Genomic DNA, 144,179 nt, shown 5'->3' on the forward strand with positions numbered 1-144,179 from the left:
TTTTGTAACAAAGAAGATACTGGTATATGGAAAAAGAATGTAGTGATTAGTGGCAGTTTGGCAATCACCATAGAAACTACATCAAAGCTTGAATTATATGTACTAGCACTGCCATGTGAAAGTCTCATACAATGTTTCGTCTTACTATTTTATCTTGGGCACTAAGATACCACTATCTATGTACTATTCTATTTCTACTATACTCAAAGATTCCACTTGTTATACACAAAATATATAAAAGTGATTTCACACCGTGGTTTGGCAGAGGCTAAGTTGGCCTTCATGTTATAGTCTCATAAAAATATAGTTTGAAAAAAAAATGCCTTCTAACTTTGGAAGTAGATGCATTGTATTTGTATCACTTTATATTCCTTTAATCTGGAAAATCTTCCAGCTTTTAAAAATTTATTGATCTTGACATTTTTGAAAAATACACATTCACTATTTCAGAGGCTATTTCTCAGTTTGGGTCTGCACCATGCACATCCTGATTAGAAACATATTACACATCTCTCAGGAATACCACAGAAGTGATGTCGTATCCTGCTCAGTGCATAATGTCAAGAGACATTTGATAACAGTTTGTCTTAAGGTTAGTGATCAGATCATTAGCTGATTAAGGCAGCGTCTGCCAGGTTTCTCCACCATAAAGCTGTTATTTTCCCTTTGTTATTAATAAATATCTAGTGGGAAGAAACCTGGAGAGTATTAAATAATATGTTTATTATCAAATATTACACAATAGTTTTAATATCCATGGATAACTTCCTAACTTTGTTATCCCCTCAATATTTATTGGTCATCATTTGATTGCAAGGAAGTACTTTTATTTATCTTTAATTTGCTTTGTTATTGAAGTATAATTAGCATACAATGTTATTTTAGTTTCGGGTGTATAGTATATGGATTCAATAATTCTATACATTTACAGAATGAGAGAAGATATTTGAAAATCACATATCTGGTGAAGGGTTAGTATCCAAAGGCTATAAAGAACTTATCAAACTCAACACCCAAAAATAAATAATCCAGTTAAGAAATAGGCAGAAGACATGAACAGACATTTTTCCAAAGAAGACATACAGATGGCTAACGGACACATGGAAAGATTCTCAGTATCACTCGTCATCAGGGAAATACAAATCAAAACCACAATGATATACCACTTCATACCTGTCAGAACGCCTAAAGTTAACAACTCAGGAAATAACAGATGTTGGCGAGGTTGCAGAGAAAGGGGAACCCTCTTACACGGTTGGTAGGAATGCAGACCAGAGCAGCCACTCTGGAAAACAGTATGGAGGTTCCTCAGAAAGTTAAAAATAGAACTACCCTATGACCCAGGAATTACACTCCTAGGTATTTACCCAAAGGATAAAAAAATACTGATTTGAAGGGGCACATGCATCTCAATGTTCATGGCAGCATTATCAACAATTACCAAATTATGGAAAGAACCCACATGTTCCTCGACTGATGAATGGATAAAGAAGAAGTGGTATTTGTATATACATTGGAATATCACTCAGCCATCAAAAAGAATGAAATCTTGGCTATTCGCAATGACATGGATGGAGCTAGAGGGTATTATGCTAAGCGAAATAAATCAGTTAAGTCAAAAACTGTATGATTTTACTCATATGTGAAACTTGAGAAACAAAACAGATGAATATAGGGGAAGGGGGAAAAAAGAGAGGGAAACAAACCATAAGAGACTCTTAAGTGTAGAAAAAACTGAGGGTTGATGGAGAGAGGTGGATTGGGGGGGGGGTATGAGCTAAATAGGTGATGAGTGTTAAGGAAAGCACTTGTGATGAGTACTGGGTGTTAAATTCCCCTGAAACCAATATTATCCTAACTAACTAGAATTTAAATAACAACTTGAAACAAACAAAAACACTGAGTTTCTTTTTGTCAAAAAATTATTTCTATACATTACCGAGTGCTTAGCACAATAATCGCAGTCACCTTACAACATTATTATAATATTATTGACTATATTCCCTATGCCATACCTTTAATCTGTGTGACTTATTTGCTTTATAACTGGAGGTTTGTATCTCTTAATCCTTTTCCTCTCCCCTCTGGCAATCATCAGTTCTCTGTATTTAAGGGATTTTTTTGTACGTTTGTTTTTTAGATTTCACATGTAAATTAAATAATGTGGTATTTATCTTTTCCGGTCTTATATATTTTACCTAGCATACTGCTCTCTAGGCCCATCCCTGTTGTTGCCAATGGAAAGATTTCATTCTTTTTGATGGCTGAGTAATTGCACACACAAACGCACGCACACATCTATTCTTTACCCATTTATCTGGTGATAGACACGGGTTGCTTCCATATCTTGACAGTTGCAAATAGTGCCACAATAAACACAGGGGTAAATAAATCTTTTTGAACTAGTGCTTTTATTTTCTTTGCTTAAATACCCAGCAGTGGAATTACTGGACAATAAGGTGTTTCTCTATTTAATTTTTTGAGGAAACTCCATACTGTTTTCTACAGTGGTTGCACAAATTTACATTGTTGGCGAAAATGCACAGGATCCCTCTTCCTCCACATCCTTACCAATACTTATTTCTTGTCTTTTTGATAATAGATATTCTGACTGGTGTGAGGTAATATATCAATGTGGTTTTAATTTGCTTTTTCCTGATAATGAGTGAGAGGGAGCAACTTTTCATCGGTCAGCCATCTGTATGTCTTCTTTGGGAAAACATTTATTCAAGTCCTCTTCCTACTTTTTAATTGGGTTGTTTGTCTTTTGGGTGTTGAGTTGTATAAGTTTTCTATATATTTTGGATATCATGTATTATTTGCAAATATCTTCTCCCATTCACTCGGTTGCCTTTTTGTTGATGGTTTCCTTTGCTGTGCAAAAGCTTTTTTTGTTGTAGTCCCGATAGTTTATTTTTGCTTTTGTTTCCTTTGCCTGAGAAGGCAGATCCAAAAATATGTTGCTAAGACCCATTTCAAAAAGATTACTGCCTATGTTTTCTTTTGGGAGTTTTATATTTTCCAGTCTCACATATAGGTCTTTAATCCATTTAAGTTTATTTTTGTGTATAGTATAAGACAGTAGTCCAGTTTTCTTCTTTTGCAGGTAGCTAATTTTCCTGACACCATTTTGTGAAAAGACTATCTTTTCCCCGTTGTATAGTCTTGCCTCTTTTGCAATACATTAATTGACCATATAAACATGGGCTTATTTCTGGCTTCTCGATCCTGTTCCATTGATCTTTCTTTTTTCTTTTCTTTTCTTTTCTTTTCTTTTCTTTTCTTTTCTTTTCTTTTTTTCTTTTTCTTTTTCTTTTTCTTTTCTTTTTTTCTTTTTTTTTTTTTTTTGCCAGTATCATGCTGTTTTGATTACTACAGGTTTATAGTATATATTGAAATCTGGGATTGTGATACTTCCAACTTTGTTCTTTCTCAAGATTGCTTTGGCTATTAGAGGTTTTTTGGGCTTCCATATAAATTTTAGAATCATTTGTTGTTCTAGTTCTGTGAAAAATGCTGTTGGTACTTTGACAGGGATTGCTTTGAATCTGTAGATTGTGTTTGGTAGGGTGAACACTTGAACAATATTATATTCCTAATTTAATTTTGTATTAATTTATACTAGCATGGACTCATGCATTTTATTTAGTAGCTTGTAATCCATATTATTTGAGTTTATTTTGATATTCGAATTCTGATAGACAAAATCACCTTTCTTACCCAATGTAAAGACCAGTTGGATCCATGGATATTTTTAGCATTAACATATAAAGAATTTTATTGGCTGGTCTCCATGGTGGAGAACCTGAGAGAAATGCCAGTTTGTATTCTCATATGGTAGCTCTTGACATTTCAGGAGAAAGTGATATCCCAACATACAAAGGTTCTCACTTCCAGAAATTCTAATTCAGTCCACATCATCAAGTCTTCAAGGATAATTTGTCTTCATGATTTAGGTAATGAAGGAATCACATTCAGAGAAAATCTTCTAGCAGATGTGCAGTAATAGCATCTAACTCAACTATTATATGACCCACGCCCATTTCAGAGTAAGCTAAATGAGCACTTCTAAAACAGAATAGATGTTTGGTTTTGTGAAAGCTGAGTTGAAGAGGGAGGAGGGATTTTGACATGAATTAGGGCTATTTTGAATAACAGTTTTCAACCAATACTCTACATTTAACTAGCATTTTCTAGACTTTTCCTTAAAAGTGTTAGAATGGGTTCAAGAACTATAGACATCTTTTCTTCTTTGCTTGCATATTAATAGACTTCGAGAGGATTTCAGTTACAAACATAAGTAATAAGGCAATTATTGTAACAAAGCTCTCTCTTGCCTATTACTGATAGTGGCATTTGTTTTTAAGTCAGTGTGTTCAGTACCGGATATTCATTTCTTATGCATTGCTTCTAATTCTAGGCCCTGTCCATAACACTTATATCTTTCATTCTTAAGGTTTGCCACTGCCCAAGTTATCTATTAGGATTTCCTTTTCAGTCCTGTTTGGTTTGTGTATATACCATTATCATGAAATAATATTTAAAAGTCAATAAAGTTTTGCCTACATAAATGTTTTGTCATCTAAACACTTTAGAGCTAAGGGATCATGTTTTTATGGATCCCCCGCCCCCACCTGGACGCATGTTAACCTAGAGGGAAACAATAACTTTTAATCACCTCTAATTACCTATCTCTTGGAAGGGCAATACATATATATTTTATAGGTGAAATGGTAGCATCATGGTATTAAGCTTCAAATTATGAGCAATCATAATAGTGTTAAGAAAGAATGGTCTTAGCCTAGTTCAGGTTTCTGGGCAATCACTTGGTGTTTTTGGAACATTGGCCAATTCATCGAGCCTCTTTGAGTTACACTTTCCTTGTAGGTGAAATGCTGGTGGTAATACATGTCCTCAGAAAATATATGTGCAGTAACAGTAAAATTAACTTCATATAAATATGTTTCTTAAGGAGCATTTGTGTGATTTTAGCCTTCCCTGATATAATTATGTATAATGAAAGTAATGTATAATGCATATTAAGAAAAAGAAATAATCTCATCTTTTATTTTTATATGCTATTTCACTAATTATCTTCAATATAGAGGCTAGATATTAGTCCAAGGTTCAGACAAGGGAAAGTGAATATGAACCATTTTAGATTTATACCAAAGAGACTTTTCTTTGGTCTCTTCCACATGATCATAGACATATGTATATTCCACTACCCCACCAGGAACTAAAAGACTAAGTTTTATTAATTTATTCTCTCTGGTGAGGGAAATAAGTGCCTTCAAGTACAAAGGTTATGGGATCTGTGTCTGTTATAAACCCTGGCCTTATTAACTTCTAATGAGACCAAGTTCTAGTAACACCACAACTCACCTCTGACCCTCTTTTGATGCTCAAAAGAAAAAAAAAAAGTAACAGTAATTTTTACCTGGAAAGAGCACTGAGAGAATCCACTTTATTCCCAAATGTGAAATAGCAAAGCTCAGCTCAATTATCTTAATGAAATTTATAAATAAATACATCTATGACCCCCTAGACACGGTACAGGGCCAAATTCGTAACTGACTTATCACCTGAGAGCTGAAGAATGACTTAATCTTCAACTGGCTGTGTTTTCTTGCTGTAGAACACATTGATGAAAGGATTCCCGGAGGTCAAGTGGGGCGGGAAAGAGAACTTGGAAGCAAAATAGTGACCATCTTCATTATGCCACTTACATCCTTATTATATTGTGTCCTTTCTGTCCAATCTAAACAAACTCCCTCTATCAGATGAAAGACGTAAGGTTGCACTTTGATCTTCAGTAACCACAGATGAAATCATTCAGACACCCTCGAGAGAAAAGATAAATTAAAACACTAAGCCTATTTTTAATTATCTGGCTTTAATTCAAATTGCTTAGGCATCCTGCTCACTTTTCATAGGTATGCCCCAAGTTTTGATGAATGTACACAATGTATTTTCACTGGAATTGAGGCTTCATTTATAACAATATTCGTTAAATGGATCACTGAGCTGAATAAATCAAACTGTGAAGGGCAGAGTGTGTACAGCTTGCTGTAAAGTCAGGGGCACCAGAGGCCTCTGGTAAAGTTACCCCGTCATTTAAAGATGGGAGTGGAAAAGGCAATTGGACATTGTTCTGGAAGTCTGAGTAACAGAGATCACAATGGATAAAGCCATACTGACCCCCACATTTTATCCTCGTCCCTTATGCTTTTATAGATCACAGCTCTTTTTCCTCTCCCCATGTCACAGCCTAGGTAATTTCTTCTGATCTATCTTTTAGTTTACTGAGTCTCTCTCGTGCAGTGTCAAATGTTATATGTACTCTGTCTGCTTTCTAGCTTCAAAGAGGATATATTATTCATGTAGAGAATTCATGTACAATTTGGTTCCTCTGCAAGCATACCTCTATCATTGGCAATGTCTTTATTTGTGTTTGATTCTCAGTTTGATTTCCTTAAACATTTTATACATGGCTTTTTCTTTTGTGTTTTTGATAATTACAGTATTGGAGGTTCTTGGGGGGTTCTGTGAAACTTCTCATTCATGATGGCTTGTCTCCTGTGTCTGGTGATTTTAATTGTTCATTCATATTTGACTGAAAATAATCTGGGAACTAGGCACAGCAGGCCTCAAATGATATGAATACCTCTGTGGCTCCTGGCTTAATGCAGGCACCATGCTGCCTTCCACGAGCTCAGCATTGTGTTGACAGTGGTCACAGGGTGACTTCACCCTGTCCGTTTACAATTCATCTTTATGGTATTCACTTTTTTTTTTCTTTCTTTCTTTCTTTTTATTAAGTGTAGGACTTCTCAGGATTTTCCTTACACTTTCGAGAGACAACAGTGCAGTAAAACGTATAGAAATCTGCAGACAGGTGACCCTCAGAATATCTAGTTTGCCATATTGCTATGGTATTGTACATTCTTAAGACAATGGACCCCTTCAGAGAGATAATAGGGGATAAATTGGAACATAGCGTTGAAGTGTTGGATTTCTGGCAATATAAATATTTGTTGTTTTCTCATTACTTTGAAACACAATTTAATGTCATTGTCCCAATTAGGATTTCTTTTTTTTTTTTTAAGAGTAAAGAAGTCTCATACTATTTGTAAGGAAACTAAAGCTTAATTAATATTGGAGAGCCTGATTTTAAAATGAGTTTCAATTGTCTTCTTATCCTCCCAAACCAGAACACTACCTTTTTTTTTTTGAAAGTCTATGATAATAGAGACTATAATAGGCAAAATATTTTTCTTTTTTCTTCTCTACCACTTACTCCACACGTCTCCTTGAATAAGTTAAAATTGTTCTGAGTTTCAATTTTTCACCATTGAAATAGTTATAACAATGCCTTCCTTGGGCAGTCCACGGGCTTGTGAGAAAACTGGAATCACATATTACATTTGATCTTTCTGAAACTTAAAGTGACATATCAATGGAACATTTTTATTGATAATTTTATATAAAAATCAGTTACTTAGAAGAAAACATTGAACTTTAATTACAACAGGATTCATTTTCTATACCAAGTGGTCAGGAGGAACAAATTGGAAGCCAAGTTGGTATTACTGTCACAGTTGAGAGTGAGGACTAAAGAACTAGCCATTGCAAGTCTCAGGTGTTTTATCAAGAATTTGGGAAGTTATTTTATTCTGTAGTAAATTAATGTGCAAAATTTCTTAAAATTTTTAAGCACAGCAAAGCACACATCAAGGAATCATGGCCATAAACCAAGCACTCATACTATCACTGCCTGGTTTCCCAAATTGATTCATATTCGTTGTGCATTTTGTATACAGCCATTCACTTGCATAGTTATGAAATGGTACTTTCCTTTATTTGCAAAAAAAAAAAAAATCTCAAATAGTTAGTACTCCAGCAGACTGGCTGCCTGAGAGGCAGTGCTTGGGCTGAACAAAAATTATCTTTTCAGGTTCTGACATACATTCAGAACTCAAGGTTTTACTTGATGTCTCATTTCCAAGGCTAAATGGAACTACATTCTCAGGATTGATTTTTGCAGTTAATTGAATTAGCATTTTAAAAACTATTTTATGTCGATTTATTCAAGTGACTCTTGTGTGAGTAAAAACACTGCAGAAAAAAGGATCCAATTCTTTTTAATATAATAGAGCCTCTTAAATATGCACTAATAGTTTCATTGAAAGTTATGCTGTGTATTTTACTTATATGAATCACTCATTTCTCTAACTTTTGTAAAAAAAATTCTGGAATCTATAGTAAAGAACAGCTTTACGAATGTGCAGTAGCATTTTTCAGCATTCCTGCATAATTTAATTGTAGAGATTGCATCTAGTAGCCATAATTATCTTTAAAAAGATGTTAAAAGCTCCAATTTAGCATTTAGCCTCAGATTGTGTGTGTGTGTGTATGCTCATTGTATATATGCAATTTGAAACATAATATTGAATTTTTGTAGTAAGTTCTTTTTCCTTTTTCTTTTATTTTTTTCCTTTAAACGTCGTTACAGGCAAAATGCAACTGCTGTATAGTGATCTGTTTTAAAAAGTTGATTACTTTTGAAGTATTGATCACATACTGTCTATGCCAGATCTTGATATTAAAAAAAATAGTGTTTACTCACAAAAAAATACAGCATGAAACAGTAGCGAAGCATATAATTTTTACGGCTTATAAAAATCAAAACCATTAGTATTATTTCATAAATTAATGCAATAAAAATGTAAGAGTTAATGTCTTTGAGTATGAGTATGCTATACTTCTCAACATTCTCAGTAATTACATAGCTATTAATGTACTTGTCTGTAATGCTTGTTCATATGAGCTTCCAATAATCAGATAACTAATATCTAAAGTTGAGTAGGAAGTTTATTAATACTCATTTTATGAGTAGATTATCACTGACAAAGCAATAGTATCCTATGTATATTACTTTTTAATCTTTGATGGCTTCTTCATTTATAAAAGGCTAAAATAAGCTACTGTTAGATATTGGAAGTACTTTTAAGTCATCAAAACACGGGTACAAGATAGTTTTCATGTTAAGTCAATACTATTGTACTTTAGTTCTTTGAAATGTATAAATTATTAATGATACATATGCCACTCATGACTGACGGAAACTCTGAACTCCCTAGAACCAAACTCTATTTCCTCTGGATGTCTGGAAGATCTCATAACTTCTATTCATTATCATCTTACAACAGATCTCCTTGGCTCCCGGATATTTGTGTTCTGTAACGAGGCTGGGGTCAGCTAAAGACCTTCATCTTCCACTCGGTCAGCATCAGGAGTGGGAAATACTTGTTCTTTACCTGCCCATACTGATATCCTTAATTCTTATGAATGACCGAATTGGTTTGAATTAGACCCCAACCTTTAAAGACCTTACAAAAATGATTGTTTTTGAGTAGTGGTTTCACTCAATTATGCCAATTATCTCTGAAAATTCTTTCCCAATTTAGGATACTAATTGCATGGTTCTTTTTTTTTTTCCTTAATGCATGTTTCCAAAAACAGATATTATCTGTGTTTACCATATAACAATACATATAATCAACCTTATTATATAATTTCCATAATTTTCCATAATAAAGCCTTACATTTTTTACATCATTTTGCAGTTTACACAGCACTTTGACTTAATCAGCTCACAAGCCTCTGCAACAGGATAGTAATTAACTCAATTTTAATCATGAAGATATAAAGGTTCAGAGAATTAGAATGGCATCCAGGGCATAGCAAAAATGTGCTAGAACTGGCTTCTGACCCAGATTTTATAACGACAGAGCAGGGCTACTTTGTAGTAACCACACTGAGAGTCAAGGCCAAAGCTCAGTGACATTCCATAATAAATAATTCAAACTCCATAGTCTGTGTGAACAGTGAGATCACATCTACACAATAAAAATAAAATGAGGCAATTATTTAGATAGTTCAGCTAAATGCTTTCTCTTTAATACCAAAATCCTTCTCCTTAAATTAAAATTTTAAAGCCAATAAAATATTGCTCCCTTCAGTCAATATCAGATATTCTAGTCTCATGGCTTGTCAAGAATTTGCCAAATGACAATAATATATTGGCATTAATAAGATAATTTTGGACCATTTATTTTAACGTTGCTTCAGACATACTTCCCAATGCCTCCCCATCACACACACACACACACACACACACACACACACACACACACACAGGCACATGACCTTTTGCAGTTTAACTTTGAGCCTGTACAAGCTAGCATAACAATGAAAAAGTGCCAGAATGCCACACACACTGGCTGCCTTGTTTTTGCTTGAAAAATTACCCCTAGAATTGTACTTTACAATGGTTGCCAAATCAGAGTCAAATAACTCCCATTTTTCTTGAGGGCTTATCCCACTCCTCTGAAACACAAAATGTAAATGCTATTACTTCTTTCTTGCTCTTTTGGTTCTGTTGATTAGCTAACAATACTGCATTAGTTTTGCCTGCCAAACTTTCATACACCATCCTATATACACATAATCTACATTATTAATAATTTAAAAAACTGTATAATTAATAACAAAATGAATTTCCTTCTCCATTAATTGTCATATATACCGTATGTGCCTCCAGCCATCCCTGACAAGAAAGAGTTAAAAGTTGGAGCTTTCTTATAACCAACTTTAATTAGATCAACAGTAAATAAACCTTTAAATAGTGATTTAAAAACAATTAGGTTAATTAAAACAGTTTGTAAGTCAATTGATGTCAAAATTGAAAGTTTAAAGATTAATATTCACAACTAGTACTTAAAAACTTTAAAATATTTAGATTGTTTTTGCCTCTTGCAATATATTTGAACTTATTTTAAGCTCCCTCAGATTGTATATTTGGATATAAGTAACAAGTCTATTTGCACGGAGTTCTTTGGGCATGTGGGCCATGACACAAATATTACACCTTATGTAACTATGGTTTTTACATGAGAATAATTGCCAGTGCCTGCTTATCATCTAGTGTAGTAAATGTAATTGTGCGTAATACCATAAAATAATACCATAAAAAATACCATAAAATAACTTAAAACATTCTCAGAGGGCAGAGTGAAAAGTCAGCTATCCTTACCTAACACGATTATGTCCTGCGTCCTGCAGCTACCTGACCACGCTGCTGTCAGCCTCAGGTGTAAGCTTCAGGTCAAAGGAAGAAGTTTACCAGCTTCATCTAACTGCTTATAGAAAGATCTACTCATAGCCTTCACAGAGGTAATCTTTTCTTGCTGTCTCCTTAGAGTATTGCTTTAACATAGAAACTGATGGGTGAATCCAGAATGATAATTTAGGCTTGATCTGTAAAAGCCCACTTTCTTAATAAGAGTTTTCATATTCTTTCTGCTGACCTAAAATCATGCAATGATAATTCAGAATTGGGGCTTGGGCATATTCTCTTGACATGGACAGTAACAAGTAAAATACAAACATTTTTAAGAAATGTAAATGTCAAAAATATGCATTACTTTGTGCATCTTGAGTTTCTAATGGTGCCCCCATATGGACAAATGGAAAATATTTAAATTTCTTGGCTTCCCAGACTGCTGTCTGCCTTTGAAATTATTAAGCCATCATTTTCTACAATGAAGTGGATCCTTTCCTTTCTACTTGTAGCTCCAAGGACTTCCTACCAGGGACTATCACATGCATCTATACTTAGTAGAACAATAGAGCATAAATTCCTTCATGTCATTATCTGATATTCTCTACATTCATGCTATATTTTCAATCATAAGGTTTCCTTTATAAAGCAATTTAAGCAGTGAAATGTTGGTAAACATTTAACAACTGGCTCTCCAGGAAAAACAGGTAGTGTTGGCTGATTTCCATGGTGGCCTAGCTACTACCCCATGGCTAATTCAATTCACTGAAATGATCTCTCTGGAAGGACGGTTGAGAAGAGGTGTGTATCGTTGGTTCTTGGGAGTTGGTTCTAGCTGGTTCCAGCACACCACTGAATTTTAGTAACTAGATAATAGCTGTTTATATAAATGTTTTTGGAGAATGTTCTACCAAGGTTTAACATTGATTTTATCAATCAACTATTCCAGTGTCTCAAGTACTATGGAGATAATCATACATAGCATTAGATTTCGAAAGAAAAAAGAAAACTAAAATAACCAATTCACCCCCATTACAGGTAAGCTTAGCTAGAGTACTTCATATAAATTTCATCTGAATTAGGGGCATTCTTTCAGCTATCTCAAGCATTTTTTAAAAATACCATTGAATCAAGTTTATACTGTATTGATGTAATTGTCCACACACAAAAGAGCAAATGGGTATATGCAAGAATTTCAAATCTTTATTTAAATTTGAGCTTTTCTTTTCCCAATCTATGACTGGCAAATATGAAAAGAAAAAAAAAAACAAGAAAAAAATATATATACTATTATATATATATATATACTTGAAAACAAGAGAAAGCCAGGTGAATGGTGTGATGTTTCTTTTCTAAAATACATTCAAACCTCCATTTAGTGATATGTGCAACAATCAGCAGTTTTGACATCATAATCCGAATGTACTAAACTATTTTATCTTCCTGCAGACAACAAGGGGATTATTACAAAACTGTTTTCTCAGCACCTTGCTGATTTCACACCTATATAATTCCTGAACCACACTCTGCTTTTATTGAATTGGGTAAGTGTACTGTGTTTTTTTTTTTTATTTGAAAAGCTTACACATGTGACTAAAAGTCATGAACAGAACCTTTTACTGTTACGAGTTTTTCATATATATGTATATTAATCCAGCAAGAAGCATATCTATCTAGTCCTGAAACAATGTTTACAAAACTCCATTCAAATGAAAGGACTGTTTGCAGATAATCAGACTTATTGAATTATTTATTTTGATGAAGCTGAAGGCCACTTTCATGTACTGTATTTCTAGAGATGAGCTGTAGGTTTATAGAATCCTGGTTTCTCCTCATGTAATCCAAATATTGATAGTCTGATTCCAGTGTCTTTCAGAAAGAAGCACTTTTAAAATGTAATTTCCTATACAGTATCCACTACCTGTAGATTTACTAGGAACCCAATAAATAATTTTTAAAAGGAGAAATGAAAGAAAAAAAATCCATTCTTGTTGAAATAGATGCACATTAAACTAGTACTATTCTAGGAAAAAGAGAGGTGGAAAGATTATTTTAATCATAAAATTCTAAGAAGCCCATCGCAAACTTAAACACATGTGATCACTGGAAATTGCTCTCCTCACTTCGCCCATCTAAACCAGCACAGAAATCCTACATTGCTTGGTAAATTCTTGAGGAACAAATCTGCATCAGAATTTAAAGATGGATTTTTGAAATTTATAATGTTACATTAAGATATAGTAAAAAAATGTCTTTTACTCAATATGTTTACAGCAAAAGAGGCTGGGGAAAACAAAGTCTCAAAAGTCTTTGGAGCATATAGACCTTCAAAAATAATTCTTGCATCAGAAAAAAAAAAATCTCAATTCTCTCTGAAATCTTTTTCTAAAATACAAATCTTTTATTCCACTGTTTGGTACATTCTAATGGCTCAGATGAACAACTTATATGTCCTGGTCGCTGTGCTCCTTTCGGAGATGTGAACTGCAGCAAGGCTCAACTGTTCTGCTATTTTTCTCTCCATTTCCATGCCTCCTTTCCCTCATGTAGCTCAGACTGGAGAAAAATCAGCATGTTCTGATGAGCTTAATGCTATGAGGCAGTCAGATGGACCTGAATGTAGTGGAGATTGGAGCTCCAAAATAAATAGAACACCATGTGTCAGATAAAAAAAGGAAAGATAGTCTCCTGTATAAATCAGAAGAGATAATAAAAATCAATGAATAGACAGCAACTTTTTTCATACCTACACAAGCATCTCAAAACGACTGCAGACTTCAAGAATGATTTACCTTTTTCTTATTTGGAACACTTCATAATTTATTTGCTAAACAACGGTTTATGTTGCCTTAAACCAAATTTTATTGGCTTGTATTGAAGGATTGGGGAGGATTTTCTAAGAATTTATATATTGCTAAATGAAATATATTTGCCAACCAACAGCAATAAACTTCTGCTGGATTCTATGACCTAGCAAGCTAAAAACAACACTGTAAATTAAATTTGTCCCAAGTTTTGATATGCAAGAAGTTCCAGGACTTTTCAATGGCACATCGTGTTCTGTTCTTCTCACCGGCAGTACCGTGAAGGTATGTACAGGCCACGCTTGGTTCACGGACAACACAGGGCACTACATACTCATCAAGGTTAGGTGCTTTGCAGGTATCTGAGAGTTGCTATCTATTCACAAACCACTGAGCATTTCGTTTTATCAAAAAGCCTTCAAATGCTCAACGTCTGTGGTCAGTGCAGTCCCTTGGATAAGTCTAATGAAGATATGCTTCACCAAGGCAAAAACCTAAACAGTTAAAAATGGAGAAATATTTACAACCGTTTTCTCTAGTAAGTCAAGTTCTCATTTTCTGTACGTAGTGGGTGTTTTTGTTTTTGTTTTTTTGCTTTTACTTTTTCTTCAGTACATTTCAAATTAAGGTTCCGGGGCTATGAGTACAAACTCTCCTGGCCGGTTCCATACATATCTGCGAGTCGTTTAAAGCGAGGCCCCCAGTCACTTAGGTAGTCGTAATTCTGATCAGAGTTTGAGCTGATGGAATCCAAGGAGCTGAGTGATTCAGCCACTGAGCCATTTCCTTCAAATGCATACGTCTGCAAGGAATCATAGGGGGGAGCACAGGGATCCACATCGGCTTCTTTCAGTCTCTCCCAAATAAATTCTCGAAAAATGACATTATCTGGGATGCTTTTAAAAGTTGGTCGACTCAAGAACTGAATTTCTGGAGTCACATCCCTCCGAGTCTTGGTATCTCTGATGACATTGAGATTTCTTAGTGCGGCCATGTCGAAAGCTTCTGTGTCTTCCTCTCCCCCACCTTCGTCGTCATATCTCACGATATTTTCTCTGATATCTCGCTCCTCGTCAAAAATGAGAGGCTCTTTTTTCCGTCTTCTCATGGTGACGATGAGGAGGATCAACACTAAAACAAGGAGACAGGGTCAGTTCCAGTAAATCACCAACTGCCCCCCATCATGGTGAAATTAGGCCTGCGATCTTGACTGACAGATTTCCTGCCCTTTAAAGAGAAATGAGTCGGCCATCTACTTGCATGACAGAATCACAGCAGATGGGCTGAAATTGCTAAAATGCCTTTAAAACAGGACATTTTTATACATCAAGAAACCCTTTTCCACACCTGTTCAGAACTGATATCTCCCTCTTTAAGGCAACCTCCGAAGTATTTGCTAGAGCAAATTGAAGGGCCAGTTCAGGATAAATATAATAATTTCAAAGCTATGCAACACAAAGCGTTTTTTTTTTTTTTTTGAACTCCTTAATTGCTGGAAAGGCAAAGTGACATTCATAAATGTTTTAGGTCTAATTTAACAACTGCAATTTTAGAAGGAAATGGATTTTAGCATTTGGCCAGGTTCTTTGAAGAAATGCCTAGTACTTGTCTAAGAAACTCCACTGTTAAATAAAACCCAGTATGTCAGGCCATATATGAAGAGTAAAAGCTTTTCTATGGTAAACTGAGTCTCACTTTCAGGATGAAATACTGAACTTGGTCTTTACACATTCTACCTGGAGAGAGAGGATGTGAGATTTTCCGCTTAGCCAAAGACAGATTTATCAAAATTAATAAATAATAAAGCACAGGGTTGTACTGGAAAGCAAAGGAAACCAGATACACTGGCTATTATTTGGGTTTAAACCATCTGAATACGCTCTTTGTATTTTTAATAAGTATACGCTACTAAGAAAGATTCTGCTTCACTCAGGCTATGGGTGACTGAAAGCTGAATTGGAAACACATCAGATTTCATGGGCACTTGAATTAAGTTTAAAAAAAAGTGTTCTTGAATTTTGGGGTTCGAAACATAAAGAATTATATTTAATTACCTTTGTATTACATCAGCCAACTTTTTTTTCTTGAAGATCTAAAAGGCCCAAAGGGCCCATTACTCTCAGCCTGTTTTTTAAAAGACACTTGAAATATTTATATTTCAAGTATCTTAGTTTGGCATTAAGAATACATCTGAAAATAAAAAATATAAAGCCAAGAAGGACGTCACTGTAATTCAGAATAATTACAAGCAATGACTAGATGGGACATATCTCATCCTCTACCTCAATCTGCTTAAAAAAAAATCTAAGTACTTACTTAAATAAAGCCTTTCTGTTGTAATGTTCTGGCATGGTCCTTGAAAACAAAATATATAGCTTTGTTGTCAAAATGGCCTTGGATAGGGGCGCCTGGGTGGCACAGCGGTTAAGCGTCTGCCTTCGGCTCAGGGCGTGATCCCGGCGTTATGGGATCGAGCCCCACATCAGGCTCCTCCACTATGAGCCTGCTTCTTCCTCTCCCACTCCCCCTGATTGTGTTCCCTCTCTCGCTGGCTGTCTCTATCTCTGTCGAATAAATAAATAAAATCTTTAAAAAAAAAAAAATGGCCTTGGATAGAAGTCCAGCCTTTTCACATATTAGCTGTGTGATCTTGGGCAAGTAACTCGAACTAACGGAGTCTAACCACATGTGATAATTATAGACAAATGTTCCCAAGGTAAATTGGAGAGATCGGGGCATAATGTAAGTAGAGTTAGTAGAGTGGCAGGAACTTCTTTGTGCGCCAAAGAGAAATTTTCATTGTTTCCTCCTGCCAACCAAGAACGTGAACTCAAAATTTCTCCTCTAACCCAATGAAATTAGGTTAACAAGCAAAGTAGAAGGTGTAGCAAATATACGGCAAGGCACGTGCACTAAAGATTAAATGAGACAGAAAAGGCAGCAAGGTGAAAAGTGAATGTCTGCAAATAGGACCTATCATTCGGCGCTCAGGGTAGTTCTCTAGGGTACGTGTGTTGTTGTTTGGTGGTGGTCTTAGGCATGTGAAAAGACCTGCCTATGGTCATTGAAATGAAATGCAATAGGTGGGAATGAAGTCTTCTCTACTTCCATCTGCCCCAAACCTTTGCACTCTCTAGGACACTATGAGCCCAGTGCTTCCATAGAAGGTAATTGAGATACAAGCTGAGAGTGCAAGTGATATTTGCTAGTTTAGAGAAAGACAGACACATCAGTAAATTTTAAGACATATAGATGAATAACATTTTAGATTCATGATTTTAGCTTCCGAAACTTTTTACATAGTTCTCCCCAAAATAAAAGTAATTGCAACAGAAAGAAACAGGGGCCAAATAATACTTCTTGAGAAGTCAGAGAGAATGGAAAGATGAGTATCAGAGAGAATCATGATGGGTGGACAGGTGGAGGCAGGAATATGAGAAATCTGTTACCCAGCTTGGAAGCAGAATTGAGGGGGAGCAAATATCGAAACGAGTGCAAGAGGATGCAAGAAATGAAATGGGCCTGAAAGTGAATGAGGCTAGAAAGGGAGTAAGAGATTACGTAATAGATACTCTTTTAATTTAAATCCGTATTTAGGCAAAATATTTCAAAATTCTCAAATCTCTTTCCTTCCTCTAATTATAATGAATCTTGTCATTTATTATATATTATATATATGATTGTTTTATGTTTTTATGTTTAACATATAAAACAGTTATTTCTTATGTTCTATTGTAAATGTATTTTCATGTTACTGATAAACTTACTTTTTGACAAGTATAGTGCTCAGTACAAGTGAAACATGAAAGAACCCATAGGTGTGTCGGCACACAGGTTCGGTACCTATTAAGGATATTAATATCTTATAGAGTTTATTTTATTTCTCAATCTTGCCTGAAGCTGAGAAAAATGAAGTGTTTTAGAAGGTTAGAAAATTTAACATTTCAATGACTTAGGAGAATATTAATTTCTAACTACATGAGCACATATAAAAAATAAAATTTAACCTTTACGTAGAACAAGTGTTAAGTGCTCTTCAGGGTCTATGGAGATAATCCCTGTATTAAAAAGAATATTTTCCGCTTAAGTAAGCACAAGATTATATAGTTTAAGAGGTTTTTCTCATATGTCTTTTCTGTCATATGGATGATACTTCTGAGTGGAGACAGAAAAGATTAGACAGGTGGCACTTAACAATGTGTTGGTTGTTCATGAATTTACATATGGTCAACAAATGTGTGTTAACCATTTATTACAGGCATTAGGTATGACGAAAGCATAGCACACTTCTTCATAGAACTTATAATGAAATGGGCAGACTATTAAATAATGAGAATTAAATGTTAAAGTAGAACTGTGATAATTATTCCAAAAGAAGGAAACATGATCTTTTAAAGGTCTAGAGGAGAAGAAACAGACCCACACAAGGCAGATTTACATGTCCCTGAAGGCTGAGGCTAGGCTGGGGGTGGAGAGGTGTCATGGAAGATTATACTTGGCACAATCAAGCAGTTAGCAAAGATGACAAGGCTGGGTGGTAAAGAAAGAGGTGGGAGATAACCACCTTGGTGTAAGGACTGCATGATATGATCATATGTATATATGTATTTTTAAGAATACATAGAATACATTTAAGAGGTGGGAGATAACCTCTTGGTTTAAGGACTGCATGGTATCATATATATATGTATTTTTAAATCATTCTGAGTGGACTTAGGATAGGAAGAAGGGAAGCTAAGATGTTAAGAAAGCAATTAGAATACAACTGCGGCAGCAAAAGCACACTGTTAACTTAAATTTCTGTTTTAGAATTCAGTTCTTTAACCTCCAACATTTTCTGAGTATCCCAGTTATTTGGCAATAGTGCTAGTTATTGGCAAAATCATAACAGGATCCCTGCATCCAAGCAGCTCAAACTTGGTAGCTATATATCTACAAAGATAAATACAGTATAAAACATAATGCAATTCACTGTGAGAAAGTACAGACACAAAGAAGCATGCAAACCAGAAGAGCACCATTCTCTCAAATTGAAAGAAATAAAAGGGAAGATAAAGAAATATATAGAAGTGTAAAACCCATAGCATACTATAAAGTAGTGGACCCCTATATTCTCCACATCACTGTGGTCTGTGACTGATACATGTCCATTTTTACTTAATCATCTTGAAAGTACTTCAGTCCCACCTAACATACTTCCTGGAGATTAACCACAACATTATTGGTCCCCACAATTAAGAAGCCCCCTCTCCAATGAACTGCCACCATCAAGTATCTTAATTTCTTAAAGACAGCAGACACTTTAAAAGTCATCCAAGTTTGCTCCAGAAGCACTTACAGTGTATTCTCAGCTGCTGAATTCAATACCTCATTGTCATCCTGAATCCCTTGCACTGGATTTTCTAAGCTTGCAAATGTCTGAATTCTCAATATTCAGTTTTGGTCCCCAGAAGCAGGCAGAATTCTGCAGATGTGATATAAATTGGTACCACTGCTAGATAAGCCTACTTATATTAAAGAAAAACTATTTCCCTTATTTCAAATTTTGAGTCAATTCATTTAAAACCACTCAGTCATGTGAACTATTATCAAGCCAGAAGCATCCTAAAACTCTATAAAAAGGTTCTTGCTTTAAATCAAATTGCAAGACCTTATACTTGTTAAACATCACTTTAAGTTTAACCTATTGTTTAGAGACCCACCAAAAATTAAAACCTAAATTTCCTTTAATTCAACATTTTTTACTGGACATTGATTTTCTGCAACTGTAATCCCTATAAGGTCAGCGATTTTATTCCCCATAGATATATCTTGAGCACAAAAAGCAATACTTGATAGTAAATATGCACTCAATAATTATTTGTTGATTTAAATAAAGTATGGGTTGGAGATATGGAGATAACTCTTGCCATTGTGAAGTTCAATATTTTATATAAGAAAAAGTAACTATTATATAATGCAATAATTATATAGCAATATAACACATGCTAGGTAAATATGTATGGGATGGTATGCTTTGGCCAGGATGCTCAGAGAAAGTCTCACAAGAGATGACATGGAGGTAAGACTTGAAGGATAAGCCACTGTCACCTATTTTCTCTATGGTCTCTATAAATAATCAGAATTTATTGGTCAATAAAATGTTTGTCTAAATCTTCACTATCCAACATGGTAGTTACTAGCCACATGTGGCTATTGAGCATTTGAAGTGTGGCTATCCCTATTTGAAACATGAACTGAGATGTGCTTTTAGTGTAAAATAAACATGATGTTCAAGAAAATTGTTAAACTATATTTTTATTGATTACATGTTAAAATTATAATAGTTGGCTAATGCATTAAATATGTTATTAGCATTTATTTCAGTTGCTTCTTTTTAGTTTTCCTAATGAGGCTACGTGAAATTTTAAAATTACATATGTGGTTCACACTTGCAAATCATAATATATTTCTCTGGATAAAATGAAAGATTCAAAAATACTAGAAAATCTAAATTGTGTATGATCTTAAGGTATACTATAAAATTTTATTGCCAAATGACATATTGAACAGTGAAACAACTATTAACTACAATTATTACTGTGTCTACTAGGTGTAACTGAAAAATGACCTACTCTAAATGAAAAATCTGCTAGTACAATCTGTATCCAAGTTCAGCAATTTATTATAAGTGATTACCCACATCCATGTGGGAGTAGAACTTAGCTCTTCAGTAACTTTGTTTCTTTTTAACTCTTCACTGTCTTTTGATCCTGTTTATTTGCATAAATATTACTAAAACTGTTACATTTTCTCCATTTGGCACTAATTTTCACGAATTTTAATTTTGAACTTGAACTTTGATGGCTTCACATCAGAAACAACCATGATAGAGAAACATCTCAACTCCTTTCAGTGTCACTTCCAAATTCCCACCACTTTCTCCATGCCTGGAGCTATACCAGAGTTCCATACTTTCACCAAAAAACAGGTCATTGAAAATTTTCCAATGATTTATCTTCAACTACACTCAATTTTACTGACTTTTCTTTTTATAAAAGTAGCCTATTTCATATTTCCACATTCTTATATCCTGATTGCCCTGAAACTAAATCTGAGTTTTTCTTTTTTTCCCGTCAGATTAAGATCACCACTGGTCTTGTTAACATCTGCCCAATCCGATGGGTACCAGTCAGCCCTTAGTTTACATGGCATGACTATCATATTTGACACAGGACTTCAACCAGGAAACATGATATGGGTGAGTTTTCTCGAATTAATGGACTATTACAGGAATTCTTACAATTTTAAAATTAAACATTTCACTCTCTCCTTTCAAATTATGGTCTGGTGGTCTCTCTTCTCTAGGTAATACCTAGGGTAAATGTTCCTCAAATTTTTTCACCCAATACTCTTTCAACATGAGCTCAATAAAACCCAGGAATTCAACTATTTTCTATATATGGCAATTGGTGAGGTCTCTGACATATAACTCTCCCATCTATCTCTCTGAATAAAGTCAGACCATATTCATAAATGACTAGTCATAATTACTGATAATAAAAACATATGGACTGCTTAGAATATAGTAAATACTTAGTAACAATTAAAAATTATAATTGCCATATATTATTTTACTCTAACCACTTTCTGCCCAAATGTCTCTTTGCAGATTTAAATCCATTAACTACAATCTGTTTCTATCTTGTGTTCTTTTCTCAAAAGAATACCCAAACCAGAAACTTCCAGGTCATCTTGGACTCTAACTTAACTTTCTCCTTGTATTTACCTCTTGCTCATCTCACTACCTTAATGAACCAATTATTATATAGTGTAACTCCTGGAGTGTACCTCAAATCCCTTGCCTAAACCCACATTTACACTGACTCCTTGCCTCTATTTCCTGAATATGTGGGCTTAGATAGGATATTTTACTTTGCCCTGCCTCAATTTCCTCCTCTTCAAAATGGGGATAATAGAACTTAACTCATAGAAACTATCTTATAAAGATTGAGTTATATTTGTAAAATTAAAAATACATATGTATAGTAAGCACAATAACAGGTCATATATGATAAATTTCTATAATAAAATCTTAATATAGTCCCTATTCCTCTGGATCTTGCTAAAATTTGAATTATATAATAGAGATATCAAATCTATTCTAGAGAAGCTTAAAATATGGGGCAAAGAGAGGAAAATGAACAGAATGTGATAAATACTATTTACAAATTCATTCCAAAATATTTTTCCTCCTACATTTCCTACATTAGGCCCCAAGAATACATTGGTTTAAAAAAAGAAAAATTAAGATCAGTACTCTCAAGATGTTCTTAAATTTGAGCAAAGCAAATCGTGATAACTGCCACAAAAGAAATACACAGGTTTCATGATAAAGAATTGCAGGTGTTGGGGGAACATACCTTGGCGTCCCTGGCCAAGGTGCCCCAAGCATGGCGTGCCCAGCAGCCACCCCCCCCCCCCCACCCAGGTCAAACCTGGTCTAGCTCTAGCCATCCCACTAAGCCCCAGCACAGTGTGCCCAAGATCCCTACTTCCCAGACAAGGAGTTCATCACCACTAAACCAGACTTCCAAGAAAAGTTAAAATGTCCTCTTTAAGTGGAAAAGGCCATTAACTAAAAAATAAAGACAATGGATCAGCCACTTAAAAATCGTATGAAAATTAAATGAAAAAGATGTAAAGTATGATATCAGGACATAAAATGTGTGTGGGGGAGAGTACAAACATAGTACTTTTAGAATGCATTGGAAATTGACTATCAGCTTAAAACAGACTACTATATATGTATATAATGTTGGTATAGGTAAACCTCATGGTAACCAAAACCAAACCTACAAAAGAACCTAACAATCCAAAAACCATCAAACCACAAGAGATCAAGAGAAGAAGAACTATAAAAACAGTAAAATAACAAGCATATACCTATCAATACATTTTAAATGTAACTGGACTAAATGAATCAATCAAAAGGCATAGGGTGACTGAATGGATAAAAACAAGACCAATTTATATGGTGCTTACGAAAGACTCACTTTAGATCTAAAGATATTCCATCCAAATAAAGCTGGAGAAGTACTCATATTAGACGAAATACACTTTAAAAAGAACTGACTCCAAGAAGAAAATATAACATTTGTAAATATCTATGCACCCAACATATGAGCATGTAAATATATAAAGCAAATTATAACAGACATAAAGGGAAAAATTGACAGTAATACAAAATAGTAAGGGGACTTTAACACCCTACTTGCATCAATGAATAGATCATCCAGACTGAAAAATCAATAAGAAAACATTGGCTTTAAACAACCCATTAGACCAAATGGGCTTAACAGATATACAGAGAACATTTCATCTAAAAACTTCAGACTACACTTTTTTTTTCAAGTGCACATTGAACATTCTCCAAGCTAGATCACACGTTAAGCTGCAAAACAAGTTACAATAAATTCAAGAAGATTGAAATTATACCAAGTATCTTTTCTGACCACAACAGTGTGAAACTAGAAATCAATCACAAGATAACTAGAAAAATAAAACATGTGGAGAGCTAAAGCACGTGATACAAGCCTACCTCAAAACCCCAGATAAACCACCTAACTTTACACCTAAGAGAAGTAGTAAATGAACAAATTCCAAAGTTAGAAGAGGAAGGAAATGATAACGATCTGAGTATAAATACATTAAATAGAGACATAAAAATAGTAAAGATCAATGCACAACTAAGAGCTGTTTTTTTTTTTTTGAAAAGAAACAAAACCAATAAACCTCTAGCCAGAGTTTTCTAGAGAAAAACAGGACCCATATAAATCAGAAATAGAGGTTAAACTGATACCATAGAAATACAAAGGATCCTAGCAGACTACTATAATTATACACTAGAAATAGGACAACCTAGAAAAAAATAAATTCCTAGAAACACAACCTTTCAAGATTGAATTATGAACAGAAAATCTGAATAGGCTGTTACAAGTAACGATAGTGGATTAGTAATTAAAAAACTCTCTAGGGGCGCCTGGGTGGCACAGCGGTTAAGCGTCTGCCTTTGGCTCAGGGCGTGATCCCATCTTTCCGGGATCGAGCCCCACATCAGGCTCCTCCGCTATGAGCCTGCTTCTTCCTCTCCCACTCCCCCTGCTTGTGTTCCCTCTCTCGCTGGCTGTCTCTGTCTCTGTCGAATAAATAAATAAAAAAAAAAATCTTAAAAAAAAAAAAAAAAAAAACTCTCCAAAGAATGAAGAGGAAGGAATGCTTCCAAACTCCTTTTACAAGGCCAGCATTACCCTGATATCAAAACTAAAGTCATAAAAAAAAAATTATAGGCCTATATCCCTGATGAAAATAGATGCAAAAATCCTTGACAAACTATTAGCAAACGAAATTCAGCATTGCATTAAAAGAGCTATACCCCATGGGCCACCTGGGTGGCTCAGTTGGTTAAGCGTTCGACTCTTGATTTTTGGCTCAGGTCATGATCTTAGGGTCCTGGGATCGAGTCCCAGGCTCCCTGCTCAATGTGGAGTCTGCTTATCTCCCTTTCCCTCTGCCCCTCCCCCTGCTCACTATCTAAATAAATAAACCTTAAAAAATGTAAAAGAATTATACCCCATGATTATGTGGAATTTATGCCAAGGATGTTTCAACATCTGCAAATTAATCAACATTATATACCACATTAACAAAAATGAAGTTTAAAAATCATATCATCTCAATAAATGCAGAAAAAGCATCTGACAGAATTCAACATCCACTTATGATAAAAATTCAACAATGTGAGTACAGAAGAACCACACCTCAACATTAGAAAGGTCATATATCACAAACCCACAGCTAACATCATACTCAAGGGTAAAAAACTAAAAGCTTTTCCTTTAAGATCAGGAAAAAGGCAGGAATACATTTAAAATGTCCATACTATCCACTCTTGCCACTTTTATTCAACATGGTATAGGAAGTCCTAGCCATAGCAATTAGGCAAGGGAAAAAAAAAAGGGCATCTAAATTGGAAAAGAATTAAACTGTTTGCAAATGACATGATACTGTATATGGAAAACCTCAGACTCCACCAAAAACTACCAGAATAAATGAATTTAGTAAAAGTCACAATACAAAATTAACATACAGAAATAGGTTGCATTTCTCTACACTAATAACAAGCTATCAAGAAGGAGAAATTAAGAAAGCAATCACATTTACAACTTCATTAAAAAAATTACTTAAGGGGGTGCCTGGGTGGCTCAGTTGGTTAAACGTCTACCCTCAGCTTGGGTCATGATCCAGGGTCCTGGGATTGAGCCCCTCATCAGGCTCCCAGCTCAGCAGGGAGTCTGCTTCTTCCTCTCCCTCTACCCTTCCCTCTAACTTGGTCTCTCTCTCAAAATAAATGTATAAAATCTTTTTAAAAATTACCTAGGAATAAATTGAACTAAGGTAGTGAAAGACCTGTATTCTGAAAACTATGACACTGATGAAAGAAATTGACGATGACTCAAATTAAAAGAAGAGATAAACCATGTTTATGAATTGGAAAAAAAAATTATTTTAAAATGTTCATACTATCCAAAGCAAACTACAGGTTCGATGTAATCCCTTCAAATTACCAATGTCATTTTCTACACAATTACTACAAAGAATCCTAAAATGTATATGGAACCTCAAAAGACCCCAAATAGCCAAAGCAATCCTGAGAGAGAACAGTTAGAGGTGTCATGCTCCCTGCTTTCAACCTATACTACAGAGCTACCGTAATCGAAACAGTATGGTACTGCCACAAAAACAGACACATAAATCAATGGAATAGATAAGAGAGGCCAGAAATAAACACACAATTACAGTCAATTAATATATGACAAAGGAGGCATGAATATACAACAGGGAAAAGACCGTCTTTTCAGGAAATGGTATTGGGAAAACCTGACCACTTTCTTACACCATAAACAAAAAGAAACTCCAAATGGATTAAAAGACTTGAAAGGAAGACCTGAAACCATAAATCTCCTAGAAGAAAACATAGTAAGTTCCTTGACATTGGTCTTAGCAATATTTTTTGGACCAGTCTCCTCAGGCAGGGTAACAAAAGCTAAAGGAAGCAACTGGGAATACATCAAAGTTTTGGCACAGTGAAGGGCACCATTTTGAATGGGAGAAGATATTTGCAAATCATATATTTGATAAGGGGTTAATATGCAAAATATAAAAAGAACTTACCTTAATATCAAAAACAAACAAGCAAACAACCCAATTAAAAATGGGTACAAAACTTGAATAGTAATTTTTCCAAAGAAGACATACAGATAGCCAACATGAGCATGAAAAGATGCTTAACATCACTAATCACTAGGGAAATGCCATTCAAAACCATAACGTTACCTCACACCTGTCAGACTGACAACTGTCAAAAAGACGAAAAATAAGTGTTGGCACGGGTGTAGAGAAAAGAAAACCCTTGCACACTGTTGGTGGGAATGTGAATTGGTATAGCCACTACAGAATACAGTATGGCGTTCCCTCAAAAGGTAAAAACTACCATAAGATCGAGTAATTCCACTTCTGGGTGTTTATCCAAAGAAAATGAAAGCACCAATTCAAAGAGATATGCTTTGAGGAATCTCCCTACTGTATGTTCTCTCTCTCTATATATATATTATATATATATATATATTATAATTATACATATAATGTATACATATATGTATATATACACACCTACCTACACACAAATATTACTCAGCCACAACAATGAATGAAATCTTGTCATTTGCAACAACATGGATGCGTCTAGAATATCTCAGAGAAAGACAAATACTGAGTGAGTTCATTTATATGTGAAATCTAAAAAACAAATTGAAACAGACTCCTAGGAAACAAACTGTGGGTTACCAGAGTAGGGAATGACTATATAGGTGTACTATATAGGCAAAATAGGTAAAGGAGACTAAGTTGTACAGTCCTTCAGTTATAAGACAAGACATGGGAATGTAATGTATAGGGAATATAATCAATAATTTTGTAACAATTTTATATGGTGATATATGGTAACTAGATTTATCATGGGGATCATTTCATATAAAAATATCGAATCACTAGAATGTACACCTGAAATTAATAGGATATTGTATGTCAAGTATACTTCAATTAAAAAGACAAAGAATCATGTTTGTGAACCATGCTTAATTTAATCACTAGGTTAAGACTGCCCCCTGAGAAGGAAACACTGAAGCTGGTTATCAAGGGTAGTGTGAGCCCAAAAGGTACAGGGATTTAGGAAAAATCTTTCAGTAACAGGGTGGCATGTTTGAAACTAATGGAAAGGCAGCTGTGTGGTTCTTCCTACAGGATGAGTGAAGGATTAGATGGCCTGATACCTTCAAGAGGTGAGCAGGTGTCAGAACATGTCTGGCTTTGTGGGCCATGAGAACCATTTGGATTTTATGTAAGTACATTTGATGCTTCTGAAATGTCTCAGGCAAAGAAATAATTTATGTTTTAAAAAGTGAAATGAGAGGAAAAATACACGGGTACTAGTGCAGTCTGGTGATCAAAGACGGAGGTCATTGGAAGTGACAACTAAGCTAAGATCTAAAGGATGAGAGAATTCAACTTGTCATTTTGTCTGGATCTGTGTGCTGTGGAATAAGAGATATATGCAGATCCTCAGTCACAGAAGGCCTGAATTTGAACTTGTACTTATGAACCTACTCTATTATTTATAGTCACAAAGAATAAATGAAGATTTATATTTGATAAAATCCAAGCATGTGAATGAGGTAAACTAGATATCAATGATAGCATTTTAAACTAAAACTTAAGCAGAATTTTAACAACAAATATGGTATCCTTGAAATATCTACTGCAGTATTTTCTCTATCTTTAGATATATTCAGAAAATCATATATTCAGATTTTTTTTCTTGAGCCCTTACAGATCTCCAGGGCTATTAACCCAAAAATATAATTTGAGTGTGTGCCATATCCACTTTATAGGAAAAAAATGAGGAGACAGGCTGGATTTCAGACAAAATGCCCTAAAATCATATAATCTTAGGAAATGGGAAAATCTGCGCCCCTTGGAGAAACTACTTATGGATAAGGACAACAATAAAATCAAACCCTCTTTTCCACTAATGAATACATTCAAATCATTCATGGTCTCATTCGGCATGCAGGTATGGCATGCCCTCTACATGTCATATCAGCATTTTATGGCTACATACATAGTGATAAAATAATACTCAGCCCCTGCCTCTAAAAGCAGGAGTCTACGGGAGCAGACAGACAAAGAGACAAACTAATGAAACAGGTGAGTCAGCCACGAAGGATGCTCTGGTATACACAAGGTGTTATGGGATACACAGGAACAACACCCAACCTCGACTCCGAAGCAAGAAGGGAGAAAGTTGTTCCAGGCAGAAGGAGCAAGTCACGTAAGAGCAGGTAAGACGAAGCAGGATGAGTCTGAAAAAGAGCAGCTCTGCAATTTGGCTGAAGGTTGAAATGGTAGAGAGCAGTTAGGCCATAGAAAGTCTGTGATTTTCACCTGTAGACCACTGGAGCCATGGAAATCTTATGTTAAGCTGGCGTGTGTCACAGTCACATTTGCTTTGCAAAAGCTTAGTCTGCCTGTGATGCTGGTGGATTGGGTCTGGTAGAGACAGGTCACTGCCTTAATTCAGGAGGGTGACGAGAGACCCAGGGCGAAATCAGGTGCAGCACCAAGGGAGAGCATGGCATAGATTCAAGAATCAACAAAGTAAAATTTCATATTTTGGGGGCACTGATTGGCGGTGGGAGATGGAAGAGAAGAGTAAAGGCTGATTGATTCCCCTTTAAACATATGGAAGTAGGGACTAAGTCAGGAGGAGAGGTAGGGATATAGGAAAATCATTCAGGATTTAATAATTCTAGTCAAATTTCTAATGCCAGCAGTCTGTTGGAATGATGAATGTGTCCAGCCGGAGTTCTGCGGCTCATCTGTACAGAAAAGATGCTGCTCCCCGTGTCTGGAGACAGGGAAACATCTCATTACAACCAAAACTGAGCTTCCCCCTACACCCCAAAAAGTAGCACAGACTTCCTCTCCATTAAATGTGCTAGTTAGAATGATTTGAGTATGAAGACAGACATAAAACTGACCTAAGTACTATGAATACTTTGTGTACAAAGACAACTGGTCTACTATATATTTTGGTTATAATGAAGTATAATCTCAAATTTCTCATATACAGTTCCTGATGTGTTTTCTCAAGGTTGGAAGTAATTGGAGGATATTGTAAATTAGAGTTAACCAAAGAAGTGATAAAGCTGCTTTGTAAAGCAGATCAAAGATTCTGATAGCTCCAATTCGACAGTACCTGGGCTGTGATACACACAGATCTGCAGGCATTTCCCAGAGACACACAAGTCTCTCCTATTGGAAAACACATAGGGGAAAATACCTTATAAAGGACATCCAGAAGGCAGTCCCACCTATGTTTGGGTCCTGGCTGTGACACCATATAACTTTGTGCATGTCTCCCCTAATTTACAGTTTTCTAATATACAAAGTGGGCATAATACTATTTACTAATACCTGCCTAGAAAATGTGTTGTGAGAATTAAATTAGACCATGCTCATAAAGCATCTAGCTAACGTCTAGCACTTAGTAGGAGCTTATTAAATGTAACTAATTTTTACTATGCTTACATTTGTTTGAAAGAGGAACACATGTGCCACCATAAACTAGCCACTTCTGTCCTTTATTATCATTAGGACTATTGACTATTGTTACAGATTATGATGGGGACCAATCTTTTGTGTAGTGCCATCATATTCTCCACAATCATATATATATAAAATATATTTTACTTAGGTAGTACTATCACTTATAAAACTAGGAAAATATTTTCCGGTTGAACAAAATCATGAGTGGCCACAGTAGCAGAGGAGCAAATATGATTCAGCACGCAGTAGATCAGGAAAGAAAAGTGAAAAGACGCATGACAGCAAATGCCTAGCTGGCCCTCCTGGACACACTGAAAGAACTCGAATTCCATGTAGTGAACAGTGGTTTCCACAAATGTCTTATTAAACCAGAAGCTGGGCCAGTCTAATTCCAGTTGTGGCTAAAGAGCAAGGAGCCAGAGGGGATGTTACAGGACTTCAATTACTTGGACCTAAAGGTCCAAATATGGAAAAACAAAATATAGTAAATTCAGTGACAATTTTAGTGTGTAGGAAAACGCACAGGCTAACAAACTAACAGTGCAGACTAACAAAGAAAATAGCTATAATCTTCTCTGGACACGTGCAATATTTAATATTGAAACATTTCAAAACAACTGAAATTCTTTCTGCTCATTTCTCAAAATCCACTGAAGTAATAATTTAATGTCATTCATACATTTTTTTAACGATTTAAGTTACTTATTTGAGAGAGAGAGCACACAAATGGGGGGAGGGATGGAGAGAGAGGGAGAAACAGACTCCCTGCTCAGCAGGGAGCCTGACTACAATGGGGCTTGGTCCAGGATCAGAGGTCATGAGGCACTTAACCAACTGAGCCACTCAGGTGCCTCAAATTTGTTTTTTTCTAAAATGCATTCAGCTTGGTTGAAAAATAACCATCTATGTCCATAATTATGAATTTATGATAAAAATGCATAACAAAATTGGTGTTGGGGGAGGGCACCTGGGTGGCTCAGTCTGTTAAGCCTCTGACTCTTGCTTTTGGCTCAGGTCATGATCTCAGAGGCGTGAGGTGGAGCCCCTCATCAGGCTCTGAGATGAGCATGGAGTCTGCTTACCATTTTCTCTCTTTCCCTCTGTCCCTCCCCCTGCTTGTGTGCTCTCTCTCTCTCTAAATAAATATCTTTAAAAAATTGATGTTATGGCAAAATATTTAGTCAAGCATTAGAATACTAAAGTATCTTGCCATACACTGATGAAATGTTCCTACTTGCAAAATAATTGCATCTGACTGATAACTTTATCACTTTCATTAGAGAATTCAGGTACAAATAAATTAGAAAGGGTGAGAAGAAAGTTGGGATGGCAGAAAACTCAGGAAAGAGTTCACCCATAAAGTTAGAAGGACACAAACATGAAGTCAATATGACCCACTTCAGACAACAAGACTTTCCAATTTTGAGAAAGAAAGGGCTACATGTGAACAATTTAAAAAACATTTTCAAGGTGTATTTTCTTTGCAGTTTAATCCAAAAGCAGTGATTGGCACTAAGGAGACCTAGAATCTTATGGCACAGTGGCCATGAACTTGTTAAATGAACTCCCGAAATCCTTAAACCCAGCTGTACTTCCTTTTCCCCCTCTGCAAAGTGCAGAGGTTTGGGCTACAACTGATTTCTATGATGCCTTCCAGCATGAATATTCTGGAAACTTCAGGGCATCCCTATCTCTCATCTTACAAATAGCTTTAATTTGAAACATCACTGGAACACAAACTTGGCATACAGGGACGCACCTTTTCTTAGGGGTTAAAAGCCCAGGCGCTTCTCTAGTTTCATCCTTAGATTGAACTAGATTCTCAACTAGTTCTCCCCTATTTCCACCCCTTTACCTTGTTTTTTTAAAACTATTTTTTAAAGATTATTTATTTGAGAGAGAGAGAGAGACAGAGCATGAGCAGGGGAGAGATTCAGAGGGAGAGGGAGAAGAGACTCCCCATTGAGCAGGGAGCAGACGTGAGGCTCAATCGCAGGACCCTGAGATCATGACCTGAGCTGAAAGCAGACGCTTAACCAACTGAGTCACCCAGGCTCCCCTACTTTGATTTTTTTCTAGCAATATTTATTTAGAAGACTAAAAAGGTTGAGTTACAAATCCTGGTATCTAATGTCTAGGAATAAAATCCACCTCACTTCTTGAGGTATAAAGTATGAGTCCCTTGTGCACTAGAAGTCATGATCCGTGCCAGGCTGTGCACCCCATCTACAACACCCCCACCCAAATAGTCATGTTGGCTTTGGCACATGTTGTATGAACACCTACAGTCTGTAATTGAGGAGACGGAACCAAAAGAATACGCAAACTCCTGATCATCTGTTTCCAAAGACTCAGGAAATAAGGCATAAAAAGACTCAGTTCTGAACAGAAATACCAGTATTTGAACATACTGATTACTGAGCCAAGTCCTTACTGAGAAATGAAAGCCATTAATTCCCAAATGAATTTCAGTACAATAGGCTCTGTTTTGACTTATGTTTTTGTAGACTTGGAGAAACTTTAAAGAAATGAGTAAAATATAAGACAAACACCTTATCCTAAGAAGTGGAAGAGGTATTCCGAGTCTGGTATCTGGTAAAGGTAAATGCTCAAATTTAAACTTTGATGAAATCCACAGAAACCTATAATCTTACCTGGAGACGTATGTATACACACACACACTCTCACACACTCTTATGTATCAGATACAAGAATGAAACCTATAGAACTCTATTTCACTTATTTTCAGTGACAGCTAGGTAATGATTCTTAATTAGAACCATCAAGCCACCTAACTTGCAAGGAATCCTTAGGTCAAAGGTAAAAGTATGTTCTAACAATGAAGATTCATTACATACACAGCCTTAAAAAAAAATCAAAGGTAATTAATTGTTGGGTATGATTAAATTGTGAGGAATATAATTTTATCTTACTCTTTTGAAGACGACGTAATCGAAATTGTCTGTGATAAACTGGCCAAGTTAAAAAAGAGTCATGCATGTACCATCTAGATGCCTTTGCAATGGTTCCATCTTTTTCAAAATTTACTCTGGGCCTTTGTATTCTATTTTAATCAGGCTTTAACTGAGAATTACTTACCGTTTTAACGAATTTCTGAGACTTTCTGCCACCTGTGTAAAGTTATTTGAAAAATAGAAAAGTTTTTTCCTTTCTAGATTTATTTGGTTAGCTGAAGTTATTGAAGGCAGTAATTTACATTTGTATGACATCATTTACAGTGTATTAGTAACTAGATCTTAGCTTGGTGAATAGGTTGAGAATTCACTTTATCAGTAACACTTAAAAGTTATTGCATGTCCACTCTATGGTAGCCATTTGATTATCTCATTTAATTTTTACAACAACCTTACAGTCCACTTCTATTATTTTCTCCTTCTAGATTAAGTAGCCAGCTTTATAATAAAGCTGGTGAAAAGCAAGTGTTATGTTGGGAGCAGTAATAAAAGCTAGGTTTGCCTAACTTCATAAATCTTGTTTTTAAACATTACACAATGATGACTCACATTGCCAAATTCAGCTTTTACAAAAATGCATTATAAATGGGTTTGCAAATTCTATTAGACCCCAAGAAAACACACAGTACGGTCGGTCTCAGATGCAATATTAAATGCTTGTTGTCCTTGATGTAGGAAGTTCTACTCTGAAAGACAATGTAGCTGAGGAATAAACCCATTACCCAATGCTGATGTTGGATGTCTCCCAATTTTTAAAACGGTACTGCATAATCTCTTATAAAACTAATTCTAATATACGTTATAAATCTTATTCAACCATGCAATAATCATGGAGAGTATAATTAAATATGTTAATTCTTTGGAAATTATAACTTTTGCATTGCTGAAATTGCAATCTTTTCAAATATGTGAATAATTTAAAAATCTACCTTAAATCTTTTCTGAAAAAAGGTGGGATATAAAGCCATAATTTCTGAAGTAATCACGTTATCAAAACAACATAGAAAAGATTCTGGTCTAATAGATCTCTGTAGGGTATTCTAAAACAAACAGCTGGGACATGGTAAACTTGAAAAAAAAATCAAGTTTAAACAGTCATTTATCTTCACTGTTGTTTTAAAAATGAAATTGATATTTTTTCTAAGTTTTATTTTAAATATGCTATCGTAAAGTGTGGCCTGCAACACGGGTTGCTCATTGAACAAAACACGATGGAACAGAATACTTGCATATGTTCTCAAAAACATACTAAAGGCAAAAGAAAAGAGAAAGGTCATGGTATTTGGTTGGTGTGACTGCTCTTACAGCGCAGGCGCCGGTAACGGTACCTACCCAGCAATGTCAAGACACAGGCGAGGATCGCGATCAGGGCTCCTGTACTGAGGCCGGCTGGTAGGACATAGGCCTCCGCATTGCAGGTCTGGGCGATCCCATCGGCATCACAGTCGCAGACGCGGATGGTGAGAGTGTTGGTGCTGCTGAGGGAAGGCGAGCCACTGTCCACGATGAAGATGGGCAGATAGTAAACAGATTGTTCTTGTCTTCGGAAGCCATTTCTCCTGGTGAGAATGGAAGCTGTGTTGTCTAGGAGAAAGCAAACACATAACACAGGATTTCTGATGGACTGTCCAGCCAAACTGATGTAAGGGGGTGGGGGGATGGGCGAAATAGGTGAAGGGGATTAATAAATACAAATTTCTAGAAGAAGTTTATCACACGTTTATGTGATTTAAGTCATTCTGTTTAGTGTCTTTCTTTTGTCAGCTCTATTATCCAGTATTGGTTCATTTTAATACATTTTAATGTATTTACATCATGCTACACAGTTATGACCAAAGGAAAGAGTTGTAAAGTAAAACTGAAAAGTTTTATTCATCACTTAACTGCAACTTTGTAAAAATTACATAGAATACACCCTTTCCTCCTCAATTTCAAACCATACACTTACAAAGGGGATGATTCAAATTAACAGATTAAATATTTTTGCAGCATCATCAGCACAAATAAAAATCCCAATCTATCCTCTAGTTCCAAATATAGAAACAAGTAAAATAAGACAATCCAGCTTTAGGTATACATAGATATTCAGGAGAGGAATTATTGTGTAGTTTTAAAAAATCAATATTGGTATATAACGTTACCCAAACCCCATGTATATAAACAATTTGTCAGTGATATAATAGGTCATTTGTGTTTAACTTATGTTCAATATTCTATTTTATCTAACATTTAATTATGAAACTTTCACCAGTGATCAATAAGTAAGTCTGTATCACATAACTGATTTCTGTATCAGAAATAATTTATCTACTAGCAATTTACCCAGCTCCCATCTTAGAGAATTTATGTGATCCTTTAAATTTACAGCAATTAAAACATAAAGAAGGAAAATAGGATCACAGTTTCATCTAGTGTACTTTAATATGTATCTCCTTTCCAAGCTATCAAAAAGATTTATCCAGTGTTTATCATAAAAGAATTAACAATGCTCTAATGAAAGAGCAAGCTGAAATCTGTTCCATCCAAAGGAAGCTCACAGGAGACTGGAGGAAGCATATAACCTCCAATTTTGGATGTGGCAAGAATAAAACTGTTTGTTTGATTTTCAGGTTCCATCTGGTAAGTTTTTACGTAAACAAATCTTTTAAGATATGAATTTGAGGTGTTCATTAAAAATCTACACATGGAGTTGAAGGATATTGTTTTCAGTATGTTTCTATACACTTAATAGTAACACACACGTCTATTTCTTTACCTCCCAATCATTAAGATCTATGTATTCATGATTTGATACACAAAGTTTTTTCAGAGCTGTTGAATTGTAATTTAACATGCACACACACACACACACAATATGGATTGTGGAACACATGCATAAATGCCCAAGTGAAAGAAAGCCCAATCCTTAGGAAGGAGATCATAAAATTCATCATGTTCTCTATACAGTTCCTATGATGGAAGCCAATATAAGAACTGATCTCCTTATTTCTACATGCTTTCCTCCAAGGTACATGCTATGGAGCTCTGGTCTTGACTTAGGGAAATCTTTCAATTGTGGGGCAGTGGGGATGTCCTATAAATCCATACATTTTAGTGCATGTACTGTCCAACAATCCTGGTGGTACTGGATGATGACACATGGGGGAAATAGACTTTTCTTGTCAAGGTCATAAAATCCCCTCTCGACACCTGTGCTGGATGAAGCAAAGTGCTGAGAATTGTCCCAAATATGATTAAGTCAGAGAGCTTGGGATTACCCACATAGAGAATGTTCTTCCATTTATATGGCTAAAGGGACAAGATAGTGTTCTCATTTAAGCAGAGAGTGGGATCAGGAAAAATATTATTTTCAGATTGAATTTTTGAGGTCAAAGTTAGATTTTCTGCACTAAAGAAGATGGTGGCTTCAGATAAAAAAGCACTTACAATGTCCACCTTCTGAGTAAGTCTTTTTTTGATGAGCCAGTGTTGCAAATCTATTTCTACATTTTTTTTTCCTGAAACCTGATTCACATATTCAAACTAAAGGAATTACATTTTCTGTTTTGTTGGGGAATACTCTCTATCGGTTGCAAATGCCCCTCTGTGAAAATAAATACCTTGAATAAAAACACCTGTGAATACATAAATTCAAAATTAGATAGGTTCTACTTCCTTTAAAAGTTCTTATATATATATATCATTATAGACATATAGACAATTATAATCTATATGTTTATATATAATTGTTTATATATGCCTATATATTTATAAAATATAAATATATGTGTGCCTGTGTGTATATTTTTTAAGCAAAAATGTGTATAAATATATATATATTTTAGGCAAAACCAGAATATACTTACAGGTATTTGTAAAAATGGTTCTATAATGACACTTAGGGAACGGATAAGAGTGTTTACCTTAGAAGCAGAGAAATGAGATTTAGGATGACAGGAAATTTTGTTCTTTTTTTTATACTTCCTTGTATCAGGAATAGATCTTTTATTTCTTCGCATGGATTACTTCTATTTTTATGTTAAAAATAAAAGAATACCTGATGCTAGTGTTGAAAATATTAAAGTTGATTTAGGTTGATATCAAACTGGAAATACCAATTATTTTCCTAATGTCTCAAGTTATACCGGTGTAGTATAGCCTTATTAATACATTTAGCTGGCTCTCAAAGGTCTAGAAGAAAAGTCAGAGAGAGATGGATCTGGCTTCTCCCCTATTTGGATTTAGGCCTGAAATGATTTAAGTAGCAGCTGCTTCTTCATGACAGCAAATCCATAGATAAAAATTACTTGAGGGGCTCATTGCCCTTTAATTAATGTCTTTGCTAGCGTGTGTGTGTGTGTGTGTGTGTGTGTGTGTTATCTCCATAATCAGCATTCCCGAGCAAGAAAAAGTAGTTGCTTAGAGAGTTTGTACCTGCTGCCTCTACTGGCGACAATAATAATACCTTACCTTTGTTATCTTTCAATGAAAAGTTGTGGTTATTTGTTGCATCAGTTGTTAAGCTGAAATAAAACTGGTGTCCATTGGATGGCTCATCTTTATCAACAGCACTGATCTTCTGGATAACCTAGGGATGGAGAATTAGAAAACATGAAAGCACGTTGCTGTGCTCTGCTATGTTTTGTGTGGCGGGACAGAGCAATTGTATACCTTATAATAAATACCGTCCTCCTGGGGGTAAGGACCAGATGCACTAATATGAACCCAATCTAAAAAGAGCTCTGAAAAACCAGTCATGTCCCTTTGAAATTTCACGTTTGCATTTACCTGAAAAAAAAAAAACTATACCAACTGATGACACCATCTCAGTAAACATCACAAAACGCCAAACAATATGGACGAGTAGAACAAATCACACCGAGATTAAACTATGCTTAATTCTTAGAAGGTCAAACTCTGCCGTGCAAAACGGGGAACAGCCCAATCAGGCTTCCTATGCTAGATTTCTCCTTAAAGGAGTCAAAACCCTCGACCACTTACCATGACTTTTACAATGTTCACCTTTCTTCCTGAGAAATTTCATCATCCCAATTAAACCAGAATTTTAAAGTTCCTTCAATATTAGTTTATGCTACACATCAAAGCGTTAGTTTTGCTGAGACATGCTGATTATGTTTTATCTTAAAGCTGGCAGAATTTCAAAGGCAACGGCTGCTGGATATTTTTAAAGAAATCACAAGCGAGGAGCCTGGTGTGCTGACAGCTCTTACCTGCCCTGGCTGGGCATTTTCACACACAGTGGTTTCATAGTCCATAGCAAATTCAGGGGCGTTATCATTGATGTCGAGTATAGTGATGGCCACATAGCCTCTTCCGACTTGAGATGGATTCTCTAATAAAGAGGACAATGTCTTATTATTTACTCTGAGAATAAAGCTATCATGCCATTGCCGTTTTACTCAAGCAACTCCTATTAGAAACAATTAGAATCAATCAAAATGGTTTGCCTCTCTAAATCACGATTCTAATAAGAAAATGACCAAACCCTGAATGAAATCTAGATACGTAACACTATAGACTTCAAAAGGAGCAAGAGAAAATTTGATCCAAATGTCATATATATGTATAGTACATGTGTGAATTTGAGTCCCTGATGAGAAAATCATTGAAAGAAGGACCAATAAACCATGAATTTCAATATTCTTTGAAGCTAGAGTACAGATTTATATGACTATACGTATATATTATATACATATTATCTATGCACATGTTTATAGATAATATGCATAACATAATTATGCATTGTTCTTTCAATATTTTTCTTATCGGGGCTAGTTCAATATCAATATCGATATCATTCTTTGAAGCTAGAGTACAGATTTATATGACTATATGTATATATTATATACATATTATCTATGCACATATATATGTAGATAATATGCATAATGTATAATTATGCATCGTTCTTTGAATATTTTTCTTATCAGGGGCTAGTTCAATACCAATATGCAATCTGTGTGTATTGGTTAGAGATCAAGTTATTACTTTTTGTAAGCTACTGGACCAACTCTATATCAGCATAAATGCAGCTTATGAAATAAGACTATGAAATAAGAGGAAGCCCTCTGAAGGTAACTCAGGCCCATTATTTTATTGTAATGTCTTTCCATTAACTTTGTGAATATTAGCAAATAAAGTTAATGAATATAAATATATTCGCAGCTTGAAATTAGGGATTTTCAAGATTTTGCTCAATTCAAATAAGCACATAATATAACTCAAGGAGAAATTATCACCTCATGACAACCCACTCTCTACTTTCAATGTCCTCCATCCTAATTTAATGTTAAACCTTACGACTTACGGCTCTCCATGGCAAGAACTGTGATATTATGAACAGCATTTGTCTCTCGATCCAAAGATTTGGCCGTTGTAATAACTCCACTATTGGCATCAATATTGAAGTATCTCTCCAAGTCTGTGTTTCTGTCAATTGAATACCTAATTGAACATTAAAAAAGAAAGGAAAAAAACCTCCAATATTTGTTTGATTACAGTTTGCTAAATTAATTTCATTAATTGCATAGCCAACCACCAAATCCTGCTGACTCCACAATCTGTCATATCAGTAACATAAATACATGCTTAGTTTAAAACTTCACCAATATTATACTTGGTTCATAACTGCTTGTCAGTAATCTTTCTGCTTTTCTCTCAGTAAAAAATAAACACCCTAATGTAGATATCTTCACAGTGGATTGTTGAATAAACTTCAAATTTATTTTATTATTATTTTGGCTCCCCCAAGTCATTTACAATAGATTTAGTAGTCCCTGTCACGGTTATAGGTCCCTCTAAAATGAAACAGATATAGACGTCTTGCCCATTCACATACGCTTACTAACATCCTTTGTCTTGACAACATCAGCCTGATCTTAATCCCCTCAACTTTTAAAAAATCTCTCTCCGGATCTTGACCAGGATTCCATAGATATGTTTCAAGGTAGAACCCCTAAAATTACATGAATATTTTGGGTGTTGAAGCATTTTCTGAAAATATTTGCTATCCAAATATTAGTGAAAAGTGACTGTTCCACCTGTATTCTAATTCCGTTATGCTGTTATTAGTTCCATACACAAAATTCACCCACCTCCAATTAATGACTATTTTCAAACACCATGCCCCCACCCCCAGTGGTTCTAGCTGAGTGAAGGAATCTCATTTAAAAACAAACAAAAGAAAAGATAAGCAAACACATACCCAATTTAAGAACGTATTTAATGTTTCCATAGTTCTCCAACTACTATAATTAAATAAAATCATCTACTTCTAGTCTGCTGTATTATAAAATGCTAGACACATAGCAAACATAGCAAGGAAAGAGGAGGCATCAGAAAATATTAGAAAATTAACCATAAACCAACAAATACTGTCTTTGTCCAGTAATAGGTGTTTAGGTGTTGAGAATATTAGGAACTTATTTTCTGATAGTTTTTTTTTTTTTTTTTTTTTTGATGGCCTATGAAACATGATTATCAGCTAAGGGAGCAAAGAAGAGAAGGCAGTTTGAGAAGGAGAGAGAAGTCATTTTAAAAGGGACAGAAATATATATAAATATAAATACACACGCACAGACTAAGGAATGTATAACGGAATGGCTAAACATTGTGGATTGCCGCTTTGAGATTTATGTTCATCAGTTTAATGTGAGACTAGTTATCCTGGTGTCTCGTTCTGTTGTCTTCTATGTATTTGAAGGTGCACAAAGAGCATGGGGTTGGGTTTAACTAGTCATGGACAATGGAAGGAGAGAGGAGGGTGCGGATGATAGGGGCATGTACACAGGAGTGATAACAATGAAGGCCGATGGTACAGACGTTCGTAAGGAAGAACTAAGGAAATAAGGGAAGGTAGACTGATATTGAGAAGATTCTGAGAGCATCAGGTTGCAGAATTGCTAGAGTGGGAGGTGGTGGACAGGGAATGAGATCCTTGAAGTAGATTTTCAATAGTAGCAATATATATGAGGGCTGAAAAGTCAAGAGTATGTTTATAAAAATCTATGGCTAAATCAAGGCACAAGAACAGATCCCTGGAGTCAAGAAGCCCAAGAAAGTGAAAGGCCAACATATTTAGTTAGTCACTGGTGTAATTTAATCAGTTACCAATCATCATGCTAGGAGTTATTACGGAAAGGGATACAATGATCCAGGGACTAAAATCCTCCATGAATTAGTGTGATTACTATATATTTGGTGGTTGATAGCAACACAGAAGATTCTAAGTCTGATGATGCATTCCACAGAAGAGTTGAGGGCTTTGAAGGAAAAGGAAAATTACATTGTTTGAAATGATAATGGCAATACAAACAAAATGTACTCAGACTTCCGAGATCTATGGTACATGGGATATGAGAAAAATAATCTTGCTTGGGTTTCTCCATACCCTCTTCCTTACCATCCTTCTATTATAGCTTAAGTGTTTTTATTTGTATCAAAATCAAACTGTTCCATTTATTCTGCACATCCCATCCGCTCTGACCTTCTCAAAAATGTTCTTCCTTGGAATAAGATATTTTTCCTCTGTACTTGATTTGAATTGAAAGCAAGTATGTTTTCTACTTTAAAAAAATTTCCTCCATGTGTGTCCAGTTCATTGTTGGCCTTCATATTGTCAAGTTCATTGTTTGCCTCTCTGTTCTTTTCTTGCTCTCTCTCTCTCAAATATATTGATTGACTACTGACTCTTCCTTAAAACACATTCTCCATTTGCCTTTATTAATACCACATATTCTCTGTGTTTTCCCTACCTCACTATCTGCTCCTTTGCAGTCACCTTGGCTAGTTCAGTTTCCTCTTCATGACTTCTCTTAAACTCTCTGAAAACTCTCCTGTGGGTCCTCTACTCTTCTTTATATAAAATGTTATTCCTTTGAAATGTATACAGTCCCATGGCTTAAGTAACTTCTATACTTTTCATTACTTCCAAATTTACATAAAATCTCCTTGGCCCACCAGACTTATATATTGAATTGCCTGCTTAATTTCACCACATGGATATACAACATGAACTGAAATGTAACATGTCCCAATTGATGTTCTAACTCCTACCATCTCCCAAGCCCTCACCTCCCCCACTCGAAATTTCCCTTCCAAGTAAACGATACCACCCATCACTTGATTGCTCAAATCAAAAATCTAGAATTGGTTGGTGACTTGTTTTTCTCTTACTTTTACATCCAGTTTCTCAGCAACCTCCAATGACCACACATTGTAGCCCAGATTTTACATTATTTTATTCCTTATCAACATACATAGGAGAAAACTGCAACAAATTGGTCTCCTAAACTAGGATAAAGAGAGTCAGAAGAGATGTAGGGAGAGAATGAGCTGTTGGCTTTAGAAGAGATGGAAGATCTTGGGAAGGACACGGAGGACACAAACTGTCTAGAACATTCTGGATGGAGGTTATGCTTCTTAATCCTGAGGACTTGGGATCACCCAGGATTAAAGGAGTTCCCTATTTTCTACCATTCCCTCTAGATATACAAAAAACTAGATTTTATATATGAGGCATTCACTGTTGTATAAAGTTACCTGGGAAAAGCAATCCCTCAGTCAAGAAAAATAAAGAAAATATGGGCACTCTTTCTAGTGAGAGGTACCACATGTCTCTCAGGAGAGCTGACTGAGCCAAAAGAAAAGGAAGACTCTAAAGAAGTTTGGAGGAGGGGCGCCTGGGTGGCTCAGTTGGTTAAGCATCTGCCTTCAGCTCAGGTCATGATCCCAGGGTCCTGGGATCGAGCTCCACAATGGGCTTCCTGCTCAGCAGGGAGCCTGCTTCTCCCTCTGCCTCTCCCCCTTCTTGTGCACACTTGCTCTCTCTCTCTCACTCCCTCTGTCGAATAAATAAATAAATAATTCTCTAAAAAAAAAAAAATGAAGTTTGGAGGAGCACACTCTTTGCAGTTCTGCACCCACCGGCCTTGGCATTGAGATGTCTGATGGCCTGAGTCAACTAGAGGCTGAGCAGAAAGGAAGAGGAATGGTGTTTCTCTAATCACATGCCAAAGTGAACGTCAGTGCATCTTCTGGTGCTGTTAGTGGTGTGCGGACTCACAATGATCCCTCTAGTTTCTGCAAATTACAGCCTAAAAAAACCTTGGCCTCTTTCAATAGATGTTGGAGTAACCAATTAGAGACATCACCTCTGTATTTTTGTTGCTACAGTAATTAAAGCTTCTGGTCTATTCCTTTACTAGTCAGACAGCTCAAAATCTTAATATGCCGCCTCCATCCTTTTCCCGAGAGTTGTGAACAGCTCCAGGTACCTGCAACATCTTCAGCTCAAACTCAGTCTCAGTATATCTGAAAGCAGATTTATCAGCCTTTCCCCCAAACCATCCCTCCTTCAGAACTTTCCCATTTTCCGAATGAGTTGAGTATTTAAAGCATAGTTTACATTTTTTTCTGAATCCTCAACCATGAAAGGTCATGCGTGACAAAGACTTCTATTTACATATCTCATATTCATTTGCCCTTAAGTCTTGTTAATAGAACCCTGCTTTTGTTTAGAGGCAGCCATGTGTCAGGTGAACAATGACATTTGCTAGTCTCCTATGTAGATGTGGTATTGGTGTCCTTATACTGAGGTTTTAGCAAATGAGATAAAAGTTGTTGAGTCAAGCGTCACTGAAAAGCTCCTTAAATGATAGGACAGAGCTGCTATTCAGCTGGCGTTTGATTTCTGCCCCTTCCCCTCCATCTCACCTGGGACATGAACACAATGGGAAGCGATCCAAATGCCATCTTGTAAATATGAGGTGATGAGTGCTTGATATGAGAAGCCAAGGCCCTTGATGACATTATACTGCCAAATTGTCAGTCCTTGGGTGTATAGCTCCAGACTTCTCATTAGTAAGTCATTAGTGTTAAGCTTTGTTGCTACTAGCCAAGCACAATTGCTAACTAGGGCGAGCAGGTACTATTATTATGGTATTTCAGTATTGGATACTAAAGTCTCACAGTTGGTTGTCGATGGAGCCAAGAGTCAGAACCATGTCATCTGAACCATCTTTCCAATATATACCACATTACCTATAAACAAGCTTTTAGTCCCTGCCACTTACAACTCTACAATTCAGCTTCTTTTCGCTTTTTCCCAATGCTCTCCAATCTAAAACCGTAAGTCAGTCAAACTGATGTTTTAACGGATTAATAAAAAGATCATGTGTATCTCCATTTCAATGCCTTTCCTCATGTTGGTCCTCCTGTACTCCATTTTTCCTCCTTTCCAATTATTTTAATTCTGTGTTCCTTGAAGACAGTCCTCTAGCATTAAGGCAACAAGCCTTTCCGATTACATTAAGGAAAAAAAGGCTTTTTTGTTTTGTTTTTTTTTTCTTTTTTTGTGTTTGGTACTCAGGGAGTCTCCAAGGCCCTGAATATGGCGGAGGCACAGAGGGGTTGTCTTGCCTTCTCTAACTCATCCCCGTCTTTCCCATTTTTGAATGCCCTCAGAGCCCTCACACCTGAGACCTAATTGCCATCCTTGGGAACTGCACTCCTGCCTAAAATCAGAGACCCTCAGGCCTCAGAGTTTTCGGGCTTTGCTTGTGGAGAAGAGCAAATGGTTCAGAATGTGGTTGGTTGATTTGTGAGGAAAAGGAAGGCTCATGGGACAGGGTACCGCCATACATCATTTTGAAGAAAATAGGTAATGGCTTTAGAAAGAAAGCCCAAGAATTGTATCAGAAAGCAGAAAGATTTACACCTAAAAGCTACGATTTTTAAATTTTTGTCAACCCAACAGGTTTCTTCACCCTCAATTCACGCACCTCCCCTTCCCCCCTCCCCCCACAGTATCAAGTTTCTCATATCACACCAGCAAAAATTTTGGAAAATATCATAAAAAATAATGTAGTATGATGTGATGTGACTATGGCACCCCAGGATTTGAAGTCAGGAGACCCTGGGATAATATTAGCACCAAGCTCGATCTGACTACCTGTGGGAACTACCAGTCATTTAACCCCCCGCTCAAATTTATTAATCAGTAAAGTGAGTTGAAATAGAGATCTCCAAAATTTTGTACGTGTCTGATCTTAGCAATTGTCCTACATTATCACAGATAGTCACTGCATATTTTTGTAACTGTAATTTCCCTAAGATCAAACCAAAAATTAGGGCACTTAGTACAGGGAAATAAAGGATGTGCCTATAGTATACTGCCAAGAAAAAAAAAAATTCTTAGTCAAAGCAAAAATCCCTAGAGTTTAGTTCATTAAAGCCATTCTGTTTTAAAAATATACCAAACACATATAATCCATAATTGGCCTTTCTTGGTTTGTATAAGGAATACAGGCTGTCACTAAAATTCTTTAATGTTTAATGTAGCGAACAGTTGGAGGACACATATTTGGATCTCCCTGTTCCTTAGATCTTATAACTTTTTTAAAAAATTATTTTATTTTAATTTAAACTCAAAAACTAAAGCAAAAACAATTTACAAATTGTGCCTTTTTAAGAAACCTGGCGGTATGCAGGATCTGTGGACTCTGTGCTCACGACCACAAACCACATAGTAGGAATGAAAGGACAAAATTTATGGCCACGACCCCACCACTACCCTACTGTACTTATTTGAGCTTTTTCCATTCACCATCACTCTTCTGTTTCTTTAGCTGCAAAATGAGAAGGTTTTACGAGATGATTTCTCATTTCCAGACTTAACGTTAGATTTTTTAAAATAAGTTTTTGCATACAATATCTTCTACAGCTAGATAACAGGAGGGCTGGGACCACATCTTAAATATCCGTATATCTGTATCTGCTGTAAAATGAATTCCTTAATAAACTCCTGTTATTATCATTGCTGCTGTCCCATAAGCTATGGAGATCAATCCAAACTCTCTTCCCAGTAGCATTCTTATTGCCCAGCTATTGATATGCACGCCAATGCTCTAAAGTAGGACATGTGGGTGAGCGAGCTCGATTAACACCAATGTACCACCGCCACTCCCCAAATGGCAAAAGATAACATGAAAAACACGGACAAATCTGAACAATAGAAATAGCTGAATGATTTGGGTTGAAACCTTGATCTCTTAGGAAATATGTGTGTATGTGTGTGTGTGTGTGTGTTGTTGTTGTTGTTGTTGTTGTTGTTGTTGCAAGGAGTAGACAGGCTCTGATACAGACCTTGCTAAAATCTTGGGACCACATTTTCTAACTGTGTGACTCGGGGGCAGATTTATTATAACAAAGGGATGATAATGCTTGCCTTATAGGACTTTAACAAGAAATTTCTTCAAGCTAAACTATGGAGTTCAGTACTTAGTGATGCCACTGTTTGCATTCTCACCCCCTTCTGATAATGGCAACTCAATATTCCTTCGGTGATTTAAACCTTCTCAATCTCATGCAATCTTGATGGTACTCACAATCAAGATGCCCAGAACTTCCTGGGTAAGAGACGGGACACACGTCCTAAGGCCAAAAAACTTTCCAAGAAACCGTGAACCTTGAACAGAGGGCCACGAGAAAAGAAAAGGGTTGGCACGGGTTCGTCCCACTGCCGCATTCTCAAAAAACGATTTGTTCATTCTTGCTCTCATATTTATAGAAAAACCTTACTCCTCTCTTCTCTGAAGACCGGCTACTCAATTTTTCCTTTAACTCTGTGAGCTATCCCCTATTATTTCAATAACATCCTTTTCCTTTTTTTTCAGTTACCAATGCCGATTTCTGTTAAAGAATGCTAACAGTACAGTTCAAGGTAAATATAGCTCCTTAATCTTTCCGCCTTATGTACAGTTCCCAAGGACTCACACCAAAAATATTATGGATTTTGTATTCTTCTATTCATCACGCTTTTCAATAAGCATTTTAAATGGAGAAAATACTATAAGGGACAAATCAAGAGAAACGTAATCTTCAATAAATTCATTTTACCCGGAGTCTTCAAAAAAGCTAACTCAGAAGACCTTTGCTCTGAGCAGAGTTCTAATTTCAGAAAAATATAATAAAAGATGGAAAAACGGATCACATAGATTAGGGATTTCCTACTTCACACATTTTGAAAATTATCTCTGGATATTAAGTACATTACATAACAAAAACATTTTTTAAAATTTTCACCATATATATATGTAGATATATATATTTTTTCATTTTTAGTGATAGGTATATTAAATTAGGCAGCATTTTGAAATGGATAACATCTCATGTTTTCCTGACAGATTTAATTTCTGCTACTGTTCACATGAATCGCTATTTTTCTGTATGTCACTGGCTAAGTTTCTTAGAAAATCAGATAGTAACAAATAATTTAGATTAAAATAATATGTACAAATATATGTATGCATACAAGCTCCTTAAAAAACTACACACTGAATTATTCAAACACCCCAAATGTGTTCATACTAGTCACACTACATAATGTAATATCTGATACCATTTTATCACCTTTGATCTGAGAACATATAATAACAGGAATGCCAAAAGAGCCTCCAGGTAAGTATTATTATCACAATATCCTTGAGCATAAATACAAATGTTCTGTATTTAAATTGTTAGAAATGCTGAAAATAATCCCCATTAATTTTTATGAAACCCTCTTCACATCTGATCTTATTTGTAATAATATCATGCTTTAATCCATTGGCTATTTTTAGCATAGGGACTTTGGGCTTGTGCTGCCTCTGGAAGTAAATCTGCTGATTTCATAAAACAGCACTAGACTCTTAGGATATAACTAAATAAAACATAAACAGACTTTGCATAATGTTTTCTCGGTTTGTCCAAATCCCGCCATCCCTCAGAGCCCTGCTGATGCTATCACTCCTTCAAATGAAGCCTCCTGTCCGGTGAGCTCAGAGTGATTACAATTTATCTCACAATTGGCCATGTTACAGTTCTGACACTTTCTCCCCTCGTTTTGTTTAACTTTTATGGGATCTTATGTCTTCAGCCAGATTGTAAGTTCCTTGAGGTCAGAGGAAATGTTTTACTCATCTGTTTCTCCTGTCAGTGTTCTCCCCAGTACTGTGCATGCAGGTTCTTAATAAATGTGTGTGGATGCACTGCTCCGTCTCCCAGTGCGGACGCGAAGACTGAAGAGTGCTCTAGACTTAAGGCTGCTCTGACAGTGCCTACCATCTCACTGAGGAGAAACACAGAAGTGAAGTCTCTACCATTCAGAAAGACGATCAAAATCAGCAGCAGAACATGACCTGTCCTTCCAACTTCAACAGATAAACCCTGGTATTTGGTATTCGGGGCAAACATTTACACGAAATAGTAAGCAACTACAAAAATATAACGAGCCAGAAGTATGCTAGACCTCAATTATCTACTTCTGCTTTTGAGAATGCTTCTTCCTTTCTGTTTTTTGTTTTTGTTTTGTTTTGTTTTTCTAAGTAATCTCAACTATCATCTAATTTCCACTTTTGGCTTCTAGTTTCCATACGGGAAGAGGAAAACAATGTATACTTGACATTGTGGGGGAGGTAACATACCTGGATGCGAGACAAGCTATAACGAAGATATAACAGCTCACAATGGTGTTATACTCTGGCTAAGCACTGGGCTCTGAGTCCGTTTAATCTTTCCATCTATTGCTACTATACTTCTAGATGGCCAAAATACTTTATGATGATGTAGGTGCCTTAGTCCTCTTTTAAAGAAAGGGCAGATGCACAGAGAAGAGTTACTCATAGCTTCGGTTGGTGTCAACAGTAGGTAAAAATAGAAAGTGCTGAGCAAGGCAGGGATCATGTGAGAAGAGGCTCTCAATTCTGCCTTGCTGGAGGAAAGTAAATGTATTTCCTTCTAGAATTCTAGTCTCTCACTCCACATATTGGTAAATATTCCAAATATAAATAGCATATGCTAGATTTTAGTATTATACTAAAAAAAGTGTCAATAAATTTAAATACTAATAATCCAACTTCCCATCCTGGTTTACGATTCAAATACTATTGGCCTAATTACAATGAAACAAATACTACTTTTCCGTTCCTCTAAGAACCACAATATTTCTAAAGGTGTGAGCACAAAACTCACAACCCTAAGACTCTTCAGGTTCTATCTCAATCTGGAAATTCACTTATCCTAGGATCTCAGCAGACCATGCCCCCTGCCCATCCACTGGCATTTGTTGAAGGAGGGCTGACACTTTGATAGGCACTTGAGTGCCCAGTGCAAACACATATTTATGTCCATTAAACTACATAATATCATCTATATATTGGAACATATGTGGATACAAAACACAATACAGATCACCAATACAGTTGCTTGTAAAGTATGTCTCCTTCCGCTGACTTCCTGACCTTGAAACAAAAATGGGATGGAAACACAATAAACTATAATAATAGCAGTGCACAATGATAATACTTTCTAATATTTAAGTCATAATTCTCAGTTTAAAATCATCAGTTCCTTTGTTACTTAATCTTCAAAAAACTTGGGATAAAGCAGGGATAGGGTTTGCTTCTCCTTTTCACTGGGCATACAGAAACTTAGGGGGCTAAGTGGCATCCCCTAGGTCATTCGGCAAATAGCAGTGCTGAGAAGAGAACCAGTCTTAATCCACAGGAGTACACACCTACTCATCGAACTGCAAGATGAGGCACCTGGCCTCTTAAAGGATATCACAAAGAAATAGGAGAGGAGAAATATATCAAACAAAAACCCAGAAAAAAAAAAAAACCCAGCTATGAATGACTGAGCAGCCTTATAAATAAATAGTATAAAAGATGTTTCAAGAATATAAATAGTAAATATTAAGTCAAGAAATTAATTTTACAAAAGCGAAAGACACACATGCACACCCCAACAACATTTTAGTCCACTTTGAACAAAGGCTGTATCTCTTTAATTGTTGTGAGATTTAGGTGTTCAAAAACTGATATAAGTACTAACCTGAACTTTTAGGTCACTTTCATTAGCCTTAAGAAAATGAAAATGAGGTAAAAATAAATTCCTGACCAGACTCTTTCATTGGTGAAAGCCACAGAGATCTTTACCTTCAAAATCAACAAGGTTTTCCTTCTGACCCTTTCTCTCTCTGTGCTTCAGGGAGGAGACCTAGAGGTCATTTCATCTCTAACTCAAGTCACTTCCCACTTGGTTCTACTCTTCCTTCTTCCCCAAATCATTATATAATGATGCATTTTTTTCATAAAAAGTGAAATATTTATGTGGAGAGGCTTTAACAGGATGGTACACAAGGAAATGGGTAAAGGAAAAAGAAGAAACAAGATTTCTTAACTTCTCTCATTCCAGTTCTGAATTATGTTATGTGTTAGTGTCTCTTTTTTGTATACCCCCAACTTCATGAAAGCATCCTCTTTCTCCCCATGAAATAAAATGATTTTAGCAGAAGTCAGACTATTCCAAGTAGCTGATCTATACCTACAGTCACATTGTGTCTGATCATAACGGGAGGGAGGAGACTTACGTATTTCCGGAAGAGATTCCATGCTATAACAAACCCAAACTCCAGGGTGCGCAAGTCAGCAAGACTTGGGGGATGGAGCTGAGCTTAAGTTAGGAAACTGTTTTGACAATGAAGGCTGGGCTATTATAGGAAGAAGAGGAAGGCTTACTCTATCTGGTAAATTGGTGACTTTCAAATGTTCTATTACACAGAAGATTATATTCTTAGGAATAGTTTATGATCACAGTGTTAAAAATAATATAGCCATTCATATAGCCTGAATTTATCGTAGAGATAGGGAAATGATGAGTATGACTTCATTTTGAACAATTATTTTATGCGAATTCTTCCTTAGACTATGATATTAATGTCAGATAAAAGAGAAGGAAAGGAGAGCAGTTATATGTGCCTAAATAAGCTTATTATTTTAGGGAGGTAAAAGATTATGCTTTTCTTAACTAAGAATCATTGTCTAAATTACAGAAATTTTTCATGACACTTTGTCGTCAATGTCCAAACTTAGCTCAGAAGTTAGCTCAAAAGCACTTAGCACTGCCAGATAGCAGTTAAATCTAAAAGGCTGTGGTTAGCTTATAAGCCGAATATATCTGAATACAAAACATTCACTGATCTTTGTATTTTATTAGACTTTGTAATCAAAGTCCAAAATGTCACATTAAAAAGTTTTACTTATGAATGCAAACTAAGACATGTAATACAAAGTAATTTCAAGTGTATTCTCTGTAGAATATTCACCTAAAAAGATGTATCCTATGCACACACATACTAACACATGTATACACGAAAACATACATGTAGATCTCAGGTTGTAAATTGGAAGTAAAACGTATGAAGTTGAATGTTGCGGTATTCTCAACGCTTACCTATCATCGTTCTGTTAAGTCGTAAAGAGATCAGTTGCCTAGAGCCATGTGTCTAGTCTCGATACAGGACTCTTGATGGAACATTCGAAAAACAGTCCTTATATATAGACACAGTATTACTTAATTTTTTATAAGTGGAAACAATAAACTAAAAAAATATGCTATCCAAATAGTCCAGTACGTAAAAAAGTGATTTGTTTAAAAGTTGAACCCTAATTTTGTTTATAAAATTAGTTTTCTAATATATGTCCGTATCCTACAACTAGGACATGCATCACTTCATCTTAGAACACAGTTTGCTTTGAAAGAGCTCAGGATAATTGCTTCAATAGGAACATCAGCTATGGCTTGTGGATGATAATGAATGCCTAAGAATATTGCTACATAATAATGGCCTTGAATAATCAGGTGAAACATTTTTAAATTAGTAAAATGCCGAGTTGTTCTGATCCTGTTTCACTTCTGCTGCTACGGCTCAACACATACACAAAACCGGTCTTCATTTGCTACGAACCAAAAGCGTCAAAATAGAGAAACATTGTAGTAAACTGCAGGAAAGAAGAGCAATGAGCTTTTACCTCACGGGGCTGTTGGAAGAATCTGGGTCATGAGCTGCCACAGTGCCAATGATATTCCCAACTTGGGTAGCTTCTGACACCTCCATGGGGTACAAAGGTGAGGAAAACACAGGGGGCTCGTCCACATCTTCCACAATTATCTTCACCGTTGTCGTGTCGCTGAATGGCCCCAAGCTTAAAAAGCGAGGGTCGGCATCTTTGTTTGCAGCTTCTATCCGGAGTGTGTAACTTGTTTTGGCTTCAAAATCCAGGTCCTGTAAAGAAAGTTATTAGGGACATTAAATTACCAATTAAATAGTCAGCTAAGCAGAGCCTTTTCATTTATGAATGTCAATAAGCATAGAAAGGACTCGGCCACGAAAAGGCACCATCAGCATTCACAAATAATAAATAATAATGCCAATCAGAATCCTTGCTGCTTTTCTGGTTCATGGACAACGGCAAGTGCTTTGGAGCTAACTTAATCCACTCTGCTGCCGTGCGTTGCATGGGCAAATGCAAGTCTTTAGAATATTATTTGAAAGACAACTGATAAGATTGAAAACTCTTTCCAACAGGGACATCAATATAATGTCCTTCAACCATGTAATTTAACAGCACTATCCAGGGGTGCACATTAAAAAGAAAGAAAAATATAAATTTCCACTGGATTTCTCATTTCAAAGGTCATCTTTATTGATTTCAGGGACTCCATTACAATCCTGAGCTTTTAGGTGCTCCAAAGGCAGCCGTGCAGCATAGGTGGGATGTTGAGTTTGTGCCGTCTGAAAACAAAGCCAATTCTCGATGAAGAACCCGTTGTTTTTTTCTCCACAATTCCTCTGCCAGTATACACTGTGTCTCTGTTTGTATCTGATGGTTGAGAGTATATTCCAAAATCTCAGTTCTGCAACTTTCCAAGAGGATTAGCATGCCAACACTTTACTCAAAAATAGTGACCCAAGTTAGACCATTTGGTAGCTTTAGAAAGTTGTAAGGGCAATTAAATGTTGTCCTAGGAAAGCACCATCTGTGAAAAAAAAGAATTATATACACAATATGCTGAAGTTGTTTGTGACAATAAAATGCTTCTCTTTTTTAGGGAGAGAGAAGAGAAAGAGAAATGCTCTCTATTCTCAAATACAGTCACAGATTTTTATGACTTTTGATCTCAATCTCACCACTGAAAAACTGTCCCCAAATATTCCTTACATCCAATGAGAGAGAAATAATTTTTTAAAAAGTAAAGAAATGGACCGAAATGCTACCAAATATAAAGCATGATTTACTTAACTGTATTTTTTAACCTAATGGTTATGTAACAAAAAAAAGTATTAGGGGAAAAGGACTAAAATGTAATGTGGAGAATTGTAATCCAACTTCATCTCATGTGCATGGGCCCATGTGTGCACAGATGTAGGAACGCATATATGACAACCCGTCCCCAAAGGTGTGATGCTAAGATAAACAAAACAATGTAGTCCTATAAATAGAAAATAGGAGATATATATATATAGACACACTGTATGTACATATACGCTATAGTATGTCTTCAGGACAAACAGATGTACTGTTTATATAAAACATAATACGTACACACACAAACCCATGTACATACAAAATATAAAAATACAGATGTGTATTGGCAGATATATGTTACATAAGATATATGTTACATAAAACGTTTCCATGGCTCATTTCTGGTTAATACTGAGGGAAAAATATATAAATCAATACTCAAAAATAGGTTTACAATATCTAAATCAGGGAGCACTTACTGAAAGGTTTACTGGCTTCACATCTGTCTCACCCAATGGATTGCAAGCTCCAGACTGTTTTGTTAATTACTAACATTCCCAGGGCCTATTATGAATTCAGTTCATAAAAGGGGCTCAATACATTCTTGTTGAATTAGAAAAACTAGACCACAGATATCCAGGACACAGAGCCTTAAAATTGAACTATACCTTTGCCCCAGGGAATCCTGATAGCCAAACGGAGGGGGTGGGGGGAGGAACAGTCAGGCATATTGGTTTTCTTTATCACAAAGCGCTTCTTCGAATTGCTACAGGAAAATGCAGTTTTAATTCTTTCTGAGCTTTCATATGAAAATGCAGGGGCATGTGGTACACAGTACCCTAAACACCACCTTATTAACAAATTCAGTGATATTCTGATGATGTTACCTTTTTTGCCTATTACCTAAAAATATGTCCAGCCCAATGGTTCTCAACCAAATGTGAGGCTCAGAACCACCCAGGAGAGTTTTCTGACGTGTGGCCCCTTCAAAGATTTTGATTCAGCAGATCCAGGATGAAGCAAAACCATATGGATTTTTAAAAGGCTCACTGGGTAATTGTGAGGCAAAGCCTCTTGTAAGAAGGCTGACCTCTGCATTGTCTTGTGCCCATACGTGTAATCCACTATTTAATTTGGGTAGTGCTAAGAATAAAAAATTGTTTACCTAAATGCATTTACTTACTCTAAACAGACTCTCAAATAGCTTGGATATTAACCTGTGTACTTTGTTCTTATATTACTTAGAAAACTGACAAATAATGAGAGAAATCTTATTTATATATAGTGTGTGTCTATGTATGACAGAAAGTATCTTAAAAATCCTGTTTACCGTCTCCTTTTAAATCAATTCAAAACCACAGCCACTTTTAAGATATTCATTCAGCTCTATCAAAAGGGATAACAAGTATTTCTGTATTCAAGTAAAAGTTTGACTGGCATATGAAGAAAAATTTAAAATTTACTGCACAAATGAATGCGATTATTCTATAGCAACTTTTTTTTTTTTAATGTGTCTAAAAGGCAACAACACGAGGTATAGACATCTGGATGCCACTGAGTCATAATGAAACACAGTATCACCCATGATGATTGGTTGCCTAAGAGCTATTATGAAAATAGAGCAATAAAGGAATTCATATGAAAGGCTATGAATCAAGATTACAGACAAAAGAAATTGCTACTCAGCCAGACATCTAGTGTTCAAAGAGGGGTGTGGTGTGATAGATAGGGTTGTTAAACACATAGAAGAGAAAGCTTTTGCAGTCAAATTTTAATTCCTATTTCTCTTTCTTATTGACTTCTATCTAAGCAATGCGTCCCATAACTATTAGATTTAATGAACAGGGTCTTACTTGGGGGGAAAAAAAGTTAAAATAACCACTGAGGAAACACAAAGTAAAAGGAAGAAGATAAAGGTAATGTCTAAGCAGATTCTATCCAATATTGGAATTACATATCACTGGAGACTATATCTAATTGGAAATTAAACCAAAACACTGCTCACACTGTGGCCCCCAATAGCAAGCAATATGTAGGGTGAATAAGAACTTGGATTCAAACGGGAGTCACACAGCCCCAAGCCAGTGATGCCACAGAACCATTCTGGGACCCATAGAAGCTGTGCTTTCATTTGTCAAGTGACATGTATGTCAGAGACACTGAAAGAGAGAAGCAGCTTGCTTGGTATATTATTTCCTAGACTGTAAAATAGGGCTGTTTACATTTTTTGCCATCAGAGATGATGAACTGCAGGATTAAAAAAAAAAAAAAAAACCTACAGAGAACAAACTGATGGTTAGCAAAGGGGAGGTGGGTGCGGGATGGGGGAAACAGGTAAATGGGATGGAGATGACACTTATCTTGATGAGCACTGAGTAATGCACAGGACTAGGACATAGGACAATATAGTTGAATCACTATATTGTGCACCTGAAACTAATATAATGCTACCTTAACTATACTGGAATTCAAATAAAACAATTAAAAAATAAGCATTATAACCAAGGCAGGGGTGAACAACCTTTTCCTGTAAGGAAATAATACTAAATAATTAGGCTTTGCAGGCTGTACATTCTCTGCCACCTGTAAATATGAATTAGTGTGGCCATGTGCCAATAATGCTTCATTCTCAGGCAATGAAACAGAAATTCTATATAACTTTCACATATCACACAACATCCATCTTCCTTCCATTTTTCTCAATCATTTAAAAATATAAAACCAACCGCAGTCCCTGAGCTGTACAGAAACAGACAGGCAGTTGTTTGTCAACCCCTGATGTAAGGAGCCCAAGATAATAAACTTATTTTTCCAGAGTAGATGCCCACCCTTCTTCCTCCCATCACTTTTACCCCAATTAAAATGAACTATTCATAAGCAGCACACTTTGTGTCTTTCAGTTCGTATCACCTGTTGGTCCTTCTTTCACATAATTTTGTCTTCCATTTCTCTTATTGAAATCTCATGGCGACCCGCTATCCCCTTCTTTATTAAAGTTCCCATAATCTCCTTACCTAATGAATAAAACGTCTTTATATGGAAAGCTAACCATAAACAAGAGCTTTTATATACATCTTTAACATGCATTTAAAAAGATGCAAGCCTGGTATTATTAATTGATGTGAAAACCAAACAGCGGAGAGTTCCAGTGCAAGTCCAAAGTTACATGTGAACAGGGGGAAGACACACTATGTGAAGTCAAGGTCATGTCCACCCACCACCTATTTCCTTCCTGCTATAAAAAGCAGGCTCCAAGAGCAATTAGGGTCTCTTATTGTATGGCATTATCACACTTAGGCACCTGGCCACCTCACCAACCTTATAGGTTTGCTGTAAAGTATTCCTTAATTTAAAACACTTAGAATATTGACACTGAGTAATTGCTGTATAAACATTCGCTTTGTTACTATTATATTATTCTTAGTGCCATTATTTCCTGCTAGATTATAAGCAAATCAAATGGAAGTTAAAACCATGCTTTCCTCCTCTATGTTTCCCCTGTGACACTAGGCCTACATCTTCAGTAAAGTCAGTTTATAATATGGTGGCTTGACTTAAAAACAAAACAAAACAAAACTATCATTAATAGTGGGGTCTGAATAGTTCCCCCTGCTATTTTTAGCCTTTTCAATAGTAAAACCTAAGTTACAACATAATCTTGAATCCATTTAATAAAATCACTGCTCTGCATTTTTCTTTCTCCATATAGCTTGGCTTCTGGTCTATAGCCAAAAGTACTCTCATTAAGCTCAGTGGCCTCCTTTTAGATCTTGCACTTTTGGGCAACGCTGGAGTTGACGTTTAGGAATTGATCCAAGTTAAACTCTTCTTTTGGAAATTGTTCATTCTGCTCTTCTAAACATGGCATGGTACCAACAGGGCTGATGAGAGAGAGAGAGAGGGAGAGCGTATTTGTACATACACACACGTGCCTATTTAGCGTCTATGGTTCATGTTGATTTTGTACAAAAGCACTAAGATGGTTTGTCATTTTTAAAAACACTGCTTTTTCTAGAGATTCCAGCTATCTTTCGGATCAACGCATATTCTGTTGCTTTCAATATCTTCCCTCCTTGTTGATTAAACCAATATCAATCTTTTTCCCCTAAGTAAACGGGCTTAAATGAGGCCATACCTATGGAAAAAACTAACCTTCAATCACAATTTTCTGTACATCTATATCCAGATTTGGGCAAGAAGATATTTTTATAGAGGATAAGAGAAAGGAAAGATATGTTCCAAGTTGTAATGTATATATGATCTATATTTGGATGCATCATATTGATGCATTAAAAAAAATCTAAGGACAAACAACTCATCTAAAAAAGCAAAATAAGTATAAGCAAATTTGGAATAAGCAAAAAAAGATTACTGGGTACCTCCATGTGTTGTTTATATTTCAATGAGAGTCATTATTTTAACTTTTCAAAAAATTATACTCCAACGCAGCTTTTTATCAGGGACTTGATACAAATATTCACATTTTGTAAATAGACTATTATCACTACACAGAAAATATCTGGTGCTCTATAGGTAAATTGGGACCCTAGCAAAGATATGAATAATTGCAGAAATGTTTAAGCCTGAAACATTAAGTTATGTCAACATATTAAGAATAAAGTCAGGACAGAAATATCAGGAATAATTATTTCCATTATCTAGCCACACCAGTGTCCTCTGGCTTCCATGAGTACTTAAATTAACATCTCTTACCCTAGATACTAGAAAAAGGAAGCAATTAAGCAGACATAACACATCTCCATTTTCTAACTTAAAAAAAATCTAAGACCATCAACTAAACGCATGTGTTTCAGATTTTTAGTTGAACTTATCTACAAAGAGGTTGAACCATAAACTGTTAAATGTATTCCTCATTAACAATGCACATAGATATGGTCCTTCCCATATACAGGTTATCATTCTATGAGTTTTATAATATTAATTAACTGCTCACACTCATTGGTTCTCACAAGATAGTACTGTAAGATAATAGAGCTCTTAACGGATCTTTCTGGCGAATCTGGAAACTAAGCCAAGCACAGATTGAGTTCCTTGCTTATAATCACACAGGGTGGCCCCAGTGTCTTTTTTCCCCACAGACTAAAAAAAAAAAAAAACAGAATGAATTGGAAGTATGAATCCGATAATCTAAAACAAACAAAAAGAGTAGTAGTGAATCTCAGAATGATGACAAAGGAAGGAGGTGGGATAAACCATATAAAAGTGGTGTAGAAAACAAGCAGTCCATGCTGCAGCGGTGAGAGAGAGACTGAGGGCTGTTATCACCAAAATGTCCACTGCCATCACATATTATTTCAACTTGAGCACAGAATGCCTCAATGAGGAATTGCCCAGATTCTTATCCATACCTAGTTAATTAATGTCTGGCTTTCTCTTTTATGTTCTGTTGTCCGGATTAGTTTTTCCACTCACAGAAATGTTCCACTATGACTTCTGTATTAATTTCCTACTGCTGCAGCGGCAAACCACCACAAATGTAGTGGCTTCAAAAACATCGATTTATTGTTTTACCATTTTGGAGTTCAGAGGTCTAAATCAAGGTGTTGACAGGGCTGTGTCCCTTTCTCAAGGCTTCAGGGAAGAATCATTCCAGCTTCTGGAAGCCACATGTATTCTTGGCTCATAGTCCCTTCTTCCATCTTTAAAATGCATCACTTCTTCCTCTGGTTCTGTTACCACATCTCTTCTCTTCTGACTGAATCCTCCCGCATCCCTCACATAAGGAAGGACCTTGTGATTACCCTGAGCCCAGTGAGATCATCCATGATAATCTCTGCATCTCAAGCCCCTTAACTTACTCATATCTGCAAAATTCCTTTTGTCATGTAAGGTAAACTACTCACATGTTCCAGAGATTAGGACGGGGGAGGGGGCACACCATTCTGTGTACCACCACCTTTCCCTGTGCATTACGTAGGCTTTTTAGATTTCATATGCAGAAAATAGAAAACAAGTCTTACAAATGACTATATTCCTGCCCAGCGTCTAAATTGTCGTTCACACACCAGCTCAGGCAGAGGTCCCTATTTCCCAGCATGCGCCACTGACTAGACCCAGTGACTTCCTGGGGAAGGGTCTCACACATTTTCAGGCAGGCTGAATCCAGATTATGACCCAAAGGCACTTTAGCTTATATTTTCCTGGGAGCCTTTATCAAATGGCAGCAAATACTGGTTTATTTTGATCCACACAATTATTTTGTGAGTAATGCTGAAACAGGAGAGAAGACTACAGTATAAGTCAGCTGACCTGAGAGTCTGTCTTACTTTTGCCATTTCATATATGCATAACCTGAAGATTTTTTAGTTTCTTTGGAGCACAGCTAGAACTCAAAATCTTTTTTCTACTTTCCCAGCATCCACAGTATTGTATAGCTCCTCTCTTTTCATGTGCTTTTTCCACTCAGTCCTCAAATCTGGGCTGGCCTCTCTTGCTTTGGTGAATGTAACGTGGCAGCAGTGATGTGCCAATTCTGGATATCAGCTTCAAGAGACCCTGTAGCTTCTGTTCTTACCATTCTTTGAACAAACCCAAGTTACCAACTGGATGCCATGAGACACATCTCCAGTCCCCCTTGTTCCAGCAGATAGACAGCCACCTCCATAGAGACAGAGCCACCAAGCCGAGCAGGAGCTGACCACTGATACATGTGTGAGCCTACCTAAGGCCAGCAGGAAAATCAGCCAGCTGAAGCCCCCCAAACTGCTCACCCACAAAATCATGACGTAAAGAAATAGTGTTGTTTAAAGTAGTCCATTTGGGGGGTGATTTGCTAAGTAGCAATGAATAATTGACACAGCTGTGGAGAGAAGAACCAAGGTTGGTGGCTTCAGTTTTTGACATGTGACGGCAGCATATCCATTGAAACTGAACCAAAATGCTTTGAAATGACCAAGTGAAACAGCGAGAGAAAGGTCATATGTAGACATGTGAATTTCCTTGAATTCCAGGCCCTTGCCTCGTCTAATCATTTCCTTATTGGTTTATATTCTGTCTTTATTATCTAAAAAAGATTCTAGGATCCATCAGTTCGCTCCTCTACTGATAATATATGCAATTCCTTTTCTTTTATTTATCCAAATAAATTTATATTTTAAGTTTGCTTTGTTGATCAGTTATTTATAAACTCTCTTAAAATACCTCAATCCTAAAAGAATAAAGCAACTTCCCTTCTCTGAATCTTTCCCTGCCCTGCTAACTTAAATTTTTCAGTTTCACCGAGTAATGTCTAAAGCATTCTTTCCCTCACTTTGTTATATTTTTTTAAGTAATCTCTATGCCCAAGGTGGGGCTTGAACTCATGACCACGAGATCAAGAATTGCAGACTCCACTGACTGAGCCAGCCAGGTACCCCCTTCCCTGACTTTATATCAATGCTTTAGTGATATTCTCTAGTGTCCCTTTAATTTTAATTATCACGCATATGGTAAGGCTTCCCAGACGTAAATTTGTACTCAAGACCTCTGCCTGGAGCTTCTAATCCTTATTCACGACCTCCTAGATATTACTACCCAGATATCACAGGCACCTGACATGTATTCCAAACCATATTAATCATCTGCACATTCCCATTCTAAAGGAATGACACAATTATTCACCGAGTTACTCATACTAGAAACATTAAGTTTTGTCCTTAAATTCTCTCTCCAATTTTCTTATACAATCACTAAATCTTATCTCTTTCTTAAATATGTCTTTCTTGGAAGCCTACCCATTGAAACTAATTTAGGAAACAACACACAATGGAAAAAAGACAGAAGTAAGGAAAAAATTGTACATCATCTGTGACTTGTACTAAGCAAAAAAAAAAAAAAAAGATGGACTCGCTGAAAATGTCCTTGACATCCACATATTCCAAGAACACTGCTCTGATAACTGTCCACATCAAAGCAAACAGAAAATACTCCTAAGCAAACATGGCCTTTGCCTCTTTGATCAAGACTATCATGTGTTGACATTTACATTACTACCAACTTCCTTCAGAGTGTCAATTTATTATTTCCTTTTTAAGCCCCTAAATGCATCCCTAATCTTGGCTATTCAAACACGGCTAAGTTTATACCTTAATAAGCAGATAGCCCATATATATATGCATACCTGAGCATAATGATGAAAACGATGTAAGGATCTATTTAAATATACACAGTAACAATGGGTTGAACAAATTGGAAAATATAGTTTGAAATTCATAAGTTAACTAGAGTTACTGTATTAATCTTATCACAGTCAGCCTTTAAAACTAAAATAATCCGAAATGTACGCCTTTTCACAGTCCAATGAGAGAAATATCTTTGTTCCATTTTGAGAAATGTGCCTCTACAGCACCAGGATTAATTGAATAAAATCTTTTGAAAGAAAAACGTAATGATAAGAAGAAAAATAAATTGGAAATGTTGTCGGGTTGACATACCTCCACCAATCAGCAGCATTTTACAAAATGCTGAAATACATACTTGACTCTGGGAATGAGCCCCTCATTACTGCAAGGAGTAGACAAAGGACACATTTCAATAACAAGACAGTAAACCCCAGAGCTTAGAAAGCCTCTGGGCAGAGTTGAAGGCTGAAAGGAAACTACATTCTACCCCTGCCTCCGTCACAGGGAAGGGGTGTGGGCCACCTTACCCCCACTTCAACAATAATGCTCTATTATTTGATGGCTTTGGTTTCATTCAGAATTTTTAAAGGTATGAATATAAGAAGATTACGAAGATAGCATAGAATCGGCCAGGAAAAGCTTCCACACACTAGTTGACAGTGACAGTGTAAGCCTCCAAACACCATCCATATGCCAGAGATGAATGTGTACTTATCCTTCACAGGAAATGCATCTTGAAAATGCTCATTTTTTACTGTAGTGTAACTCCACAGTAATGTATTTTATAAAAGCAAAATCCCATATTTAATCCCTACTGAGGTCTTATATTGAAAACTAAAGTACATTAGAGGAAAGATTGTCATATCTCAAAGGAAAAATAGGAAACTAAAGTTCCCGCATTGTAAATTATGATGCAAAAATATAAGTAGAAAAAAGTCTGGGTGGAAAGACAGTTTTCACTCACATGGGATAATACTTGTGTTTACACTTTGTGAATCTGGAAGCCCTGTGTAACTGGCTGTAGAAGGTATCATTCAATCATTCATAAATGGCCAAAGCAACAGCTTGTACTTTGCTTTAACTGTGAAACACTGTATTGTCATCATAATTTGCAACAATATTTAAACTACAGAATCATGTTTATAATTCTGTGATAATACCTACAAAAACCTTTAGCCTTAGGGATTCCACCTATTTGGTCATATTTATAAACATTTTTTGTATAAGACTTTGGAGCAAAAGGGGCGCCTGGGTGGCACAGCGGTTAAGCGTCTGCCTTCGGCTCAGGGCGTGATCCCGGCGTTATGGGATCGAGCCCCACATCGGGCTCTTCCGCTATGAGCCTGCTTCTTCCTCTCCCACTCCCCGTGCTTGTGTTCCCTCTCTCACTGGCTGTCTCTATCTCTGTCGAATAAATAAATTCTTAAAAAAAAAAAAAAAAAAGACTTTGGAGCAATAGCTCCAAAAAGTGAAAGTAATCTTTCACAATTCTGTACTTATTTTTCTTTCTCTAACACATCTTTAAAAAGATTGCTTTCTTGTTCTCTCTCTGCTCTGAGGTTCACTCTATGCAAAGTATAACATATGTAAATGTTTCAAAATATGATAACGGTTTGCTCAAACTGGAATAAATCTCATTATAACCATGACAGTGCATTGTTGATGACAAACCAATGAACTAAACTTTTATTATACTATAGAGGAGAGAGAAAATAAGTTCACATGATTATCAAGCATGGTCCACAGGTAAAAAATACCCATTTTCCAAGAGAAATGAAGATATAAATAAACAGCGGAACTCTGTTATCCAAATGTGAATAATATTTAGAGACATTCACGAGCATCAGAACAAATACATTTGTCAACATCCTAGCAGTGCCTGGTTGTAAATGTTTTCCTATAGTTAGGAGAGACTAGAAAACCCATCAAAAAATGGGTCGTTTTTTTTTTTTTTTTTGACTGCTCATAGCATTCTACTGTATATCTAAATGAAAATTAAAAAATATTCTAAGAACAATGGAAGAATGCTTCATTTGTTTTCTTTCAGAATTTCTTGGTTTTAGTAAGAATGCCCTTGTGATTCAGATTCAAAATCCATTCTAGATTTCATAGATGATTCCACTATTCCCCAGTACAAAAAGAATACTGAATTTATGGGACTCATACATGTTTTTGCTGACTCCACTCACTGTGAGGAGCCCCTGGAAGCATTTTACCTGGAATGAAATACAGAACCCCATTTCACTGAAATCGTGACTGAAAATCAAAATTCTGTCCTTGAGGACCGTATGCAGTTGTTAGTTCTGACAGGGAGAATCAGAAAATCTTAAGGACAGAACTGTTTCATTCTGGGGGAAAAAAAATAAAAAACTTTAAAGAGACTAAATTTTTTTAAAAAATATTAAGCAAAAACACTCTTCTGAAATAGAGACTCAAGATCCTGTCGGCTTCATGATGGAAAAAGACTTGGATTTGGGGTTAAAGACTGCCCTTATGAGGCTAGCCGACTACACCGCTTTAAGAGGAAGGGTTTTAGGGGTAGTGGGCTAAGTACGGATATTCTACTTTTCATGAGTAGAAGCCACTGTCCTTGGACTGAAGATGAAAGTTCACACAACAGTTCTTATGAGCTACCATAAAGCTACTGATTTTTAACTCACTTTTGTAGCTATCATTATTGAAAACTCTTAATTCTCACAATCCTTCAGTGAATTCCTTTGGAATTTCTAAGTATATAACCTCATTAATGCTTATTTTACTGCTTCCTTTCAATTTGTTGTACCCCTCTCTCTTATTCCCTTGGTATAAAGTAGATTGCTTTCAGTCTAGTTGGACTAGTAAAAAGTATTTTTGAATTTTGAACAGAAATTTAAAGAACGGATGGATTTGAGAAGCTAGAAACAGGTTGTGGACTCAGAAGCTATTAAAATCGTTTTGGAGTGAGCAATGATAACCAACCTTCGGATAATGCTAGAGAGAAAAGAAAAAACATACAGCCAAGAGCTATTATGGATCAAGGAGGAGCGAGAAGCTAGAAATGACTTCAAAGCTCTAAACTTAAAAAAAAAAAAAAGTGTGCAATTTACTATAACCAGAATTAACAATTCCCTAAAACCTTAAAAAATAATATTAAGAAATTGAAGATAAATTGTATTACTGAACTAATATATCAAATATATATATTTGTGTATATGTTTCTTCAATGCTTTATGCTCTCTTTATAATATATGAAATGTAGGTGTTCAATAAAAATAATTTCAATATATATTTAAAATCCTACAATATGAACAGATTGATTTCAGATGAATCTTTGAAATCTTTGAGCAGCATTGTACCTTATTGCATTCCTTTTATTTTAGACAACAAAACAAAACATTTTGCCAACAGTTGGCCTTAGTTATTAAAACTTTTTTACACAGATTGTTACCAGCTGAGCTAAAATAGCAGCTGTCCACTGGAAATAATTGCAGAAATGTTTTGCCCATTGGCCTGAAATCAAACATATGTTTTCCTGTAACAACTAAAATACAACTTTCTTTATTGACATGTGTTAATTATTGAGGAGTGTTAATTACAGAGTTATATACACCTGGATTGTCAGACTGGCATAAAATTCCATTATTTAGGGGGTGGGGATTGTCACATATTTTAATTTTTAGTATTTCAAATCGTTGAGAAAGTAAGATTATATTCTGCAATAATTCTTTTTTTTTAAGTTAACATTTCTCAAAGATCATGTCTATACAAAGCAGAGGGAATAAATAGCTCATTCCCCCCCATATCTAATCAGTGTTGGGAGCTAATTTAAATATACCATGACAGAGTATTTAGTTTGGATTATAGGGATTTTCTATCTCCTCTGCACTTATATTTAGGGGATTATGATAAGCTTCACAACTTTTCATGCTGTGTATGAATTCTTCAAACACTTCAATTAGTATAAACTGTAAAAAGGAATAATTGATAATGTAGCAAGTCTTCAACGTTTTGGTTTCTATTTCCAACTTTGCACCTGCTTTCACATATGTGGGGTGTTTGTCTAGTTTGCTAACAAAGACTCTTAGTTGATTTTAGGGGTTTCAGGCCTGGAATAGTCAACAAAGAAACATGGTCCTCTCTCCACGTAGGTCATTTAAAACAGTACGTTTGCCAGTGTGCCCACCGTCACAGAGCTACAGAGAAGGGCTGTGGGATCACTCTGGAACCAGTTAGGGCATGATTCCAAATGTCATTCACAATTCTCTCTGATTCTGACACCTAAAAATAAACGCATAGCTTTTCTTCCTAAAGTGAAAATAATAATAGTTTCACACGGTCATTTATTTTGTCTAACACATTCTTCCATCAAAGCAAATATGGCTTCTTAGTATGCCCTGCGGTGTTACCTTCACAGAAAATAAAAATAAAGGAAATGTTACCTTCTGTATAGTAATGATTCCTTCCTGGGTGTCTTTGTCAACAGAAATCTTGAAAATCCCCAGTCCGTCACCATCCACGATTTTGTATTCCATTTCAGCATTAGCGCCTATGTCTGCATCAGCTGCCTTGATTCTAGCCACAACGGAGGCCACTGGCAATGACTCTGGGACGTTATACTGGTAGGACCCTGTGAAAGTCACATCAAGGAATGAACAAACTACACAAAAGCTAACCAATACATACTTGACTATTTGGCTGTTTTGCAACATCTTTGCTTAATTTGTTTTACTAAAAAAGATGCTAAGTCAATAGGAGATAAATGACAAGTTTCACATAGACTCAAGACATTTCTTGGTGGTGATCTAATAATAATTAATACGTGACAGCAGAAACAGCCTGAGGAAGACATGATAAGAGTCTCCATTCCTGTATTTCTAGTGGTGAGAAATAAGCTATTTTTAATAATAGAATAGATTTAAAATAATTAAACATAAGATTAACATGTAACCACTGAATCTAAATAATTAAAATATAATTAATATAAGTATTAAACAATAAAAACAGTACAGCTTAGGCTACAAATGGGCAAATACAAGCCTAAATAATTCTGATTACTTATTGTTAGGATTTACATAACAGTGTCTTTTACTAAGAAAGTTTCAGACAACTGGACAAGGACATTAATGAAAGACCACATTAGCCTTGTTTTAGCTCATAAATTTATTAGGAATAAGAGTTATCTCTGTGGGTTGGATGTGGAACTGATTTGGGACACAATGGCACAAGAGCAGAGGCGATATTATTTGAATCCAAGGAAAGAAGGGTAAAATAGAGAAGCTTTTTAACTTTCTTTTGTAAAAATTCCTCTTCACCATCCTGCAAATCAAGGGGAAAAAAAAAAAAAAGTTTGGAAAGCAGATGACCATGAGTCATCCCTTCAAAACTAGAAAACTCCTCAGAACCATTTTTCTCTAATCACCTGTTTTTTCCTGCTTTCTCCACCTATTCCATTCCCTTCTGGTTGTTAAATGTGGTGTATTTTCACTTTCTTAGGAAGAGAAAAAGAAAGATTCCCTTCAAAGGAACTGAAGAAGGAAAATGTATCCATATGAAGGGACCACATTTTCAGCTCAGAATTATTATTGTTAGCAATTTTCTAAATTTTGTGAACAGTCACTGATTTAAAAAAAATAATTACAAGATATGCTGATGACTTTTGAGTGACCCCTTTCACATATCCACGAGTATGGTTAGTAAAATCCAGAAATTTTAAGGATAGAATATTAACGACACATGGTAGAGAGAATCCCAGCAAAAATGAAAAACCTAATGACATATCCTTGGCTTCCCTCACTTTAATAAGCAGGTGAGTGAGTATCTAGTGAGCTAGAAACCCTGTACTGTGTCTTATCAAATCATGACAACTGAAATAACAAAACTTCTAAGTATCAATTCTTACCACTCTAGGCTTAAAGAAAAATAGTTAATTTGATTATGAGCCAAATATAATTACATTATGGTTTTGCTTATTCTACAACCTTCCTCTCGTCTCCCATTATAAGCTATCAAGGACAAAATCAAGGATGAGTTCATTTTTTATGAGTGGTAAACTTGGAGTCATTTCACTTTATATTGTTAGGAGGTATTAAAATATCTGTTGTATAACAATATCATAAAATAATATTACATATTAAAAATATGTAAAATAAAAATGAAAGATCCAAAGATGGAGTATTTGCAGGAAAACACAGTGACTTTCATGTTTGCAGAGAAAGCTTCCTTGACATTGTTCGCTTCTAAGATCTGTTTTTGTAAGGGAGCTTCATTATTCGTGTCTATCAAACATTTTAAAGACATCATAGTCTATACAATTTCCTTATTTTCCTGAGCGTTGTAAAGAAATACCACACACACTTACAGAAGAAAAAAAAAAAACTACAAGAGAGTGAGATGAAATGCTTTTCTATAATCAAGACATTTCTACCTAGAATTTTTTCCCCCTTTTTCTTGGCTAAGTCAAAAGCCACTTTGGTCATAGAAACTAAATTGAGGGCATGTGGTTTTCTGGTTCTTTGAATTGACTTCTTTTGAAACACTGAATGTTTGCACAAGAAAGAGATGGTAGAACTGCTAAAGGAATGTTTAATGTGCATGAAGTGGTAAAAAAAAAAAAGTGTGGAGTAAAAAATGAAAAAGTTTAGTGCTCTTCAATTTTTTTTTTTTTTAAGATTTTATTTATTTATTTGACAGAGATAGAGACAGCCAGCGAGAGAGGGAACACAAGCAGGGGGAGTGGGAGAGGAAGAAGCAGGCTCACAGCAGAGGAGCCCGATGTGGGGCTCGATCCCAGAATGCCAGGATCACGCCCTGAGCCGAAGGCAGATGCTTAACTGCTGTGCCACCCAGGCGCCCCAGTGCTCTTCAATTTTTATCTTTACAGATAAATCAATACCTTTAGTGTATAGAATGCATGAAATGTTATCTTGAATGTTACAATAGGCAACAACCTTATAACTTACAGAACGTGTACAAAGAATATCTTAGAATGAAAAGATGAATATATAAACTTAATAACTGTTGGCATTAACAATGTGAACCAAAGAAAAACCATATTATATTGAAGACAGAAGTAATACAAAGATATGATTGCCTCTTCATTTTCAATACCCTTATTATTCCACACTTCTGAATTAAAACCATGCCCCTGATAAAACGAGATTGTGGGAGAATGTAGGAAGAGAAGTTTTGAGAAAGTATTTGGAAAGATTCCTTTTTAAAAGACATTTTTACAGACTGGCAAGGAAAGTTAGGGCACTTGCAGCATTTAGCAAAGCAGCTTACTTCGAGGAAAGCGTGGTGGGTTATCGTTGACATCAGTCAGGGTCACGGTGACCGACGTAGTTCCTGACAGTCCTCCATTTTGACCAACCATATCCTTTGCCTGAATAACAAGCAAATACTGGTCTTTAGCCTCTCTATCCATGTTTGGAAGGGCGGTCTTGATGACTCCTGTAAAATTTCAAATCCCAGTAAAACGCATCATGAATCATTGCATTTATATTAGCGAAGAACACTGATACAGGTAGCAAGTCCCTCCTGAGTTGTGGCCTTTTGTTGTTTTATTTTAAATAATCTTACTGCCTATTAAAGACCAAAGGGACATAATAGTTATATACAATATTACAAAACATGGACACTGATGTGACATGGAAAAGCAGAGCTTCTCAATATTGGATAGAGAGGATTATCTTTCGGTTTTATGAAAATATGTTTCGGAAATACCAGCTTACAAATAAATAACATGAACTCCTCATCTAAAATAATGGGCAGTAACCTGTAAAGGTACATGACAATGAAACTCTCCTTTTCTTCTCTTTCACCCTCTCTAACCACTTAACTCCCAGGTGATGTGAAATCACTATAACCTTTCAGTTATGGTTCTTATTACCTCTCTTTGAGCAAAATGGCTGAAAGAGTCTACAAGAAAAAAATGAGAGTGATTTATGTTTAACAAGAAAAACACGATTTCAAACTATGGCTATGGTTGTGGATGTGGTCATGATGCAGGATGATCTTATGCGGTATCAAAAGATCTGAGAAAAAGTACTAAAGATGAGAATGACTATGTTAATATAAATCAGCAACACTGAAAACATTCATGTGTTTAGTTGTTGTTTCTAATCAATTGCATTGAATATTGATCGCCCTTAAGACTTTATATGTATAAGAAATTGATTTCAGAGTTTCATTTTGCTCGATGGGGAAACTTGACAGAATAATCATTGGTACAGTAAAATAGTTGTTTTATAACTATTTAATTACTGCCTAAGTATATTAGGCAATAATATTTAATTATGGGATGAAATTTAGTTTAATGTTATATGCAAATATATAAATGATGTATATACCTAATATACTTAGTATATGTACATAGAGGTGATATCAAATAAAAACGTAATTAATATTGATCTATATAAGACCTTGAACTAGCAATATGAGGTCATCTTTACTAATTAAATATAAAGAGTTCAGAATCCTACTCAATTATTTCTTGCAATTTCATCTTTTCCAACAAAGACTATGTCTTACCTATCCACCTAGGACTATAGCCTGAAAGAAGTCTAATCTATTTTATTAAACAGATTCTACTTTTTACGGGGAAGTCAGGACTTAAATCCTCATTGACTCAGACCTGAGGAAGAGAAACTTGGTATTATGGACTTCTCAGTAGCAAAACAGCAAAACTGGGTTGCTTGGTAGAGAATGGTTCTTCAGGAATAAAATAATTGCAAAGAATTGTTTAAATTGGGATGAAGGTTCTTTCTTTCCTCGTGCTTAGCATAAAAATGTTATATCCTCCAAATTTATAATTTTATAATTTTTTAAAAGCTGCCAATTTAAATTGTTTAAAGACTGTTGGCTTGATGTACACATGTAATAATGGTCTTATGTATAATATATAATATATATAATGTTTGTTATATTTTATTTATAGTGTATGTTATATTTCAGCACCAAGCATAAGCCTAGGGGAAACTATACAAGGCCCGCCTTATACTTCATAATATTCTACAGTTTGGTAACTGTTCTAGGGGTGGGAAACGGATGAGAAAATCTTTTCAATAGCATAGGAAAAATTTAAGCAAGTTGTTATTAGTTCCCAAGATTCCAAGTTAAACAACACTCATACTGTCTTAAGTAATCTATTTTTGTTTAGTCTGAGCACTAGCCATCAAACACAAACACACCCATATACACATCAACGACACATCAGTATTTTAAGTGTTTAAATTATGCTTCTTTGAGTTAAGACAGTTCTGTTGTTTTTAAACATTGACCACTTTTCCTATCGGGCAGTGTTGCTACAAGCACAGCAATACAAGGTCAGTTTAAGTAACTCCTTCCCTGAATTCTTTTGGCTATCTACACACTGCTTATAGTTAATATGTGAAATATTAAAGGAACATGAAAATCATAAGAAACAGTCACATAGTAATCTGGTTTGATCAGTGTCTAATACATATTCTTCTTAGTGTCATAATGATTCCATGTGTATTTCATATTTGTTCTTCAATATTTCTGTTAACTCCATAATACAACGAGTGCTGATCTCAGTAACAACATTACTGAGCATAAACAGTCTTTGTCTAGGAGCTCTGGGACTTACATCTCTCCATCTTTTTCCTTTCTTTGGTTTCAGATGTTCATCATCCTTTATTTATTTGTAACTCCTTTTTTTTTTTTAATAAGCTGAGGATTGGCTGTCTTGAATATTTGATCATTAAGCGTATCATTAGATGACAAAATATTAATGAGTTATGTTTAGAATCAGTTCCTATTCATTCAGTTTCTTTTCTTTTTTTAACTCCGTGCATCTCTTATTTTTCCTTCCAATATCAATAGGCACAAGTGAGCTTTCATCTTTGCACCTTTATAATGATGGGGAGAGGCCTTAATATCTCAACTAATCAGCAAGGAAAACACTGTTGCCTCATCCTCTCATGGTTTTGCTTGGTGGCACTATTTTTGTAAGGAAATACAACATTATTAAGAAAGAAGTCTGGTAGTCAAAGTTACTCACTTATTTTTCACGCCTCTAATTGTTTCTTTACAAGTGACCCTATAAATAGCACTTTTCCAAAGTAAAAATGATCACAACGTTTGCAAAGTAACCGGGTGGCAAAGGTAATTTCCAAATACCTCAAATATTAAACATATTTTTGACAAGAATGGAATAATTAGGAGAGAAGTGAATTTAAATAAGGATATTCAAAAATAATAGATTTCCAGTCCCATGACTTTTGCTAGCTCTTTACTTTTAAGTAAAACTGTCCACATTTGTCTACATTTGGAAAAAGAGTTCTCATGCACTGGATTTGATTTGCATTTTGCTGTATATTATGGAGAAACACACATACAGCAAATTGCTAACACTACATCTCTGAAGTAGTAAAGGCCAGTTTTGTCTAGACAGAGCCCCACAGTTCTGTGAGATTTTCATGGAAGACAACAACATTATTTAATTTCAATATCAGTCATTTTAAGCCACTTATGATGAGAAGAATATTTCCTATAGCTCTTTAGAAAAGAGATTAGCTCAGATTTTAAGCTTTCTGAATAATAATTTTTCTATAGATGTATCATCTGACCCAATAACCCAGAATTTTCCGTTTATTTATAATCCATGATCACAAAAAGTACTGTGCATATGAAACATAAATTTATCAACACTATTGCTCAACAGCTGTCTGGTTTTAAGTCTAGGAATAAATTTTCAGATGATTCTTTAATTTCCTAACAGCCATTTTTTTTATATGTTTTTTTTTTTTTTTACCATGGAATTTCTTAAGACGTATATATGTACTAAATGTAATGGATAAGAGCTGGCTCTAAAATCTACCCCAGTTTAGGGAACTAAACAACCATTGAGGCCTGGTATCTACACACTCAGGTCTTGGACTGGTCTAGGGGTCCAGGCAACCACATGACCCAGGTAACACAGGGCTACAAAGCTTCATGCCATGTGGATCTGAGACACATTAGAGTACATGGTGAATCTCTTCCTATTCATCTATATTTCTTTCTAAATTTTGGATCGAAGCCGTGTTTATATTTGGTTGTCTCCCTGTAGGTGAAACATATAATAGAATCATAAAGTCAGAGGAGGACCAATGATAGCAAACATGGAAGCTTCTAGAACACTAAACAATTTCAGAGTTGTCATCAATGAAGAGTCCCTGAGGAAGGTACTCCTGTAACCTCTGAGAGGACATCCTCAGCAAGCCCAAGAGGAGTGAGGGTCCTCCACACCATAAGCCACTCCACAGAATGGAATGCATTTGAAGGGCTTATTGGGGGGGGGGGTCTTTGTTATGACTATATTACTTACATAAAATTACGATGTAACAAGTGGGTATGTAATATATGATGCAGGTATCGTGCAGCCACACCTCTTATGTTTAAGAAGGAACTCGTAAATGACAAGTGGTGTTTTATCATTCAATCCATTTTTCAGGGCCAACTTCATGGCCATATGACTTGTGCAGGCACACAGGTCCCATGCTCAGTTTCTTGTTCTGTTGATAATATCTCGAAATCCTAGTAATTTTAGAAGACAGGGCCTGCATTTCCATTTTGAACTGCAAATTACGTAGCCAGTCCTGCCATGTATCAAATAGACTGAAACATGGGTCTATTTGCTTACAGGTTACAGAGTAGACGAACACCTTAGAGTAACCCACCACCAGCCTCCCAGCAGCTTGTGGTCATTATGGAGATAAGGGATGGGAACCTCTGCAGTCCTTTTAATGTTGCCTTATAGTGCTTCTAGTGCCATTCTGTTTGCTTATTAGAGCAAATTCTTAGCATTGGCTTTTGCAGCTACTCACATTCTTGTTTTATGGATGGAGAAATGAAGGTGGAAAATATAGTTACCCTCTGGCCATTTGGCCTGTGAGTAGTATTACAGGTGTAATGTGACTGGAGGTTTTAGCCATGCTAGGTTCATGATGTGGGATTAATAAATGGCAATGGGTATTATTAATATGAGAAAAAAACCAGAAGTTAAACTTATAGAAATGCACCTAACAGTGATTCCCTGTGCCTATTTTTACAAGATCTTGATTTAGCATATTTTCAGTATTTTTCCTATCAAAAATTTTACTTTTGTCTCAAAAACTCTTAGATTTAAAGATTTAGAAATTGATGTTATTTCTCACATAGATAAAAATCAGACACCAACCATGAAGACTAAAGTTGAACTTGATTCACAGATATCCATGGCTTTAAGGATTGAAAACTTTCCATTTTGGTGAAAAAATAGATTTTTTTTTTGCAAAGAATACACTATCCACATTATAAATTAGCAGGGGACAAAAATTCCCAGGATATCTCTGCACTAATGACTCTAGAAAGAGAAGTCCCAATGATTGCTATAATTACAGTATGAAAAACTTTAAACAAAACAAAATTAAGCCTCTTCATCTCCTACAATACACAATCCTCGAGATTCTGAAATTAGAATTAATTTGAAGTACTAATAACTGTGATCCCATGATACAGACTACTGTCCACTTTCTCAATCACAGGCCTCACCTCCACAGGACTTAAGCAAAAATGATCATCTTACCACAAAGCTAAAATCACAAGCCAATCATTAGTACCAGCAAAATATTTAACCCTGGGGATTAGTGCATGCTATTTCTGGACAGGTTATATAATGCAGGAGTGTATAATTTGTGAGCAAATTGTCAGAAACTTGTCAATGTCTCTGTAGGCTGTAAAGAGTAGATTTATAAGGGAATGGGTGGGTGTTTGAATTTAGGCTTCTCAGATCTATCATTAAATCAACCACAAGCACACGTTCCACATTCATAGGATTCACATCATAAATCAAATACTTTTGTTTACTTCTCCTTCAATACTTGCTTAATCAGAACTGTTTCTTCTCTGTTAGACTTTCCAGGTGGCTTCCAGACTCTACCACTATATTGGTATAAATTACGCAAAGCAGTCTCTGTAAAATCTCTAATGGTGAGCTAGGATTGAATTTATTTTTCCACTCATGCATATTACAACTATCATTTTCAAAAGACACTTAAAATATTTATCCTCCATAGCGATTTGAAAATGAATTAATATTACCATTTATATGGAAAACAGCGTAAGTACCATTAAAATAATCATTTAAGGTCACAGGTACTATCCAATAATCATAAACTTGGCACGTCGAAGAATAATTTTCTTCACGATAAAGACAAAATTATTACAACATGGAGAAATTTTTGATTTCATGGTGAGGAAGACCAGTGGCACAAACTATCCATCTCCACACTCGCCCCTCCTCCCTCCACTCAGAGCCAGAAAAGCAGAATAGATAAAATGTTATTTTATAACCACGACAACAGTGCTCCAAATTAGAGTCTTACTTAATGTAAACTAGTTCAGCTTAAAAGCAAAACAGAACATCGAGCCAACCAACCACACGGTCTATCCAGGCAGTCAGGCAACTCATAAAAAATATGTTGTTTTCTTCTAACATTAAAAAAAAATCAATTTAGTTTTTGACTTAGCAGATCATCATCCTAATTTTTACGTTTAAACTAGTTCTCCTAAGTAAACCAGACTCTGAAAGGGTAAGCTGGACCTACTACCTATTCTGTTGCATGGCAGCCAGGGTTTTGCTTGACATTGAAATTTAACTGTGTGTGATTCCTACGTGAATTAGTTAAAGAAAGCAAGACCAAAAGAAAACTTGATGTAACTAATCAATATTTTCTTATCTAGTCAGGAGAGAGCCGCTGAAATACTTTCTTAACATACGATACTTTAACTTTGATAGAAATTCAGATAAATGTAATAAAATAGTCTTGGAGGATACTAACGCCTCTATAAATAATATGCTGTTTATCAGCACGGTTCACATATTGAGAGAAGCACAATAGCCACGTAGTGCCTGTGATCAGTGCCAACCATATCAAATAAAAATAACTAATATGAATTCTGTGCCAAGATATAAACGAGGACATTACAAGAAGAGTCCCATTTCACCGTTTACCTGTTTTTGGTTCCACCGAGAAGTACGGCTGTCCCTGCAGAATGCTGTAGACCACTCGGGCGCTGTTGCCATACGTAGGATCATCCGCATCGGTTGCTGTCACTTGTACCACTGAGGTCCCTACGTGCCAAGCCAAAAACCAATGAATTAAAAACTTCCAAATGCCACAAAACATAACGATTCACAGAATGCTGAACATGCTACAGTTGTTTTTAATTACTTTCTTTTTTCATGTTTCAAGGCATATGAAAAATCGACATATTTTCTGTAAAAGACAAACCCAAAATGAAGACGAATGCTAATGAAGCCCTCAGAAAGATTTAAGGGATACAAAAATATGTTAGGGGAAAAATAAGATGGACGATGCACATTAGAAGGAGATTCAGAATTGGAAGGTACTCAAATTTTCGGCATCTCATCCATCAGGGTCAGGTAACAAGTTTTTATCAAGAGCCATCTCTAGAAGTCTCAATTACTGTCCAAAAGGCAGTGTGACAAGTCACAGCATCTTGACACCCAAGTCACTGAGGGGATCTCACTATTATAGCGGAGTCGAGCCAGACAGAAAATGAAGCTTCATTAACCGAATAAAAAGTATCCGATGGATCCACTTAACTGGATATTAGGTGGTATCTCTTCAGGAATAGTTTTAGTTTTCATTTGTTTCTATGAATTGATTTAAAAATAAAAGCATAAAATGAAAATTTAAACCATCCCCCCAATGGAAAGAAAGCATGGCAACTGTAAAAATTGCATTATTAGTTGTTTTTCTATATTTTCTATATTTTATTTTTTTTCTATATTTTCTATATTTGTATATTTCATGTGATAGAATGTCCCACTGCTTCTTTGTTTTCTACATGGAAAGCATTTATTGTGATGTGTTCTTTTTATTTCCATTTGGAGCAGAATCTTAAAAATGTTACATTTACTTAGTTTACATATTTAAGCACATGCTATTTTATCATTTATGTCCTATTGATGGGAATGGAATAAGTCTCTTTTTTTGTATTCTTCTAAGGCTTTAATTTGTTTCTAGTAATTTATCAAAAATAATTTTAATCTAACATCTCATTTCAATATATTTCTAAAGGGATTTCCCTAAGTCCTTTAAATAAGTCATTAATGTCCATTTTGTTACAAATCTATTGTCTTTTCCACACTACGATTTTCCTCACCCGTGCCATTTTCTTTAAAAATGGGTGTGTATTATGAACCTATGTATTTGGCACTTTTTTAAAATTCTGATTTTTTTTTTTTAATTCAACGGACTTGATTGATTGTGCCCTGTAGATGCCTGGTAGGACCAAACAGCAAATGATGCATATTTAAGAATATTTTTACAAATTAAATTTTGATTATTTTAATTAAAAATGTTAGAATTAATGGCATTGATATTCTCTGTTTTCTCCACAATGCACCATCTTTACAGGAATATTTACTCTGGTGACATGCTTAAGTATTGATTTCCTACTTCATTTGAAAAGGAAAGTGCTTTAAACAAAATAATCAAAACTACTTTAGTAAATTTGGTTGTACATAATTTTTTTCTAAAGTGTTCACTAAGAAATTTACTTTATATATACATACACATACACACAACACACATGCACACATATTTTTAAACCACTCTAAACTGTCCGTGCTTATCTATGCTCTCCTGGAAATGAATGAACTATCTCAGGGCTTATTAGTGGGTTTTCAATCTTGCGGTTAGCATCCAATGAAAAACACAGCCCTGAATATTAAATACTGAATGCTTGTGTTGTATACGCCATACTGTTTAGTAGCTATTAAAACTATTTGGTCAGAATTAAACCCTTTTAAACTACAGCTACTATTTAGTGGCTATTAAAACTATTTGGTCAGAATTAAACCTTATTAAACTACAACTCACTATAAATCCACATATTTAATGTAGAAATCCATTGTTCTTAGTTCAAATTTCGATATTATTTCAGAATTCTCAATGTCAATTAAATCCTGAAGGCACTTGAAAATCATCTTCGGAAAAGTTCTGAACCAGCTGCAATCGATCGAATAACTCAAATAACTTGCATGCGTGCATAATAATCATGCCGCTTGATAACGGAGTGGTACCACTGAAACCAAAACGACAGTGCATTATTTAGCCTCTGAAAGAACACAGTTCACATTAATCCAATTTGCATGGCTCCATTCTACGTAGCAAAGGAAACACCGTAGCAAGCCAATGAAGAATGCCCATCACGCCCACATGAAAATTATAGAGTCGAGCTGACTTGCTCAAACACACCTCAAAGCTTCCTGTTTTTCTAAACACTACTACTTTGGGGAGGACAAAGTGCCTTCTCTTTTCTCTAAAACCTGCAAATCTTGTTGGGGCTGCTGTGGTCCTAGTTGTTGTTAAGCAACAGCAAGCAACACTGAAGATGGAGGCAGTGTTGAGAAAGTGTGAATAAGCCTGTTTGGTCAAAGAAATGCTCACTTCAAAGCTAACTACAGTAGAAAATGCTGCCTCCGTGGCTCTGAATTTTTCCAGACCACGAGCACCTGCTCTTCTGGTTCGTTTTCTGTTTGTATTTCTTTAGCAGCCAGAGCAGTGGTGCCCAAATAATTTTCACTCTCCCATCTGTTAGAAACTTGGGGTCACTAAACTGTGGTTCCCCTAAAGGGTACACATAATACATATCTTTGCAATTCCACTTCCTAACGTAGTCGATCTGTTGGCTGAAAGCTGGAATGAGTGAAGTGACCTTTATTTAATATAAAACAAATCACATTAGGTAAAATATTCACCTGTTAAAATACAAATTCAATTATTACTTTAAATAACTGTCTTACTTCAAGACTAAAAATGACAGGAAATAAATATATAAATCAACTGGTCTATTTAAGCCCCATATATTTTTTTTTATTATTGTTTCGTAAGATCACCTAAAATTGCATACTGGCTAAAAATTATTCCAAAGAATCAATTGTTTAAAACTGAGTTTTCATCATTTGATAGAAATAAAGAATATACCAGAAGTACTTTACTTTCTTGTTTTCCAGTAATGGGGCAATGTGAAAAGCCCTCTAAATAAAGGTCTTCATGACTCTTTTTTATATCTCAAATGGAGTATCACCTTACCATTATTATCAATTCAATATAAATTTTCACGCATCTAAGTTTCTGGAGAAATTACACAAAGATTAGTGGTTGCATATGAAGGGACTTTGTGGGTTCACGCCTACTCTACAAGCAAACAGACCCACTGATCTAAATGTTAGATGGGCTCCCTGATAACCTTGGCCACAGAAACATTCTTAGAAGAGGGAATCATTAATCCTACTCAGGAGAAAGAAGAGATGACCATAGGCCAGTGTCTGCAAGGATTTTCTTTTTTAACTTCTTAGGGGTACTTTTAATCATTTTTTAAATTAAATATTACATTGAAACAAGAATGTAAGACATGAGCAATGTACTAAAGACATTGAGCCCCATGGAAAAGGAAATTTTTCCTAATTTTCTGTAGAAATAGAAGAACGATTTCAATAACTAGATTTAGACACGGGCTCTTAAGGCATCTCAAACTTTCCCCTCATCCTCCCTAGGAATTGCCGTGCCAACACTAATGTGATTTTTTTTTTCCGGTACGATGATCTACTTTTAAACACGGAGCCCCTAAATTCAGACCCTGCCAAAGCAGCATGTTCTTTACTTACCCACAGGAGACATTTCGGGAACTCCCGCTGTGTATGGGCCATCCAAGAATTTGGGTTCGTTGTCGTTGATATCCTGAATCTTGATGACAAACTCGGACTCAGGCTCCACAGGCTTGTTGGTGAGCCTGTCCAGTGCCTGGGCTCGGAGCGTGTAGTAGGCCTGCTCCTCCCGATCCAGCCTCTTGGTAGCATGAATATCCCCAGTGTTCTCATCAATAATGAAAATGGAACTTGCCCCTTCGCCTGACAAGATGTATTTGATGGAACCATCTCCTTTATCAACATCAGAGTGAAGCTGGTGAAAAATTCATGTGAGATGAGATTAACTTACAAGAGAGTCAGCGATATGGAGATATGTAAAAATAATTCTTATGTCAGGCAGCAGTACCCGGACTTTTATTGTTCTTGGAAAGATAAGCTGATGCTTATTGCGCACAGCAGAAAGGCTATTAGAATGTGTCAGCTTGCACTTGTGAGCAAGACAATTTCATTTCTTCCTGTAAACAGTCTCATTTCCAAAGGTATTTTCTATCATTCCCAAAGTTAGGAACTTGTGGTGGTGTTAATTTTTATCTGGTCTGTCCTTGCCAGTTTTAGCCATCTTCTTGGAACAGAGCATTCAGTAAACACGTATAATCGGTTGATTTGATCTTATTCCAAGCAAAGGGACTTGCTATAGAACATTGGCAAATTTAGATCTAATAAAGCATTTAATATGCTTAGAAACTCCCACATTCTTTAAGGACACCCTTCCCTCCCACCCCCTCTCATGAGTAACAAGTATGGATGGATGTCCAGTCACTAAATCCGCCCCCAAATCCTGTTCTGTATTTTAAAACGTGAAGCCGAGAAAAATTACACTGCTCTCTGAAGTAGGAATTTTAAATCAGTATGTGCCTGAGACTTCAACTCAAACCTTTCTTGAAATACCAAGAACTGCATTAGATTTGCATGATTAACCCCGGCAATCGGCAGCAGGGCCAGCACCTACTGATTTGCATTTCGTATCTGGAACTGTCCCCTGCTGTATGTCAGCACGTTATGTTGAACAGAGGAACCTAAGGAAACTTAGACATAATTACACATTTTCCTGAACTTCATAACCTAAAAAACACAGGACTCCATCTGTCGTCTCCACAATCTTTCATCCCCTACAACCGCCATCATCTGGACTTGGAGTAAGACGAATGCAAAACCCAATTTACCAAATGATAGAGGCTCCACACCGTCCTACAGAACTAGGTTTGCATTCTTTAAAAGACGAGGTGCTACAAACACGAAATATGGGACACGACTAGGGGAGGTGTGCCGTAGGACGCTACCTTCGTCCTGTGGGAGGTGGGGGGGAGGGGGTACCGCTTTCCACACCAGGTTTCTGTAAGCGGTTCTTCCCCCTCACCGTCACAGCTGTGTTTATGCTCTGCTCCAGAACACTCCAGGACCTGATTTCTCCTTTAGTTTCTGTAGTTTTTATCAGGCTCAGTAATACAAGAAATTAATTACTGGCACAAGTTATAATGTAGATTTGTTCGGTGTGGAATTATCTAGGGGATCACTGTGCCGCATGTTGACCCACCCATCTGGAAGGGCTGAATTCTTGAAATATGGTGAATTGCCTAATTTTCTTAAGTCACTCTCAGGGTTACTGTTGCTTCTATAGCTCCCTCGAGGAAGCAAGCAAGCTGAAAATCACTACAGTTTGGATTACTGAGATTCCTGTGTGTCAGGCACTGTTCCTAATGTTCTCTATATAGTAACTCAGCTCATGCTCACATTGAATGAATTCATTATCCCTATTAACAGATAAGGAAACTAAGGTAAAGAAAGGCTGAGTGCCTCGCCTGAGGTCACATGACCAGCGCTCTGTGGCTGCACCAGGATTACGAAAAACGGGGACTGCTAGAACGCTCAATCTCCACTGCCGGCAACAAGATCCTGCCTCGGGAGACGTGTGTGGTCCGGTGAGGTGCGGACGTGAAAAGCTGCAGCAGAGGAAAATTCAGAGAAAGAAGGGCGCATGCACCCCCACCTCCGATCACCCCCAAGTCTCAAAGAAGCTTGGTGCTTTGAGTGGTTTCCATCAACACATTTTATGACTTGACAGAAGGGCCCTTTCTTGGCGTTACACAACAGCAAAACACTCCGCCACCTTCAACAGCACAGAGCAAAAAACGACTCCTGAGACAAGTGCAGATGATGGATGAAAACAAGTTGTTTTAAGCTGCTGACATCTCAAGGACGCCCACCCCTCCACACACTCCTCATGGCTACTCTCCTCACCCTTCCTCACCCCATCCATGCCTCTCAGCGTTAGAAGAGTCTCACACTACCACTGACCTTGGTGTGAAACATTAGAGGACGATCCGATGACCACAGAAACACTTAAGTGACATACACCTTGTGTCTTTAATCAAAGGCTTGCTATGTCTTCTCAGTCTCATTAGGGACTACCATTTTTAGAACCAGTCCTTATGATTCATTTAACTAATTCCTGTCAGCTAATTGCTGTTTCTTTTTTTTTTTTTTTAAGATTTTCTTTATTTATTCATGAGAGACAGAGAGAGAGAGGCAGAGGGAGAATCAGGCTCCCCGCCGAGCAGAGAGCCCGCTGTGAGGCTAGATCCCAGCACCCTGGAATCATGATCTGAACCAACCAAGTCACCCAGGCACCCTAACTGCTGTTTCCATTGCATGGTGATACAATGCTCCCATAGTACCCAGGTAAGGGAGAGAGGACACATTCCTTTTCAATACACAACACACATTAAATTCTGAGCTGATCTTCAGCCTGAGCTCTGACACTGTATTTCACATTCGTGGTATTGTTAATTGTTCTCCATCACTGACGGCATAAGGGCTCAAAGGAAAAAAAAAAAGGGTTCATATTGCTTGTTTCTCCAATCATCTGAGGATCAGGCTTCTTTTCTAGCCCCCCCCCCACACACACACACAAACATACACACACACTGCCCTCTGTCTCCGGAGCCCTGCATTTCTTCATCCTTCCATCACTGACACTTTTCTACCAGCTAGGACCATCACTAGGCTTGTAATCACCGCTAGAATTCACAAACAGAAAATTGCTTTGAGTGTCCTTGCAAGGTTAGTGCAAGCATCTGTATTTAAAAGTGGATGACCAACTCTGAGATGCTAAGATGGACTCCTAATTATCAGATGCAGTCAGACATTTAATCTGAGGCCATGTGCACTAATACTCTAATCTTAATAGGCAGAGTAAAACCCATGCTGTTAGCGAAAAACTATTATACTCCTCTGCTTTAAAGAAAATGCTCAGCATAGAAAAACTTGCAAGTGCAGAACTACCTAATAGCGACCTTAAGTAAAACACGTCTGTGTAGGCGCCCGCGTGCGCACACACATACACAGGTATACACGGTCTTTGTGAATGACGATGACAGAGCAGAGAAACACTATTCTCCACAGCGAAAACTTCTGTGCAGTGAAAAATAAACTAGCGTTCTATGGTCCCACCATATGGCAAATGAATAAACAATAAATTAAATATACAATTGAAAACAAATATTTGTACTCTTATTTTGGGCGGAGTAGAACTTACAATGTTATGTCTATTTCATTCACAAATACCCTTATAAATGTGGTCTTATGAGTCACCTAAACGGTAACAACAAAACCTTGATTCATTAATCACCATACAAAACTCACCTTTACTGCATAGATTCCTAAATCCTATTCAAAATATTTGTTGTGACTCCAAGGTAAATGTTTACTACATCATCATCATCATCATTATTATTATTATTTTGCTAATAAACACAAACAGTGAGGAGCACACACATGCCTCTTAGCTGGGTCTAGCTCAAGACAAAAGAATCAGGAGAGAAGGAGATACAATCATTCTGCGTTTCCTCTATGTCACTATGACAGCACCGTGTATGGTAATAGCGTAAGGAATATCACTGTGTTGGACTCTTCATCAGTACACAGGCCAGGAATGGAAAGCACCCTTTACATGCACCCTAAAATGTAGTATGTTTATTTTTTTTAAGATTTTAATTATTTATTAGACAGAGAGAGAGAGCACAAGCAGGCGGAGACCATAGAGGGGGAGGGTGAAGCAGGCTCTCTGCTGAGCAGGGAGCCCAACATGGGACTCGACATGGGGCTCGATCCCAGGACACTGGGATAATGACCTGAGCCAAAAGCAGACAATTAACTGACAGAGCCACCTAGGCGCCCCTGTAGTATGTTTAGTAACCCACTATGGCTCTCTCACTCCCTGCTTGACAGAATACCTACTCATTACCTCTAATAGACCAACTCTTTTTTTCTTTTTCAGTCTTTCACAAGAGCCCTAATTTGGAATCTTAAAATCTTTCACTAGGGCTATTATAAAACTCTCCAGTTCTTCTCCATTTTCTGTGTGTCAGAAATTATGTCTCTAAAATGCACACTGAATTATATCACACCCTCATCAAATACTTTTAATGGCTCTCCATGGTCTAGGGATTTACCCCAATTTCTAAGCATGGGGCTCCATGCAGCCCTATGCTAGCTCTTTCGTCTCTCTTTTCCATCACGTCTCAGAAGGCACTCCGTGCTCCAGCCACGTTGGCTGAGGACCACACCGCCCAAACCAAGCAAGCTGTGCCATCTTTTTCAACACAAGTCCTTCATCTTGCCGCCAACCGACATTCAGCTCAGCTTAATGCAAGCTCCCTTTCACTGACGTCTTAACAATCTTCCTATTTTTCTCCCATGGCATGCTGTTTGCGTTTCTCTGTTAGGAGGCGTTTAATTCTGCTTCATATTGAAAATCTGGTTTATTTGTTTTCATCCAACCCTTTCTTTAATGTATAAACTCCTTAAGAGCTGGGTTCTTTTTTTATCACCATATTCCACATTCTCAATAAACAGTTCATTGTCTTAAATTTAGTAAATTTATAATCCATTTTGTAAAATAGCAGTTCTATTGTTTTACTTTAATTTCTATCCTTTTAAGTTTCAATAGCATTAGGCAAAAAGAAAACAAACAAAAAACATCTTGTATCTCAGGGTTGTTCTCCCTAATCCTCTGATCTGCCTAGACAGAGCTCAGATACCCCATTTTCTATGTCCGTTGTAACATTTGACAATTACTCCGAACTTGCATATTTACATATCTGTGTTCCCCAGGAGACAGAACCCTGGAGGGGCAGACAGGCTTTCTTATTCCTGTTTCCCGAGTCTTATGCAGTAGTGCACACACACATACACACACATACACACACACACACACACACACACACACACACACACACACACACAGGTGCTGGTGGGTTTTATAGACCTTTGGATGCCCTTGGATGAAAGAATCTCCATGTCCTTGATTAACTTATCTACTATTTAGTTTTTAATTTAAGATTATAAAGACCAGGGGCGCCTCGGTGGCACAGCAGTTAAGCGTCTGCCTTCGGCTCAGGGCGTGATCCCGGCGTTATGGGATCAAGCCCCACATCAGGCTCTTCTGCTATGAGCCTGCTTCTTCCTCTCCCACTCCCCCTGCTTGTGTTCCCTCTCTCGCTGGCTGTCTCTATCTCTGTTAAATAAATAAATAAAATCTTTAAAAAAAAAAAAAAGATTATAAAGACCAAAACTAAAAACAGATCGATGCATTGCAGTTCTGACAATTTTCTTACATCTATTTAATCAACTAGGGCCTGATACGAACTACCTGGTCTAGTACCATCAATCTATCTGCTTAAAGTCTGAATATGGTGAATAAATCTGTTTAGTAAAGACTAAGGTAAAAAAAAAAATTAAGTCACTATGTTGATCAACTTTTCTTCCGTGAACATCTTAAATTTTGCATGTTGTTCGATCGTACTGATGACCTTGTCTTTTAGTCACCTTCCCTGCAAAACGGAAGTAAAAAATACCTGTACTGGGACTTCACTGAACAATTGTGACAACTACTTGAGGTGACAGAGTAGAACACAATTCATTAAGGTAAAGCACTATAATAACCACAATTGTACTTTGTAATGTAACATACAAATATTCATGCGACAAAAAGAGGATTAAATCTAGACGTAAGATGATACTATATGGAAAGAGATAATGTTTATCATGAAAGCTTCGACACTAAAAAATAAAACTCAAGTCAACAAAGGTCTCTGTGATCTTCACTGACCTACATACGGTGAAGATGGAAATAATTAGTTTATATTCAGTTTTCCTTGTAATGAACATTTGAGTAAGAAAAATGCAAAAAGTCATTATTACAAAAATATAAAAGTTCACACTAGTGCTACATCTGTGTACATAAATGGGGTAATGATGGCCGAGCAGCACGTTAATCAATCTGAGAATGATTTATATTGAATATTAGCAAAGGATTTCTAAGGTGACTTTCCTACCATTAGCTTACTTATTACAGACTCCCGATTTTTTAAAGTTTAAAAATACATTACAGATTGTTGAAACTCATGTGATTGACTAAACTTCCCCAGGCTAAAACTGGAAGTATAGAGGGCAGATTTAAACAATAGCTGGTAGAAATACAACCGCTCATGTATACACATTCCATGCAAGTTTTCTTTTCTCATTATGCTTTGTAATAGATATTTTCCACATGCCACTGGATACCATGTAATTATCAAGTTGTTGAAGAAATATTATAGACGAAAACAAGGGTATGAGTCATTTCTTTCTGGTTGAAGTATTTCTAATTTATAATTATCATTGTGGTCCAGGGTAATGAAACACAATTTACTTGTGATGCATCTCTGATGAAGCAGCATGGTTTAAAAAGTTAAGGTATTAATTACGACACATAGAGTAATACAGAAAAGGGATGCAATCCAGGACGTGCTTAGGTAAGGTTAAAACTGTCAAAAAAAGGTCTCATTTCTTTATTATTTTTTTCTTAGCCAACGATGGGTAAAAAGGAGGTACTAGTCAGATGGCTTTGATTTTTTTTTCCCCTCAGAAAAAGTTCACACTCATCCATTGGCAATGAACACGCATTCTAAGGTCTTTGTTCACTAACTTAGTAGTTGAGAGGTACAATTGCTAGGTCACCAGGGCAAAGGAGCCAAAGCATGGCTCCTGAATCTCTACTCTGCCCTTTATTGTGATGCCTTGATCACCCTTAAATCACAGGTCATTCATCTGTTATAGATCAGTATCCATAAAGGTACAGCTGGCCTTGCGTGTTGAAGTGAGGATAAAATGAAGTAATGCATTTGGAAGTATTTTGTAAAATACAACTTTCTATCCATATTTATAAGTTCACCTCTAGCAGCACAATAGAATTATCTGCATCCCTTAGGGGGGAGAATCTTGCTTTTATTTGCAACGGTTCTACATTTATGCCTATGGCGTGGTTACTCAGAACTTCACGCTAAGAGCTGCATCTTTGTCATCAGGGACCCAGTGATAACAACGCAGAGAAGCATTCTCTATTCCACACAGCTACACGTGCCTCCCTAAAGAAATCTCCACGGTGCTCATCTCATCCTCTCTCTGATTGCTGTCTCCAGGCCACATCCAGAACTTTCAAACAACCTAGGAAATCCGCCTTGAGTCAAACTGTAACTGATCAAAACTCCTCCTGATCAAACTCCTCCTCGTCCGACTCCTCCTCATCCAGTGTAATTGTGAGCCCATCCTGTTCTCTACTTCGGGGCTCCCCTGTAGTACGTTGCTCACTTACTTCTAAACTCCAAGTAGTCAAGCAAAAGCATATAAAAAGCAAACCTCTGGAAACATCAAGCTTTTTGCTCAAGAGGATAAATTTCAATCTTGCTTTTTAAATGGGGGCAGGTTGAGCAGAACATGTTGCAGGAGGTTAACACAGTACGACTCAATATGGGGTCCAAGGACTGGTGTCATCTGTCCAAATCTAGGTAAGTACAGAAAATTGAGAGGAAAGGCTTAGCAATTTTCATAGTTATTTTATGGAGCAATTTAATGTCTGTTGAGCCCAATAATAATGGAAAAAATGAGGACTGAATTTTCTAAGTAGTCATTTTTAATATAGCTACAAAATTATTAGGAGGTTATAAAAAAAGTATGTTCTATGTTCTTTAAAAACCAGTAAGTTTGCAAGTAAACAAGACAAACTGGACCCTTCACGCCGATGAGTTGAGAAGCACTGGGCCAGTGGATAAAACCTGTGTGAAATCTCTTGAATGCTTCTAGGCAATAATCAGTCCAAAACTCTTTTCCTGTCCTAACATTAGGCAAGACATGAGGCTACTAACTACCAGGGAGGCACAGGGCAATTGAAGAAGCCATCTCTAAGACTTGCACAGATATTCTGTACATGGCATTTGGAGAAGGCATTCAGGTCCATGTTGCGGAGGGCAAGAGCATAGCATGTTTGCCAAAAACTTCCTGCAGTCAGTTGCACTGTATTGCCTTGTGTATTCAAAAATACAAACAATAATGGTTAATAGAAGTATGATTCTGGAGTCTATGTTTCGGGGAGAAAACTTTGATGCTTGTATAATTTAAACAAGAGAATTACTGTACACTATCTTATCAATTCTGAGACAAGGATTCTGTATGTCCAGTGTGACAGGGGCCAGTGAGTGGACGAAGATAGAAGATACGGGGAGACACAGAATTTCAGAGATAACATGGAAGGAGGAGGGTGAAGAGAGAAAAGGAGCTAGTCCAAGAGAAGAACAGACAGTAACTGGTTATTCTTACACTTATTAATAAGATCTTACTAAGGGCAGCTGCTGGTTTAACTTTAACAGTAAACAGTTAAGTATATACATTATTTGTAATTTGTGATATCTATTTGGTAAACTTGGCTTCAAATATTGTCACTAAGTATTTAATGTTTGTCTAGCTAATCCGTTCTGACATCTTTATAAAATCACAAGTATCCCTTCAGCTGTTATTAAAAGTGCCAGGTGAGAAATACTACTTCACCTATTACACCTCAACTAAAGGGATACAATTGACATCATCCTTGTGCCCAAGCTGGATTGTCCTGGAAAAACAGAGATTGGATCAGGTCTGCTTCTGTCTCCATCTAGAAACTCAACATATATTAATCATCTATTAAAAGTGACTACGGAGTATCTCCTGTAGGCCAGGCGGATGGGTGCGTATGAATGAAGACGAGAGAGGGAGAGTAGCGAGGGGCAGCCTACGGCACGGGGCCAAGCAGTGCCCATTTTCATGAGCTCGTGGAGAGAAAGGCCGTCCACGCAGCAGGCTGTCAGTGGACCAGGTTGAACAAACGATTGCAATTCTGATGACCATAAAAAAAGCACCCACGGAATGCCAAGAAATCATCTGACAGGAAAATCAAACCGAGTTCAGAGGTTCAGGGAAGTGCTTTTTAAAGAAATGATATTTAAGTTGAGACAAGAAACCTATTACTAAGAAACGGTCTGACGATGAAAGGCAGAACTTGATTTCCAGGAAGGCACTTGACTGAGGATGGAATAAATGCCGTTCTAGGAATCTTCAGACTCAGTAATACACAGGATGCACTAATTTACAATAGAGACTACGTTTTATATATGACATACAAAAAGAGGCTTTATAGTGGAAATATATCACAATCTATATTCTGTAAACGTCTGTTTAAATAGATTCTTTTTTAAAGACTACAGAACAGTTCACTGATCTTAACCCACTGGGTGGCTACTGAAGTTATTTACTGAAGCTCAGAATGTAGGTTTCCTGCATTGACATTACCTGAGATGTTGGTTAAAAATGCCAGTTTCTGGGTTTGGTCTTAAGTGCACAGAATGAGAATCTCTTTGAGTTGGAACCAGGAATATGAATTTTTAGCCAGCATCCCAGACAGAAAATTCTGGTCTAACAAATACAACACCTCACATACAAACCTCTTTAGACCAATGTCATGGCTTTAAACTGTTCAGCACTTTCAATTAATTTGTAGTTATAATTTATTCTACATAAGCTTATTGAATAAAATTTTGTGTGTTGATTTGTTTATATATTTTACCCAAAAGGGAACTGTCCCTTCTCCACCCAAAGTTATAAGGGAAAAGTAAACAGTATAGATTTCTGTATCCATCATATACCCTGTGATACATATTATATTATCGAGATGCGGAAATGATCTTAGGTTCTGGGAATCCCTCTGGGGCCAGAAAGATAAACTAAGAGTAACGAAAATATCCTGTTTATATTTTACATGTTTACCTTGGTTGGAATCAGACATTCTGGGGGTATACTTTATTTTTTCCTAAAGAAATACTTCATGTCTGCTCAAAAAAATTAATAGTTTAGACTATGGTATGTTTACTAAAAGGTTGGATATGTTAGAGCAAACAAAGAAACCGATAATAGAAAGAAAATATGTATAATCTCAAACCTCAGAGGTTGTTCCTCTAGGCATCTGTGGTGTGGCACCCCTGCCCCACCCCACTTTCACCCCGAGGGCTGAAACACTTCCTCCACTGCAGGGGGTGCCGGAATCCTCCGGTTCTCATGCCCACTTGCTTTGTGAAAACTTGCTCTGCACGGGAGAGAAATGCCTCATCTAATGTCATAGAGCCTCCCAGGATAGGTAGAGTATCCAGGAGCAGGAAATAAAAGGGTAGAGTGGGCATGTTCAAGTTATCTGTCCCTTCTCTTGCCCCACTTGTGGACTGTGTGCCTCCCAGTCCTAGAGCAGGCGACTGCACCCGGTTCATGCTCTCTCCTTGTCTCTGAACTCCCAGCACCAAGGGACCACCATCCCCGTAGGTGTAATTGGCCTTGCTCACCAGGAGGAGGTGGGCTTCTCCCACACAGTGGGGAAGAATAGGTTTTGCTGCTGGACACTTGGGAGTCTCTGGATACTCCCTTGCTCCATTTTGATGGTAAGTGGGCAAGAGCAAGACCCCAGCCTGAGGCAGGCTGGGTGGATAGAGGAAAACTGGTGAGCATCAGTTGTAATCTGAAAATCAGTGGCAACAACAGGGGCTGCACTGAAAATTCCTCCAAGAAAAGAGGTTTCCATAGAAGCTGATCTCCGAATGGATTACATGAAGTGAAGGGATATTAGTGGGGCAGGGGAGGGGGCCTCTAGGGAATGTCAAGGCAGCCTCTCAGGTCCACTCCTTTCCCGAACCAGTGAAACACTGGAAGTGTTGGTGGCTGACATTTCTCGGCTAAGTTTTCCCCAGATTGTCACTTCTGAGACATTTACAAATTTGGCGAGTTGCGAGACTGCCAAAAAGAGCCACTTTGCCAAAGGTAACTTCTTTCTTGGGGGCATCCCACATCCAAAGTAGCTGATGCAGGGCTTTAAAGCTCCTCCTTCTCCCCTAATTCAGGAAAACTGCGAAGAACCTTTCCAGCTCCACAGCTCCCCAAAGCTTAGCCACCTCTAGGTTACAACTGATTGCATGTTCAGTACTTGAAATCTGCCAGATCCTGCTGCCCTCCCTCCCTCCCAAGCCTTAATTCCAAGAATGCACTGCAATTAATACCCTACAGGCAAATCCCTGTCTCAGAGTCTGTTTTTGCGGACCTTGCCAGCAGCACGCATACAGGTAACGAGCGATCAGTAACTAACGAGTGGCAGAGCTTGGCTCTCTGCGGACATCTGTCCTCACGCACATCACGCAGTCTCCTACAGGGGCCTAGGAGAGTGAGAAGCACATTTACATAATTTGGTGAGAGGTGTGTCCTTGTAGATCAGAAGCCGCAGCCGCTGAAGAAGCTGCAGGGTGACAACACTCATAAAAGACATAACCCTGGGCAGAGCGCTGCTTGTTTCTTTCGGTCCACACCTGATATACTCTTATTTTTTTTCCATGCTCCCAACCGCTTTGATTCCTAGAAACTTAATCCTGTGCGTGATCCAGTCACCGGAGAGAGGAGAATTCACTGTGTGTTTTCATTTGAGAAGAGGAAGAAGCAAAATGCTCTTCACGCAGTGAGCCCAGAGCTAAGTCTGCATGCATTTCTCCTCATAGGACACCCTTGTTCTCCACACTCAGGGTGAGTGTCTTATGTTCACTCAAGGGGTATGATGCCCAGCCCTACTACACAATTGTTCAATCAGAATATGAGTCCACGGGCTCAGCATTTTGTTTTTTTGTTTTAAAACAAAGGTCATACTATTATATACCCAATGTTAAGAATCACTGGCCTAAAAGAAAGAAAGAGAGAAGAACCTGATGGAAGTGTTCTTGCACTTTACTGATAATATCACTTTGAAGGACAGAGAAAAAATAGGTTTATTAGCTAGCTTAAAAAGAGAGAGAGAGAGAGAGAGAGAATAAGCATGCCTATGGAGCTTAGCCAATAATTTGCTTAAAGGGTGCAGATTTTAAAATCATACCTCAAAAAAAATCCCTGGCAGAATTTCAATAAACACAGAAGCTTCCTAAATGAAAAAATAAACCTGTTTCACATGACAGGACTCTCCACGGGATATGTAATTGCCTCATCTAAAATATAGCAGGTTTAAGAAATAAAAAGACCATATTCTGGCTCAGGTGACCTAAGAAGAGCTAAGCCATGTTTTCTTCTCTAAAGCAAGATATCACTTAGAAATAAATGAGAAAAACAAAGTTCCTTCTGAGCCTTCTTAGCTAGTGCCCAACACAACCACAAGTGACTGCAAAACCCAGGCTTCCTACCACTGAGCATCTTGATTGCAGTGTTTAAATGCCCTAAGGATAAAAGTTTCCACAAACAAATGCAATACAATTAGTAAAGCTAGAAGAAGAATAGAGGGGAAAAGGGAGCAAGACAGTGAAGTGGAAGGGACGGGCAGCAATAAAGCAAAGTCAGTAACTGGTTGATACAAGAGTGAGACATCCTCAAATAGCTCTCATCTTGCAGAGCCCAGAACGGCACCATTGGTTTTCCCAGGAGAACTGCTCATGATCTGGCTTTGTATATAGGCTGTTCTGGTATTAGCAGCAGGAGTCCAAGAGTATCAGAGACAGAAATGGTCACATTCCCCCTGCTAAGGTGCAGGCAAAGGAAGATGAGTGACTATATTGCTTAAGAATGATTTCTGCAATTCTGTTTAGCTTTTAAACTGATGACGTTCTAATTTTGAAAATGTAATGTTATCTGAGTACTTTCTGAACAGCACATTTATTTCATAGTGTGACTCCGTCCCTTCTTCTCAAAAGAGTATTAAATATTAGAGCTCTACTCGGCTATCCATTAATTCACAGAACTGGGATTTAAAATGAATAAAATAAGCTCTTTGGCAGCACAATCACAATTGCTAAAGTGAATAAGAATCATACTGAAACCGATTCACGTCTGTATTAAGCACCTGGGCACAGGGACCGGACAAGAACCAGGGAAACGGGGGACGTGGACATGGCTCCCATGTTGGACAACCCTAAAGAACTGGGACCTTCTTCGTATTTTAGTTCATTCATCTACAAAATGGATTGAACTAGGAAGCCTTAAAAGCTTCCCTTTTATCCCTAGAACTCTACACATCTCCTTTAAGTAAACATGGGGGAACCACAGCTATCCATGCAGATTCCTGCTATATCCTGTCTTACTCCAGGAACAGCATCCGACGTTGAGGGCCAGGTTTTCGGTGTATGACAATGCCTCAGCTGAAACTACTTTATAAATCACATATAAGAATTGTGTAGTTAGCCACCTTGGGAAAGTGGGGAGTATCTCAGAACATGTTCAGACTATTGTATCCTCAGAAAAATCCCATAGATTTATAAGCTTCTTTTCTATAATTTCAAAAATGTCTGTTTTATAGTGGCTCATGGGGGGGAAAAGGTATTAAGACATTTATTTCTGGGCACTTGGGAGGATCTGTTTTGCGTATGTATCACGGCTCACAATTTGGTTAAAAATAATTCAACAGAATTAGTTTTTAATTTAAAAATCTATGTTAAGAACATACACAAGGTATCTTTAAAGGGTATGTCAAAATAACATGCTACCTAAACACAACTGTTTGGACAAGTGCACTTATTTAAAAGGAAATATTCATGGTACTTACTTGTAATTTGTCTGATATGCACAAAATTCAATTAGTATCACTTACAAATATAGACACGAAGGAAACCCACTTGTTCTTCCTTTCCCTGAGATTTACAATGTTATACATTTTCTCTGTACTTCATCCTGTCACATTACAGACACATGGTTCAGATGTATTATTATATTTCAGTTTGAAAGAGCACAAGACTGTACTGTGACGATGATTTCCTGGTAGAAGCCTGCCACGGATGGATACTAATACAGAGAAGCCTTCCTGGAGGGCATCTTTGTGGGTGCTTATTTCACCCCTTGCCTTCTATGCTGCTTCTATTAGCTAAAACATCCTTCACTGTGGACCCCAAAAACAGAAGAAGAAGAAAAAGAATGCTGACTGAATTGCCTTCATTTCAACTACTTGTGATTTAAATAAATAAAGAATCCCTTAACAGAATAGGCATGTGTCGTCACATCAAATATAAAACAGTAATCACTATGACCAGCTGAGTCCGGACTGCAATACTATGTGAAATGGGACCAATTTAAACATAAAGTTGTAACAAAATTTTCCTGCAGGCTTCATCCAGTCTAACTCAAAATCCCATCACTCCTGTTAAAGAACATAGTTCCTCTATTCCTTTCCATAGCCTTATATTTCTTTGCTTTATGTTTGCAATCCTGACTTTTATCCACCCTGCTTCCCATATTGTTTTATAGCTCTCTTATTCAAATAGCTAATAGTGAGAACTAATATTTATTGAGTGTAATTATGTGCCAGACAGTGTGGTAAAGGGGCCTTTAATTCTCTCGACAACCGTCTGTGGTAGGCATTACTGGCCTAATTCTATACATGAGGAAACTATGTTTTAACAGGATTAAATACTCTGCCCAAGCTCACAGAATAATGTCTCAGACTTGATCGAGGTCAGACTAACAACAAAGTCTGGATTCTACCCATTCTTACTTATACTGCACTGTGCTCGCCCATCTCCTCTTATGAGAGCAGAACGACCTGGAAGAATCTGGATTCTTGCACTCCCCCGTATGAAAAATCCAGCCATCAGTGAGTCAAAATGTGACTTTATAGCGACGGAAATTTCCAGTTTTTGTTTCTGATCTCTCCTTGTCCTTTGCCCCCTCCCCCAGTTGCCCACTTCCAATATTCCACCTCAAAAGTCTGCCAACTTTGTCATTTTGTCACTACTCTGCCCATCACTGCCCTGAATTGGATTTTGTTATTTCTTATATACATTAACACCACAGAAATTTGATTTTATGAAAAACTTGAGGACTTTCAACTGTTCTGCCCTCCTTAAACATCTCTAACACAGAGTATTACATGGCTGTCATATCTATGCACCTTACTACACCACACTCATTTTATTGCTCTCCAGCTCAGAGTTATGGATGGCTCCCTACAACTTTCCATACTAAAGATCAGCTTAGCATTCAGTATCTCCAGTGGCATGACCTCAACAACTGTGATATGCACGATAATCATATATTCCAACACACACAAAAAGACATATTACAATTTTAAGATGCCATTAATTGTACCTGGCATCCCAATTTTTGAGCGCAAAATGTGAAAAGAAAATGCAGGTATAACAGGCAGAACATGTTGCCTTTTGGTTTTTATCTCTTACTTCCCACGTCTAACTCTCCCATAATCTTCTTCTACATCCCCCTTCCGAAATGCAACAGGCTTTGCAAAAGCAAGAATACATTGCCTAAGGCTTTCTACAATCAAACCCATCGGATTCCATGCCAAAATTACCCATATTTTACATTTATCTAACATGAAAATCAAGGAAAGCCAAGTAAAAGTGAAAAGAGCACACGAAGCACAGAATATTATATGTTGTTCAAAGAAACGTAATGACAACAGCTTCAATAAATGACAGCATTTTGTTCAGGACTGCCACAGCATGCGTTTTCTCTAGAACATCTTTTAAGATAATCTTATTTTTATTTTCTTTACAAAATCAAGTCTCCATTGCAATCATGCTGAGTGACAGTGTACTTCCGTGACAAGTACCGTGTGATGTGATGTGGTAAGCAATTTACAGTTACCACCATTAACGAAAAAACTGATCTGATTTCTGGGGTACCAATCTATAGAATGGACTGTGATAATACTATTATATGGGCTTTTAATCCAGTGAAAATGTTTGTTTTGTAATGACCTGGAAATAAGCGAATTCACTGGAATTTTTCATACATCTCTTATGTAGAAGAAAGGTCTTAAAACATTTGTGGGAAAGAGACTGAGACATCCGCCCCTTTCTCACAAACACTCCAGTTGTAAAGAATAATTACTAATACCTTTAATACAAATAAAAGAGAAGGAGAAATCATAGCAGGATGATCCATGGAGGAAGGAAGAAGAATAGCCATTCAAGCCTGTTGTCAGAGTCTCAAAGATGGCAGAGGCAGGGACGGAAAGTCACATGAGTGGGATCTGTTAAGAGCAATGCGATATGGCACTCTCCATGGCCTCACTTAACTTTAAAAATGATTTTTCTTTAACTGTTGTAGGATTTTTTTTTTCTTTTTTTGGATGGCTATTAATGAAGAGCTGAGTTTTGAGGCAGGCCAAACAAAATCAGGTTGCATGCATGAGATGTGTCCTGGAAACCGAGTGGCAACGGACACAGTGAAGAGAGCCCCCCTCCCGTCAGCTGTTCTAGGGGCCCAAAGCTACAGTACGACGCAACTCTGCGGCCACGTGAAAAGAAAAAAAGAAAAAAGCTAAAAAATGTGTTATTCTAAAATATGATATTATTCATATGCTATTTACCTTGGGAAGAAGATAGACATATTCTCCAGCCTGTACTGTCCATTTGTTTGTTTTTATAATATAAGGCCAGAAAATTGAAACGTAAGATGGCTAACACAGCCCTAGAGTGGAATACTGCCCGCTGCTCCACCTACAAGCTTCTGCGAAGGGGATGACAATGGAGCTCTTTCAAGGCTTAGGCATTTGGTTCTTCACTTGTACTCGACACTGACCTCCTTTTGAGCCCTAGAGGGCACATCGATTCAGTGCCTGGGAGTACAAAACCCAGAAAGCCCTCCTTTTCCTTTTCGTCTCTCCTCCAAATTCTCTAAGAGGTCTTCCGTACACTTCTCCACTCTTCAGAAAACACTGGCCGCAGCAGCCATGCTGGGGCTCCATAAAGCACAGCTAGAATTTCTAAGAACCATTTTTTAGTGCAGAGAATGTCAGCCTTCGGGGTACTTCAGAAAAATATGTAAAATACTACCATAAAATAAACAGTTAATGTCCTCTTCAAGCCTCAATATCCAAGTACCATATAAACAAATTAGCATGCTAAACAGAGAAAGGTTATTTAGTCAAATGTCATTTAATTAAAAGCCAGAGATATCAATTTAAAATAAAGGCCAAAGAGAAACAGATGAAGAAAAGGAAGACTGGAGAATTCATTCAACTACTGGGGCAGAAGGAATCCAGACTAGTCAACTTGTATGTGTTTTCCCAATAATTCTGTCATATTCTAAACAAATTACAAAACTAGTGATAGGATTTACTGGATAGACTCAAAGAGCGAACATTAAATTATTATTACATATTATATCATTTAACATAGCCCCTAAGAATTCTAGTGGAACATCTGGCATTAGTCTAAATAGATAGTGACGGACAACAGAAAGGAGAACTTTGTGATAAGAATGCTTGGGGCCAAGGCTTGACTCCCATCACCTATTCGCTATGCATGCAACTTTCAGCTTTAATTTTCTCATATAAGGAAGTTAACTAGTGATAATGTTTTCCCCCAACCTCGAAGACTTTTTGTAAGACTCAAGTGAGATAATGTGCTCAAAAGAATATGACTTACAAACTACAAAATAGTTAATAAATAGCAGTTTTTGTTATGTTAGTGCTATTTAAGAACTCCATGTAGAAAGGACAGTGCCTCAGGACCAAAATATCTTACCAATTTGTGTATGTGTGGTATTGTGTGTGTGTGTGTGTGTGTATTTGAATGCAAAAAACTGATTAGAAGTGTAATACTGAAATATCCACATGCAAATATAAATATATGCATATAAATATACACATACACACTCACACATAAACTCATAGATACTTTATGTTTCAAATGGAGATAAGGACTAAAGATCTGGGTAGACTAAAGATGTTTCATTCCTAGTTTTCAGATTAGATTCTTCTTGAAGCAGTTCACAAATTTATAAGATCATTGCCTCAAAAAGCAAGAACATTAATGAGATTTTAAACTTTTTCATAGTTCTGAATGTACTTTTGTAAATAGAGTTATCTGTTCAAGGCGTCTAAATAATACACTATATTACACACAGTCACTCACTATAGTATGTACTTCATAATTCAGTGGATGTGTTTTGAACTAATCAATCACCTTTCACAAATAGTCCATAACAGTGGCTTTTCTAAAATCATACTAAGATCACTTAATGCAGTATTAAACAAACAAAAAAAAACACAAGTACTTCTGACTACTTGGTTGAACAGGAAAAGAGGCTGAAGAAAAGCGAGAGAATGTAAAAAATCAGCATATTGTAGAGTACTTGCCTTTACCCTTCGCTCCCAGAGGGCCCTTTTATGACCAATCGTAAAAGTCAGTTCTCCTTCACTAAGTCGTCAATCCTACATGCTTCACCATCCGCCAGGTTCAAGAAGTTGTTTTTCTCGCCTACCTTCTACGTGTAGGGATTTGAAGGTGTCATTAATGAACATCTCCATGTAGATATCCCTCAGGCAACTTCAAATTCAACAATGTCAAACTGCAACTTAATCTGGTACTTCCTGTCTTGAGCCAGAAACACGGATTTCCAGTTCACCGTATAACACTAGGTGGAAGGTCACTTTGCCGATGTTGTTCATGCAGTTGTGGTAAGGCAGGCAACCCTCTTCTGCCCTTCTGTATCCCTCCAGACGTCCTCAGCTCCACATTTATAATCGGCATCAGACCTACTCCACTTCCCAAATAACTGTTATTCATTTTATCCTTTCTATCCTCATTCGACCATATTTCAGTCCCCACCATCTCTTGCCAGGAATATTTAACCATTATTGAATTGAAGCCTTCAGTCTTCTGCCTCCCATCTTGCCTCCATCAATTTAAAAGCCTTTAACACTGGCACAGTGGGCCTTTCCGAAATTCCAGTTGGCTCAAAACCAACCTTCAAATGTACCAAAAGACAAACAAGAACAAAAAGAAAACAAATAAATTCCTTAGCAAGTATGTTAACGTCTCATGGTGTGGCTCTCGATTCACGGATGCCACCTTTCTTTTGTCCTCTTTGGCACCTGAATCACTTACAGACCCCTAAAGAAATCATATTATCTCACAAAGCCATGCCTTGCGCAAACTACTCCTTTGGAACAGGAACATCTTTTTCTCTTATCCCATTTATTTAGGGACCACTTTCTCATCCTTTAAGGCTCAGCGGAAATATTATCTTCTCTTTAAAGATTTTGCCTGATCTCCCCAGGCTGATTTTTGTGTTCTCGCCTTTAATCTTTCATTGCACATTTATAAAATCCACTATCAGACAACACTGAGGTTATGTGTAAGTTTCCTCATGTTATTGTGGCCTGCAGAAAGGACACGAATCTTTGTATATTTGGGTCCCCAGTATATAGCTACATGGGTGTTCAGCCCACATACAAAAGTTTGATCAAAGAGCAAATTAATGCATACCCTGAAAAATCTCATGATGACATGAGTTCTTACAGGACCATTACAACCATTGATTCCTTCCTTCCTTCCTCCCTCCCTCCTTCCCTTCTTTTCTTTCTTTTTTTATATTTCCTTATCCTGTAAGTTTGGTTTTCAACAGGCAAACTCTCTTAGCTACAGGTAAAATCTAAACTTGGATAGGGTGAAACTGTCCTGAGTAGATTCTTATTGAAGACTCTGACTCTCACTTCCTGACTATCTTACACTAAGACTTTCATCTTAGTGAAAGCGGGTCCAACTCTCTTCCTTCCCATTTCAGGACACACATAAATAGCCTTCACTATGCTAGTCTCTGGATTGCACAAGTGTCTTGCAAGTGGCATGATGTGAAAAGTCTAGCTGGTCAGTGAGGTGGTGACGTCAGGAGGCTGTGAGCCACTAGAAACTCGAGCTTTTGTATTAGTTGAGCAGAAGGCATATGGCCCCTGTGAGTTCTGAACTGGACCGTTTATACACATACCTGCTCATACCACACAATATGGCTTACAGCTACACAAATTAACTTTACATATAATGCAACAGATAGGGTTTCCTCGGTCATTCCTCCTTCCCTCCCTCCCCTCCTCTTTCTTTCTTTCTCTCTCCCCTCCGCTGCCAGCTTTCTTTAATTTCAGATACTATATGTGCCATATAGGATGAATGGATTCCATAAAGCACCCAAAAGCCAGGTATGAAGTGATCATGATCCCAAGCAGTTTCCTGTTTTTACGGCTTTTTGGTCTTTAAGCCTCTTTAATGGTTTGAGCCAATAATGTAGAATTTGGCACATGGTAGAAATAGCTGTAAGTAATAAAAATTTCCACCGTGTTCAAGGATTTTTGAGGGGTAGGACTGTGTGCATTAGTAGTACTTAATAAACGTTTACTGAAATAACCACCCATTAGCTGGGTGCCTGTTTTAGCTGAGCCTCTGCACCTAACCAGCCGTTGCCCAGATGGTTCAACTTTAATGCACCGTCCACTTAATGAATCTGGATCAATTCCTGATCATACAAGCTTATTTTCAGTGTGTTCAAAAGGACAGAGTTCAGTAAAAATATTGAAAAAAAACCCAAAATCTTACAGCTAATATCTGCCTTTCTTCTTGCTTAATTTTAACGCACGATTTCAGTATTTTTGTCTTCCCAAGATGTATCCTGCTAAAACCAAACGTGATTTACTCTCTTCCATTTTTCACACTAACTGCTTACTTCTTTTGCCTTGAATTTCACCAAGTTATTCAGGAAATATATTACCTATATATCTCCTGAGTGCACAGTCCTATTAGTCTCAGTCTACTTAGAAACTGTAGTTTCTTAGCTATATTCATCTGTGTAATGTATTTTAAAAATACTTACATCAGACCATCTGCTCAGTGCTGAGAATGCAAAAAATGAAAGACACAGATCCTCCCTCGAAGAGTTCATCCAAGAGAAGAGCCAGCCCAAGAAACAGGTAATTATAGCTCTGCCTTATAACACTGGTGTTCCTGCCTTATATATCTGGACAGCGTATGCAGTCTTTCATGGCACAGAATTCGAAACTAAAGCAGGTCTAATTTTATTCTTCTGTCTATATCCTGATCACTTACCCCAAATCTCCTGAAATGCAGACTACGAATTTCTTAAAATGTGTTACTGATATTTGAAAACTCCTCTCCATCTTCTGTATATCTTGTAGAAGGAATGGCAAAGACTCTGCAAATTCTTACTAAATTACGTTGAACTGACACCAAAACCACCTCTACCATTGGCGGCGGCGGCAGCAGCCGCGGTGGTAACAGCCCCAGCAGCCACAGAAATGCAGAACAGTCGATAATGCTGCTTAAATCCAAGTTTCAGTAATCCTTCTTAGACCCCTAGGCACCTAAATATATGTGGCAGAATTCAATTAATTCAAAACATCAATTACACAAAATCTTTTGCCAGAAAAGTTCTTTCTTTCTACATATTTATATATACATATATATGTATACATATCAAATCTCTACTAAAATTAAAAATAATTTTTGATAAAAATTATCAAAATAATATATACCTAAGTATTTAATGCATGACTCTTGACCTGCATTGTCAAAAAAATGTTGCTTATGATAATGACCCTTACTTTGTTTTAGCAAAAACAAAATACGACAGTCTTGGGTCAGAAATAATAGGTTTTCATTGATGGGCAGGAAACCATGGAAATTATCTGGCCCAGAGAGGTATCAATCCTTAAAACTATCCTTTTACAACATCGTTTTGAACAAGAAACCAGTCCCTTCACAGACATATATTAATATATTCAATTAAACATTTTCAGTAGAGATTTATGGTTTGCTATGCAAAGGTGGATTTATTCTGAAGCTAATGCACCTTAAGATTCAGGGCTCTATACTTGTACAAGCCATGCCCAAGACGCAGACACTGGGGGGAAGTTGGCACAGCAATGCAATCACAATTTTGTAAAATATCCAAAAGCAATACATATATATGTGTGTGTGTTTGTGTGTGTTTGTGTGTGTATGTGTGTGTGTATATATATATATATATATATTTTTTTTTTTTTCCTTATAAAGCTTTAGAACCCACAAAACTCGTATCTTTCTCCTGGTTATCACTTGGTTTTCAATGTTAGGTACACTCCTGAAATGTCATAGGTCATATCAAAATGTTTAGCTTGAAAATTATTTCCTCATCAATCTCCATTATACAATCAGGTACATTCACTGTAGAAACACAAGCCTGAATATGTGTTAAACGTTACAGTGAAAATTTCATCATTACCTATTCATGTTATAACCATATTGATGGGCAGCTTTAACTCAGATTAACGACCATCATTTACTTTATGCTAGGTCATATCTCTGGACCTAGGGAACCAAAGATTTTGCATGCCGATGGAGGAGAAACTTGTAGTTGCAATGAACACTCCAATTATTTATAGCACATTTTAAAGTGAATGTTCAGTATCTTACTATAATATGGTATTTAAAATTTTTGTCACTCTCTTTATGATTACAAATTTTATTTTGCATATTTAAAAGTTAATTTTTGTTGTAATCTTTGTCCTGGTTCCTCGTGTAGGAAATAAATCTCTTATTTTAAAAATTTTTTTAGAGAGAGAAAGAGAGAGCACATGAGCTGGGTGGGGAGGGGCAGAGGGAGAGGGGGAGAGAGAGAGAATCTTAAGCTGGCTCCATGCCCAGGGCGGAGCCCAATGCGTGGCTCTATCTCAGGACCCTGAGAACATGACCTGAGATGAAATCAAGAGTCAGATGCTTAAACGACTGAGCCACCCATACGCCCCAGAAATAAATCTCCTTCTAAACCACAGTAGTTCACCATCATAATTTTCATGTTTTCTTAGACAGTATCAACATCAGAATAAAATTAATAAGTACTCCACCCATAATGTATACAATGAACTCTAAAATTAATGCCACTAGGAAAATGATATATAATAAGTTCCCTAAACCATTAGATATTTTCTCATTAAGTTTTGTCATTTGTTCCCCTCCCCCAAAGGTTTTATATTTTCTCCTATATATAATATCGACTACATTGGGTACAGTTGTCTTAAAATGCTGGCTAAGAATTTTCTGTTGAATTTTCTACAAATATGTATTTTGAGTTAGAGAATGTGGTTATTAAACGACCAGATTTTGCCTCAACAATGCGATAGTGAATTTCATGCTATCACTTTAACCAAACATATTTTAACTAAATTGAACTAAAGACAGAATATAATATTCTCTACCAGACTGGCAACATATTTTAACTAATTTTAACCAAACATAGTGAATTTCATGCTATCACTTTAACCAAACATATTTTAACTAAATTGAACTAAAGACAGAATATAATATTCTCTACCAGACTGGCAGCATACCTTAAGGAGACGATCCAGTTTTCACGCTGTTTCTATAGAGAACTATAAATGTTCCTTTGGTCCAATATAAATATATATATTTTTAAATGACATATATATGACACATAGGCTTATTTTGAATGTACTCAGTGTTCTCTAATAATCAGTTTCACAAAAATTAGATCACATACAACATAATAGATTCAGTCAAATCATAGTTTAAATGGGTTGCTTTGCAATTGAATCGCTATAATAAATTAACCAAATTCTAGTTAACCAAAGATCAATCCAAAAGCCATTAATCAAACTGCAGTTGCTGCATATATCGTAAAAGAACACAAGTTCAATTTCCTTATTATCTATTTCTCTACCTGTCTATATACTAAGTACTCTGTTCTAGAAGAGACTTATGGTGACTCATAAAGAGAGGAGATACAATGAGATAGCATAAACGAAGAGCAAGGGCAGCATTAGAATACCAAATGTACCCCCCAAAAGATTAAGTAATAAGGAGTCAAAAGATGCTACCAAAACTTGAGAACAAATCAAGTTCTGAGCACTCTGGCAGGTCAAGATAATCTCTTTACAGCAGACACAGAGATGGGTTTCCTAGGACTTATTTTCTCATAGTACACTTGACCTGTGGTTCATTGTTGTTATACCAAAGAACACCTAACAGGAATTATACACCCAGCCAGATAATCTGATTCCCCTTTCTTCTCTGCTGTCACATGCTGCTCACTCCAATCAGCACATTGATCATTTTTATTTCCACAAACATAGCAGCCATTCAGCTAAGAGTCTCTATTCTTGCTGTTTTCTCTTTGGAATTTACTTTCCCTGGGTGTCCAATGGGTTCATTCTGCATCTCCCCTTGGACTTTGTAAAAATGTCATTTTTTGTAAAGCTGACCACCCTTTTAAAAATTTATAACCTCTCTATTGATACTCTTTACTCCCATCCCCTTATGTATTTTTCTCTACATGATGTATCCGTTTTTTCCACACTCTTTATTTTAATTTATTTCATTTTGCCTGTGTCCCCTACTAGGTGTGAGCTCCATTATACCCTTGGTGTCTTTCTCCATCTGCAATTTCAGCTTTTACCACTGTTGCCTAACTTATTCTGCTCAGGATTTCCATCAAAAAGACCAAACTGATAAAATATGACATCAGACATCTGTGAGCACTCTTTGCAATGTCTAAGTTAGTGATCCTCAAGGTGTTTTCTTCAGCCCACCAGTGTTCTTTTGGGTGGCCACAAAGAGATGGGTCATAATTTCCATAGAAATTCCTGTACCATTAAATTGTCCATAGAATTTTGCACCACTAAGGATGAGTACTAATACCTAAATAAATTTGGTATTTATAAACCAAAGTTAGGATGCAATTATCATTTATGGATTCTAACTCAGCATGCTATGGGAAACATGGTTGCCATGAAACAGCACAATGTTTTTGCCAGCCTCTTGTGCCATTTTGCACATTCAATCAACTGAAAATCATACAATTTTCAGAAAGGATGCTATATTGTCAGTGACGTTTTGAGTTTTTCAGAATATTCAACTATTGCTACTCATTCCATAATTTTCTTACTCTTAATTTATCTTCATCATTATCAATTTACTTTTCCTCTGGTTTATTTACTTGCAGGGATTAGTTGCCTAATAACTTAATATTAAACTGTTCATGCATTGTTTCTCTAAATGCTCAAATTAGGACTCATGCATATCCTCTTTGCTAAAGTAGATACAGTGGACCTTCAATATCCCAGATCCATATTTGTGAACCTGCCTACTCACTAAAATGTATTTGTTTTGATCATTCATGGACATGTGCAGAGCAGCAAAAAATTTGAGTCTCCTTGTTCATCCATGCCCAACATTCTGCCTTCCGTTTCAGCTCTCATATTGTAAAATGCACTTTTCCAAGACTACGCAATGCCATATGTTCATATTTTTATGCTTTTTATTGGTGCTTTTGCTGTTGAAAATACACCCACTCCCCACCGCCCTGTGTATTGTTGAAGTGCTATCTAGTGTTAGCAAGAAGGCTAAGGTGCCGTAGGGAAAAAAATGTGTGTTAGTTAAACTTTGTTAAGGCGTGAGTTACAGTGCCATTGGCCAGGTGTTCAATCCTAATGGATCATCGATCTATCTAGATGTCTTCAAACAAAAACACATAAAACAAAGCTATGCATTGATCACAGGATGAAAATGTGACCAGAGGCTCACAAGAAGCTAACCCTAAATTTCCCCCAGGAGCATTGGCTTAGTATTTTCTAATTCAGCATTCATGGCAATTTTATAGAACATAATTACCATAAATAATAAGAATTAAGTGAACATGCATAACTGCTCATCCAACAGAAAATTTTGTTCCACTTTAAAACTTCTGTTATCCTTAAATTCAATTTCTACCTACAGATAAAAATCAACCAAGAGAATAGGAAAAAAGTTCCTTTGCCCTATTTAAGAAATTAGCTCCTCCTCTTAAGTGTCAGATATGAAAGTGTGGTAGAGGAAGTGTAAGGAAAAGAGGAATAGAGGGAAGAGAGAAAAGCAATGGGAAAGGTAAAAGTAAAAAAGAGCTTGAATTGCATATTCTATTTTGTATTTCTTTCCTTGTGAAAACATCGCCTTTTAAAACGTCTGAAAGGTTGACTTGTAAGCACAAAATTATTTTTTCTCCTGTGAAATAGCTCTAAACTTGTACCAAGAAACCACATTCAAGGAGTACATAAAATGCTTACAGTAAAAATAGTTATAGGCACATTTGCATATATTTACATAAAATTTGTATGTATGGTCAGATTATATTAGGCTGTTTTAGAGAAAAATTTAAATGTTATTAACCTGATTTCTTACCTAAATCAATGTTTCTCTTCTCAATTATTTTTTTTTTATCATCTACTAACTGTCATTGCCATAAAATTCAGCACATCTGAAATATATAAGAAAACAAAGGGTTGGACAGGGCCAATCTAAGTAAAGGGCACCAAGTACCACCATCAAATCTGAGGATTCAATGTCAATTCTCTGATAAAATTTCAATAGTGTAGCCCTGAGTCAGAATTAAAGCTTGGCAGATGTTCCTTCCCGAACACTGAAAGAGGCTGTCAATTCTTCCGATTCTATCACATCTTAAGCAGTTCTTTGCTTGTACTTTATAGCTCCACTGACTTCCAAAAGCATTGGTGAGGACCACATGGGACTCAAAGGGGGACCGTACTAGTGCAACTGAATCAGTATTAGAGACAGAGAGGAAAGTCCTCTCATTTGCCTCTCTGCCAAAAGGCTGTGCCTAAAGGGAAGCAAGTAAGGCAGTTAAAGACACACGATTTAAGGACAAACTCACTCTCAGTTTTAGGCAAGTACTAAGCCTGCCCTTTGTTTCCCTGACAGCAAGACCCTTCCTAAGGACGAGGCACTGAGGGCACAACATTTAAAGAGGTGCTCACCCTCATTCACACGATTTCTGTTGAATAGAATAAAAAAAAAAAAAAACAAAGAATGATACATATTCCTGGGAACCAAATTAAACCAACTTTCTCTGCGCAGGTCTATATTAATTCCACGTAATATGCTATTGAATCAGCCCAGCACCAGTGATGGATAAAAATGATAAACACTTAGCTATAGCATTTTATTGTAGATTAGCATAAAGTAAATACAAAGGAAAAGTCATTGACTCCCTGAAAAATACTGATTAAAATCACTGAATGGCTGATGACACCTTTCAATGAGATATAATCGAAAGTAAAACAAACATGAGTAAAGAATTGTTTCTCTAAGCAGACACTGTTACAAACCCAACAAAAGGGACACTTGAATAGTCTTGTGTACGTCTGTTTTTACATTAACGTGTCATGCTTTATGTACTTATTTTTAAGTTGAATACTTGTTATATTCTGGTGGCGTTTCGGAACAGGGTATGATTTATTCAAATTCTCACATCATGTATGGCAGGGGATAAAGAAAAAAGAAATTACCCTAAGGTATGGGGTCAATCTGTAGTGAAGACTTTGTGAAGCCAGGATATTTATTCTCTCCAGTGATCTAGATGCCTGTATTTGGATGGATAAAACATAAACTTATTCATCTGAATGGACACATTTTCTCCAGCCTGAGAAGTGTTTCTTTTCACCTATAAGCTAGCCTCACTGCAAACATCATACAATAAGCCTCCTATGAGCTCTTGGGTGGGTTTAGCATTCATTTTATCTAGAAACCTTGAGGTTTTTCATGGTCAAATTCTATAGAATTTGCCCTAAACCTCACATGGCTTTCATTCGGATGTAGTGAACAGACATGATTATTTTTGTATATGAAAAAAATACTTAGCTACAGAAGCATTTCCTCAGCTTTATATTGTAGAACTGTATTTAAGGACACCCTTCTCCCTTTGTATCACATAGTCTTTGGACGATTTACTTCAATATCTTGTCTTTCATTTTTTTTTTAATTTATAAAAAAAGGGAAAAATAACCTCCTGGCCTTCTTTCTCCAAGTTCTCTTTAATTATATTCTAGAACACCTGCCTGCCCGAACAGACTCCTTTGCAATGGCAATTCCTAAAAGCTGGCAGTATTTCCCAATATGAACACTCTCTGTCCCACCCCTTGTGCTTTGGTGAAACTATTAGAATTGTACACTATTTGGTTTCTCGTTATTTATCGAATGACATAAAGAGAAAAAATACCTGTTTATACAAATATTCAAACTATATCAAGAGGTTCTCTCAAAGTGTCAGAATTTTACTACTCCAAAAATGTTCTGCAAACAGCACTAATTCTCAATCCTTAGGCTGGAGATACTTAAAAATAGTTCCATTTTCAGAACTAAAATGAATTAGTCAAATTCAGTTTCTGAAATCAGAACTCAATGGGTATAGAACAGGTAAACCCAAGTAATAGGTTTGAGCCAAACTTCAGACCGAATAAAAATGAAGTTCAGACCTAAGCTACAGTCTTGGGAAAAAAAATAGCAGAAATTAACAAGCGATCTCATTTATCTAGTTCTATTAAGCATCACTGTTACTCAGTAGAATCCTAATGATACTGGAATCTCCTGGCTCCTTGGAAACTCGCAAAGATGTCATTAGCTTTCTGGATTTGGAAAGTGTTTGAGAATAAAGCAATCCTCTGTGTGCGCGTGTGTGTGCTCTGCCCTACCTGCAAACGCGTGGTTTGAAAAGTTGTCTTATGTAATTTTAAATCTGATTTGATCCTGAGTGTATGATATTTAAAACAACAGCCAAATCCTGAAAGCATTTTTAATGGTACGTGTCAAGGTATTACTCTTCAATAATCACCAAAAAAAAAAAACCAAAAAAAAAACATGAGTTGCAAATTCTGTTCCTACCCTAATATTTTATAAATATAACTAGTAAGTATTCTTCCCATCAGAAATAACTTCCAAGTTTAATAATGTATATATTTCAAAGCACTTAAACAGATATCACCCATTGGAGGTTTTGACTCTATCTATCCCCTCATGATAGGTAAAAGAATAAGGAGAGGTAATTTAAAGGACTGTCTGTGGTCACAAAGTATGACAATGCGATGAATCCTGTGTAGGTTTATCTTTGTTTTCTCCTTAGACTACAGATTGTTTTAAAAAATCCCAAGTCCTGGCCCCATAGCTGTGGGGAGCATCAACGATGCAATAGGCTGTCTCTGCCTGGAATTTATGAAAGAGATTGCTTTAACTTATAAAACCAAGGACGAATGCAGAGACACCTGAAGGGAAGGGTACGAGAAAGCCAATATGGGCATCTGTGAGGAAGTTTTCACAGGGTGCTCTGGAAGAAGAGTTACCTTCCCCTTTAACATTTTTCTGAGGAAAACAATATTTGGAGAGAGCAATTTTGGCTTTCCCAGTTAACATTCAATTTTATTACAACTTCCTTTTGCATATTCACTACTTTACGATTATATAGATTTAGTTTCAAACCTCAATTTTTTTGCATTGTTTTCTTCAGGAGATGATAATAATGTTAATAACAATACTAGCAATAATAAGTAATGTAGTCATGGCTTGTGTTAACAGCAGAATTTATCCCGAGGGAAATAAAAATCTCAATTTTTCTTGTTTTGAAATGACTGAATCAGTTATAAATTGGTCAAGTTTAATCCTGATTGTCATATTTTGAGACAAAGAAACAAGCAGAGCTAAGTATGAGGAAAATTCTGGAAATCATGTCATAAATGCTTGAGATAATTTTACTTAATCTTTTCAAGCATTATTTAAAATTGGGGGGTGCAAAATACGTGCCTTCAAATATTTTATTTTCTTAAAGATTTATTTATTTATTTATTTATTTGAGAGACAGAGAGAGAATGAGTGCAAGTAGGGGGAGGGACAGAGGAAGAGAGAGAATCTTGAGCAGAATCCCCAGTGAGTATAGAACTTGATGCGGGGCTCTGTCCCAGAACCTTGAGATCATGACCTGAGCTGAAACCTGGAGTCAGATGCTTAACTGACTGAGCCGCCCAGGTGCCTCTGCCTTCAAATATTTTAATACCCAAATATAATTCAAGTTCCTAAAAATAAGAGTTGTCCTAAAACTATTATTTGTTGTCCTAAAGCTCTTCTCACCACATTTCCAGTGCATCCCAGTTCTGTGAGCTCCCTGTGCATTTAACAGCTGCCAATCCAGTTCATCCAGGCACCAAGTTTGTAGTGGACAAGACCTCTTTCCTCAGGAAGCTCAATCACTTTTGGATATACATTCTCTCATTTTCATACCTCATGCTTTCATATTAATTCTTTCTTTTTATGCTACGTCAACCTTGTGAGGTTAGTATTGTTGTTCCTATTTTATAAGTGAATGGATGAGAAAATAAGTTATTTGCTCAAAGTCACACCATTCTCAAGTGGTGGAGCCAGTCCTCAAACCCAGCTCACATGACTGTAACGTGTGTTTCCACCACCATTTCTCCCCCAACTAAAACAGACCTGGGGCTACCTGACCACCCATCAGAGATACTGCATAAGAATTTCTCAATTCAGAAAGAGATTATAGTGAATGACCTTTAAAGCTCAGGTGGCTCTAATATTAAGTTTTTTAAAAAGAATATATTTTCTTTTTGATGAAAATATTTGATATTTACAGATTAGATTTCATCATTAAGGAAACGTGATTTGCAAAAAAAAAATCTTTGTGATAATGCATATTTCATAAACAAAATTGCACAAAATTTGTTTTTGCTAAATTCCAAGAGAGGTCATTGCTTGAAAAAATAATAAAAAGAGCTATCCTCTGAAGTAGCTTCAACTCCTTCCTCCTTAAAGCTTCAGTTTCTCCCACACATCCTTCAGCTCTGGGTAGAAAGTTAAAAATGAGGCACTGTGAAAAACTAGATTTCGTCAGTGTGCCCAGAGTTTACAGAAGAATCAAACTTAAACATAGTCAGAAACCACAGAGAGCGTGAAGAGAGTAGCACTAAAAAATACATGTATTACAAGAGATTAATAATTGGGATATTAATTCCCTATGTTTTTCATCATAAATTCCACTGTGAAATCTTAATTGGATCTGATACAGAATGCACCACACCTCCTTCTGACCCTAACCCCGAGTCCTCATTCATTTGTATATATTTTCCACCATCAAGTGGACTCACGTTTCCAACAAATGCACGAATCGATGGGAAAAACAGTCTTGTTTCAGATCATTACACTCCACAACTGCTCTCCCAAATTCACTGAACATAGCTGTCATGGCACAGGTAAAAGTCTATTTGCAATGTTAATAATGATCAACCAAAAAGATAACTTATCCTTGGCAGTAAAGCTTGTATTTCTAATTTCAGTGTCAAGCTTTATAATATCATCCCATCATTTGATACTATCTTCATAGAAAGCACGTTTCCAAGGTTGGGTATCTGCTGTACAATTCGAGTTACTTTATTTTAGATGTGGTTCTTTATCTCTTTATAGACTCCATGTGGGACTAGCATGACAAGTAAGCTCTGTGCATGTGCTACAGCCATGTGCTATTCCTCACCTCATTCCTTAGCAATCATTCTTAACTGTTGATAGCCTCACTTTTCTTATATAGAATTACACTGAATCCCAATGCCATAACTCACCAGTATCTGCTTCTCCTGAATAAGCAAAATTAGTTAGCCGCCTAAATTCAGCTCTGTTATGATTCAGTGGAGAAAATTATATAAACTCTGTCAAGGATAGAGTGGGTGTGAGATACAGAACTGAGTTTCTCAAATATGTTATGAAAAGGAAAATGCTGACTTTTATTTCTCCTTCATTTCCAACCAAGTGCAGAATGTGTAATCTTTTACTCTCCACACACATGCTGCTCCAGTGTGGACCCTTAAATGACTCACAAATCAGAAAAATCTAATTTAAGTAGGGTTTGACTAATTTCACCAGTGATCATCACAAATCTTTCAAACTCACATCTGTTGAGCATTATGTATGTGTTGTCCAAATCTTGATTGTGTGTTTTCAGTTAAATACCTTAAAACATGTCAGCATTTTAACTAAGAAGATAAGTAAATATTCTAAGGGAAGCATTCTTATCAGATAATTGCACACTGTTTACACACAAAACTTGCTGCAATCATGTTTATCATTTTGGTTCTTGTAATTACCATTCCGGTAACACAGCCCCATCCTGAGAAATTCGTCTTCTGCATTTATCTTACAGAAGACAAGGATTCTAACTTGGCTAGAAACGTAGATGGCCTCACGGTTCTATCTTGTTCCCGTACTCCTACCCCAACACACACACATATCTTTTGGGCTCCATGTCTCTCTCGTTTGCTCTTTTGCTTGTGTAGTGACAGCTCTAAAGATAACTCCCAGGCTTTTGGCCCAAGAAGACCTAAGGCTGGCTGAGTCCAACATGAGTATTTTCCTGGCCATTTCCTTTTCTCCAGATGCCACTTATTGGGATGTGTTCAGACCTTCCCTTATACTGAAATAGTAAGCTCCACTGACTTTGGAGCCTATCTTGCTCCAGGCCTACCTAACAAATGCTCCATGGGCCCACACCAACTCAATAGAATACTGCACTGCAGGGTAGGGCCAGTTAGTTACAAAACTCCTTTATCTCTTTTATATCTCCCTCTGGGATGGGCTATTGGTCATCCCACTTGTTTGAAAGGGTACTTTTATCAGTTAAAACTCCTTAAGTATATTGTATATTTCATATACCAAAGGTGAGAATTTTTAAGGATGACAGTTTTTAAAAAATGGAATGAAAGTCCTAAATACTTTCTTCCCAGACTCTCAATAGTTTGTTCTTTTTTGCACACCCTATTCTGAAATTTTCGGTTCTACGGTTCATTTTTAATATTTCCGTGTCCTGGCTAAACACCATTTAATCTCTGCATTATTACCACTGCTTATTATTTTAACCATATTCAGTTTCAAGACTTGTTAAATTTTAGTAAGTAGTATGAGATGATTTGAGAGCATGTATATGTATTTGTTCCTTCTTGAATACATGCCATTTTAAAGGTAAAGGTTTCAAAACCCATGTTAGAAGAGCTTAGCAGTAACACAATGGAATCTGATATTTTGCAAGAAAACAAAATATTTTTGGAGACCTAAAACACCTTATTAACATTTTTCCAGAAATTTACTTCTCAGAATTGACATAAGCATCCAGATTTGTTTCCTAACTCTTCTGAATTATAGCTCTAATGATTGTTCCCTTACTCTACTTATTTTACTTCCAAATGTATCAATAACCTCATTTCTAATAGGAGAATGGCTCTTTTCTAACTCTGAAGATTTAATCAGCATTGACCACGAAACAGAAATTTTATAGCCTCTAAAAGGGATCATTAGGAGAAGTTGTCATTACTGAATCTTTTCAAACATTAAATATAATTCTATTCATTGTTTAGATTTCAATTCTCCTGTGACTATATTAAAATGTACGACATTCGATTGCATTCTCTTGAGCTACTCTACATTAGTGAACTCTGAGTATCTATTATTTTCTAAAACAATGTTTATGTACAATTATGAGGTTTAAGAATTTTTGGCACACCTTCCAGTGTAAAATGGTTCATTATATTTTCTAAACAATGGAGGAAAAAGCTCTTGTTGTAACTCTATACCAGTAAACATCTTCTTGGAATCCTGGACTGTAGAGATTATTGCCTGGTTCAAAAAAAATCAATTTCCCTGAAACATACTAAATTGATGTGCTTTTGAGAAATAAGATCAATTACTATATAAAATTATGAACATTACCTGATGGTATTATAGATTTAAACTTGAACCACGTTTCAGATGAATCCACTCCCTCACCTCTAAAAATGGACAATGGACCATCAGTCAATAAGCCCGCCTTCAAATGAGTTGTAGTATTTATTCCAATTCACAGTGACAGCTTAGTTTTATACCTCCTTCAAGATTTCAAAACATTCACATGTATTTTCAGAAGAATCTAGCAGACACCACCTTAACCAAGCGACCAAAGTCAATATCACCGCTAATGAATATATCAACATCTGTATCTCCTGACAGAACGCACCGGGAAGGGCACAGCATCCCTTCTGTGCCATCCTTGGCAAAACGACATCACCTAAAATGTCTCCATTAGGAAGAAACATGAAACTAAGCCAGATTGTAAAACACGCTATCAAATGGTCAAGAATGACAATGAAAGACCGAAGAACTATCCCAGACTGGACAAGACTAAGGAGACAAGATAAATGGAAGATGTGATCCTGGGTAGGCTCCTATCAGAAGAAGTATTGTAACAAATGGAAAATGCTGAATACAATTTGTTGATGAATAAATAGTATTATACCAACGTTCATTTCCTGGTTTAAATAGCAGGTGTCATCATGTAACGATACTAACATTCGGAGAAGCTGCGTTTGGGAACAGTACTTAGCAACTTTTTGGAAGTCTGAAATTATTTAAAAATAAAATGTCTTAAATGTTTACCTCCTTGATCTCCATTTTCCAAGGTGAGGATAAAATTTTATTATGCTTTCGAGCATTGCTCAAAATGAGAAACTTGTAAGTATAACCTCGGGTTTCTATTTACTGATACTTCTACTACATAACGTTTCCCCCAATACAGTTTTAAAAGACTCTGTTCTACTGTCAAAGAAAGTGATTTTTTTGCTTTGATTTGAAGATTGCATAAAAGGATTATGAAATCACAGAGGTATGACAGGTATCCTCATACAAGCATTTGTTCATGGATCCATGAATGAGTTCCTCTGTCTTTCCCACCTCCACAGCTGTAGATAACCTGTAGAATTTACTACTTCCCAATGCCATCTGGGTACCTGCTTGGCTTATCAAACAGATTAAATTTTATGAAGGAAAAAGGGGTTTTGTTTGTTTGCTTCTTAAACTCTCCTATCTAGCACAATACCTATCACAGAATAGGTCCTTGATAAGTATTTGGAGAAGAAAAGAGAGAGAAAAGAAAGGGAGAGAACACAAAACAGCTTTAAAGCATGCTAAAGAGAATTTGGGGGATATAACGTTAAGCATATTTCTACAAACTATGGTTTCTCCCTGCTGATCATAATCACTATGACAGATAATCAATGCAAAATGATTAGGATGAAATTTCTTCCAATATGGTTCTTATCTATATATGCTTGAACCAGCAAAGGCTCGGTGACTGTCCTGCTATTCATCTGTCATTTATCTTGGTGAGTTACAGAGACTGCTGCAATTTCTGTGACTGTACCAATGAGCCCTGCATATAAAGCTTGTCAAACAATTACAGTGCACTTACTACAGAAAGGCCCGATATCATCATTTTAGGTTATCTCTTGTCTTTTGCACTTAAAAACAGAGCATGCATACGATGTGAAAACATAATGCTATACAAGGAACGTTATTTTAATTCTTGCTTTTCCCACAACCAGATGTATGACAAGTAAAATATGTACAAACAAAAACACATGTTAAAGATGACAGTCATTTAAAAATGACTTTGATCAACATAATCAGAAAAGTTAGAGCTAATCTAGACTATCTAGTTTGACTGTAATTAGGCTGATACCTGTAAGCTCCCTCTTCCCCATCATAAGCTGTGTAGTCACCTGATAAAGCCTTCGGTAATTATAACCTTCATTTCTAACCTAAGATAACTTTGAAGAGAAAATGAGCAAACTGAATTAATAGTAGGGTTTTTTTTCATTTTAGCGGCAAAATCTGACATGTTTTATTTCCATCATAGTTTAAAGGAAATAAACAAAGACTCTGAGTTATTGATTTTGTGTGAAGAAAATGCACTCAATACTTTATAGTCACGCTGGAGTATTATAAGAACTAAAAATAACTGCCAAAGGAGTATTTCTAAAAATCTGAACTTCTTGGTATCCCATAGAACTGATCCACGTGCAAATTCCTTTCGAAGCCTCAAGAGTTCCACATTTCTATCAGTAAAGAAACAAAAAGAACAAGGGTCTTCTTAATTCACTCTGGTTATAAAAATAGTATGAAAATGGGTTTTCCATATAAACAGAAGGAAAACAAACTATTTGCTTTCTTCTAAGACTGGAGCCAACTTTAAGTAATCTACATATTTGGGGGACACTTTTGCATTTTCCCCTCCCAAATCTACAAAATAGAAATGTTACCATGATGAACATTCTCCTCCCTAAGTAATTAATATTTGTGATTATTTTCTTTTTGTGTATTTAATATAAATTTACCTAGTTAAGGAACTTAACTCAATATTCAATTTTTAAACACAACCGATTTTCAAGATGAAAATTTCTCGGGGCACCTGGGTGGCTCAGTCAGTTAAGGATCTGCCTTTGGCTCTGGTCGTGATCCCAGGGTCCTGGGATCAAGTCCCGTATTGGGCTCCCTGCTCAGTGGGTAGCATGCTTCTCCCTCTCCTTTTGCCCCTCCCCCCACTCATGTTCCTTCTCTCTTTCTCTATCTCTCATAAATAAATAAAATCTTTTTTAAAAATGAAGAAATTTTCTTTTCTGGAACACTGAGCATAGCTTCAGTTATCAGGAGACAGAGAATCTCTTGGTAGGAGATATTGCTGAGGTGTAATTAAATGCACCGAAAATGCTCACCAACACTTTCCAGCAAGCTTTTTTTTTTCCCCCCCAGCAAGCTTAGATTTAAAGCAGAGTGAATCCCACAGTGCATTTCTATACATTTGATTTCGACTGGAGTAACAGGTATAAATTCTCCCTGAATGAGGAGGGAAGAAAGTGGAGTAGCAGAAAATGCAAGAGTGATGTTAACAGCTGGAGAAGCTAGGAAGAGGCATGAAACACACATTTCAGTGAAAGTAACAGCCCAGAGCGCAGGGATCGGCCGGCAGCCCATTATGGTAGGAGAGATGAAAAACACTTAATACCTGGAACAGAGGCCCTGTGGTTCTGTAGACATTTTTTTTTTTTTTTTTTTTTTTGGTCAGATGGTTGGAGAACATTAAGTGAGGAAAAGTGAGGAGAAGACTAATCTAGAAAAGCGCATTGTGATGCAATGAGATGGCTAGAACTGCTACTTCCTATGTACTTCAAGCAGCCAATTCAGGAGGCATTAAGTCACAGGGGGAAAAGAAAGGACCTTCCACCTCATTCTCCCTGTGAAAGGACAAGAAAACAGGCATGACGGTAATTAAGAAATACTCTTAGGGAATGGTGCACTATTACTCTTTAAGTCTATTAAGCATGGCGACTATAGTTCATAATCTTCTACCGCATATCTGAAAATTCCTAAGAGAAGAGATAAGTTCTCATCGCAAGAAAAAATAAAATTGTAAAAATGTAAGTGTAAGGTGACAGATGTTGCCTAGGCTTATTGTAGTGAACATTTCACGATACACACAAATATTGAACCATTATGTTGTATGCCTACAACTAGAACAATGTTCTATGTCAATTATGCCTCAATAAAAAAAAAAAAGTTCTGCCACAGTGAAGTCTAGTGATTATTTCCTAAAGTCTATACATTTAGATTCAGCAGTTTATTAGTTGGTATCACAAGAATAAGGTGGGGTGCTAATGAGAAATGTCAGATTCTAACACAGCCCAGAAGTGCATACTATGAAGGTCTCTCGGTGAGGGTTCTAGAAGACCTCCTGGTCCCCTTCAACAGACTGTTCTGCTTTGATCTTGACTTCTTATGTTAGATAAACCCTGTAAATTGGCTACAATAATAAGGTCTCAGCATCTTCTGACCTCAGTATCCTCAATGTCCTAAAGACCATATTTTATTTACTGCAGAGTCATTACTGATCGTGTTGCCTGCCAGCCATAAATATGATCTCTAAATTCAAAGGTCTTAAAAATTACAGTTAAAAAATTCTCTGACATTAGAATTCAAGATAGAATCACCTGCTTCCTAATCATATTTTTGCCATAGTCTAATCATATACAAATATAAAAATATGCTGTATGCCCAAGCACACCCAACACAGACCATTCTAAATAACTGCAATAAGTTTAAATACTACTTAGTACACAAAATAATTCTTGTTTTCACCTGAAGGATCACAAATACAACACTGGACATAAAACACAGCAGATCATCCATATGCGGTCATTTTATAAACAATATATAGTAAAGTAGATAAACAGAATGTCTAGGTTAAATGAATGCATGTTCCAATTATTTTGATCTCATTTATTCTCAGAGAGAGACTTCAATTATAGGTATCATCGTTCCCATTTTAGAGATGAGGAAGCTAAATTTTATTAATATCCCATAATTTAACCCAAATTCTACAACTAGTAGGAGGTGGTAGAGTCCACAATGAAACTTCAGTCCATTTAACAGACACTGTAATATCCATTATGTGATCAAATTAAGCTATCAAGTTTATCAAGGACACTATATTTCCAAATCAAGTAACAGGATTTTGTCTGGAAAACTAAGAGTCCTACCATCTAATTAGTATAGGTTTAAATACATGCCTGTAAAAAGTAATGATTGCATTCCTTCTTTTCTTCCCATGAACGTCTGCCTCTCCATTTTCCCACATCCTCATCTACAATTTTTTTTTTCATTTTCCAGGTCTTATGAAAACTTTTGGTCATAGCCATTACCTCCCTCAATTAAAAAAAAAAAAGGAAAATATATTTATTCTACATAACCCAAGTGATCGAAAATGTACTGAGGTCAAAGTCATTATTATAACTATTTATTCAGACCGCCAACCTAAGGAGAATCATTTCATCATCTCATATATACAATCTAAAATATTCAAATTCTCTGCCACCTCCTTCCCAGCAAATGTAAATTGCTCCTTTGAAGCTTTCTGTGTCTACAAATTCCCTTTCCATCTCAAATTATTTTATTGTCCTTTTTCTGGACTTGTCTGTTTCTGTCAATCAAGGCTTTGTTTTTGGTTTTGTTCTGTTTTTAACCTATTTACCATCCTGGACATCCTCTTATTATGAATGACAGTATTGAACTTCCAATATACAGCCTGCCAAGAGATAAGCACAAACTTGTTTCCCGTCACATAAAATCGCTAAGCGATGGTCTCTGATTAATTGAAAGGAAAGCACAGAATATCTCTTTTACTAATCAAGAAACCACACCATTTCTCTTAGAAAAATAACAATAGCATTTCTCAGTAGCTTTATATGCATTTGGAATTTAAGTCACCTAGGGGTATGCATTTTTGTAATTCTAAATGGCCTTCCAGGGATTATTTCGATGTAAGCGTTCTCAATTAAGATGTGAAAATTTTAAAATTTAAAACAAGGGTGTTTTTAAAATTTTAAATTATGTTTATTTCAAAATGTCAACCTCATCCGGGCAACTCTACTTAAAACTAAATTAACGGGAATATTTCAGTTGCCTTTAGAAAAATTTACATTCCCATAAAAGTGTGATTTCACCTAATAACTACTGACTCTTCATGAATTCGTTGAATATTATATACCTATCTACTGAAAAAAGTTTGATAAATCTGTTAAATATGCATTAAAAATGAATGAAATTAAGGGCCAGCTTCCTGGTCAATAACACGGCATAATGATTATCGCTCTCACTTTGTTGACAAGAAAATGAATGAGAGAGATTGAAAGAGAGCTGCAGTAAATGCACAGTCTATGTCACGGCACTATTGATAAAGGTACGATGGCTCTAAGAAATAGATGAACAAAACCCCTCGTGTACTTACATATCCTTTCTTAGGGCAGAAAAATGCTACCACCGCGCCACAAAAAAGTCCTAATCCACATACCTAGAAACTCCTAACTTGTTCAGGTCCTCTTTCTTTACAATACAGTATCAGTCGGTATTTGTAAAATATAGACGCATCAAAGGAATATAATAATAAAGATTACTTTGACTTATGTAGATACCCATCGACAAAAACCAGATTTTTCACTCTTAAGATGTGTTCAAATGAAACAATGACCTGTGGAATAAATAGCAAAGATTCTTCCTCAGTCATTCAAAGTGGAAAGTTCACGTCAGTTTGGGGTCCTTCATTTTATCAGAAAGAGACGCGTAACCCTGGCCAAGTAAGGAGCAGAAATGCAGACGTACGCATATCTTGCCGGCAGGTGCTACTTAGAAACTCTTTACCAGTACTTGGCATCAAACTCAGAAGTTTAGGAAATCTTTACATCAGCAAACCTGCAGTAATTAGAGACTGGGAACATGATATGAGGAAGAGAGGACCATGCTCTCTCGAAGGGCCCTTCAGTTCAGAAAGCACTTGAATGGAAATCCTCTGCCTAAATATTCAGTCAGAAAGAAACTGCAGAAAAAAAGACTCCCAATTTGGCTACCACTTGGCCCCCAAACACGCACCACAAACTGGCGACTTTTCGTCTGATATCAATTAAAAACTGTCTTCTGTTCCCATTCATTTTTAACCAAAAGGAAAATCTAACAAAACAAAACAATAGATCCATCAAAACAAGACCACCACTAAGAAAAAGTGGGTTAGAACTGCTCCTAACTGAGGGACAACAGGCTCAATAACTTCACTTTGTAGTCTTTAAATGGCAAGTATCAGAAAAGGATATATAAGCATAAAGTTAGTATGTGCATCATTATAGAGTACTCCCCCCCCCCAAAAAAGCGGCTAAAAACCCAACCGCCTATAAGCACCCACTACTCTTCATTGACTAGTGAACATTCTTGTTCTAATTTTGGAAATAAACATTTTACTAGTGTGCCACAATCATGGTAAACCAGGCATCTGTAGACTCCTCCTCTGTTTCTGGAAATAAACATCACTCCCTAAGGTATGGCTTCAGTGTATGGATAACAACCTGGACTATAATTTCAGAGCGGCTAATGCCGAAAACTTCATCAACTATTGCACAGGAGTCATAGTTTATGGTTTCCATCCCCAAAGCAAAAATAGCAGTTCTCCATCCAACCACAGACATTCACAATAACGATTTGTGACTTTGAAAGGCCAAATGCCCTACCTTTCCTACATAGAGTGGGTCTGAACCCATGTATTCCTCCAGCACAAAGAACTGATTCCACACCCAGCTGCGCTTGGTCCGGGACCTCCCTGATTGGAAATAGGGCTTTGAGCCGGACCTGGAGAGCTCTGCTTGACTCATCCCAGAGAAACACAGGAAAAGCGCTATTAGCTGCAGAAAATGGCAGAACTCCACTTTGCCCAACTTCATCTTTTTTTTTTCTTTCTTTTTCCTGTGTAAGAAAAAAACCTTGACAAGAGAAAAGGCACAGTTCCAGTTGGCTTAGTAGCTCTTGCCTCCGGCAGGGTGTCAGCTGGGAGTCCAGAGATAATAATTTGTAGAGTGTTCGATTGCAAGGGGTCACCACTGCTGAATAACCTTCGCCAAAGAATGGTGTAATAGGTGCCTAGCAGAACAAAAAGAAGAGCTAGTGTCAGAAACCAAAACACATCATAACTTTCAACTTTCATTTACTAACTTACTATTGATTTTCCCAAGATATCATTATTTGCATAATCATTAAATTATTAATTATAAACTTATACCTTTACACTAACTGTTGCTACATTTATAAATCACATAAATACTGCTGATGCAGAATTATCCTCATTCCATAACACAACCTTAAAACTTTGTATTTCTTCTAGGCATTCTATTTGAGCATATGGTTTACTTAATACAAATGGAGCGACATCAGTTAAAAAATCATTTTAATGCTAGCCTTTATTATTTTTTCTTTTATATTACAGTCAGTTTCATTCATTGGTATTAGAATATGAAAGCAAAGCAGCTCAAAGCAGGGATTTAACCAAATGGGAAGGACATATGCTGGTTTAAATCTCTTCTGTGAAACTGTAAAGAGAAATAAAGAAGTATGAGGTGATTCAAAACCGGTTGATTGATTCTGAGTCACAGAACACCAGCTGTTTTGATGTGTTCTGATTTGATTGTGATCAGCTGCAAAGCTCAGTAGTTTCCATTTTCCACCCTTCAAACCTATTGTCATGTCTGCTGTGTAGCACGTTAGGTCACGCTACAGCACAAATATTTATTGAACGTCTTACAGCTTGGCTTGTGCTTAGTAGGGCCTTCTTCCCTGAATATTTATGGAATTGAATAGATCACTAGGGAGGCGTGAAAGCTCAACTGTATTTGCGAGCTCCGTTCACAGTGAGTGTGCACCCAGAATGCTTCGGCAGCGGCACGAAAACAAAACAACTTTTACTCTAAAGTCCACTTATTTCAGATACAGAATTCTTGTTTATGCAAGAGATACAAAATCGGTTACAAAACAAACTTCCAAACATACCCCAAAACACAGAGGACTGAGAATTTATGGCAAAAAGCTTGTTTAAATCACTATGCTGTACTTTGGTTTATAAATTCATTTGACCAACTATAAATAAATCAACAATAGGATAATTAAGGTGAGGGTTCATATTTGCTTTTTTTGGGGGGGGAGGAAAAATACAGTTTTAAGAACTTGAAACCAAAAGACAGCTCCCTATCAAAGTAGCAAATACACTGTCTTTATATCATAAGCTTTCCCATCTTCCTGTCTCTCCTGTAACAAGAGTGTCTGTGACTCGTTAGATGATTTCTGACAGTAAAGTTGCTTATGGAGAATGCCTTATCTAATAAAAGAAAAATGAAACGTATTAAATATGTTAAAATAGTCGACTCAACTGTTCAGAAACAGGTTGCACTGACTTGGAGCTCTATTCAAATGAACATATTCATGTTAAAAATACCCCTATCAAGTTCTGAAATTCCAGAGGGCATTCCAGAATAATCCAATGTACAGCTAACTGACATATGCTGAGAACCACCAGAATAGTAAACTATTATCGGAGCATATTATTACAGTCTGTGCAATGGACACCTTCTCCTAAAATCCAAATCTCTCATCTAAGCATCGAAAATGAATTTGGTCCATTTAGAAATCACTCTGGAAGGATTAGCTATTCTAAGACTTAGAATTATAAACAAGAAGTAACTTGGGGTCATATCTTTGTATTCCAATGTAGGCCCCTCCATTAGGTTGTAAGTTCCTTGCAGGGAGGTCTGAGCTAACCTACCTGAGAAGGCAGGTTACCTATAGTTAAAGAAGGCAAGTAGGTGCTTAGACTAGGAAACAGAGACTAGTATAGACTAGTCTATCATGAGCTAGAAGTCATGGCCAGGAACTCATGGTGAGTGGCCTTTCTAGGAATGGCTGACAGCATGTGGAGGGCCAAGATCATGTGGTTCCCTACATGACAGTGGCAAACCGTGTTCCCAGGGATGGAGAGGGAGGACTTAGAGTTGTACTGACAGGACTCTCTAGCATGAGACCTGTGGCCAAAGAACATTTCAGTTTTACTGCTCTACTTCCTCAAGAGAGAATGTGTTTTCTCATAAAAACAAGGCGATAGTTTGGTCCCTAAGACAATTCTTTTTAAACGTGATATGGTTACATTATTTAAGCTACTTTATGGTTCAAGTGCACTTGATAACATTGTTACGTGATAACACTGTTACACGAAATGCATCCAACTTCTAAGAAACAAAGTAACAGACTTTTGGAATTCAAAATTTGGGGAGTTATCAAATTATACACTGGGAAAAACTGTAGGCCCCTGCATCAGATAAAGATTGAAATGCTGACTCTATCCTGTCTTAGCAATGCCTTCTTGGACACGTGACTTAAATTCTAAGATAAATTACAGAGATGAAGCCTTAAACCTCTACAAAACAAAGATGGTAAGAATTGCATCTACTTCATAGGATTAAATAAACAAATCATGAAAAACAAAGGATGGTGCCTGACACAGCTAAACACCCTAAAAATTAAAAGAAAAAAAAAAGCTGTTGGGGTTATCATATTTTCTAGTTATGTTAGTTTGTGAGGTTTTCATTTTAGTGTTATTTATAGGAAAATGTTTTAGACAACTCTTGCAGTGAATGAAAACATTCTTGATGGTTCTAGTCTCAGTGCCAGGGAACTATATTGATCATGACCCCAAATTCTAGATGAATATAAACAATGGCACCAAAATACTAAAAAAAGAGAGAGAGAGAGAATGTAATTCTTTCTTTCCTAAAGACATGTCCTCTTTGATTTTTATGTCGAAGACTGGCACCAGAGTTGAAGAGATTTGAGGTCACTCAAAATGTTCACTAATAAGAAAAAGAAATATAATCTGGACCAGGAATAGGATCAGAGGAGTCTTTGCTCTAAAAACCCCTTCATTTGCTATATGACCTTGGATTCTTCTGGGATTTCATTTTCCACATTTGCAAAATGAGGGAGATGAGCTAAATTATAAAATCTTATTTTTTTGTAACTTGTAACTTGTCTACTTTTAACAATTATATAGAATTGTTTTTGTTGGCTTTTTTCAGATTGTGAAAAATTGCATATTGTTAATAATTAAAGGGTGGAGAGATTTTTAAAAAATCATAGGAATATAAAAGAAGCATTTTTCACATTTATGAAATTTAGCATGAATTCTAACATGAGATGTTTAAATTACTCTTGCTTCTTGAAGATCATTTCTCTTCCATAGGAGATTGTGAAGTTATCAAACCAGCCAGAACATATAAGAGAAATCAGACACAGAACACACTATGGATTATTTTACAGTCAATGACTTAGTATTTGTGAAAGACACCAGAGGGTTCTATACTTTCCTATTTAAATGAAGTGTTTTAAAAGCAGCTATTATTAATATAAACCTTGATGAACAGGAATGTCCACCCTGTCTTTGTATCATAGTATCTAAAACAGAAGCAGATACACAATTGACTTTTGGAACACATTTACAAAATGTTTCTTTTCATTATGCTTTTTTTAACATGGTAAATTAACCATGTAAGTCAATATATAAATTCTTGGTAGCTCTTCCATGTTTATGGGTCACAATCACTTTGAAAAAATTTCTGTTATATTTCTCTGCAGTATTTGAAGTCCTTGCCAGGCTCTTGAGCCAGATTTTCTTTACCTTTCTTGAAGGTCTTTAAGAGTGTACAAGGATACTTTAACTGGCTTTGTGTACATTATTGGAGGATAAAATTCTCTTTTATGTGGCAGATACATGATTCTATAATGCACATTGTAGGATGCACTTAGAAAATCAGAAACACATGTGAATGACTGTGATTGGAGTAGGGGAGGTTTTGTATGTGTTCATCAACATTTTTGATAGTGACTAACTCTGCCAGGAATGAACACCTGATACAGCGGGGGGGGGGGGGGGGGCGGGGAGAGTCACCGGGCAGGTGGCCCTTCATCAGGCTTCCCGAAACCCTTGCTTTCCTTCACAAGCAGATCTGGTTTCCAAAGTAAAGACCAGTACAACAGTTCAGCCCAACTCATCCTGACCTGAGTTTAGAGAGCACGAAAGAAATGAAGGGCCCTGACGCATTATGAAAAACCTTCAGTTATTTGTGGTCTTCAAAGACAGGTCATCAGAATGTGAACTTGAGATTTCCTGCTTCAAGGAGGCTTGATATCTTCCCATATCAAGGCACCGCAATAACATTTTTTACACATAAATGAACTTGAGCACAAAACCAATCCCAATTGTTGTCATTTTTTCGCAATGGGTCAAATACTGACTCCCCAGTCTGTGCCCCAAAGCCAAGCGCTGCAGCCTTTCCTGTTAGGCTCCCATATTGCTTATCTTCTCCCTTCCTTCTGCCTCCCAAGTTTTATAGACAGGGATTAATAAGGGGCAAGTCACATCAAACAAGCAGACACCCCTGCATCCAAGCGGTGTCACGTGTCATTGTGTCCTCTGTGGGAAGCTAACGGAGGTGACCCACTGGACAGCTGGAGAGCTGACCTGTTCACCGTTGCTGGCTCAGAAAAAAAGACAGTACAGAACAACGATGTGTTGGTAGACAGTTTGGGTAACTTCAACAGATCTAAGCCAACTTCTAGACAGTTACAAATGTGTAGCATTATAGCTTTGAGGAGAAAAACAAGAGGCATAGGTTCTATCTGAGGAGAAAAGAACTAAATGGGAGCCAACCAGATGTTTGAAAGACTGTGGTGGCTGCTACTGGATTAATAACCTAAAATTTAAAAATATATATATTATATATCTGAGTAAGACTTAAAATGTTCTTTCGCTGATATCGTAAAGCTAAAACTTATAGGGACTCAATCTCATTTACAACTGAACCAAAAGCCATCAGCTACGTAGGAATAAACCTAACCAAAGAGGTAAAACACCTGTACTCTGAAAACCATAAAACACTGATGAAAGGAATTGAAGATGACACAAAGAAATGGAAAAGCAACCCATGCTAATGGATTAGAAGAACAATATTGTTAAAATATCTATACTACCCAAAGCAATCTACATACACATTGAATGCAATTCCTATCAAAAAATAAAACACATTTTTAAACATATAACATTTATTTTTGCCAAACTAAAGATACATGAAAATCACAACGAATACTGTGATCAGCACAACACACCTTAATCCAGAGAGTACAAAATGAATCCTCAAAAAAGAATTTTAAGTGGTTTGAAGCAAAATGGAAAGAATAGGGGTGGTGACGAGAATCAGTCAAACAGTATTTACTAAATCAACATCATTTGTTTGACCTGAAATCACTTCACCATGCTACTTTTTTGTTCCAATTATTTTTGTTCAACTAAGTGGCAAACAATTATTTCCAAGTAGATAGTTCATTATTCATTTAACCTTAATAGCTAATATTATTTTACCCAAACGAATTATTATAAAATTTTCTTGGATTTTCTGCTCCACTTAACATCTCTGTGAAACCACTTTTAAAAAATCAGATCAAGTGACTATCATACTCTTAATACAATTTTCTGTTCATACCTAAAAACAATGGCTAAAATTCCCTTAATAACAAAAAATATTTTTTAGGCATCAGCATGCCAATGGCTAACCAGCAAAGCATAAATGTTGTAGAGCCTGTTCCATCTAAACCAAAGGCAACATGCTAAACACATGACAAGTAGCATGAAATGTATCATATTCAGCCAGTCACATAAATATAGAACCATAAGAGTAGTTTTAAACACATGCCTAATTACCAATTAATTTATATATGCTAAACTGCTTCTTTAAAAGTGCTAAATGCCTTCTAGAAATAACGTGAGCTATAAAATATGATTATTGATTATGTTAAAAGGAAATATATTGCTATTTTAGATCTTGTGGCAAAGGTAAAGCAGAGCATTTTCTTTGCAGTCCAATAGAAATAACCGGTGACTTATCTCAGTTAAAGACTATCAACACAGTTTCTCTAAATGACAGGCAAGGGACAGATGCTTATGCTCTCTGTGTCTGGAGTTGCATCAGATACAGGACTGAAACTGTTCTGAAATATACTTAATGTGTACCACACTAACACATGGTTTATTATCTACTGGCAATTTAAAGAAGATTTGAAGAAGTTGTGCCTCGCCTTTTAAAAAATAAGTACAATTCACAATCATGTGGAACGTGATATCCCCAAAATACATTCCGTCATTTGCATTTTCTAGAAAAACAACTGTAAGAATGACATGAGGAGTCAGTGTACTTGATAGAAAATAATCAATGAGGAATGTGAAAATCCATAATGGATGACTGCCAAACATGTCTAGCATCTAACTGATACTCCCTAAGATGTTTTGCTCACTAATTTATAAAACATAATAGTACCAAAAAATCACAGTTGTAACAATAGCAAGACAAAACAAAAAATCTTGCTGTTGGCCTTTTGGGAAGAGACTGTCATTTCTAAGACTGCTTTAAAGTTGAACTACATTTTGACAAGCAACGCATTTTTAATGGACCCTTGTGAAGGGAGAACAATATACATGTTCAAAAGTGGAAATGATACCATTTCACAGCAGTAGCTAGAGGGCACAATGACAATATTACCATTGCTTTAAGAACAACCTTCCATGTATTAGTTCTTTTGTACAGTTTGACAAAAGATGCCTTTTTAGAATACTCCTTGAGTATTTAATAGCATTATTTAAAGTCAATGGAAAGACTCCTCCTGCTTCATCCAATGCCTTCTTTAAAGACTTTCATTTGTCCTTGTTTTCCCCAGGACAGCAGCCACCTGTCACCACTGAGGTCCTCACTGTGATTTATCCCTGTACACAAAGTTAGAGGAGTCTGCTTTGTAACAAGGATAATACTTGTCCATTGTTGCTTTTATTTATTTTTAAAGTAGACCCACTTAATACATTTGGGCAATGCAAAAGAGAGAAAAGATATTCTAATCTCCCATTCATGAATGAGCAGATGTCATAACTCCACAATAGAGAAGAAGTAATCCAGGACAAGGAGTATTTCAAGAGCTGTGGCCACACTTTTTTTTTTTTTTTTCCAACCACCACATACAAGCAGAGCTTTTAAAAGAATAATGTTTATGGGATAGAGAAATGTCACGTCAGTGCTGAAGAACGTAATCACTTGGTTCTCCTGAGGGTTCATGTTGGGAAAAGAAAAAAAAAAAAAAAAAAAAAAACCCCAAAAAAACCAAAACAATGTAAAGAAGTCCCTAAACCCGCTGCTTCTGATGTTTGAAGATTCCTTGAGTGGTAGAACCACAGAACTGGAACAGACATAAGAAAAATCTAAGGTAAGGCAGTCTCTTCTTTCTCTGCCAAGAAAACCAAAATCTACAGAATTCTAGTGAAATGCCCAAGGACACACAGCAAGTTACTGATGGCACTGGGCATCACTGGTTATAACAGAAAACTGAAAATGTTTGTTAACACTTCTCATTCTGACACTAAAGATCTTTTTTTTAAATTTATCATAGTGTCCAAAAGCCAAGAAAAGTAAATTTACTCCTACTTCAAATTTCTATAAGACCATGAGTTTGAATTCTCCAATTAGATCATCAGGATTCCTCTCCAGAAGGGTCAGGAGTGCAGAGTGAGAATGGGGGTGAAGTGATCGGTTGTTTAGGATTGTAATTTGTATGTTACACAAAAAGCACTGTGAGAGGATCCAACTTTAAAATCGCCTCTCCCTTTTAAATCTGGTGAGTGATCAAAGAATACCTACTGGGCTGTGACACTACAGTAACTATTTCCACTGAAATCTAAACAATAGCTCATTGTTTTAGAAACAGGGTGCCAACTCAAAAAAATATCTTAAGACATAAGGATGTTTATGTAGGGTTATTTGGCTGTTGCTACAAATCCTGTATTTTGAAAGTACTGTCGATTCCTAACTTACTATAATCATTCTAGATTTAATATTGCCATCTTTAGCTTCTACTATAAAATATACTACCATTTAAATTCTTTTATCTGTATACCATTGAAAGTTTAGTATTAGCTTCAATAATGTTAATACTGATGAAAGAGCCCTCTTCTTTTTTACTTAAAAGGTATAATTTTTTACATTTTAATTAGTGAGGCTGGGGACCCTCTGTGATATGTGACTTCTCACGTAAAGAAACTGTGATCAAATCCATTAGCTCCCTGGGCCAGATAACATTACAACCACAGACCACAGCCTCCTACCGTTAACTGGCCTAAATATTCAGGCAGGGGCCCTGGAAATGAATCACACAGCCTGTAGTGTGCATCTGGCTATCAGACATGGGATGAAAACTTCTCTAGGTGGATTACAGAGTCAATTTCAACTAAGCACAAATAACTTCTGTCATGGGTAAAAGGAATGAAAAAGAAAGAGGAGCAAGAGTTTAGCAAGAGTAACTGGAAGAAGCCCATGTAAGTGAAAAAGAAAACAAAAATGACAAACCACATCCATCTGAGCTATTTATATATATCATATGCAGTATTTTATATAATATATGTACTATACATATATATGAACACTTAGTAAAATCACATTTAACGTGTTTTCCTTTATCCTTCTACATCTCTCAGCTATATCAATTTTAATTTTTAATTTACCTTAGCTTTTACATTGAGCCAGGTATGATTCATGTGACTTCAATAAAAGGAATTATGTTTCAATAAACATTCTGCAAAAGAACCTAAAAGAAATTCTACCAGAATGAAAATCTAGAGTATCATCAGAGATGAATATGTGGACAGATGTCTGCATAGTCATTTGCACTGATAATTTTGTCAGTGAGGGATCTTGCAGAACGACAAGGGGGAAATGTTTGCAGGGGTAGCTTTCTGCAAAACCAGCAAATCCCCAGAGGAGGCACTCGAGTATTGCTGGTTACAGCTAGATCTGCTCTGCTTGTCAGAGGCTGAGAAGATGGTCACACGCAGGACTCTGATCACATGTCTTTTTTCCTTGTCCTCAGCTCCCCTTTATCACCCCATTTAGAAGCAACTGATTCCTTCACGCCAAGGAGAAAAGCTTCCATCACAATTCCTTCGCAATACACTAATGTGCATTAGTTATTTTAGAAGTTTCTGAAACTCCCATTTTAAACTAAGGCTTTGAAGCTTTCTAAGCAAGTTAAAAAAAAAAAAAGAAGAAGAAGAAGAACATTTATGTGTGAAAGAGAACCGTGATATGCTACAAACCACTAACACAATAAATGCAAAACCTTACAAAATCAGGGAAGGTTAAGATCACTCAAGCATAAATATTCACAATACTGAAAAATTTATGGGCTCGGTACTTTATAAAAGATTTCTAAAAGATCTGACAAAGTGTTTCACTCTACACGAAGATGTATTCATTTCCTCATATCAGTATACATTCTGAGAAGTTTATAACAGCTTTGCCATCAAAACAACTAAAATGCTGAATGAGAGGTAGACCAGCAAAGACATCACGCCTGAGGAGATACAGTGGGTTGATTTTTAGATCTAGGAAGGCTGAACAGTAGCCAAAACTCAGTATGCTCCCTACCCTCTCTTTTTCATTGGACACTAAAAACTAGAGTCAATTCAAGGGTAAACTGCAGTAATACAAATGCTTTACAATTACCTTTTTATAAAAAAAAAAAAGGAATATCTCTGTGCTATTATATAAAAAGTAGACTTAACAGTTGTGAGTCTGTCAGCTGATTGTTAACACAATTCTAATGACCTATTGCAGCCCTTAATTACAATAATATCTCACGTTGTAAGCGCACAATGCCCTTTTACTAAAGCAACAAACCGTGATAGCTTTCAGCAGGGTGATGGTCCGCACTACTGATTGTTGTTTTATTTTTCTAACCACAGACTTTACCAGGTAAGACTATTAACACTGAATGCTACCTAATTGTTTCTGCCACTGCACCCCATATCAAACACGTTAACATAAAAGCAAGACTTTCAAAACTTGTCAGTTTCACTACTTGCCTCAATTCTTTTGCATTTTTATTCATACTATTCCAAATATCCCTAAAAATGAAGAAAAGGATTCTGAATGTATTTTCCTTTAACATATAGTAACAAGAGCTTGGGTAAATATAAAGTCTAACCAGTTCTTTGGGGAAAAAGTAATTTCTGGTGAGTTACTGAAAGCTTCCAATGTAATTACTTCTTTCCTTAGCTCTCCCCCCCAATTGTCAACTTGTCTTTACAAAGACACACTTAAAGCTATTTAGATCTTGCTGGCAGCGTATCAATGCAAACTTTTCTTTAAAAGGGGGGTGGTGCTACTGCCCCAAAACTCTTTTAAAATGTATGCTTTTGTGCTGTTAATCTGATTTTTAAATGTATACTTGTCACTTAGTACCAGTCATATTCTCACATGTTACTTACATTTTTCTATTTTCCCCCCATAAAGTTCTGTTTATTTCTGTATGGAAAGTGACCTGAACACCTGTCTGGTTACAGGAATTATGAAGGACGAGTCCTCCTTAAAACTATTTCACTTAAATGATCTACTAAAGGGAAGGAAGGTATTTCTTGCAACATAAAAGGCGTTTTAAGTATATCATGGTTCAATTTGCAGATCTCCAAAAGCCTTGAGACACCCACTCCTTGGTTATTTCTTCACAGGTTCCCAAATGCCCACTGCTGGGCGAACTCACTGCCAATCTTCACTCACCTGAACTATAGCTAAGAAATCCGTAAGGTTAACGATCTAAAACGTGAAGGCAATGCAGCAATAGGTCCTTTCTCATTAATCCACTCTCGGAGGTTGAATACCAGCAACTAGCCATGTAGCAGGTGCACCCACGAAGAAGTCCACCGTGCATTCAGAGAAAACAGGGCGCCCTTTTCCCAACGCAAACCTAAGGTACAGCCAGGCTGAGGGGAAGCAAGGCGCTGAGCAGAGGCAAGCCCTGCGGATGCACTGTAGCAGCAGAATACTAATTACCGGAACAAGCAAAACACCCTTAGATGAGTTCCACCTTCTCCAAAGGTAAAAGGAGTCTAGTGCGGACGGTTAAAAGGACTCCTGTACACGCAGGCACACACCCCCTTCCAGTCTCAGACCGCTGCAGAAGCTGGCGGCCCAGCCGGCGCGGAGTTCTGCCCCCGTCCCTCCCAGGTCAACGGGGGCCCACTCGTGTTCCTCTTTGAGGACAGCGGTCCAGACTCTGGGTTTCCCACTTCATCTGGAGCGTGCTGGGATCTGCTCTCTCCCTGAACTCGCCAACACTCGCCGCACCTGGTGTCTGCCAGCACGGTCTCTCGGGGCCGAGCGCCCTCAGCTCGGTACGCACGTCTGTCCTGCCCTGCCGAGCTACGTCTCACGGCCACACAGCAGAAACTTGGGGACACCAAGGGAAACTCCACACGGATCCCCCCGCCCGCTTTCGGCTCACTGATGAGTCCGGCCTCAGAGGCGCACGGCGAGGGCGCGCTTCTGCCCAGCGGCGCCTGCCCCAACCCCAAGCAGGCAGAAGCACTCACCTGGGGCCTCGCTGCCCTCCCGGCGGCGTCCGGCGCTGGCGACACGGGTGTTTGCATCCGAAAGGGCGCGCGCTCAGCAGCCGGGCTCTCGCGGGCGCTTCGGGACCCAGTGCGCGCAGCTCGGTGCTCCGGGCGGACTGGCGGCGCTTGCTCCGCACCCTCTGCGGCCGGTCGGGCGCGGGCTCCTGCTCCAATCACAGCCCTCTCCGCGGGGCGCGGGGCGCGGGGCCGCTGCCCCGGCCGCGGGCGCCCCCGGCCCGCCGCCTCCGCCTGCTCCAAGGGGCCGGCCGGCTCTCCCGCGCGGCTCAGACGCCAGGTCCGGAGCGAGCGGGAGCGCGCGTCCGGAGCGAGGGCGAGAGGGCGAGCGCCCTAGAGAAGGAAAGAGGGCGCCGGGCTGGGGCGGGAAGGAGCGGAGAAGGTGAGGGTGGTCGGCGGCGACGAATGCCTGCTGTTGGCGCCAGGCGACACCGGCCCGGGAAGCCACCGAGACTTGGGCACCTCCTGGAGACCCAGTGAGGGCTATTGGAAAGGAAGCCGCTCAGCCGCCACGCGCACACACACGCGCGCGCACACACGCGCACCCCTCCTCCAGCGCCCTCCTGACAGATCCGTACAGATGGAGTCCTTCGCAGGGAAATCAAGGGGAGCGGGGAAAGTAGGAGGGGCTGCAGCCCATCCATCTCTCCGCCAGGTATTTGCATCTGAAAGCGCGAAGCTGGAGGAGAGTTTTGAGAATTTTTTTTCAAGCGCCCTCCCCTCCCACCCGCAACCTGTCGTAGAAGCCGTGATCAATTGAGCTCCTGAGGCATGAAGGCAAAGTCATAAAACTAATCAGAACTTACAGTTTTCTTGCGTGATAGTTTTGCCCTTTCAATCTCCTCGGACTGCCCTAGTTCTACTTTCTTTACTTGCAGAAAATTTTCTCCCCTGCTGGGTTCTCTAATGCAAAAGTTCTGAGGTGTATGATTTACGCGCAGGGTGCTAGACCCTCGCGATGTGGGGAAGGGGATCCGGTCTTTGAGAACGCGCTGCAGCCGGTTGAGTTGAGCACGCTTCCCCCTCCTCCCGCTCAGGTGCTTGATTTAACCTGATGGTTAGGTGTTCTGTCGTGAGGGTTAGGAAGGTGAATTCCAAGTACGTTCGTTTTCATTTTTCTTATTCTGTCGGTGGAACTTGCCCTGCTTCTCTTCTCCATCCTTAACAGCGATTCCCTGTATACCAGTTATGAGGGCGTGAGGCTTGTCCGTGTCAGCACCTCCGCTTCTCCGTTCTTTCAAACACACTTGCCCTCCCCATCCAGTCCGTCCTGCCCATTTAGCTTGCATTTTTCCTCTCATGTAGTTAGTATTTAAAACTGAGTTGCATGCTCATAATTCTAACAGCAAATATTTTTGGAACTCCTGCTAAGTTTCAGATATCTAGCAACGCTGTTTACTTAACGTTGCTTCATTTTTAAAGTTCTATCTCCAACCCCAAACCTCCCCAATCCAGGCCTGCTTGGATGGCCATATCGGATTCCGCTTGCACTCAACTGTCATCGCCCAAACTCAGGACGTTCAGAACAGACCTATCTCTTCTTGGATATCACCTTGGATTTCCCCAGCATTCTCTTTTCTGTTAGGGACACTATCGTTCTCCAGGTAACCCAGACATTAAACCTTAGCTTCATCTTTGAGCCCTTTAACATGTTTTTTCTGTATTAAAGTCCTTAATGGGGGCACCTGGGTGGCTCAGTTGGTTAAGCCTCTGCCTTCTGCTCAAGTCCTGATGGGGATCCTGGGATCCAGCCCCACATGAACTCCCTACTCAGCGGGGAAGTTGCTGCTCCCTCTCCCTCTGTGCCAGCCCTCCTCGCTGCCCCCCCCCCCATGGACGCTCTTTCTCTGAAATAAATAAAATCTCTAAAAAAATAAAATAAAATCCTTAGTTATTCTGGCTAATATCCTACAATCTACAACTTTACATTTTTCTGATGGCCTTACATGCAGTCACCTAGCTTTGTCCAATGAACGCACTGCTGGGATGAGATCAATTCTTATAATTGACCCGGACTAAAAGCTTCAGGAAGACAAAGATTGATATTACATGTGATCGAGACCCGGCACATATTTGGGCCATAGTAAATATCTGTTAAATGAAGAAGCAAATGCTTGTATCTCATCCAGCAATTAATACAAATCTGAGGACACCATGCTATTTGTAAACTGCTCATTGACTGTCTGGCTCTTTCATCTATGAGATCCTATGAGGAAACAAGTACTGCACCATATTTGTTTTAATCAAAGGACCACCCAGAAAGGAAAAAAAAAATTGGAGACCATTTTTAAGGTGTTTTTCCACAATTTATCCTTTTCTTATCTTGTGCTTCCCCATAAATATTGATCACAAATTTGCCTTCCATCCTGAACCACGTTTCCACGTGAATTGCCTTCTTTTTAAAAAAATTTCCTTAAACCATAACTTTTACAGGGATTCTAAGAGGGGTAAAATGGGTTCAGTTAACCAGAATACTAGTTCTGGTTCTCACAGTCACAAGACATTCATCCTAGAGGAAGGACTATGTGCTTCTCTACCTGGAGGACAAGATTAAGAATGGGGTGATTCAGATAAGAACTGAGGGACATCGTTTACCTAGGACTTCAAGGATGCCCTCTCTGCAGAGGTGACACTCAAGCTGAGAGCTGATGATGAGAATGAGTGGCATTTGTGAAGATCCGAAGGGAAAATAACCGGGACAGAATAAAAAAGGACAAATCTCTGCAGAAGGCAAGAGTTGGGTGTGTTCGAGAAACCCGGAGTGCTGTAGGAAGGAGAAAGTCAAGATGGAATAAGCTGGAGTGTTGGGCCAGGGACAAATTTGCAGGGCCTTCTAAGTCCCTGAAAGGTGTTTGTTATTTTATTCTCAGGAGGAAGCCCAACATTAGGAATGGCAAATATAACAAGAGCTCCACAGGTTTAGGCTGTGGTCAAGTCTAGGGACAAGACTTGTTTTTTTAGATACTTCTTCCCCCCCCCCTTTCTTTTCCTATAACTCTGGCTGATTAGAAAACCTAGTTTCCTGAGAAACACAAATAAAAATTTACTATACTAGATAAATCCTAAGGTGCTGCGGAATGTTTAAGATTCCGTGAAATACGAATGTTAAGTCACAACAGCATATGTTCACTTATGAAATTTCATAGTGTTTCCATGTAATTCTCAAATTTATGCTTTAATATTTCAATTCTTATATATAATAATCTTTTACAAATCCCCTCAGTCGAAGGTTTTATTTCTTCAGTGTCATATAATGCTGTGCACAAATTTGATAAATGTCCCCTTTTCTTCTCTGTTAAAAAAACTTTCCTGGGGCGCCTGGGTGGCTCAGTCAGTTAAGCATTTGACTGTTGATTTTGGCTCAGGTCATGATCTCAGAGTCCTGAGATCAAGCCTTGTGTTGGGCTCTGCACTCAGCAAGGAGTCTGCTTCTCTCCCCCCCCCAATCCCTCTCTTTCTCTCTCTCAAATAAATGAGTCTTTTTTAAAAACCCTCCTTTCAATCCCTGTTTACTCTTGATTAAATCAATTAAATCAGCTGTATGAGAACTATACTTTGGAAAAGGAAAATTTAGAAGAGGTAGAACTCTGCCGTGCTTTCTGTCAGCAGGGGCGGTCTTTCCCTACATGTTTTAACTCTCAAAGCAGATTGGGTAAAGTAGGAAAGTTCTGATGAGATTGCTAATTAGGTTATGTTCATATTCATTCCATCCTGAACTTACCCTAAAGCCAAAGATGAGTCTCAAGGATCTTGGAGCTAAGAGAAGAGAGCTAACCTTTGAGAACAAAGTAGTTTTAAAAATCAGGGGCTTTGGTAGGAAAACAGATATGACAGGAGATAAGAAACACCTATCCATATAAGGCAAACTGTCGAAAAGTGGGGCCATTTATAGGGTTGGTTTTTTTTTCAATATAACTTTGTGGATAATAAGGTATATTTTTTAAAGATTTCAGTATTTATTTGACACAGAGAGAAAGAGCACAAGCAGGGGAGCAGCAGACAGAGGGGGAGGGAGAAGCAGGCTCCCTGCCAAGTGGAGACCCTGACTCAGGGCTCAATCCCACGACCCAGAGATCATGACCTGAGCCAAAGACAGTCACTTAACTGATGAGCCACCCAGGTGCCCCTAAAATATTTTTTCATTATATCATGCTTAGCATTTTCCTGAGGATGTCTATGTTCTTCAATTTGTCTAATTAGGCATGCTTCCATCTTCTACAGAATGAAGATCTTAGTAAGAGAGATTCTAGCTCACTATACTCATTTGCTAATTGGTAATTATTAATTGACCCCCTTCTGGATGATGGGCTACAAAGATGAATTTAAGATGTAGTTCCTATCCTTAGGAACCTTCCAACCTATGGTGAAAATAAGGAGATGCGTCCATCTCCATACACCTTGATAAACATGGGGATGAAGTATAAATAAACGTCAAGTGTGGGAGCACATAAAAGTGGCCACATGACAGAAAGTCTTGAACGGGGAGAGAAAATGTTTGGAATGCACCATGAGGGCAATGGGGCTTCACAAGGAGTTTTATGAAGGAGAATCATTATCATAATTTCAGTAGAAAAAGGAAGACCTGGCAGCCTTTTTAAGCCATTCTTGGACGGGAGGTGAGAAAATGTTTAGGAAATTATTCCAGAAATCCAGACAAGAAACATCTTGGCCTGAACTCTACTTGTGGCACTAATGTGTGAAAATCTCTTGGATGTGATCAGAAAATCTATCTATTTCTGTATATCTATCTATCTATCATCTTTGATGATTTCTTGTGACACCAGTTATCAACAAGGGAGCATAAATGAACACTAAAAGAAGGTGGACGCGAGCCTACAATCAGCATCATGGAATCACCCCCCAGCCACATCCCATTGATGACTGTATCCCTCACAGAGTACTGGACTGGAAGAATCCAAAGTCTGAGCTAATACAATAATTTTGTTGCTTAGGATGTTCGCCAGGGCTCCATTTCATTATCCAGAAAGTCAGTTTGTTCAAAAATGAATGCTTGCAGAGCATACTACCCAGTTGAAGGGCCCTGAAGATATTCACAGACAAGAGAACTGCTACGTCAGTACAGAATTGTTTAGAAAATGCAAAGAAGTCATTCCTTAAAGTTTGTCTGTGTGAAGAAGAGGGCATCAGGGCTTACAGAAGCCTCAATCCTTAAGAATGCAGGATGCTGGGTACCTGGGTGGCTCAGTCGGTTAGGCGTCTGCCTTTGGCTCAGCTCATGATCCCAGGGTTCTAGGATCGAGTCCCGCATCAGGCTCCAGGCTCGGCAAGGAGTCTGCTTCTCCCTCTCCTCCCTGCTTCTGCTCTCTCTCGCTGTCTAGGTCTCTCTCAACTAAATAAATAAAATCTTAAAAAAAAAAAGAAGAATGCAGAATGCTCGGTGATCCATGGTCAGGAGAGAAGCGAGTGAAAATCTACAGGGACGTTTTCTCTAAGACACTCAGCTTGTGCTGCCCAAGATTCTGCATTGGCCCTGAGATTGCAGGAAGCTAACTCGTCAAGCAAACCACTTACAAGAAACCCACAGAAAGAAAATGGGAACAAAATGACATAGTGGGACCAGAACCCAAAAGTGAAGAATTCACGTTTCCCCTCATCTAAGCAAAAGAGGTGGTCCAGACTATTATTCTAGTTTCCCCCAGATATTCAGGACTTCTTCTCAAGGCTTGAGACTACCTGAGCTGTTGTGAGTCAGTGGTCGTTATTCGAAAGTAGAAATAGAATTTTCTCCTTCTACATGTCAAATTTCTCAGCATTTTCTTTCTGAAGAACAAACTCAAACAGATAAACATCTGATTTGGATTTGGTATTAAATGCCAAAGCAAGGGACCACTTATTTAAATAGCATATGATATTACTGATGTGCAATTGTATCTCTGGGTTCAGAATAGTTGGAACACAAATTACTTTTTAAAAAGCAGCTCAAATCAAAATTGTCAGAAATAATATAGCTAGGCCTGTGCTGTCTCTTGAATTATAGTTGTTCCATAAAAGCTTTCTAAAACCTTTAGAGAAAAAAAGCAACAATGCAAATTTCTGCTGAACATTGCACTATCATTCTCTGATAAGCTATAGAATCTTTTGAAAAATGTGGATTTTCTCAATAAACTCATTTCAAAAATCTTTATTGAGTGCGAGCTGTGTACTAGGTTTAATGGCACAAATTGCAGAAGCCATAAAGGAAAGTAAGGCCACGACCCCACGGAATATTCCAGGCGCATAACTATAAAAAAGGGAGAGATGAGGCTAAACTCTGTAAGAGATCAGAGCTCAGTGAGGTACCAGATTGAAAGGAGGACGATAATAGTTGCTATTGGAGAGTCCTAAAAGCATAAACCAGTATGACGTTTCACTTGGGTCTAGGGTATGACAAGTACAGAGACAGTAGGATATAGCAGAAAATCAGGAGACTATTCACAGGATTTTAAATAATCTCCCAGGAGCGAAGGGATTTAATGGGGGAATTTTTTTTTCAGATAAAATTCGATTTTTATACATAATCCCCTGTTCACCTAGGCAGAAAGAGGGCTCCCTCAGCATGCATTCAGCTGTTACTCTTGTATTTGGGACACTGTTGCTCCTCCCGTGCCCACTGAGCTCCTCTGAGCAACACTAACATGATTGTTCCCTGCATGGAGATCCCGAGAGCGGGCGTGCCCTGGGTTCTGCAGGTTTTATAGCTGGTGCCACTCAGTTATATTTAGTGCTCTCTTAACACACATAAAATGTGCATGTAGGAATGACCCTACTTCTAGCAGCTGCATGGAGCTACGTGACTTTGAGGCTAAACTCCTGTTCAGAAGGAAAATCCAGGAGGAGAAAATGTGAGCGACTATATACCATAGGAAGAAAGAGGAGATGAAATGAGCCAGTTTCTTCGAAGGTGAATTTTTAAGAAGGCAAGCGTGCTTAATAAAGTATTGAAGAACCACCGCCCTACAAGATACTTAGAGTTAAGAAGAGCAGTAGTCTTTTTATGAACTTGAACTACTTCATGCGCAAAGGAGAAATCGGAAGCCCTCATTGTCTTTGTGAACGGCAAATGGTTCCACTTTCCGCTTTTAGGGCTGAATGATAAAAAATGGATAGAACGAGCATCTCTCCTTTGTTTCACCCCCCATCTAACAAAATGGTTACTCTGAACTCCGATTTAAGGGAGGGCCCCTTCCTGCAAAAGATCAAATAAAGAACGAACTCGATTCAGACTGGCACAATTATCTCAGGACTAACATAATAAAAACAGACTTCATCAACAAAATAAGGCACACCACTTCCTCATGCATTCTTGTGTTTGTGTGAGAATAGTTGGGGTTGAAATGAGTACTCATTATGCCATTTTTATTCGCTAGGGCTTTTCACACTTAATAGTGACAGAAAAAATGTTGTAGTAAGTAACTTAAAGATTTCCTTGCAAATATATCCGTGGATACAAATACTGCTCTGAAAGGGTTAATGAGCCTTGGCAAGCCACTAAATTACCACTAGTCACTGAGGGTAATTGGACTCAATACCTTATGCATGAAATGACCTACATAAGACACCTTTGAAGACATTTAAGCGTACTCCCCTTATTTTATCAATGATGAAACTGAAATTCAGAGAGAGAACGAGATTGCTTCATACTCTTATGGTACATTTCAGGTATGGGAATAAGAATCAAAACCCAGTAATAAAAGCATGCTGATTGTTCCATACTGCTATATCCAAAGCAAGATTGTTAAAGCTCCTAGATATTCGGACTTAATTATTTGATATTTTGCATTTCAAATACCAAGAAGGATTTTTTAAGTTTCATAGCTTTTCTAAACAATAGAAAAATAATTTGGTTGTAACCTTTCTCATGTTTAATATGATATTTCAAAAAAAGATTTATTTATTTGAGAGAGAGAGAGGAAGAGAGAGCAAGAGCCTGCACAAGCAAGGGGAGGGGCAGACGGAGAGGGAGAGAAAGAATCTCAAGCAGACTCCCTGCTGAATGCAGAGCCCTATGTGGGGTGGGATCTCATGCCCCTGAGATTATGACCTAAGCCAAAATCAAGAGACGCTGGCTTAACCGACTAAGTGATCCTGGTGCCCCTTAATGTGATAGTTTTTACAGCTCGGACTGTATTGACTTTATAATTATAAAAATGGAATGTATATTATAATTTTGTTGACATGGCTCTCCATCGCACCTTAAAATTTAACTTAAATACTAATATAAATCATAATTCTTATATTCTTAGGAGAATAAGAATTTAATGAGTCACTTGCTTTAGGGTAAAATGCCTGTATTTTGGAGGACTAAAAAGGCAATGGAATACTTCATGGCAAGGAAGCCATTTGCTTTTTAGAATCCATATTGGTCCACAATTCCGTTCCTTTATCATATGAAATACTAGTTTCCACCCAAAAGTTAACTAATTTAAAAAAAACTAAATAAATTTATTAAAAATATAGCTATGAATAAAAATAGCTTCATGACTTTTTTTTTTTTTAAGTCTTATTTATTTGACAGAGACAGCCAGCGAGAGAGGGAACACAAGCAGGGGGAGTGGGAGAGGAAGAATCAGGCTCACAGCGGAAGAGCCTGATGTGGGGCTCGATCCCACAACACAGGGATCACACCCTGAGCCAAAGGCAGACGCCTAACGGCTGTGCCACCCACGTGCCCCACTTCATGACTTTGTAGAAAATTATTAGATACCTTTAACCATTCAAGCATTCCCCTATTGATTAAAACAAAATATATATTTCTAAATTTCCAAAAATCAGCTCCTTAGCTGACCTTGAAAATTTGCCTAGATCGAGTCTCCTGTTTGAGTGAATACAAAAAGAAGCAAGACCAGTAATGTTTTAGATGTTTTAATTTGTTTAACCAAGGTGTACCAACTAAGTGGTCCTCTGATTATACACAGTCTCCACACAAGTTAGGCTCACATAGAGGGTTTTTTTTTGGTTTAGTTTAGTTTTGTTTTGTTTTAATGTATCTTCCAGTATTTGTTATTGGCAGATTATGCATGCAATTCTCGATTTCCAACTTCTCTTTTATATATCAGAATTCTGACCAAGCTAGGCTGTAATTTCTTATTATAAAGTGTGATTGAACTTGAGGACGATTTTTATCTTTTTTTTTTTTCAAAATTAATATGAAGGGTCCTAAAACATACAGCAGGTCAATAGAAGTATAGATATTGGAATTGACTTTGGTTTGTTTGCTTTGTTTGTTTTAAGAAACAGAAGGCTGCAGGAGTTATACAGCTAACAGCTGTGTCTTACCTCACTTATATGAAAGGATGCCATGGTTGGAGTGAACAAAATTGCTTATGAAAAATACCTTGCAAAAAAAAAATCAGGTTAGTGTTACTATCTAAATTATCTGAATTCAATGCCCAACATTATTGGAGTAAGATGAATACATCAAAATCAAAGGAAAAAATAATCAGTGTGAAATACTCATTTTAGCAAAAAAAAAAAAAAAAGTAAGAGCCTAACAATTGTTCTCTAAACTTTCTGGACATAGTATAAAAATAAATTTAAAAAAAGCTCAGAAGTAACAGATGTGAAAGAATGCAAAGCATAAATTCCTTCACACTCCTGATTAACTGAGTTTAAGATTGAGGTATTGAGAATAAAAGCAAGGAGGGGGAAATTGTGACTTTTCTACAGTTCTTTAAGTCCATTAAGCACTATTTGGGAAGGATTTTTTTTTTTCCTGGCAATTTCATCAGAAAAAAAAAAAAAGAGGAAGAAAAGTTTCTCCATACTCATTGGGACAGAAGGTACAAAAGGGCTCAACTATGTGGGGAAACATGTCCACACACTCCCTTTACCGGAGAGCTTTTATACTACCCTGTCAACAGGAGCTCAGTCCCCTTTGGAAACTCATTGTCCTTAGCTAAGACCCTTGTGAAAGGAACAGATGTTGCTAAGATTATACCAGCCTGTCTACTATCTTGTTTCATTTTTAAAGGAAGAATGAGAGAGAGAGAGAGAGAGAATGAGACGGAGAAAAGAGACCAACCCTTGCTTTAAATCATTGGACCATTTTGCACTTGAGCAAATCTGTTTGCACACGCTCTGCTGGCCCGGCAGAAAGGACTGAGCCTTTTACATTCAGCTTGAGGTCAATCCTAATGTGGTGTTCAGTGGTCCTCACGCCTTTCACATGAAGCAGCTGCCTCTGATTGCCAGAACAAATTGAGGTGATTCAAGCCACCAGCAGGGCATAAGTATAACTCCCATTCACTCAGAAGGGAGGAAAAGCTCAGAACAGACCAACCAGGGTTGCCCACAATGAACCGTAGGATTAGATTTGATACACTGGATATTAAGACATGGTCATATTGAAAAGTAGGCCATAATGACATAAGAAACTACAAGATGGTTATATGAATGACAATAAGGAAAAAACAGTCCTTGGGCATTTATTAAGTTACACCTAATTATCAAACACCTTATATTTCTGTGTCTTCATGACACCCAAGGAATTCTCACTGTCACTAGATAGATAACAAACCCTTTAGGTGCACATGACACATACAGAAGGCTGAAGACATTTATAAAGAAAAAAAATCCATAAAGCAGGAAGTGATTTTAAACAAGGGATGGTTAGGCAAGGTTGGACAGATTGTCTCCCAACTTAAGCATAAGAGTAATAAGATGGATCTATTCTAAAAACAGAGAGTAAAGGCAAGTATTGTCAAATAATAACAGAAATTAATTACTAAAATCAGCATAAATTGATTTAAATGGCACTATCATTTTAAATCAGGGCTTTTGAAATGGTTAAAAAAAAGGAACTTTTAAGAGGACATGTTTCAAAGATCTTATATTTACTTTTAAAATAAAATGTCCCTGATCCATTCATTAGGCAAATATTATCTAAGCATAAGTGAGATTCTTTTCTTTTTTGATGGAAGTATATTCCTTAAATTAATATTGTCAATTCCACACTTTTCAGTTTCCAACATTTATTATTGTGTTTAAAGTTCAGAGTAATTATTCCATGAGCCCTATTCAATCCCAGATCGCCCATCTACAGATAGTGGTGAAATTTTATATGTTAGAACTTTCACTTCAGAATAGTGTTCTTCCTATCCCCACTAGAATTACAGTTATTGAGGATGGGTAATATTGCCTGTTCATATTTAAAGAACTCAGTAGAGAATCTTGCATAGCATATGCCACTCAGTCAGTGAATGAATTATGTCTATATAGTAAACCACTTTAGGATACAGTAACATCACAAAAATAAACCAATGCAACTATATGAAAGACATTGCACATTTTTTAATGGTCATTAAGCATATAACGTATTTTTCAACCAAGGTAGTTACCTCTTAAATTATGAGGGACAAATTATTTTCGTCAGTGAGAAGTCATTGGTCTTTGCTTTACTAACGTGAATGCTGACCTTCAAGTAAATTTCGTGGTCATTTAAATAGGGATTGACTCCATTATTTCTGAAAGGATGATCTAAATACTGAGTAGTGTTTAATATTGAGTTCATTCTTCCACGTGGCTTCTATATTTTGTTTCTCTGTGTACCTCTTTTCATGATTGGCAATTTCTATATTCTTCAGCTTGCTCCTTTCCTAATAGATCTTAAAATTATCTTATGCCAGGAAATTATGTCCCTAAAGTCCAGAATTCACATGGACATTGGAATTTAGCCACAAGTTCTTTTGATGTGTGTTAGATGCAAATAGAAGTATTTCTTCAAGATATACACACTATTGTATATATGGACCACAACTTCTTAATCCAGTCATCTGTTGTAGGGCATCTCGGCTCCTTCCACGATTTAGCTATTGTGGACATTGCTGCTATGAACATTGGGGTGCATATGGCCCTTCTCTTCACTACGTCTGTATCTTTGGGGTAAACACCCAGTAGTGCAATGGCTGGATCATAGGGTAGCTCAATTTTTAACTTTTTAAGGGACCTCCACACGGTCTTCCAGAGTGGCTGTACCAACTTGCATTCCCACCAACAATGTAGGAGGGATCCCCTTTCTCCACATCCTCTCCAACAATTGTTGTTTCTTGCCTTGTCTATTTTTGCCATTCTAACTGGCGTAAGGTGGTATCTCAGTGTGGTTTTGATTTGAATTTCCTTGATGGCTAATGATTTTGAACATGAGAGACTATGGACTATGAGAAACAAACTGAGGGCTACAGAGGGGAGGGGGGTGGGGGAATGGGATAGACCGGTGATGGGTAGTAAGGAGGGCACATATTGCATGGTGCACTGGGTGTTATACACAACTAATGAATCATCGAGCCTTACATCGAAAACCGGGGATGTACTGTATGGTGACTAACATAATATAATAAAAAATCGTTATTAATAAAAAAAAAAAAATAAAAAAAAAAAAAAAAAAAGAAAGCAAAAAAAAAAAAAAAAAAAAAAAGATATACACACTATTAATAATGAAGATGGGGAATGATATCTCTGTTTGGGAAGTTAATTACCCTGCTGATACTGGTGCTAATAGCACCATACCAAATATAAATTCAGTGTATTGATCTGTTAGAGTTGAGTGCAGAGGGTATCTGGTAACACAATGAAATTTACAGTGAAATTAGCAGCAAGGAAGTTAGTTCATGACTATAAATTGTCATGGAAAATAAACAAAGACATTTGGCATAGGAGAAATGGAGACGATGATATACTTTGAGAAATATTACTTTATCAATGCACCTCTCAAATCACTGGGGGCAATAGGAAATATAAATAGAACAGTTTTTCAAAAAAAGCAGGTGACCTGTAGCTAGTGAAACAAGACAGAACAATGTATTAAACATTCATAAGTAGGGCTTTTTTTTTTTTAGAATAACTTTCCAGGATTAACAACATTTTTAACCTGTGTAACTCTAGGCAACTGGATGTGAATGAGAGAAAATGATCCTAAAGATAATTAGAGATTCATATGAGGAAGAGTGGCATCTGCAGTTACGGTACGGTAGCTAGGCTAGAATTACACCAGCTA

At 37.0% G+C, this 144,179-nt stretch overlaps 1 protein-coding gene across 1 annotated transcript; it reads right to left on the reverse strand.

Annotated features, from left to right (window-relative positions):
• Window positions 1-12,662: 12,662 nt before the first annotated feature.
• On the reverse strand, window positions 12,663-119,774 carry CDH7 (cadherin 7). Its single transcript, XM_045790371.2, has 11 exons — window positions 119,388-119,774; window positions 78,518-78,812; window positions 74,831-74,950; window positions 68,116-68,283; window positions 65,274-65,461; window positions 51,458-51,711; window positions 38,917-39,053; window positions 37,820-37,941; window positions 37,059-37,176; window positions 33,942-34,193; window positions 12,663-15,060 (listed from the first exon to the last, which is right to left on the reverse strand). The coding sequence occupies exons 1-11, from the start codon at window positions 119,595-119,597 to the stop codon at window positions 14,567-14,569; spliced, it is 2,358 nt and encodes a 785-aa protein (XP_045646327.1). The 5' UTR covers window positions 119,598-119,774; the 3' UTR covers window positions 12,663-14,566.
• Window positions 119,775-144,179: the final 24,405 nt, after the last annotated feature.

Source organism: Ursus americanus, chromosome 19 (assembly GCF_024610735.1).
Source record: "Ursus americanus isolate L20-20 chromosome 19, mUrsAme1.1.p, whole genome shotgun sequence".
NCBI classification, from domain to species: domain Eukaryota; kingdom Metazoa; phylum Chordata; class Mammalia; order Carnivora; family Ursidae; genus Ursus; species Ursus americanus.

Bases quoted from the DNA above. Each gene is read 5' to 3' on its own strand.
- CDH7 (XM_045790371.2), bottom strand. From the start codon at position 119,597: ATGAAGTTGGGCAAAGTGGAGTTCTGCCATTTTCTGCAGCTAATAGCG. The intron at 51,712-65,273 runs GTAACATTTCCT...CTTTCTTTACAG, and splicing joins GAATCATTACTATACAGAAG to GACCTGGATTTTGAAGCCAA. The intron at 37,177-37,819 runs GTAAGAGCTGTC...CTCCATCCCTAG, and splicing joins AAAATGCCCAGCCAGGGCAG to GTTATCCAGAAGATCAGTGC.